The sequence below is a fragment of the Mustela erminea genome, chromosome 6, assembly GCF_009829155.1.
Source record: "Mustela erminea isolate mMusErm1 chromosome 6, mMusErm1.Pri, whole genome shotgun sequence".
Classification (NCBI taxonomy): domain Eukaryota; kingdom Metazoa; phylum Chordata; class Mammalia; order Carnivora; family Mustelidae; genus Mustela; species Mustela erminea.
This window is the reverse complement of record NC_045619.1, coordinates 103,437,608-103,581,786: the sequence shown is the minus strand read 5'-3', so window position 1 is coordinate 103,581,786 and position 144,179 is coordinate 103,437,608. Positions and strand designations below refer to the sequence as shown.

Below are 144,179 nucleotides of genomic sequence, written 5' to 3'. Positions count from 1 at the left end.
CAGCACTCACCAAAGCACATACCCTCCCCAGTGTCCATAACCCTACCCCCCTCTCCTAAACCCCTTCCCCCACCCTCAGTTTGTTTTGTGAGATTAAGAGTCACTTATGGTTTGTCTCCCTCCCAACCCTATCTTGTTTCATTCATTCTTCTCCTACCCCCTTAACCTCCCATGTTGCATCTCCACTTCCTCATATCAGGGAGAGCATAGTTGTCTTTCTCTGATTGACTTATTTCGCTAAGCATGATACCCTCTAGTTCCATCCACGTTGTTGCAAATGGCAAGATTTCATTTCTTTTGATGGCTGCATAATATTCCATTGTGTATATATACCACATCTTCTTTATCCATTTATCTGTTGATGGACATCTAGGTTCTTTCCATAGTTTGGCTATTGTAGACATTGCTGCTATAAACATTTGGGTGCATGTGCCCCTTCAGATCACTAGGTTTGTATCTTCAGGGTAAATACCCAGTAGTGCAATTGCTGGGTCGTAGGGTAGTTCTATTTTCAACATTTTGAGGAACCTCCAAGCTGTTTTCCAGAGTGGTTGCACCAGCTTGCATTCCCACCAACAGTGTAGTAGGGTTCCCCTTTCTCCACATCCTCACCAGCATCTGTCATTTCCTGACTTGTTAATTTTAGCAATTCTGACTGGTATGAGGTGATATCTTATTGTGGTTTTGATTTGTATTTCCCTGATGCTGAGGGATGTGGAGCACTTTTTCATGTGTCTGTTGGCCAGCTGGATGTCTTCTTTGCAGAAATGTCTATTCATGACTTCTCCCCATTTCTTGATTGGATTATTTGTTCTTTGGGTGTTGAGTTGAGCAATCAAATTCTTATTTCTCAATGCTCAATTAAGCATCTGATATTGAATTCTATCCCTCCAAATGGTAGGTAAGTGAGAATTAGTAGGAATAAGAGCAAGCAGTTGAGGGGAGTGGAGCAGGATGTATCTATGTGAGAGGTGTGTGTGTGTGTGTGTGTGTGTGTGTGTGTGCATTTACTTGCACACACACACACACACACATGATCATAGGTATGTGCATGTAGGTGGGAAGAATGAGTCTCCATATAAAAATCCCTGGGAGGCTCAGGAATAACTAGGCACAGTCTGTCCTTAGACCTTTGTGTGGCAGGAGCTGTTAAACAAATGTGATAAACCCTGAGGCAATGGCCTCCTTTCCATGTTGCTGTGAGCTTCTATGAGGAATTAATGGGGACTTGTTAGAGGACATAAGATAAAACCTTGATATGGCCGTGATCAACAAGTGCTTATCTCTCTCAACCACAGACTCTGGACTTGTAAATGGAAATGAGAGGTTATCTGCTGGATCTCATATTGTTGTAAAATATATGCAGAAAATATTCTGTAAAGTGATATGTATCACATTTTAACCTCTCTCCTAAGTTGAGGTATAACTGACATCTAGCATTATGTTAACTTCAGGTATACAACATAATGGTTCAATATTTGCATATATTGTAAAATAATCACCATAATAAATCTATTTAACATGCATCATAACATAGTTAGAAAATTCTGTATGCAAATACAGGATTAACTATAGTCACCATGTTGTACATTATATCCCATAACTTATTTATTTTATAACTAGGGAAGTTTGATGCCCTTTACCCATTTCACCCACACCCCTATCCCTTGCCTCTCTCAATCACCAACCTGTTATTTGTATCTATGAGCTCATTCTCCACCCCCCCTTTTTTAGATTCCACATATAAATGGGATCATATAGTAATTGTCTTTCTCTGTCTGACTTATTCAACATGGCAGGATGCCCTCCAGATTTACCAAATTTTAACTTCTTCACACGAATTCTGGGGGTTTAAAAATTTTTTTTTTCTGGGGTTTTTATTCTGGCTCACCACGAAACTCTAATGGCTCTAATTTATGTGTCTCAGGATCTGACTCCCATGAGGGGAAGCAGCTGTCTTTCCTCTGCCCCCAAGTAACAGGGATCTAATGATTGTGCCCCTGAAGGGAAGTATTGAAAGTGTGATTAGGGAAGTGACTGCACAGACATGAGAGTGCATGCACATGGGAGTTGGAGATGGGCAAAATCTCTTCTGTAATGTGAACTGACCATTGTTAGAGTTCAGGGTGAGACCAAGGGATAGATAGAAGGACAGACAGTAGAAACAAAAGGAAGAGTTTATATGGAGACTGGAGGAAAAAGGCAAAACAAGATGAAGGGAGAGGGACAAGGTTCCATAGCACTTTCTACATCCTCTTTCATAAGATTCATTATATTTTATTGTGGTACAAGTTTCTGGAAGGCAAGTTTCACAAGGGCTGGTTTAGTGAGTGTTTATTATAGAATATCTTACCACTCTATTCCCTGTACCTGGCATGCAGACATTATTAATAATGAATAAATAAACAAATGACTGTGGCAAGGAGAAAACAGAAGACAGGCAGACAAGGATGAAGGGAAGAAGGGTTCAAGGCCAATTTAGAGTTCTTGGCAATCTGCTGCTCTGCCTGCTTGTGTTCTCTCTCACTCTCTGTCAAATAAATAAATAAAATTTAAAAAAAAAGTTCTTGGCAATCTCTCAGTAATAGATCATCGAAGCAGAAAACCAATAAAGAAAGAAGAGCATTGAATGACACATTGGACCAGATGGACCTCATAGATATATACAGAACATTCCACCCTAAAACAACAGAATACTCATTCTTCTCAAGTGCACATGGAACCTTCTCCAGAATAGACCACATATTGGGTCACAAATCAGGACTCAACCGATATCAAAAGATTTGAGATTATTTCCTGCATATTCCTGCTTTGAAACTGGAGCTCAATCACAAGGAAATGTTCCGAGGGAACTCAAACACCTGGAAGCTAAAGACCACCTTGGTTAAGAATGCTTGAATCAACCAGGAGATCAAGGAAAGAAGAGCATTGAATGACACATTGGACCAGATGGACCTCATAGATATATACAGAACATTCCACCCTAAAACAACAGAATACTCATTCTTCTCAAGTGCACATGGAACCTTCTCCAGAATAGACCACATATTGGGTCACAAATCAGGACTCAACCGATATCAAAAGATTGAGATTATTTCCTGCATATTCCTGCTTTGAAACTGGAGCTCAATCACAAGGAAATGTTCCGAGGGAACTCAAACACCTGGAAGCTAAAGACCACCTTGGTTAAGAATGCTTGAATCAACCAGGAGATCAAAGAAGAACTTAAACAATTCATGAAAACCAATGAGAATGAAGACACTTTGGTCCAAAACCTATGGGATACAACAAAGGTGGTCCTAACGGGGAAATACATAGCCATCCAAGCCTCCCTCAAAAAATTGAAAAATTCAGAATACACCAGCTGTCTCTACACCTTAAAGAACTGGAGAATCAAAGACAAATCAAACGAACTCCACACATAAGAAGAGAAATAATCAAGATCAGAGCAGAATTCAATGAGGTAGAAGCTAGAGGTACAGTAGAACACATCAATGAAACTAGAAGCTGGTTTTTTGAAAGAATCAATAAGGTCAATAAACCATTGGCCACACTAATCCAAAAGAAAAGAGAGAAAGCTCAAATTAATAAAATTATGAATGAAAAGGGAGAGATCACAACTAACACCAAGGATGTAGAAACAATCATCAGAAGTTATTATCAACAGTTATATGCCAATAATTAAGCAACCTAGGTGAAATGGATGCATTCCTGGAAAACTATAACTCCCATAATTGAACCAGGAAGAAATCGACAACCTGAATAGACCGATACCTAGTAACGAGATTGAAGCAGTGATCAAAAACCTCCCAAAAAACAAGAGCCCAGGACCTGACGGATTCCCTGGGGAATTCGACCAAACTTTCAAAGAAGAAATAATACCTATTCTCTTGAGGCTGTTTCAAAATATAGAAGCAGGAGGAAAACTTCCAGACTCTTTTTATGAAGCCAGCATTACCCTGATCCCCAAACCAGGCAAAGACCACACCAAAAAGGAGAATTTCAGACCAATATCACTGATGAATATGGATGCTAAGATTCTCAACAAGATCCTAGCAAACAGGATCCAACAGCACATTAAAAAGATTATCCACCATGACCAGGTGGGATTCATCCCTGGGCTACAAGGATGGTTCAACATTTGCAAATCAATCAATGTGATAGAACAAATTAATATGAGAAGAGAGAAGAACCACATGACCCTCTCAATTGATGCAGAAAAAGCATTTGACAAAATCCAGCATCCATTCCTGATTAAAACGCTTCAAAGTATAGGGATACAGGGAACATTCCTGAACTTCATAAAATCTATCTATGAAAGACCCACAGCAAATATCATCCTCAATGGGAACAAGCTTGCAGCCTTCCCGCTGAGATCAGGAACATGATGCCCACTCTCACCACTCTTGTACAACATAGTATTAGAAGTCCTAGGAACAGCAATCAGACAACAAAGAGAAATAAAAGGTATCCAAATTGGCAATGAAGAAGTCAAACTCTCTCTCTTTGCAGATGACATGATTCTTTATATGGAAAACCCAAAAGACTCCACCCCCAAACTACTAGAACTCATACAACAATTCAGCAACGTGGCAGGATACAAAGTCAATGTACAGAAATCAGTGGCTTTCTCATACACTAACAATGAAAATACAGAAAGGGAAATTAGAGAATCGATTCCATTTACTATAGCATCAAGAACCATAAGATACCTGGGAACAAACCTAACCAAAGAGGTAAAGGATCTGTACTCGAGGAACTACAGAACACTCATGAAAGAAATTGAAGAAGACACAAAAAGATGGAAGACCATTCCATGCTCTTGGATTGGAAGAATAAGCCTTGTTAAAATGTCTATACTGCCTAGAGCAATCTATACTTTTAATGCCATTCTGATCAAAATTCCACCGGTATTTTTTCAAAGAGCTGGAGCAAATAATCCTAAAATTTGTATGGAACCAGAAGAGACCCCGAATTGTTAAGGAAATGTTGAAAAACAAAAATAAAACTGGCAGCATCACGTTACCTGATTTCAAGCTTTACTACAAAGCTGTGATCCCGAAGACAGCATGGTACTGGCATAAAAACAGACACATAGACCAGTGAAACAGAGTAGAGAGCCCAGATATAGACCCTCAACTCTATGGTCAAATAATCTTGGACAAAGCAGGAATAAATATACAGTGGAAAAAAGACAGTCTCTTCAATAAATGATGCTGGGAAAATTGGACAGCTATATGTAGAAGAATGAAACTGGACCACCCTCTTACACTGTACACAAAGATAAACTCAGAATGGATAAAATACCTCAACGTGAGACAGGAATCCATCAGAATCCTAGAGGAGAACATAGGCAGTAACCTCTTCGATATCAGCCACAGCAACTTCTTTCAAGATATGTCTCCAAAGGCAAAGGAAACAAAAGTGAAAATGAACTTTTGGGACTTCATCAAGATCAAAAGCTTCTGAAAAACAACAACAACAAACAAACAAACAAAAAAAAAAAGATCAAAAGCTTCTGTACAGCAAAGGAAGCAGTCAACAAAACAAAGGGGCTACCCACAGTATGGGAGAAGATATTTGCAAATGACAGTACAGACAAAAGGTTGATATCCAGGATCTATAAAGAACTCAAACTCAACACACACAAAACAGATAATCATATCAAAAAATGGGCAGAAGATATGAACAGACACTTCTCCAATGAAGACATACAAATGGCTATCAGACACATGAAAAAATGTTCATCACTAGCCATCAGGGAGATTCAAATCAAAACCACATTGGGATACCACCTTACACCACTTAGAATGGCCAAAATTAGCGAGACAGTAAACAACATGTGTTGGAGGGGATGTGGAGAAAGGGGGGAGCCCTCTTACACTGTTGGTGGGAATGCAAGTTGGTGCAGCCTCTTTGGAAAACAGTGTGGAGATTCCTCAAGAAATTAAAAATAGAGCTTCCCTATGACCCTGCAATTGCACTACTAGGTATTTACCCCAGAGATACAGATGTAGTGAAAAGAAGGGCCATCTGTACCCCAATGTTTATAGCAGCAATGGCCATGGTCACCAAACTGTGGAAAGAACCAAGATGCCTTTCAATGGACGAATGGATAAGGAAGATGTGGTCCGTATACACTATGGAGTATTATGCCTTCATCAGAAAGGATGAATACCCAACTTTTGTAGCCACATGGACGGGACTAGAAGAGATTATGCTGAGTGAAATAAGTCAAGCAGAGAGAGTCAATTATCATATGGTTTCACTTATTTGCATAGCATAACAACATGGAGAACATGGGGAGTTAGAGAGGAGAAGGAAGTTGAGGGATATTGGAAAGGGAGGTGAGCCGTGAGAGACTATGGACTCTGAAGAACAATCTGAGGTTTTTGAAGGGTTGGGGGGGTGGGAGTTTGGGGGAGCCAGGTGGTGGGTATTAAGGAGGGCACAGATTGCATAGAGCACTGTGTGGTGCAAAAACAATGAATACTGTTACGCTGAAAAGAAATAAAAAAAATTTCTTGGCAAATCAAATATATAAGTGAAGGGAATGGTGGGTAATGGTGAAAGTTGGAATAGATCTGCTTTTGTTGGCCACTGATAGTGTAGTATGATGTTTCTCAAATTTCCTTGTATTGAGGAATTATTCCCTGATTTTGTTAAAAATGCAGATGCTGTAACTTCTCTTTCCCCTAATTCTACTTGACTCTATGATTCTGATTTATTTGATTTAGGGATAAGCCTGAATACCTCCATTTTAAAATAATCATGACAATTCTGATATAAATGTTTCTTGGGCCATATTCTGAAAAATATTAGCTCTTTATCAATCTATTTCTCAGGTCACGGTTTCTAAAGAAGCCTTAATGGTGTGGGGGCTCAGGATAGATAAGCTCTGATAAAGGTTTAGGAGACGTATATTCTAGTGCACACCTGGCCAGGTCAGCCTTGCATGGCTCTGACAAATTCTCTTGACATACTGCATCCCCTGGGACAAGAGATAGCACATTTTAGATTTTGAAGAGGAAAGCCATTTAAAGAAAATATGGATAGAAATCAATGCCCAGGATTACCTGGAATATTGTCTCCCCCACCCTTCACTTGCAGAAGAAAGTATGAAATCAGCCATGAAGCAAGAAGAAAACGTGGACCATGCAGCAGTGAGGCTGAAATATGAACATCCTATTGAAAAGTCATTGAAAGTCAAAGCAAGAGAGACCAGGAAGCACAAACCCAAAGAGATACTCTTCCCAAACTCAGAGCTTTTCAGGCAGTGGGGTAAGGATCTTTCTGAGGTCCAGCAGAAAAAGGCTGAGGACCTTTTTCAGAAGTTTGGTTACAACGTTTACCTCAGTAACCTGTTGCCTTTCAACCGCAGCATCCCCGACACCCGGGATTCCAGGTAGGATGGACCAAGTTTGGATTGCCAAGGGACCTTGGTTTAATTGGGGATGGGCTTTGGGAGCAGCAAAAGTCAAGGGTTGAAAGAGGTTTGAAGAGTGGAGAATTGATGCTGAAGGACTTCTGGTAGGCTGACTGAGCAGAATTCTTGCGTTTAATCCATTTTATAATGCCAGCTCAGAGAGGAAAAGTGACTGTTCCAAATACTTACAGCTCGTTGGAGATGGGCAGAGATGTCAGAGAAACAGATGCTTGAGAATTCTGATGATGAGTCTAACTCATAATTGTACAGATGAGGAAACTGGGAAAAGACTTGCACAAGTCACACTGAAGTTAACAGTTCTACTTTCTTCCCTGGTGTTTTCCTCAAATTCTCTGTGTGAATTCCTCTCTGTTATTAATTCTAATTTAAAGAGCCTTCCCTGGGATGCCTCAGTGGCTCAGCCAGTTAAATGAACATTATTCTTTTGGCTCAAGTCATGATCCCAGGGTCCTGGGATTGAGCCTCACATTGGGCTCCCTGCTTGGTGGGGAGCCTGTTTCTCCCTATCCCACTCCCCCAGCTTGTGTTCCCTCTCTTGCTGTCTCTCTCTGTCAAATAAATAAATAAAATTAAAAAAATAAAGAGCCTTCCATCTCTTTCTCCATCAGTTTCTTCTTCCCTCTTTGCTTCTCCCACCATCCTTCATAAATTTTAAACATAAATTTGTTGAGATATAATTCATATATAATTAATCAATTTAGAATGTACAATTTAATGGTTTTTAGTATATTCACAGTGTGGTGAATCATTACCATATTCAATTTTTAAACATTCTCATCACATTGAAATAAATTCCATACCCATTAATAACCCCTCCCTGTTTACCCATAATTCCTCATCCCTAGGCAAACATTAAGCTACCTTCTGTCCCTATGGATTTACCTATTCTAATATTTCATATAAATGGAATAATATTATATATGGATCTTTTGTGACTGCCTTTTTTCACTTCAAATAATGTTTTCTTTTTTTAATTAGTATTGTTATTTTTATTATGTTCAGTTAGCCAACATATAGTACATCATTAGTTTTTGATGTAGTGTTCAGCCACTCACTAGTTGCATATAATACCCAGTGCTCATCACAACATGTGCCCTCCTTAATACTCATCACAAGGCTACCCCAACCCCTTACTGCCTTCTACTCTGAAACCCTCAGTTTGTTTTCCAGAATCCAGGGTCTCTCATGGCTGGTCTCCCTCTCCAATTTCTTCCCATTCAGTTTTCCCTCCCTTCCCCTGTGATCCTCCACATTATTCCTTATATTCCACATATGTTTGAAAGCATATAATTGATTTTCTCTACTTGACTTGTTTCACTTAACATAATTCCCTCCAGTTCCATCCATGTTGATGCAAATGATGGGTATTCATCCTTTCTGATGGCTGTGTACTATTCCATTGTATACATGTACCTAGAATAGTGTTTTTAAGTTACATTCATGTTATAGCATGTATCAAAATTTCACTCCTTTTATTATCAAATAATAGTCTTTGTACAGGTACACCACATTTTGTTTATCTTTTTGCCAGTTAGTGGACATTTCAGTTGTTTCTAACAGGAAAATACTGCTCTGAATATACATATATAAGTTTTTGTGTGGACATATGTCTTCAGTTTTCTTAGTTATACCCTAGAAGTATAATTTCTGGGTTATACGATAATTCTATATTTAACATTTCAAGGAACTGCCAGACAGTTTTCTAAAGTGACTGCATCATTGTACTTTCTCTCTAGCAGTATATGAGAGTGCTGGTTTTTCCACATCCTCACTAACATTCTAGTGATGTGAAGTGGTATATCATTGTGGTCTTCATTTAAATTTTCCTAATGTCTAATGATGCTGAACATTCTTTCATGTGCATATTGGCTATTTGTATATCTTCTTTGGAGAATTGTCTATTCAGAGACATTCTGCTTTTAAAAATCAGTTTCTCTTTTTATTACTGAGCTACAAGTGCTCTTTATATATTCTAGATACAAGTTCCATTCAGACATATGATTTGAAAATCTTTTCTCCCTTGTGAATTATCTTTTCACTTTCTTTATGGTTTTCTTTGTTACATGAAGGTTATTAATATGATTTTACCCAGTTTATCTAATATTTTTCTTTGTTTGCTTCATCTTTGGATGTCATATCTAAGAAACTAATGTTTAATGCAAAGTCATGAAGATTTATGCCCCTTTTTTCTAAAAGTTTTGTGGTGTTAGTCTTACATTTAGGTTTTTGGTCCATTTAAAATTGATTTTTGGGAACAGTGTGACATAGAGGTCCAACTCCATTTTCTTGCTTATGACATTCCAACTGTCCTACCACACTTTGTTGAAGAGACTAATTTTTCACACTGGATTGTCTTGGCGCCCTTGTCAAAATCAATTGGTCATAAATGTAAGAATTTATTTCCAGATATCAATCCTATTTCATTGTTTTATAGGTCTGTTTCTTATGCCAGTAACTCACTGGCTTGACAACTATAACTTCTGTAGTAAGTTTTGAAACCAAGAAGTATGGGTTTTCCAACTTCTTGTCCAAGACTGTTTTAGCTATTCTGGGGGCTTGAATTTCAATATGAATTTTAGGATTAGTTGGTCAATTTCGCAAACAAACTAGCAGAATTTTGATAGGGACTGGCTTGAATCTGTAGATCAATTTAAGGAGTATTGTCATATTAACAATTAAATCTTTCAATCCACGAACATAGTAAATCTTTGCATTTTTTTAGGTTTTCTTTAATTTCTTTCAACAGTGTTTTGGGTTTGAGAGTATAAGTTTTACACTTCTTTTCTTAGATATGTTTATCTTTTTGATGCTTTTAGAAGTGAAATTGTTTTCTTAGTTTCATTTTCAAATTGTTCATTTTAAGTTTATGGAAACAAATTTTTTGTATATTGAACTTATATCCTGCAACCTTCCCATATTCTTTATTAATTCTTTTAGCCTCTCTTTTTTTTTACTGGATATTTTAGAATTTTCTTTATATTAGACTATGTCATCTGTACATAGAGAAAGTTGTTCTTCCTTTCCAATATGATGTTTTTTTTCCAATATGATGATTTTTATTTAATTTTCTTGCTTAGAAATCATCAGTAAAATGTCACATAGAAGTGGTGAGAGAGGGTACTGTGTTTTGTTCCTCATTATAGAGGGGAGCATTTAATATTTCATCATTATGTTAGCCATGGCTTTCTGTACATGCCCTTTATCAGAAATCTCCTTCTATTTCTAGTTTGTTTAGTGTTTTTTTCCTTTCTTTTTTTTTCTTGTTATGAAGGCATCAGATGCTTTTTCTGTGTCTATCAAGTTGGTCACGTGGTTTTATTCATAATATATTAATATAGTGTATTACATAAATTTATGATAGGATGCCAAACAAATCTTAAATTCATGGCATAAATTCTACCTTACCATAGTATATAATTGTTTCCATTTGTTACTGGATTTTGTTTGCTAATATTTTGAGGATTTTTGTGTTTCTATTCATAAGAAGGATTGGTTTGTAGTTTTCTTTCCTTGTGACATTTTTTTGTTTGTTTGTTTGTTTAAAGGTTGTAATTATTTATTTGACAAAGAGAGATTGAGAGAGAGATCACAAGTAGGGGGAGTGGCAGACAGAGGGAGAGGGAGAAGCTGGCTCCCTGCTGAGCAGAAAGCCTGACTTGGGGCTTGATCCAGGATCCTGAAGGCAGACACTTAATCAACTGAGACACCCAGGTGCTCCTTTTTGTTTGGTTCTGAACTAAGTAATATTGGCTTCATAGAATGACTTGAGAAATGTTTCCTCTTATATATTTTGGAGATATTTGTGAACTATTGGTACTAATTCTTTTTTAAATATTTGATAGAATTCATCAGTAAAGCCATCTGGGCCTTGATCTATTTTCATGTATAATTAGTGATTAGTAATACAATCTCTTTACTTGATGTAGGTCTATGCAGATTTCTATTTTTTTTTCAAGATTTTATTTAAATTCAAGTTAGTTAACATATAGTGTAGTATTAGTTTCAGGGGTAGAACTTAATGATTCATCAGTTGATATAACACCCAGCGCTCATGATCCTGAGTGCCCCTCACCCAGTTATGCCATTCCCCATCTACCTCCTCTTCAGCAACCCTCAGTTTGTTCCCTTGAGCTAAGAGTCTCTTATGATTTTCTTTCCTCTCTGTTTTCTTCTTATTTTAGTTTTTCTTCCCTTCCCTTATGTTCATCTGTTTTGTTTCTCAAATTCAACATATGAATGAAATCATATGGTATTTGTCATTCTCTGACTGACTTGTTTTGCTTAACACAATATACTCTAGTTCCATCCATGTCATTGCAAATGGCAAATTTTCATTCTTTTTTATGGCTGAGTAATATTCCATTACACACACACTCACACACACGCATTCCACATCTTCTTTACCCACTCATCAGTTGATGGACATTTGGGCTCTTTCCATGGTTTGGCTAACAGACACATGAAAAAACATTCAACATCATTTGGCATCAGGGAAATACAAATCAAAACCACTATGGAAACAAAACAAAACAAAACAAAACAAAAACACTATGAGATATCACCTCACACCAGTCAGAATGGCTAAAATTAACGACTCAGGGAACAGCAGATGTTGGCAAAGATGCAGAGAAAGGGAAACCCTCTTACACTGTTGGTGGGAATGCAAACTGGCACAGCCATTCTGGAAAATAGTATGGAGGTTCCTCAAAAAGTTAAAAATAGAAGTACCCTATGTCCCAGCAGTTGCACTATTAGGTATTTATCTCAAGGATACAAAAATAGTGATTTGAAGAGACTCATGCACCCCAATGTTTATAGCAACACTATTCATAATAGATTTATTTTATTTTTCAGTTTCTTTCTTTTTTTAAATTAAAAAAAATTTTTTTATTAACATATAATATATTATTAGCCCCAGGGGTACAGGTCCGTGAATTGCCAGGTTTATGCAATTCACAGCACTCACCATAGCACATACCTTCCCCAAAGTCCATAACCCAACAACCTTCTCCCTACCTCCCTCCCACTGGCAACCCTCAGTTTGTTTTGTGAGATTAAGAGCCTCTTATGGTTTGTCTCCTTCCCAATCCTATCTTGTTTCATTTAATCCTTTCATACCCCCCAAACCCCCCACATTGCCTCTCAACTTCCTCATATCAGGGAGATCATATGATAATTGTCTTCTTCTGATTGACTTATTTCGCTAAGCATAATACCCTTTAATTCCATCCACATCATCACAAATGGCAAGATTTCATTTCTTTTGATGGCTTCATTATATATATATATATATATATATATATATATATATATATATATATATACACACACATACCACCTCTTCTTTATCCATTCATCTGTTGATGGACACATAGGTTCTTTCCATGGTTTGGCTATTGTGGACATTGCCGCTATAAACATTCAGATGCACGTGCCCCTTTGGATCACTATATTTGTCTCTTTAGGGTAAACCCAGTAGTGAGACCACTGGGTCATAGGGTAGCTCTATTTTCAACTTTTTGAGGAAACTCCATGCTGTTTTCCAGAGTGGTTGCACCAGCTTACATTCCCACCAACAGTGTAGGAGGGTTCCCTTTTCTCCACATCCTCGCCTGTCATTTCCTGACTTGTTAATTTTAGCCTTTCTGACTGGTGTGAGGTGGTATCTCATTGTGGTTTTGATTTGTATTTCCCTGATGCTGAGTGATGTGGAGCACTTTTCCATGTGTCTGTTGGCCATCTGGATGTCTTCTTTGAAGAAATGTTTGTTCATATTCTCTGCCCATTTCTTGATTGGATTATTTGTTCTTTGGGTGTTCAGTTTGATAAGTTCTTTGTAGATTTTGGATACTAGCCCTTTATCTGATATGTCATTTGTGAATATCTTCTCCCATTCTGTCAGTTGTCTTTTGGTTTTGTTAACTGTTTCCTTTGCTATGCAGAAGCTTTTGATCTTGATGAAGTCCCAATGTTCATTTTTGCCTTTGCTTCCCTCACCTTTGGTGATAATTCTAGGAAGAAGTTGCTGCAGCTGAGGTCAAAGAGGTTGCTGCCTGTGTTCTCCTTAAGGATTTTGATGGATTCCTTTCTCACATTGAGGTCCTTCATCCATTTTGAGTCTATTTTCATGTGTGGTGTAAGGAAATGGTCCAGTTTCATTTTTCTGCATGTAGCTATCTGATTTCCCCAACACCATTTGTTGAAGAGACTGTCTTTTTTTTCATTCTTTCCTGCTTTGTCAAAGATTAGTTGACCATAGAGTTGAGGGTCTGTTTCTGGGCTTTCTATTCTGTTCCATCAACCTGTGTGTCTGTTTTTGTGCCAGCACTGTACTGTCTTGATGATGACAGCTTTGTAACAGAGCTTGAAGTCTGGAGTTGTGATGCCACCAACTTTGGCTTTCTTTTTCAACATTCCTCTGGCTATTTGAGGTCTTTTCTGGTTCCATATAAATTTTAAGATTATTTGTCCCATTTCTTTGAAAAAAAAAAAAAAGGATGGGATTTTGATAGGGATTGCATTAAAGGTGTAGATTGCTTTAGGTTGCATAGACATTTTCACAATATTTGTTCTTGCAATCTATGAGCATGGAACCTTTTCCCATTTTTTTGTGTCTTCCTCAATTTCTTTCATGAGTACTTTATAGTTTTCTGAGTATAGATTCTTTGTCTCTTTGGTTACGTTTATTCCTAGGTATCTTATAGTTTGGGATGCAATTGTAAATGGGATTGAGTCCTTAATTTCTACTTCTTTTGTCTTACTGCTGGTGTATAGAAATGCAACTGATTTCTGTGCATTGATTTTATATCCCGACACTTTACTGAATTCCTGTACAAGTTCTAGCAGATTTGAAGTGGTTTTTTGAGTTTTCCAAACAAAGTATCATATCATCTGCAAAGAGTGATAGTTTGACTTCTTCTTTGCTGATTTGGATGCCTTTAATTTCTTCTTGTTGTTTGATTGCTGAGGCTAGGTGTTTAGTTTCTTTTGATAATTTATGCCTCTTTAGGAATTTTTTTTTTTTTAAAGATTTTATTTATTTGACAGAGAGAGATCACAATAGGAGAGAGGAAGGGAAGAGATCACAGAGAGAGAGGAAGGGAAGCAGGCCCCCCGCTGAGCAGAGCACCCGATGTGGGACTCGATCCCAGGACCCTGAGATCATGACCTGAGCCGAAGGCAGCGGCTTAACCCACTGAGCCACCCAGGCGCCCAACCTCTTTAGGAATTTGTCCATCTAATCTAAATTTTCTAATTTGTGAGAAGATTACTTGTTTATAGTGTTCCTTTATAATCTTCTTTAATTTCAGGGAGATCAATAGTGATGTCCCACTTTTATTCCTGATTTTGATAATTTGAATATTCTTTATTATTTTCTTGGTCAGTCTAGCTGAACATTTGTAAAATTTGTTGATGTTTTCAAAGAACCAGCTTTTCACTGATTGTCTCAATTTTCATATCTGTTCTCCCTTTTATGTATTTTTACTCTCATCTTTATTATTTCCTTCCTTTTCCTTGCTTTGGATTTAATTTGCACTTTCTATTTTCTTCAGGTATAAGGCTAGATTATTGAAATAGAGATCATTCTTTTTTAAAAAAATATACTTATTGATAGCTATAAATTTGTTTCCTAGCTCCTCTTTGGCTCTATTCCAAAAGTGTTGGTATATTGTGCTTTTTTTTTTTTCAGTCATCTCAATATATTTTCTAGTTTCCATTGTAATTTTTTTTGACTCAGTGGTTACTTAGGAATGTATTGTTGAATTTCCACATATTTGTGAATTTTCCTTTTTTGTTGTTTTTATCTCTAATGTCACTCCATTGTAATGAGAGAATCATATTTTGTATTAACTTAATCTTAAAAAATTATCGAGGCTTATTTTGTATGCTAGCAAAATGGTCTCTTCTGGAGAATGTTGTATGTGTAGTTTGAAAGTATTGTGCTGTTATTGGGTAGAGTGTTCTCTAGATATCTGTTAGATATAGTTGGTTTGTAGTGTAGTTTAATCTTCTGCCTCATCTTTCCTTTTTTATCTTTTGCCTAGTTGTATCTATTATCAGAAGTGGGATATTGAAGTCTCTAATTATTGTTGTTCAATCGTCTCTTACTTCTTTCAGTTCTGTCAGTTTTTATTTCATGTATTTTGGGACTACCTGCTCACCATAGTCAAGTGACCAGGAAATCAGACTGAGACCATTCTTCCTTTCAATCTTCAGAGCTTGTCTTGGATGAGGTCTTCATACTTACCATACCTGTCCTTTGCTTAGAACTTTTCAGAACCTACCTATTTTTGTTAGTCTTCATTGTTTTGTCCTACTGGTCTGTTCAGTCTTATTTTTTGCCTCTATTGCTGAGCAGTGCAGTTCTTCAAACAGTGTGTGGTCTTTCGTGTCCTTGTGGATTCATGTGTACTGCAGCCTTTGCCTAAAATTTCTTGTACTCTCAGGGACTGCAGCTCAAATGTCTATATAGATCTACCATAAAAGGGGTGTGGTAAACAGGGAAACATATGTTGTGAGTAACTGTAGCAACTCGAACTCTGGTCAGAGGAGGTGCTATCAGCAGGGAAGGTGGATGGAGAGAGATGTTCAGTTTTTCAGAGAGATCAAAAGCTTGGATTTTTTTTTTTAATGTTGGCAATTAATAATGAATCATGGGACACCTTATCAAAAACTAATGATGGGGGTGTCTAGGTGGCTCAGTGGGTTAAAGCCTCTGCCTTCGGCTCAGGTCATGATCCTGGGATCCTGGGATTGAGCCCCGCATCAGACTCTCTGCTCAGCAGGGAGCCTGCTTCCCTTCCTCTCTCTCTGCCTGCTCCTCTGCCTTCTTGTGATCTCTGTATGTCAAATAATAAATAAATAAATCTTTAAAAAAAACTAATGATGTACTGTATGATGACTAATATAGCACAATTAAAAAAAAGAACACTGAAAAGAAATTAAAAAATAAAAATTTTTAAAAAAAGAAAAAAAAAGAAATTTAACACTATGTTGTATTCCCAAGTATGGACTTCCTGTAATATAATAATTAAATAAAGTACTTAAAATATTAAAAAAAATACTGAAAGAAAAAAATACACGTTGGCAGTTACTTTACATTTAAAAAATATATATGGATTGAGTCTTCCTTCAGAATGGCAGAATGTTAAGTGTATTATTTTTCTTTCCCATGAAATAACTAGATGGCTACAGGAGTTCATTAAAAAAATCATTTAAAGTTTCTGGAGTGGAAACACATGAACTAAAAAATAGAAAAACAGGGGCACATGGGTGGCTCAGAGGGTTAAGCCTCTGCCTTTGGCTCAGGTCATGATCTCAGGGTCCTGGGATCAAGCCCCACATTGAGCCCCATATTGAGTCCCGCATGGAGCTCTCTGCTCAGCAGGGAGCCTGCTTCCCCCTCTCTCTCTGCCTGCTCTCTGCGTAGTTGTGATCTCTGTCTCTCAAATAAATAAATAAAATCTTTGGAAAAAAAAGAAAAAGAATAGAGAAAGCCAACAGAGTTGTGTTTTAAAAGAGTAACAAAATTAATAAAACTTTAGCTAGGTTGACCAAGAAAAAAACAGAAAAGACAAAAATCACGATTGGAAGAAGTTCATCACTATCGGCCTTATAGAAATAAAAGACTATTAAGGAGTACTGTAACAACTCTCTCCCAACAAACTAGATAATCTAGAAGAAGTGTATGAATTCTTACATACACTACCAAAACTGGCAGAAGGGGAAATAGAAAATCTGAGTAGAGCTCTCACAGGAGATTGAATTAGTAACTGTATTACTACTCAGGCCCAGACAGCTTCACTGGTGAATTCTACCAAAGTTTAAACATGAATTACCTTCAACTCTTCTTAAACTCTTCCTAACAATAGAAGAGAAGGGGACACTCCACAACTCATTATATGAGGTCAGTTTTACCCTGATACCAAAGCCAGATAAATACCTTGCAAGAAAAGAAAACTGCAGAGCAGCATACCTTATAGGGATAGAGGATTTTGACTATACATGTCAAAATCCTCAGCAAAACATGAGCAAACTGAATATAACAGAATAGAAACAGGATTACACACCACAATCAAGCTGGGATTTAAGCCAACAAAATAAAGTTGATTCAAACTCTGAAAATCAATGTAATACATCATCTTAATAGAATAAAAGACAAAAGCCACACTATCATCTCAAGAGACACAGAAAAAAGTACCTGACAGAATCCAACCCTTTCATGATTAAAAACACTCAACAAGCAAGGACTAGATGGGAACTACAAAAAGCCCATATTATTCTGATGGTGAAAGATGGAAAGCTTTCCCCATATGATGAAACTAAATAAGTATGTTGGACATCAATACTTGTATTCAGTATTTTAGTCAGGCAAGAAAAAGAAATAAAGGCAACCATTTTAAGATGGAAAAAGTAAAACTCTTTCTATTCACAGGTGGCATGATCTTTTATATAGGAAATCATAAAAACCCATTAAAAACCATTAGAAACAATAAATGAATACAGCAGAGTTGCAAGATGCAAGTCCATACACAAAATTTAATCATGTTTCTACAGATTTGTAATTAACAATTCAAAAATAAAATTAAGAAAACAATGTCATTTAGCCTCAAAAATACTTGGTAATAAATTTAACAATGAAGTGAAAGCCTGTAGATGGACAACTATAAGACATGAGTTAAGAAATTAAAGATTTAAATAAATGGAAAACATTCCATATTCATTGTTGGAACATTTAATGTGTTAAAATAACCATAATCTCCAGTTTGACCTAAAACTGAATTTTGGGTAGAAATTGACAAGTTGATTCCAAAATTAAAATGAAAACATAAATGATCTCAATAGCCAAAACACCTTGAAAAAGAATAGAGAATAGAGAAAAGAAGAATAAAGTTACAGGACTCAGATTTTCTCTATTTCAAAACTTAGTACAAAGCTATAATCATCAAGACAAGTTTTAACTGGTTAAGGATAGATATATAGATCTGTGGAATAGAATCAATTAATCAATACCCAGAAATAAGCTGTTACTTTTATGGCCAATTGATTCTTGACAAGGGTGTCATTATATTGTGACTTATACTAAGAAATATATATTTGGTCTTCACCCCTGTTCCTGACATGGAGTATCTAAAATCCTTGTAATTTCCTAAGTTAGAAGAGAGATGAAAGTGTCTTTTGGTATCTTTAACAAGCTCCTTTCAGTTCTGAGTTAATAAGGTCACTCTTGGAAACCCTCTAAGGATGTAAGCTGGTTACCAGAGTAATGAACTCTATAATTATAAGGTTGGGATGTTCAGCTCCTCTATATCTTCAGACAGGAGAGTGGGGATGGAGATAGACTTGACCACTAACAGGCAATGATCTTATCAATTATGTCTTTTGAAGCATGAAGCATGCCAGGGGTGTGCTGTACCCTAAAACTCCACTTGGGACAGAAGACCCTGTGCTCTGGACCTTTTGGAACCTTATCCTGTATATCTCTCCCCACGGCAATTCACTCATATCTTTTAGTATTCTTCTTAATAAACTGGTAATCTAGTAAGTAAACTGTTTTCCTGAGTTCTGTGAGCTGTTCTAGCAAATTAACCCAAGTAGGGGGTCTTGGAAACTTCTGATCTATAGCTAGTGGGCCAGAAGCACTGATAACAACCTGAACTTGTGATTGGCATCCAGAGTGGTGTGTGTGTGTGGGAGGGGGTGATGTCTTGTGGGTGTGAACTCTTAACCTGTGTGATCTGACATTAACTTCAGGTAAGTAGTATCAGAATTCAGCTAAATTATAGGACACCCAACTGGTGTCACAGAATTATTTGATGTTGAGGAAAAAAACCCCACAACATACTATCTGGTCATCAAGGTTTTCATTATGAGTAGTGCTGTGAGTAGAGAGAAAGAGATACACAGGAGAGTTTTTCCTCTTTAGAGGTACTAAGACAGCAGAATGAGGGCAAGAATTATCTCTTCAACAGATGGCACTGAGACAACTGGTTAGTTATATGCTAACAGATGAAACTAGGCTCTTATATCATACAATTCATAAATATCAACTCAAATGATCATAGATGTATATAAAACTAAAGCTCTTAAGAGAAAAAACAAGAGTAAATCTCAGAGATCATGGGTTAGTCAATGGTTTTTAGATGCGGCACCAAAAGCATAAGTAACTGAACAATTAGACTTTATCAAAACTGAAAAATTTTTGCTGCAAATAATATCATCAAGAAGGTTAAAAAAAAGCTCACAGGCTAGGAGAAAATGTTTGCAAACCATATATCTGATAAAGTACTTGAATCTAGAATACATTAGTAACTCTTAAAACTCAATAATAAAAAGACAAATAATCAAATTAAAAATAAAGACATACATTGCTCCAAAAAAGATATACACATGGCCAAAAAGCACACCTGAAACTAATGATATATTAACTGTATATTAACTCATTGAATTTAAATAAAATAAATTAATAGAAAAATGAAAAATAAAAGGTGCTTAACATCATTACTTATTGGGGAAATGGAAATCAAAGTCACAGGGAGGTAATACTTCACACCCACTGGGATGACTATCAGCAAAATGATAAATAATGACAAGTGTTGTCCAGGTTGTAGAGAAATTAGGACCCTCATTCATTACTGGTGGTAATGTAAAATGGTACAGCTTACTTTGGAAAACACTACAGCAGTTCATCAAATTGTTAAACAGAGTTGTCCTTTGACTTAGCAATTGTACTCTTAGGTGTATATATAAGCGAAATGAAGACATATGCCAACAGAAAACTTGTTCAAGAATGTTCACAATGGAATTAGCAACAGCCAAAAAATGGAAAACATTTTAAGTGCCCAACAGCTGATGAATGGATAAACATGTGGTGTATCCATGCAATGGAATATTATTTGACAATAAAAAAGGATGAAGGTCTGATGCATGCCACTATGTGGATGAACCTTGAAAACATTATGCTAAGTGAAAGAAGATAGTCATAAAAAACAACACATTGTATTTCCATTTATATGAAAAGCCAGAACAGACAATTCTATAGAGATAGAAAGTAGATTAGTGGTTGCCTTTGGCTGAAGGGAGTCAGGGTGGAATGGGTTGGGGAGAAATGGACAGTGACTGGTAATGGGTATGGAGTTTCTTTTTAGTGTGATGAAAATGTTCTAAAATTTTACAGTGGTAATGGTTGCTCAACACTGTGAATGTTATAAAAACACTTGTTTATTTTTAAATAGGTGAATTTTTATAATACATGAAGCATATCTCAATAAAGATGTTAAAAGCAAAGAGTAAGCTAGTATCTGGCACGTGTTAAGCATTTAATAAGGTAAACTATGAAATTAGTTTAATTACCAAGCATAATTCTCTGAACAGTTCTGAACTTCTCTGTAGTAGTGAAGTAGAGGTTTATGTCAGAAATGACTGACAGTTTGAGAACATGGGGAAAATGTGGTGGCGATGACAGAAGACCCCTGGCAAGAAAGAAAATTTAGAGATGGGAGAAGAATAGGGATTCCTTTTTGGGAAATGTTAGATGGTAGAGTGGATCCATCCACTGAAGATTAATATGAATAATCTTCATATTAATTCAAACGTGAATTAATATGAATTAATATAATTTATCCTCATTACAGGAAATTTTTGGTTAAATAGATATAAAATCTTGCTACTTTGGCAATCACCTGAGTTTCCCTTCCTAAAGAGTTTGGGGTTGGTGAGCTGATGGATATATTAAATCATCATATATAGTGAAGGGGTAGATTGGATAGTAATGTTTACATAATTTTTAAAAAATAATATAGTTATTTAAAATTGTTTTCTTGTAGGTGTCTTCAGAAGACATTCCCTTCACAACTCCCATCCCTTGGTGTCATTCTCATATTCATGAATGAAGCTCTGTCCATTATACAACGTGCTATCACTAGTGTCATCAACCGCACCCCCTCTCAGTTGTTAAAGGAGATCATCTTGGTGGATGATTTTAGCTCAAATGGTGAGCAACTTGATCAAAGAATAATAGTTTGTTGACTGTGTTGGCTGGGAAAGTGTTTTCTCTTAGAGTTTAGGACACTTTGAGCTCCTTCTATAGTGAAGAGAAAGGGATCATTTACTGAGGCCCTATGTGCTGGACACATTAATCTTCACAAAGTCGAGGCAGAAGATCATCATCTTGATTATGCAGATGGGGAAACTAAGACACAGAGAGTTAGAGCACATAATGTGACCAAATTGCATAGCAAGTTAATGGTGGAGCTGAGTGAGGTCCAGGACTGAGTGGCTCCAAAGCCTCTCTATGCACCATGATGGAGACCTGAGGGAGTGAAGTGGGGTCCAAAATTAGACACCAGATACCAAGAAGGGAGTTAGAACTGTTCCCGATGAGGAAAAGCAATCTTCCTGGGTAATTAAATCCAGAGAAAATGGAACTCTGGATGTGGAGACTCTTCACAGTGGCCATGTTTCTTGTTCACAGCATCCCCCCTCCCCATCCCTGTCTAGTTCACCAGAGGGGACAGGGAGAAGTGGGAGATTGTGGACCTGACTCCTTATTTTCTGGGATTTTAGAATCCCAGTTTTTCCTTTATAAGCTCCATGTCCATGGGTATCTCAGCTTCTCCATGTTCCGATTTCCTTATCTGCAAAACATGAATGTTGGTAATAATAACTATCTCATAAACTGTAAGGAGAGTTACATGAGATAACCATGGCAGCTGACATTGTTCCAAGTACCTTATGTGTGTTAACTGTTTTAATCATTATAATAGCCTATGGGGAAGAACCACTGTTTTGGCCGCTTTACAGATGCAAAAACCTAAGGGATAGTCTGGCTAAGGAATTTGCTAAATACCGCAGTGCTGGTAAGAGAAAAAATTTGAGATTTGCAGATTCCAGAGCCCTATCTCTAGCCACTAGGTTCACTAATATGATATGTAGGTTATGAATAGTACTTAGCACATAGTAACCTCTCAGCCAGTGTTAGCTCTTAGTTTTTTAAATTTTGAAGAAACTAGAAAAAAGTCATAGAGATTTGGGCTAGCAATAAGGAAGAAATTTCTGAGAGTAGGGACTGTGGAGTGGCTGATCATGGGAGGCAGAATATTTTCCTTCTCTGGGGGATCTTTAAGTACCAGATAGGAACTTATTGCAGATTCAAATTAGGGGCAGTTTGACCCAAGAAGAAGAGGCAAATGACCTCTAAACTTTGCTTTTTGGATTTCCAGACACTAAAAATATTCCTTTAATGTTTTAAATACCTTCCTTTCTTGTCATTTCAATATAAATGCACAAAAAATAATTATGAAGGTACAGTTCCTAAGCTGAATTCCATTGAAACCAAAGAAAAGAAAACGGCTGAGTTCATTCCTTTCTGGGCAGACACACCTGGTTTTTTAGTAAGAAATAAGAACTTGACTAGAAAGACTTCTGTCCTAGACATTTGAACACACTTTGGCACCACTTCCTGTCTCTGTGAGATGATTGGAGGCAAATCTGAGGTGATTTGAGATGATTTGCCTCAAATCATCTCACCTGTCTGACTCAGCTTTTTCATGGGACAAATGTAAGAGCTGAGTTGAGGGACCCCTAAAGATATCATTTCCTGTGGGAGAAAAATCAGTGGCTCTTTAATTCCACATTTCATAAAAAATAGATAAGAATTACTTCAAGATTTCTACCTATGGAACAATGAAATCAAAATGTACAAGATTACCTTTTGTCTACATTGGGTAGACACATAAAGAGAAGTCAAGCAAAACTCTGGATCGTTCCAAACCATTTCCCTATCATATAACACATCTCTCTCACTTTGGTCAAGAACCTATTGTGCTTTTCATAGAGATAATGTATAAATGGGCACAGAAGAGGGGACTGTTAGTCATTCTTTGACCAATGTCCCTGGGACAGGAATTAGCTTCTCTCTCATTAACCATGAAAATATCAACTAGATTGGTTCTACACAGAACTTAAGAATCTGTTTTGTGTTAAATTGAAGAAAATAAATGGAAGTCTACCACATAGGCCACAAGAGAAACTTACTGTTCATTTGACTTTGTGGAGCAAGAAACTCAACTACTTTATGTCTCTAGTTCCTCATCTGTAATACAGTGGAAATAATAGTGTTTACCTGATAGCATAATTTTGAAGATTAAATAAGACATGTAAAGTCCTCAACATAAGACTTGCTCCCAATAAATGTGAAGTAGAGTTATTACTCCCTATTTGCCTTAAAATCATTTGTAGTATGTTGAAATGCCATAACTTGGTTATGTCCCCTTCCTTTTCCCCCTAGATATGAAGCTTCATTTTTATCCTGTCAAATATTTCAACTGTCAACAGAACTAATCCAATTTTTTCAAAATTTGTACTAATATAAGTGGGATTCTCTATTTTCTCTCCAATTTTAGGCAAATTTTATAACTAAACTATTTATTGAGTTTGCACCAAAAACAGGCACTATGCAGGGAAGACAATGTCAGTGATTTCAAGAAATTCCTGTATTAATTTATGAGGCAAGACATACCCATGGAAAGATATTTCAGTATATGAAGAATGGTGTGTCAAATTGAGTGAGCTGTCAGTGAGGGCAAGAAAGCCTGTAGAAATGGCTGAGATGAGCTAGAGAGCCTTCCAGGAGGAGGAGGACTTGGATTGGGGCTTGAAAATTTGGTAGGATTTAGAAAAAAAAAAAAGTGGAAGATTGGGTGTGTGTATGTGGGTATGGGAGATAGAGAGTGATGGAAAGAATGATATGAGCAAATCTGCCAAAGCCAGAAGCAGCCTGAGCTGAGCATCCTGGAATAAAGAATTTGGGGACAAAGAGGACCAGTGGGAGAGCAAGGCTGAGAAGGGAGCACAAGCTTACTTTAGAAGATCCACTGAAAGGTCTTTAATTCTTGTGCTGGACTGTAGTCATTATTTCTGAGAGGATAAATCAGAATCTATAAGTCATAAAATTTTGGAATTGGAAGGATCCTGACATATTATCCAGCCTTTCTTCTAAGCTGAGGAAACAGAGATCCCCAAATGAGAAGTGACAGAATTAGATAGTGAGGGAAGTTGAATTACACCTAGATATCCAGGGTCTATGGCAAACTTTTTTTCCTTTTTTCTTTTTTTTCCCCACCTTTTTTGTTCACAGAGTTTATTTAAGGACTCATATTGAATACTCAAGTGAGTATTCAAGAATACTCATCTTCCTTCTCTTCTTTATCCTGGTTAATCTGGAAGTACTGTAATTCCTAATTATGCTCTTAACAACTATGTACGACCAACCACACAGATTATTCTTTATATTTTTTTTTGTGAGATTTTTAAAATGCCTTTTAGGGAAAGGTACCTACCTCAGAAGTTATGGTAATCCTGTTCTTGCTCCTTTCAATGATTATAACACATTCACCAGGATTTCCAGGTTTTCCATTCACCTTGATTTTTTCTTGAAGAAATTGCTTAAAAAAAAAATGTAGGCAGAATCCATGATTCCATCTTCTGTGGGTGGGTGCCATCAAGGGTGAACTTCAGAACCTGCTCCTCCCTCCCTCAGTTTGCCATGAACCTTTCAGGGGTACAGTGGTGGCAGGAGAAGAAAAAAAATATGGCAACCCCTTCTAACTGTAAGTAGTCACTTTCTGTGAGTAGTACTTCCTGAAAGTAGTGACTAGTTGAGTGTAGGGACTTTCCAGCTTGGTTTCTCATAGTTGGAGCAAACAGCCTTCAGATCCACTGACTCTCTTTACATTTTCAATTATTGAGTCAGTCTTCCTGGAGTGCATCTGGGAAACTTCTAACATAGGGCAAATTTTTGTGCCACGGTCGTGTGGATATTGCTTCCAGATCTTGATCACTCCAGCACTTACAAATCTACTTTTCTTCTGAGGGAGGAACTGGCAAGAATCTCATCTCTGGACCCTGGAAAGAGAGGAATGGGAGGAGATCATGATAAACCCAACTAGGCACACACATGGTTCTTGAGGCAGCATGGCTTGGTGGTTAGACACAACGTGAGCTCACATCCAGGAAGTGCCACTTATTAGATGTGTAACTTGGACAAGTTTCTTAATCTCTCTGTGCTTCAGTTTTTTTGTCTGTAAAGTGAGGATACTGAAATACCTACCTTATAAGATAATTTGAAATTAAAATAAATTAATGTTATCAATGGAAAACTCAGTCTCTCAGTTGGATATTTTAAACACTGCTTAGTGATTTGTATGAGTTGTTCTCATACATATGGGGAAGTCAACTGATAGGCTGAGTCAAAGAACAAATTTATAGACAGCCTTTATAAAAGAGAGGGGAAAGAGGGAAGAAAAAAATGGCAACGATCTGGGAATAGTGAATCCTGTTTGCACAATTTGGGGATAAATTCATTAGCTAGAAGCTAGAAAAGCGATTAGCTTGGGTGTTCTGTCCAAAATTGGTCCTTGCATAGAAATATGTAAAACAAGACAAAACAGTTTCAGTTGTTTGTGTCTTCTTCAGAAAATCTTCAGAGTTTAGCCATGGGAAAGACATTCCAGGCAGTCTCCACAATGTCTGTTCACCAGCACCTCTACCTTAGTTAGGTCAGGTAGGTAGACCTGTGAGAATTCTCAACACACATACAGCATAAATAACAATCCTTGTTACATGGTAAGCAGTGTGATTATTCTAAGGTAGTTTAACTTCAAGGGAAAGGAGATTAGGAATGGAGCATTAAGAGCAGTAGGTGCAGGGGAAACACTATTTCTCACCCAAGATGGTAAATTGCTCATCCTTAACTGGAGGTAGTTCAACCACTACTATATAATAGTGTGAAATTTATTTATTTATTTATTTATTTATTTTTACTTTTTACTTTTTTATTTTTTATAAACATATATTTTTATCTCCAGGGGTACAGGTCTGTGAATCACCAGTAATAGTGTGAAATTTTGACAGCACATTGATTATTGCACTCAGAATATCTATAGGTGTGCATTTGGTTGGCAGGAGAACTAAAGACACGCTTGGATAAGAAGATAAAGCTTTACAACCGGAAGTATCCAGGACTACTAAAAATAATTCGACATACAAAGAGAGAGGGTCTTGCTCAAGCACGCAACACTGGCAGGAAAGTGGCCACAGCTGATGTGATTGCCATCTTGGATGCTCATGTTGAAGTGAACGTTGGGTGGTAAGGCTGCAGGAGATTTCTTCTCCTAACAAAGGGGAGAAGGGAGATATTGAAAAGGTACTACATAAAAGACAGGGTATTATGGAAATAGGGAAATATAGCACTAGACCTCAAACAAAGAAAATATCCAGAGACAGGGTGTTTTTACTCAGGGAATTTGGTTGACTAAGGAAGTGTTTTAGTGTTATGGAAGAAAAAAAAAGAAAATAACTGTGGGGTTGGAGTGTTGATAACCTTGGAGTTGATAAACTTGGAGTGCTGACTTTGCAAAATAACTTTGTGACTAAATAAGTCACACCTAACTAGACTTTTATGTCCTTAACTATAAATGAAGAAATTATCTTTTGATAATTCCTAATGTTTTTCTCGGTCCTGAAATTACATGATACAGAGAAAGTTGTATTCTTTGGAGAATCAAATAGTAAATAGACATCATTTTGGAAATAGGGAGATCCAAAGAGTTAATGTAAATTTAGGCAGAATACCAATAGTCCTGTTAATAATGACTTGAGAGTGATATTTGGGTACCAGTTCCAAATCTGTTATTGACATAGGTCCGCTGCTAGTAGCTTCAAGTATCCTGAAAACTGCAAAGGTTCTCTGCACTGTGGAGTATCCTACTCACAGCCCAGCACAGCATAAGTGAAAAAGGTGCTCAATATCAGGGCAAGGTGCTTGAAGAAGTTTTGTTTGCTTGCTTCTTCTACTTCCTTTCATATCCAACCTGGATTTGTTACACACTTTTCTTCTAGGGCAGAGCCCATTTTGGCTCGGATTCAGGAAGACCACACTGTGATTGTGTCTCCTGTGTTTGATAATATTCATTTTGATACCTTTGAACTGGAAAAGTATGCATTGGCAGTTGATGGGTTTAACTGGGAACTATGGTGCCGCTATGATCCACTGCCAAAGGCCTGGTTTGATCAGCATGATGCCACTGCTCCAGTAAAGTAAGTCTGAGGTTTAGGGAACTTGATTAGAACATGGGAAATCAGGAATGGATGGTGTGGGTTTTGTTGATCTTTTATGGTACTGCTGGGAGTGGATAGGAGAAATGGAGGAGATGGGGTGAAAGAGGATAGAGAAAAAAATAAAGGCACTTCAGACTATCTAAGGGCTTTCAAACAAAAAACAGAGTATATACTGTTTAAAAAAACATTTGAGGCATTTTAAGCATTTATCAGGCTATGAAGTAGGGATATGAAAATGAAAAAGGTTTAATTTCATTATAATTCAGGAAGGGCTAAGGCAGCATGAGGGTGAAGGAAGGCTATATGTACTTGGTTCAGCCTGAGGGTTTAGGAAAAGCCTTCAGGATAAGTTCAGGATAAGAAGGGGCTTGAGCAGACCTTTGGAAGCCAGATCATCATTGGCTTTCCATCCCTCACCGCCATCTTGACCCATTCCTCATCAAGAGGTTAGTAACTCTCTTACTGTGTGTTCTATAGGAGTCCTTCCATCATGGGCATCCTGGCTGCCAACAGGATCTTTCTGGAAGAGATTGGATCTCTGGATGGTGGGATGCTGGTCTATGGAGGAGAGAATGTGGAACTCGGCTTGAGGGTGGGTACATTTCTTTCTCATTATGAGAAAAAGCAGAGGGGAAAATAATTGGAGAGTTGGATGGTCTTTGGAATTCTGGAAGAAGGCTGAATGTCATTGGCTCAAGAGATGGATAAACTCTCATGCTTCCGAGTCACTAGGAATAGGCAGTAAAACTTCTGGAGTGGAGCTTTCTGGTAGAGGTTTATATAATCTGGGAGATATGGATGAAAGACATAGAACTGAGACTCAGCAGATGGTATTCTTATTTACCTTAAGGGGAATAAGCATTCCAAGCATTTTCTAAGCATCTTCTAGATCTCATGCTTAAAATATCCCTCCTATAGTATTCCTTTTGAATACTGAAATTCTATAGTATTCCTGAAATTCTATGCCTGAGACCAGGTGATCTCTAGTCCATTACAGTATCTGGAAGCATGAGATATTTTCTAAAGTTTATTCAGACCTACTCCCTTCAATTCCTTTCTACTTGGAACTGATGACCCTAGAAATAGATATTATATTCAATTAAGACCTAAACAGGACCTCACATTTTTGTGTTAACCAGTACAGTTTGAGCCTCTATCTGGGTTATACCTTAAGTCACAGTAATAGTTGGACAGAGAAAACTATTGTTCTGCCTGGTTGTCTTGACCAATTTTCCCTTTATGAAATGAATAAAAGCATTCTTATTTCATCTACTTCATAAGGATAATGGCACTGTTAAAATGTAATAAATATTTTTAAATTAAATTAATTTTTTTTCATGATCTATAACTAATTGTTTATGCACCACATGCCGTGCTCTATCCAATCTATGCCCTCCTTAATACCCACCACCAGGCTCACCCCAGCCTCCACCCCACTCTGCTCCAAAACCCTTACTTTGTTTCTGAGTCCACAGTCTCTCATGGTTGGTCTCCCTCTCCTATTTTCCCCAACTTACTTCTCCTCTCCATGTCCTAATATTTTAAAATGATTTATAAAGACATTAATTAGAATTCTTGTTTGGCTTCTGAGAAAGGCTAAAATAACAGGTTTTAAAAATGTAGAAATTGATTTCTTTTTCCACAACAGTTTGGACATGAGCAGTTCAGGATTGAGATGGCATCTTCAGGATGATGGGGACCAAGACTTTTCCATCTTGTGATTCTGCTATACTCCACACCACACCTGTATTCTATTCATTAGAATGAGGAAGGGGGGACGGAGACAGAGCATGCTTTCTTTTTAAGGCCACTACTTGAAAGTTGTATATGTTATTTCCCTCAAATCCCACTGGCCACTGCTGGTCATATGGCCACTGGTGAGCAAAAGAGTCTGGGAAATGTAGATTTCAGCTAGTTGCTTATGTGTGTAGTTATTTCTTCTACAACAATAAATGTAGAAAAGAATAGGTATTGAGTATACAATTAGTCTCTAGCACAAAAATATAAATGCAGAAATAATTATTTTATGCATGGTACTTAGCAAAGTCCTAGGATGACCCTAGCTACATTATGGCTGAGGTTTTCCTACCTTCCACGGCTTCCATGAGTTTGGAACTCCAATTCCCCAAGTTAGGGCCCCAAGCCCTTCTTACCATTCTGAGTTCCCCCATCTTTTTTTTTTTCTCTTTCTTCTGCTGTCACCACTCTATTTCTATTCCCCTACTCTATATTGAACTCCGATATTTTAGTTTCCACAAGAAATGCTCTTTCTTTTAACATTCTGTGATTTTTTCATAGATTTTGCTGGAGATGTAGGAAGTGTCAGGGAAAGGCCATTCTTTTATTTTTCTTGGATAAAACAGTTCTACCCATATCTAGTTTCCTTAGTTTGTGTATGTGACTATTTGCTTTTTTTTTTTTTAAAGATTTTATTTATTTGACAGAATGACTATTTGCCTTTTAAAACCTCTCAGCCCGCGTTAAGATCTCCCTTTCTCCGATGACAGATCATGGGGAATAGTAGAGCTGCATGGGATGTTTTATTCTGACATCTAGAGGCATGGCAGTGATAGTGCACATGGGACTGTATAAATGGAGATGGACTGTTGGGGCTGATGCTCAAGAAAGAAAAACCAGCATTTATCGGGCACCTTGTGTATTCCTGACTCCTTGTTGGAGCTTAACAGGCTCACTGTTTGGACTCAGAATCCAGCTTTGTCATTTACTTGCTGGTAAATGTGGGCAAATTACTTAAATGAGGATAATAATAATAGCTACGTGGTAAGGATTAAATTCATGAAAAAATTAGGGTAACATTTGCCACAGAGCAAGTCATTGTTGTTATAAAGAGAAGCTTCACGTCCCTCTTTGTGTTAGACACACACACACACACACACACACACACACACACACACACACAGAGAATAAGAATGGAGGAATGTTTAGCAAGTGGGAATAAATTGAAAGAGTAAAATTTGAAAACTTTTCATTAAGGATAATAGTTAATGTTACTTCATAAATGGCAATCATGACTTAACTTTTCACTTGAATTTAAGATTTTTTGTGCCATTTTATTTTCTCCTCTGAATTCCTGTGGATTAGAAACAACCAGCAACTAAAGAAATTGGAGTGAATTTGTATTTGAAATTTTAGATGTTTGGCTTCAGAAAATAAAATCTAAAAACAAATCAGTTGTAACCTCCACATGATGTTGGAAACTAATGAAGAGAAACTCAGGAGGATAATGGAAGAAAAGAGCTATTTCAAGTTAAAAATCATAGACATTTATGAATACTTTTTATGCCATTTCATGCTCCTGACAGTTTTATGCCTTTTTGTGGATAAGTCACCTGAGACTCAGGATGGGGAGTGTTTTGCCCCTAGCTGTCAGGTATTCAGAGACAGAATCAGGATTTGAACACAGGTCAGTCTGGCTTCCAAGGCTGACTTTTTGTCATTGTGCTATTCTGGGTTTTGGGGAATGAGGGAGGAGACTCTGTGGGTTCAGAAGTAGAAGAAGGAATGAAAAAATTTTGAAAGTCAGGTAAGGGGACTGACCCTTCAGGTGGTTAATTGAACCAGCACGACCTACGTTGCTCACTCTTATCTCAGAGGCTTCCTTGGGCATGAAGGTAGTAGGTTTCTAACCACTGTCAAATAGACCAATTAACTCCCAGAAACTGCACGTTTCTTGGGAAACCATGAAGAGAAGACACTGGAGCCATTATGTCAATCTAATACCAATAGGTCATTCTACCATCTATCTGGGTGAAGATCATATATTTAAGCCAAATATTAGAATGTGTGGCCTGAAAATTAAGTTCGTACCTGTCAGGATGGCAAAGCAGAGTATTTATAATTATATCATTTTATCATAAGTCATGATATATTTTAGTCAAGAATAACTCATATTAGTTAACTATTGCTGTGTAGCAGGATTATCATAAAGTTGGTGATTCGAAGCAAGGTGCACTTACCATCTCACAGTTTCTGTGGATTAAGAGTCCATGCATGGCTTAGCAGAGTCATCTACAAAGGTGCAGTCAAGGTGTTGGCCATGGCTAGTTTCTCATTTAGGATTGACTAGGGAAACCTGATTCCAAGCTCATGGGATTGTTGGCGACACTCAGTTCCTTGAAACCTTCTAGACTGAAAAAACATTCAGTTCTTTGCTGGCTATCAATTGGAAGCCATCCTTAGTTTCTTGCCCTGTGGCCTCCTCATCATGGTGGCTCACAACATGGTGGCTTGCTTCTTCCAAACCAACATGATAGCATGTCTCTAACCAGAATGACATTGCAGTCTTTTTTAAAGATTTTATTCATTTATTTGACAGACAGAGATCACAATTAGGCAGAGAGGCAGGCACAGAGAGAGGAGGAAGCAGGCTCCCCGCTGAGTAGAGAGCCCGATGCAGGGCTCAATCCCAGGACCCTGGGATCATGACCTGAGCCAAAGGCAGAGGCTTTAACCCACTGAGCCACCCAGGCACCCCAACACTGCAGTCTTATATAGTGTAATCACACACATGCAATCATGTACATCCTTTGACATATTCGATTGGCCAGAAGATCACAAGCCTATACTCAAAGGGGGGAGGTTAGAAAGGGGAGTGAACACCAGGAGGCAAGGATCATGGGAGCCCCGAGAGTCTATCTGCCACGCAGGACAGAGGGGATCTTGGGAGATGAAGTCTAGTGAAACTGGCTTAGTGTGTGGTGCCTCTTAGGACTTTCATACTTTCTTAAGGATAATAAAGCAGAGGCAACCATTCCTTGGTCTGTTCAGAAGATTTCCTGAAATACATAGGATTTGGGGAGCTATGTGAACTATGGGAGAGAAGCATTTTGGTAGACTTCTAATAAAGGTTGTCTTAGGTAGATAGGTAGGTTGAGAAGCCACATTGAAATGGAGTGAGAGGACTGAATTTACCTTCTTTAGAAATGATTCCAAAATATGGCCTCCGTGAGTCCATAAGCTGTGATGCTTCTTGGTCATGGGCCTAACCTTCCCAGGTGACTTTCTTTTCTTCTTTTACAGGTGTGGCAGTGTGGAGGGAGAATTGAGATCTTACCCTGCTCCAGGATTGCTCACCTAGAGAGACACCACAAGCCCTATGCCTTGGATCTGAGTCTTGCCTTGAAGCGTAATGCTGTGCGAGTGGCTGAAATCTGGATGGATGAATACAAACACATGGTCTATTTGGCCTGGAACATCCCTCTCCAGGTTTGTCATGGAATTGAATAGAAGCAGGGAAGAATGAAGGAGGAGGGGGGTTAAAGAGTAGGAAATGGGAGACATAAAGTGAAAGTGCCATCCCTGCTCTAAAAAATTAGCATAAAGTCCTCCTGGGGCAATGATAATGGCACCTAACATTAATGCAATAATGCTATGTTCTAGGCAGCCATTAATCATTGAGACATATTTATGATGCAGGGTTTGCTTTTATTCTTCCATGTTTACAGAAGGAGAAACTGAGGCACAGAGCATTGAAAGGAATTTCTTTAAGGTGATAAAGTAATAAGGAGCAGAAATACAATTCAAAGCAAGGAATCTTCTAGAGTCTGTGTTCTTCATGCATCCTCTATACTGGGAGATTCCTTGTGCGGCAGGGCTGGACAACAGGATTTCATGGGACATGGCAGGTGGGATGTGGGATGGTGGGAGTAGGGACTGTACCACTGCTGGATGCACACAAATGATGATGGCCTTCTTGGCCAAGGCTAGCCTCCTGAGGTTGGCATGGTACGCTGTCTTCTGCCCTTGAGCTAGAGCTCTGAGCTCAAGCATTCCCCACAGATAACAAGTTATCTTGTTATAATAATCAAGTTATCCCCACAGATAACATGTGTAGAAAATCTCCTTCAACCTTTAAATCTTGCTACCAGAATATCCTTTTGGAAGTCTTTTCTGGCCATCATGAGGAATATTTTGTGTCTTACTGATGTAAATATTATCTCAAACGGAAGCAGTCTCCATTAGCTCACTCATGGAGGGAAATAACCCCAAGTAGCCGTACTATGCAGGCCTTGCAAGTGCCTTTGAAGCCAGCAGAGATTATTAGGGTTCAAGCTTTTCCCACTTTCCCTGAAAAACTATAATTATCAAGGTTACCTTCCAGACTATCAGGAAAATGTTTCATTCCCTCATGCGTCATTCATACCCTTTGGTGGAGTCAAGGATGTTACAAGGCCTAGAAATATTCCACGTTTTATTTATAGAACTCTGGAATCGATTTTGGAGACATTTCTTCCAGAATGGCACTCCGGAAGAAACTGAAATGTAAAACTTTTGACTGGTATCTGAAAAATGTTTATCCAAACCTGAAGCCAATTCACAACATTGTGGGCTATGGAAGAGTATGTATCATGAAATTGCATCTCAGATTTTAAATATTATACAAGACTATACAAGACAATGGGACCTGAGTTACATGACAGCTCAGAAAAGCATTTCCAAAATCCGTCCTGCTCAGGATTATCTTTCTATCCCTTAGCTCCTTTCTCAGGTTTTTTCCCTTGGGCCCTCTCAGTGTTCTTTTATCTCTCGCTCCCCAGAACCCATTTCTTTTTCTTGACTCTGCTTCTGGTTCCTTACTTTGCAAACTGCAGCCCTAGATCTGACCTCTTGATTTCTCAGCCAACCAGGATAGGTGGTCTGGCCCCCCATTCTATATGCACTGTGACTGTCTGATGGGTGGGTGTTCCTAGGAAGGAGTATCACAGCAGGGCCATTTGTCTAGTGCAAAGAAAATGGCTCCCAAGATCCCAAACCCTTGCTTCCTTTTGGTTGGTAATTTCTGGCACCCTTGGAGTAGTGGGGAAAATGCATGACTTGGGGAGACTTGAGGGCACTGTTTCTCTGTCTCTTTCCAATGGTGTTTCTGTGTGTTTTGCTCCTTCAGATGAAAAACACGTTGGATGAAAATATCTGCCTGGGTCAGGGACTTGTTTCAAGCAAAACTCCTGTCATGTATTACTGTCACAAATACAGTCTGCAGGTATCTTCCACAATCTCCCCTGCCCCAGGGTGAGTCTGTTGTGGCTCAGCTCCTGGCAACCCTTGTCAGATTCAGACTAAGTGTTAGATGACGGGAAGGCAGGATCAGAGCATCCTGAGCAATGGGTCAGGGTGAAATCCAAACCTGTCCTTTTAACTAAGCACTTCCAAGTTCATTCAAGAGATCAGAGCTAGACAGTTCCACTTCAGGTGCAGGGAGGACAGGTAGACTGCCATGTGACATTCATTCACAATGGTATTATTTTCATTGACAGTAACCTCAGGTAATACCAATAGTAATAATACCAATAATACCAATAATAATGGTCTTATTTTCATTGACGGCTACCCCATTTTCCCCCTTCCCCTCACTGTCTCCACCATCCTCTCACCACTCCAGGTATGCCCTGAAAGGTGGGCAGGTGATGATACCTGTGGCTTCTTCTGTGGAGAAGGAAATAGGGGCTAGAGAAGAGAGAGGCTGAATGGAAGTTGCTCCATTGAATAGAAGAATCAAACTGGTGATGCAGTCCAGGAACTTTTCCCCTTGAGAATATTCATTTCTATCTTGTTACTTTGCATGCTGCCCTCACAGGGAATGTTTGTGGTATGTAGGATAGATAAGCATTTCCACCTGACAAATGAAAACCCTGAGGGACAAAAACAACCCACTTGTCCAAGCTCACCAAGCAAGACAGTATCAGATTAAGAATTGGAAAGGTTTCTTGAGAAGTCCATAGCTGGAGCTTATGATGATAGCTTCTGAAGTTCAGGGATGTGTGTGTGTGTGTGTGTGTGTGTGTGTGTGTGTTTCAAAGATAACCTCCCTTGTCTAGGCAAGTCATGATTGTGTTGGAGCCCTTGTACAGAAGCAAGCAGGCTAGTGCCCACTTCTCAAGCCTGGTGTTCTTCTTAGAGTTAACTGAGTGTTGGGGACAAAGAAAGGGGAGTGACTCATTGCTACCTAGGAAGGTTCAGTTCTCCATGATGATTGAGTGCAAGAACAGTCTTCATGCCCTTTATAAGGTCAAAGACTGCCCCACTGACTGTATCCATGGCAGACTCCTTTGCTCTCTTTTAGAATGTCTACTATCACCTAACTGGGGAGTTCTATGTGGGACCACTGATTGCAGAGGCACACACTGATGATCACTGCCTGACAGACCCTGGCAATGGGGAGAAGCCCACTTTAGAGCCATGTTCCAAGGCAGCCCAAAACAGACTGCACGTATATTGGGATTTTAAACCGGTGAGTCACATGTTTTTTTTTTAAAGGATAAGCATATTCAAATACAGTCTACAAGGTTCATATTTGATTTGATAGTGTTTTAGAAGGATTGGCTTTGTGGCAGTGTGTAGGGAAAAGACTGAAAAATGAAACTGGGCATGGAATGCTGAGTCTGTTGGCAGAGGTGGGTGGGTAAGGGAAGCAATATTGGAATCTGGTTAGCTTAACAGTGAAGAGTTTGGGTTCAGTCCTAGTTCAGTCACCATTAGCAAATTTCTTACCCTCTGTGATACTTGGTTTCCTCATTTATAAAATGAAGATCAGAATATCTACTTTACAAGCCTGTTGGGAGGATTAAATGAGATAGTGTACGTACAGAATTTAGCATGGTGCCTGCACATAGAAAGTATTTAATAAATATTAGTCATTATGATTAGTTTTTTTAAATAAACATATTATCTATTATTAGCCCCAGGGGTACAGGTCTGTGAATCTCCAGGTTTACACACTTCACAGCACTCCCCATAGCACATACCCTCCACAATGTCCATAACCCCACCACCCTCTCCCTACCCCCCCTCCCCCAGGCAACCCTCAGTTTGTTTTGTGAGATTAAGAGTCTCTTACGGTGGGGCACCTGGGTGGCTCAGTGGGTTAAGCCTCTGCCTTTGGCTCAAGGTCATGATCCCAGGGTCCTGGGATCCAGCCCTGAATCGGGCTCTCTACTCAGCGGGGAGCCTGCTTCCTCCTCTCTCTCTGTCTGCCTCTCTGCCTACTTGTGATCTCTGTCAAATAAATACATAAAATATAGAATAAAAGAGTCTCTTATGGTTTGTCTCCCTCCCGATCCCATCTTGCTTCATTAATTCTTTTCCTACCCCCAGCCCCACCCTGTTGCATCTCCATTCATATTGGGGAGATCATATGATAGTTGTCTTTTTCTGATTGACTTATTTTGCTAAGCATAATAGCCTCTAGTTCCATCCACGCCGTCACAAATGGCAAGATTTCATTTCTTTTGGTGGCTGCGTAGTATTCCATGGTATATATATACCACCTCTTCTTTATCCATTCGTCTGTTGATGGACACCTAGGTTCTTTCCATGGTTTGGCTATTGTGGACATTGCTGCTATAAACATTCGGGTGCACATGCCCTTTCGGATCACTATATTTGCCTCTTTAGGGTAAATACCCAGTAGTGTGACTGCTGGGTTATAGGGTTGCTCTATTTTCAACTTCTTGAGGACCCTCCATGCTGTTTTCCAGAGTGGTTGCACCAGCTTGCATTCCCACCAACAGTGTAGGAGGGTTCCCCTTTCTCCGCATCCTCGCCAGCATCTGTCATTTCCTGACTTGTTAATTTTAGACATTCTGACTGGTGTGAGGTGGTATCTCGTTGTTTTGATTAGTTTTATTATTAATGATCATCAGAGAATCTGGAGCCCTGGGCTGAAATTGATAGGGACTAGTGTAAAGGCCTGACTTTAATTTCAGTGTCAATTGACTAAGAACAGGGTGGAGGGAATTTGGCAGAATTCACAAGACAATGACATAAGGGACTTGACTGACTATAGCCTACATGTGAATTTGCTGTGGGATGGGGCTGCATTATCCACATTGGTGGAGACAGATGTCCTGATGAATGAAGGGAGACAATGCTCTGTCTGTGATGGCATCTCTGAACATTCTGATATTGTGTTAGGTGCAGGGGCTACATTTTGATAGACACGGATCAATCTAACTCTTTTACTCCTAACTTAAAGCTAACAACTCTTTTGAAAATCTTCTTTCCAGGAAAACACATATATGCAATTATGTGCACAATTTTGCTTACAATTTCAGAGGGGTTTTGGATTCTAGATTAAGTCTTTTTGAATTAGGCAATATCAGTGAGAAGGAGGAAGGTGGTAAGTTGTGTTTCTGCTTTTCACTTCCTGCTCTACATGGACTTACATGTAATTCTCTAAAAGGCTATGCTCCCTCTTATCTTGGGCTTTTGTGTACGTATTGCTCCCTCTCCTCCCACCTCTTTACTGGGCCAACTACAAAATGTTCCTGTGGCTTTAGACACTGTCTTCTTTGAGAAGCCATCTGTGACTCCAGAGGATGAGGATGAGTGATTTGTGCTCTCAGGGCCCTTCCTACAGGTTTTATCTCATGATTACTTCTAGGTATCTCCTCACTTGCATCTTTTTATCACTAGACTGTGAGGTGGAGGACAGGGCCTGGGTTTTGTTGTTTTCTCTCCTGCATCTAGCAAAATGCCTAGAGCATGGCACACACTCAATTAATAATTGCAGAACAAATGAAAGATTGGCAAGTCTGGAGGTACTAGCTTAGACACATGAGTCTAGAGAAAAGATGATGCTGATTTCATGCAGATGAGGGATTAGATTTTTTCAGTGTCTACAAGAGGGCAGAATTGAGACCAGTGACTTTAGATCAAGGAGGCAGAGTTCAACTTAACATAAGGGCAGGGGAAGGCTTTCTCAAAGCCTGACAGCTTAAGTTATTCTACAGAATAATGGGCTGCCTAGCTAGATGGTGAGTTTCCTGTCAATGTCAGTCACCAAGCAGAGCATGTCTGATAGGCAGGCTGAGTGTGCTAAATGTGAGTTTTCAATATCCTTAGCGGTATCTTTTTTTTTGTGCAGAAAATACTATCACAGGTTTACCTTAGTTTTAAAAATTAATATAAATTTATTTAAATTCTAAATTAAAGACCTATCATTTTTGTTTAAGCTTTCACATTCAGCTTAGAAATCTTATTATTTTATTTAAACCTATCGGGTTTTAACAGTCACCTTTTTTTCCATATCCAATCTGCATGACTTTTACTTGTTTTTCTTGCCATATTACATTAGTTAGTATTTCAAGTACTATGTTGAATAAGAGAGGTGAGAATGAATATCCTTACTTTGTTTCCAAATGCAGGGGGAAAGCATTGAGTCTTCCAATTTTGCATATACATCAGCAGTAGATTTTTTGTAGATCCTCCTTATCAAATTGATATAATTTATCTGAATTTCTCACTTGCTAAAAAATATTTTTATTGTGAATGTGAGTTGGATTTTGTCAAATACTTTTCCTTTGTCAATTGATATGATCATGTTCTTTTTCTTCTTTAGTTTGTTGATATGATGGATTACACTGATTAATTTTCTAATGTTGAAACAGCCTTATATGCCAGGAATAAATCACACTTACTCATGGTGTACACTTCTTTTAATACTTTATTATATTTGGTTTTGCTTGTATGTTGAAGATTTTTGTGTCTAAGTTCATTAGAGATAATGACCTGCAGCTTTTTCCTTTTCTTTTTTTCTTTTTGGTACTGCCTTTGGTTTTAGTATCAATACTGGCCTCATAAAATGAGTTAGGAGGTGTTTCCTCTTTCTAATTGATAAAATTTGTCCTGTTGGCAAAAATTTAGAATAGATCAGTTTCTGAAAGAGGCATTTCTGGAAGAGATTTTTTGGAAGAGATTGTCTTAAATCGGTGTTAATCCTTCTTTAAATGCTTGGTATAATTCTCCAGTGGAAACATATGGGCCTGGAGGTTTCTTTTCCAGGGGCCTTTAAATGATAAATTAAAATATTTTAAAACCCTGTGGTCTTGTCTGTACTCCACAAGTTCCTTCCTCTACTCAAAACTATCAGCACAATCCCCTGAGCCTGAAGCCAAGTTCAGTGAGCCTGGTTTCTGCTTTGGAACACCCAAGCATGGACACTTTGCTCCTTGCACACTTCCTGCATTCAGACCTACCTGACAGCTTTCGAGGCCTGTGTGCACAGGGTATGTGCTGGCCTGGCAGGCCATCCTCTTGGAGCTCAAACAGAATTTTTTTAATGGTTCAAGGTTATTCAGATCATTCATTTCATGTTGATTGAATTTTGGTTTATGGTTTTTGAGGAATTGGTACATCTCCTCAAATCTATGAGAATAAAGTTATTTGCAATAGTGAATTAATTTATTTATATAAGTGACATTATATTAGTTTCAGGCATATAGCATAATACGCCTAATGTATGCTTAAATTGCAAAATGATCATCACAATAAGTCTAGGTAACATCCTCCACCACACATAGTTACAAAAACATTTTTTTTCTTGTGATGAGAACTTTAAAAATCTACTCTCTTAGCAACTTTAAAGCGGACTTTACAATTTAATAAACATTACATACTGTATTTATAAATTTAATACATTAAGTTTTTTTTCTTAAGAATGTCAGTTATCTGATTTTAAATCAATGATCCTTAAATTCTATTATATGTTTCAAAAGTGTTTGCAATTGGTAAGATTTCACAAACTTTATTCAATTACACATTTTAAAATTGGTATCACAGGGTTCATCTGTAAGACAATGTTTTTAAAACTTAGCAGGTACTTAAAAATAGTAACTCTACTCAGAATCTTTAACAAATACTATTTGTTTGATTCCTTTAACATCTTTACTTGATCCTAAATCTCCCGGGAATTAAACATAGTAGTTGTGTTAAAGAAACAATTATAACATCCCAAACATTCTCAGGTTTGCCTTTCCAAGAGAATTTTGGAAAGATCACTTTCTCAGCTGGGGGAAGTTGCTGACAGAATATAGCTTCTGGCTGGGTGTGAGGTCTAGAGCTGCAGGACATGCAGGGGAATTTTGCTCACTTCTCCAGTGTCCAACCCAGGTCCCTTTTCAGGTCACTGTGTCAAGAAGTCTGGAAGTTGAAGAGGGAGGGGATCATGTAGCTCATGAGTCAATTCACTCTGTATTAGCTGTTCCTATCCACCTGATCTTGGGATCACAGTTCTTTCAGGTAGGAAAGTTGTAGGTACGACTTACACATTCATCTGCTAAAAAGCTACCAAAGATGCTTTTCGGAATTGAGAGGGAGATAAGATTAGATCATGCTTTTGTCTTCAATTCCATGATTCAGGGTTTGAGTCAACCAGAGGAGGTATGACTTCTGAAAGCCACAAGAGAGATGACATCAGTGACTGAGAAGGGACCCAGTTTGAACATCTGGACTTTGAAATGAGGAGCAGAGTTGCGAGTAGCAGGGTAGCTGAAATAACGGAGAGCAGGGGTAGAGGTCATCATGCAGAAGTCTTCTGCAGGGAGTGACACAAAGAAGAGCTCTGGGAGAGGCAGTGAGAATAAGGAGACCAGACACAGTCCGTGTTCAAGAAATAAAAAGGAAGAGATACCTGTGGGGATGCTATCATGCTAGTGGGCACAGGTACAGAAGGCAGTTTAGCTTTTTGTATGAAAAACCATGACACTAATCAGAACTCCCAAATTAATTATGACCCTTTTACGGTGCTCAATTTCTTTTAACAAACTATAGAAATGATCCCTGAAAGTATAGTCTTCTCATTTTCTTTTAAGACAATATTTAAAGAATAATATAAAATGTGAGTCAAAATTAATATAGAAAATATCTTATATTTATCATAGCAAAATATTAGGAAAAATTAAATGCCCAACAGTAAGGGAGATTTCTGTGCATCCCCTGAATATTGAACTGAATATGACATAGTCATTCAAATTATATCCTCAAAAAGTATGTTTTCAAATATTAATTGGAAAATGCACATGAGATATTAAACCATGGTATTAAACTATATATATAATGTTATCCTATTATAAGTGCTTCTAATTTTTGAAATACGTTTTCCAAATTAAAAAAAAGAACACCCCCAATTGAAATCAGAGAGGGAGATGAACCATGAGAGACTGTGGACTCTGAGAAACAAACTGAAGGTGTTGGAAGGGAGGGGAGTGGGGGGTTAGGTGATCCTGGTTGTGGGTATTAAGGAGGGCACTAATTGTTTGGAGCACTGGGTGTGGTTCATCAACAATGAATCTTGGAACACTAAAAAAATAAAAAAATATTAAAAAGATAAAATAGATAAATTTAAAAAATAAAATAAAAGAAGGAGCACATACTCCTTCCATTAAAGTGGAAAATAAACAAAACCAAAAATTCCTTAAAAACTGAAGGGCAACACCCCCCAAATAAAAATCAAACCAAAAGTGTATAAGATCCAGATGAACACAATGTAAAAGAAACTAGAAAATAGTCTGAAGAAGACTTAAAGAATACTTCCAAAGGACATGTCACATGGGAGTGGAAAGAAAATAGAAAAAAAATAAAAAGTCACTGACTTTATCTAAAAAAACACAATACATTAAAATAGCCAAGATTTATTGAGTACATATAATGTACCAGGCATCCTCTAATTTAATTCTTACATAAATCTTATAAGAGAAATATTATCATTAGCTCTACTTTACTTATGAAGTTACTAAACGACAGAGAAGTCAAATACTGTAACCAAGGTCACACAGATTAAATGTCCAGATTCAAACACAGAATCTTATCCACTGTTGTTATCACCTCATTGCTTGGGAAGTCTGATCCTGAAAGGGAGGAAAGCACTGAATTTTGGTAGGGTTTTTTCCCCCTCCAATACTGGGAAAAAAGAAGTCAGTAGAAAAAGAATCTGCCCAGAGGGAGAAATGAAAAACTGATGTTAAACAGGAAGTGTTTCTCTGGCATCCGCTTCGGAGCACAGGGGCTGCTAGGAGTAAGTACAGAGGCAGGGCAGCTCCTTTCAGACCACCCACAAGCAGTGTCCAGAGGGTCACTCCAGGCACTTGGGGGAGGGGCTAGGCTGGCTGGCAGTGTGATCAGCTCAACAAAGTGAAAAAAAAGGGGGGTGCATTTAGTGAAAGTGAACATCAAGGGGTGGGGACAAGGGATAATGCGTGCTGAAGAGATTTGGAAGAGTAACCCTAAGGAGTAAGCCACATTTTAAGCCGGACTGCTATAGGCACATTTGTGGCCAGGCCTGCTTGGTTGGTGGACCCTCTCCAGGAGCACCCTATGGGCTACAAGCAGAGCCCACAGAGAGGAGAAGTGGAGGTCAGAGGAGGAGTTCAAGAAACAGGGGAGCCTGTGTGACTGCCGACACTGCTGAGGTGCACCTGGGGGAGTCCAGTGTGGCCAGGGCAGCAAGTTTAAGAGAGCAGTGTTGGCGGGGGTGGGGAGTGCATTTTGTAATGGAAAGAAATCTGAGGAGGCAGGGTTTTGGACATACTGCTGCAGCCCTGCTTGGTGTTGAAAAGCTTGGTAGTATAAGTTCAAAGTGGGAGTGTGAGTTCAGGGTCTCTCATTAGACATTTAAAGACAGGCTGTTAACTCAGGATGACAGCAGAGGGCAGGGGGGATAAAGGGAGAACAGCTTCGTGGAGGCAATGAAACAGATTCTGTGAGTGGTTCCTGCAACGTGGTGGAGAAGGGTGTAGGGAATGGGAGGGCGAGGAGACGAGGACGGCACGAGGACAGATGGCACGATGACAGTTGTTGAGCCATAGGGTCTAGGTGAAACATAAGAACAAAGAGAAGAAAAAAAAAGAACAAAGAGAAGGATGACCTTTCCTCTCCTTCCCCCATTAGAATGGGAGGAGGCAGAGATGTACTAATCTGCTGCACATCTTTCATGTCAGGCACAAGAGGCTCAAAAAATAACCAATTAATTTTATTCAATTAATTTTAATTTTAACCCCAATATTAACTATAAACCCATTTTACACATAAGGAAATTGAGACTTAGGCTAGGTAATTTGCCTAGGGCCCTCTGTTGTATGTGGTAGAGTAGAGATTTAGCCCAGACTTTTTGGCTCCTAAACCCATAGTGTTTCTGCTAGTAACTGTGGTGAAGCCCCCAAGACAGAATAGGTAGGAACTGCCCTTCTCTTCACACCCCCTGCCCACCCTCCCAATCAACAGTGGTAGAAGAAACAGGCTGAGGTGCCTGAATGTAACTTCTGCTCCTCTGGCCACTGAGCCTTACTGAAGAGGGAGGGAGAATCCTGATAGATTTCATGGGCTCAGGGGTGAAGATGTGGAAAGGAAGGCCAAGTAGAGAAGGACCATGGCTCTCCAAGATGTGTCATGTCTAGACAGTCACACTCCCTGATGTTTCAACCTAATAAGAGGTGGATGATAACAGAAACCCAGCGCTGTCTTGCTAACTCCTAGGTCTATGGTTAGTCGGGCATGGTACTAGTGAAGAAAATACCAGTTGGTCTAACTCTACCCTTTGCTTCATTTCTCCTCTGGATGACTGGCAGAAGATTGAGGGACCCTTCAAGCATGTCACTGACCACAGCAGGAAGAACAGGAGCAGGGGAGATGAGGGCATTTCAATACCTTGACTCTGTCTCTTCTCCCGTCCAGGGAAGAGCTGTCATGAACAGAGCCACCAAGCGATGTCTGGAGATGAAGAAAGACACTTCAGGCATCTATGTGCTTGTACTTCAGAACTGCACCACACAAGTGTGGACAATACAGTATACCGTGCGAAACTGGGGGTCAAACTAACATCCAGTGATCCTCAGAGAGCCTTGATTTGGGATACCAGTTCTTGCCCCTGGAATGGCTTCTACTCCTAATGCTGCTCAGAGTGGGAGAGGGTGAGAACAGGAAAGTAGGTGTGTATGTTTACTGTGACTTAGGCTTGCAACACACAGACTGTGGGGAGGTAAGGTCCATGCATGTGTCAAAATGTCCAGGCTGGAGATGGGTGAGGAAACTTTCCCCCCAGCTTCCCTTGGAAAGTCATGATATATATCAAATGCCATTATGGGAAACTCTTCGAAATAAGCACCATCATCTGGCTGCTATGTGGGGACAGAATTAGGAGGGTGGAAGTCTATCGTTGACTTCTGCCAAAACTATTTAGTCTTCATGCCTGACAACTACTATTGCCATCTGCCCCACACATCCTCCCCCAGCCCATCTGCTCAGAGACTCCCCAGACATCCCGGGGGCTGCTCCATGGGAGATGCTGGGTCATCCTCAGGCTGGCAGCATGACAATGATTCAGGTGGCACCAGCTCTCTAAAGGTGTGTGGCCCCTGCTGTTCCCCTTTCCTGAAGTGTCCTGAAAGATGCCGCAAATAGACAAGCAATCTTTAAAAATTCCTCCAGCATCCCTCCACAGCAGTTTTATTTGGATTACTCAGTCTCTCCCATATCAAAGAGATTCTGAAGGTGGAGGGGAGGAGAGAACGTGTCTCCAATAATCCCAGCTCTGCACAGTGCATAGAGAATGGTAGAAAAGTCCAAGTCCATCTGAGTCTTTAAGGAGCTGAAAACACTTAATAGACTTTACTACCTATTCCTGCTATTCTCCCTGCATATTATGAAGAAATTGAGGCTTGAAACAGAGGGACCTCACTTACTGGGACACCAAGAAGGAATTGCAGGCACAAACTTAAAACCAAGAGTCCTTTTCCCCTGGTTGGTAAGTTGGGAAGTTATGTCTTGGGATGCATATTTTGGTCAGGTCCCGGTGGTTGGGCACCATGATAGGAGAGAAGATAGGATGTTATATGTGTTGTTTTGTGGGCTCACCTTTCAAGGATGTGCAAACTGGTCCCTTCCTTAAGAGGGTCACCTTTTCCTTTTAGTTTTATGTCAGTGCTACTGGGGTATGATTCTGGGAATGATTAGGCTTCCTTTAGGCATTAGGCAGACAAGACACTGATAATTTAGTACAGAATTAAATCAGCTAATTTTTTAAAAGTGCGTAAGTGTAGAGCTTGATAAAACCTTCACAGTGACCAAATCCATATCAAGAACTAAAATATTATCATAGGTAAGGTCTTATGATGAAAAAATTAAGGAATGGGATAAATGGTAAGCAAATATATAACTTCTAGTTTCTTCACAGCAAATTGAAGGGAAAATGCAATTCATAGCAAAGCTTTCTTTTTTAAAAGCTTGTACCCAATAGAAAGATGGGTAAAAAATGTGCAATATCCTTAAACATATGAAAAGATATTTAATCTCACTCAGAGAAATGCAAATTAAAATGATACTGAGATGAATTTTCACTTAAATATGTGAAAATTAAAGAATATGATAGCACATTCTGTTAGCAAGTGTGGGAAAGAGGTAATCTCATATTTTGATGATAGGGATGCAAACTGGTACAGTCATTGTGGAGGGATATTTGGCAGTATTTAAAAATACTATAGGGGTACCTGGGTGGCTCAGTCAGTTAAGTGTCTGACTCTTGATTTCTGCTCAGGTCATGATCTCAGAATGCTGAGATCAAGCCTCAGGTCAGGCTCCACTCTCAGTAGGGAATCTGCTTGAGATTCTCTTTCTCTCTTTTTACCCCTGCACCCCACTCATGCACATGCATGTGTTCTCTTTCTCTCTCAAATAAATACATAAATCTTAAAAAAATATACACACATTTTCTTTCTGGTGCAATTCTACCTTGAGAAATTCACACCTCCATAAAATAAGAAAATACTTATGCATAAGTGAATTATTTGCAGTATTGAATTTAATTGTAAAATGTTGGAAATGAACTATAATCTTCAAACATTGGCGAGCGGTTGAATACACCCATGCAATGGAGTACTATGCAGCTCTTGAAAAGAACTAGGAACATTTCTTTGAATTGATATGGAATGATTTCCAGTGTGGAAAAAAAGGAAAATCATATTTACAGTTTTTACTTTTCAGGTAAGAGATAAAGGGAAAATATACATATATCTGTTCATTTATGCAAAATGAAATGTAAGAATAAACCAGAAACTAGTGAGATCAGTTACTTATGGTTGGTATTGGTTGGAAATAGAATGAAATGACTGAGGATTAAAACAGGATAGAATGGATGTGACGAGAGTGACATTTCTCAAAATATACATTTTTCTGTAATTTATACTTTTAAAATCATGTTATATTTCATGTTATGTTCAAAACACAAATACACAAACCCAAAAAGGATAAAGGGAAACCCAAAATGGAGTGCAAACACAAACAAGTTAACCTACTTATATTTCTGTATTTTCATTCATTCTGAGCATACTCAGAATCCAGCATGCAGATCTTGGTTCTGAATATTTTCCAATAAAAGAATTAGGGCTCCTTGGAGAAATGGCTGATTTTAGGGTTGGGGTCTTAGACATTTTCCTGTGCTAGAAAATAAGGAAATGCTCCAAGATTTATGTCACAATCTGTAGCAGTCAGATCCAAGGGGTTCTCACTGGCCAAATCTAGGGAAATTTGAGCATTAAAATAAATAATGCTTTTATTATATAGATTAAAAGTCATAGAATAAAATAAGAATCCATGAGTTCATACCCATGAAGGAATGGATGAACAGATAGATGAATGATTGCATAGGGAGAAGGGAAAGCTCTTCCTTAAAGTAGACTGCCAGTTAAAAAAATGAAAAAGTGCTCCATATCACTCGGCATCAGGGAAATACAAATCAAAACCACAATGAGATATCACCTCACACCAGTCAGAATGGCTAAAATAAACAAGTCAGGAAATGACAGATGCTGGCGAGGATGCGGAGAAAGGGGAACCCTCCTACACTGTTGGTGGGAATGCAAGCTGGTGCAGCCACTCTGGAAAACAGCATGGAGGTTCCTCAAAATGTTGAAAATAGAACTGCCCTATGACCCAGCAATTGCACTATTGGGTATTTACCCTAAGGATACAAACGTAGTGATCCAAAGGGGCACATGCACCCGAATGTTTATAGCAGCAATGTCCACAATAGCCAAACTATGGAAAGAACCTAGATGTCCATCAACAGATGAATGGATCAAGAAGATGTGGTATATATACACAATGGAATACTATGCAGCCATCAAAAGAAATGAAATCTTGCCATTTGCGACAACATGGATGGAACTAGAGCGTATCATGCTTAGCGAAATAAGTCAAGCAGAGAAAGACAACTATCATATGATCTCCCTGATATGAGGAAGTGGTGATGCAACATGGGGGCTTAAGTGGGTAGGAGAAGAATAAATGAAACAAGATGGGATTGGGAGGGAGACAAACCATAAGTGACTTTTAATCTCACAAAACAAACTGAGGGTTGCTGGGGGGAGGGGGTTTGGGAGAAGGGGGTGGGATTATGGACATAGGGGAGGGTATGTGCTTTGGTGAGTGCTGTGAAGTGTGTAAACCTGGTGATTCACAGACCTGTACCCCTGGGGATAGAGTATTATGCCTCCATCAGAAAGGATGAATACCCAACTTTTGTAGCAACATGGACGGGACTGGAAGAGATTATGCTGAGTGAAATAAGTCAAGCAGTGAGAGTCAATTATCATATGGTTTCACTTATTTGTGGAGCATAACAAATAGCATGGAGGACATGGGGACTTAGAGTGGAGAAGGGAGTTGGGGGAAATTGGAAGGGGAGGTGAACCATGAGAGACTATGGACTCTGAAAAACAATCTGAGGGTTTTGAAGGGACGGGGGGTGGGAGGTTGGGGTACCAGGTGGTGGGTATTATAGAGAGCATGGATTGCATGAAGCACGGGGTGTGGTGCAAAAATAATGAATACTGTTATGCTGGAAATAAAAAAAAAAAAAAAGACTCCTCTAGAAAAGTAAGGAATCAGAAGGTGTTCAGGGAAAAACAGAGGCAAGATAGCAAGTAATTTAATAATAATTACATTTAATAATAAACATTCTTCTACTTCAAAAAAAAATGTAGAAAGAAATCTGGAATTAGAAAATTATTTGGCAACCTATAGTTAAAATTGTTTCAGGTAAGAATCTTAAATGGGTGTAAAAATTAAAGGGTGATGAGAAACAGAATACATATATAGCATCAAAATAACCCTCCAGAAGATATTTGTTAACTGCAAAGAGAAAACTGTAATTTTATGGTGGAGAAATCTGGCAGACACCATCTTAGCTGAGTAATCAATGCTAATATCACCAGTTACAGGACAGATGAGTGTCACATGCCTTCTGATAAGACGCACACAGAAGATAACATCATTTCCAATGGAGTTCTTGCCCTCAGTACAGAACCTGAATCTACAATTTTGAGGAAACAATTAAACCCAAGTGAATATCCTCTAAAACAAATGGTCTGTGTGCTTCAAAGTGTCAAAGTTATGAAAGACAAAGAAAGACGGAGAAACTTCCCCAGACTAAAGGAGACAAAGAGTCTCGACAACTATATGTAACATGTGGTCCTGGACAGGAATCTGGGTCTGAAGGGAAATTAGTTTTCCTTTGGTTATAAAGAACAGCAGTAGATGACTGATGAAATTTAAATAAAGTTTATTGATCAGACAACAGTAATGTATCAATGTTATTTCCTTGATTTTGATCACTGTACTCTGTATATATAAGTATATAAGAGGCTGTCCTTGATTTTACAAAGTACTCTATGGATGGATTGGGGGGAGGGGCATTATCTTTGAGATTAAATGTGTTATACTATATATAACCTCCTTAGCAAAGAGACCTAGGCAAAAAGTCAACCTTATGACAAGTTAAGAAATGGGTATAGTTTATTTTCCTTCTTTCTCTAACAAGTCATGATGGCGAGGTCAGGACTTACCTTTTCCAAGCACCTTTCAATCTCCTTCCATTCTTTAAAGGCTCATCATTAGCTACTAAATGAGACTGGTGGCTTCTGCTTCTAATACATTTCATAACTGAGACAAAATTGAAGGAGGTGGGTTGTGCTTTCTATTTTTACAGGTGCTTTGTCCTGGGGCTGGTAATAGCCCCCAAGTCCTAGTCAATCTCCCCTCACCAAGCTCCCTATGTCTGCTTCCAGACAGCTTGCTGGTAGGCTTTCCCATTGGGCCCACTTCACGTTTTGGTTAGTGTTCCATATAAGAATTCCTTCCCAGCAGTGCTTAGGAAAGTTCTGCACTTTTGAAAATTTTAAGATTCAAGAAAAATCTGTTGAAAAATTTGGGAAGACAAGAAAGAGGTCTATAATTCTCTTGGAAGAATTAAAGCTTTGCAAGTAACATAGAGATGTTACTGGTTTGAAGGAACCCACTGACATCCAGTGGAATGCAGGAACAGGAAACACTGACAGAGTCCAAGGTTAAGGGTATATTTTCGGAAATCAGGACAGGAGTGAGCAGAAAAAAAAAAAAAAAAGCCACAGTCTAATCAGTTGGTCATGCATATAGCAATAGCCACGATTAAGTGTGTGTGTGTGACCTATTCGCTTCTACTGGTAAGGAATTCTTGCAAATAAAAATACATGTTAAGTTTTATGCATAGTGTACTTCGTACAAATCTTATGGCCTTCTGAGGAATAAGAAGTTTGAGGAGCAAAATATGTTCTTAAATTGGCAATTTCAACTTTTGATTCTGACAAGTGCTGTTAACCTAGTTAACCTCTCACCAGGAGTCCCAAATGTTACATTACTTGAGTATTACAAATGTCATGTGATGTTGGCTGGCACTTTATAGGGTTTGAATATTTGCTATAGCCTATAGATTTTGTAAATATTACTAAGCTTAATATCTCTCATGTACTGAACAACTTTGAGAAATCCATAATAACAAGTAAAGAGTATAATTAAAAATACTAAAGAATAACTTATGATTTGAGGAATTTATGAAAATTCCTGACAATTTTGACTTTTTTCCTGAATCCCCAAGGTAATATCTGTTGGGAAATTGTTGGGAATACTACCCTAACATTACTGAAACCTACTGTGGGTGGTCTCTGTCAATTTATTGCTCTGGGTTCTCCATTAAACAGTCAATCAAAGGGGTTTCTTTCACATTTTTTATTTTTTATTTATTTTTTAAAGATTTTATTTATTTATTTGACACAGAGAGAGACCACACGAGATGGGTAGTGGGAGAGGGAGAAGCAGGCTTCCCGCTGAGCAGGGAGTTGGATGTGGGGCTTGATCCCAGGACCCTGGGATTATGACCTGAGCCGAAGGCAGATGTTTAACGGCTGAGCCATGCAGGTGCCCCAGCTTTCAGGTTTTTTAAATAATAATTTTGTCCATGTATTGTTTCTGCCAGTTTCTTTTTAAGCCAGTTTCTTTTTGAGGTATGATTGCCATGTAAAAAGATGTACATATTTCATATATGAAACTCAGTAAGTGGTGGCAATGTTACATTTCTAAAAAGTCATGATATTTTTAAATTTGCATAATGAAATATTCATCAAGAAAAAAAAGAAACTCAGTGAGTTTGGGGATAAGTAGACCCCCATGAAACCATCACCACTATCATGGCTATAGATATATTCAAATTCATTACTTCCCAAAGTTTCCTCTTGCCCACTTTACTATTGTTATTATTATTATAACAACTACTACTACTATTTGTGGTATGCATACTTACCATAAGATTTATCCTTTTATGGTTGATGGGCAGGGAAGAGTGGAGTGGCTGGGTTATGGACATTGAGGAGGGTATGTGCTATGGTGAGTGCTGTGAAATGTGTAGGACTGATGAATCACAGACCTGTACCCCTGAAGCAAATAATACATTATATGTTAATTTTAAAAAGATTTACTGTATTAAAAAAATTTAAGTATATAACATAGTATCGTTAGCTATAGGCACTATGCTGTATTGTCCCAGAACTTGTCTTGAAAAACTTAATCTTTGTACACTTTGACCACCACCTCCCCATTTCCCACTCCCTGACCCCTGGCAAACACCATTCTACTTTCTGTTTCTATGAGTCTATTTTTAATTCCACATGTAAGTGAGACCACATTTGTCTTTTTTATGTCTGGCTTATTTCCCTTAGAATAATGTCCTCTGGTCCATCCATGTTGTTGAAAATTTGCCAAATGTTTTTAAATGTCTTCCACAAAAACAGTTTCCTGGGAATCTTTTTTTTTCCCCTCATGTGTGTGTGCACATGCGTTGTGCTTGGCTGTGAGATCTCAGCTATGGCTGGGTGGACAGCAGCCCAGCCACAGTGTCTGGTGGGCTCCTACCGGAGCACAGTGTTCACATGATTGCAAAAATCTTCAACAATTAGTTCCTAGTGACCTTTTGATCTTCAAGAGCTTTTCTCCAGGGCAGTTCTGCTGAAGATGGAGTTCACTGACATGGAGTGGAGTAGCATGTACTTTGCATTTCTTCTGCTTGTGAGGGAAGGGAAAAATCGAGGACTACAGGTACAACAAAAAGAATCCAAGACTAACTTTAAGTTAGTTAAGTTGAAGCTCTAGCTTCGTAATCCATGGCACTCCTTTCCTCCAAAATCTGTCCTTCTAGCCCCTCATGGACTCCCCTCTCTGCTGAAATCCATCCCCACAGATCGGTCCGGGGGCAGGATAGGTGACACAGATTTTGCAGTGCAGAAGCTCTAGGCACCCATGCTCTGCTTTCTAAGCCTTGAATCCTGCCACCCTGACCAGACACTGGGTCCCAGGCAGAGCTGCTACCCTGGGGATGGGCTGTCTGCCAAGCCTTGATTTGCTTTTCCGGGCTGGAACACTTCACTCCTGAATTGCTCAGCATGGCTTAGGAAATGGGGACATGGACTAAGGGGACAGAAAAGCATGGCTCAAGGGTAACAGAGGTGATGACTACAAAGCCAGTTTGGGTGACGAAGGATGCTTCAGGATAGGTGTGACTGCGGGTGTAGACTGTGTGGGTACCAGCAGTGGTACCTGCATGCTTTAGGATGGGGTCAGCAGGGCACTAGATCTTGCAGGGTAGTGAAAGGAGTGGGGGTTGGCAGAGGACTATATTTGCTTCCAGTAGCTTCTACAGGGGGCCACAGGGTGCTGCGTAGCTCTCAGGGAATTCTGGCCATGGCAAGTAATGGCTTAGTATAAAAATGTTGATAGCGAAGTCTAGGGATTGGCCAGGCAGGGAAGCCGTGAAAGGACCCTGAGAAAAGGCCTCTATTTGTGGTTTTTGCTGGTCTTATTTCCCCCCCTGCAGGAAGGCTTTGGCTTTCCCTATGAGCCTGAGGTTTTCTTGGATGTTAAGACTTTGGCACTTAGGGTTAACTCAGCACCAGGAAAGCAGACACTGGCTGCTACTGATCAGTGGGACAATCTGATCTTGTGCATCTCTTTGTTCAGTCAGGAGGGGACAGTAGCAGGTCTTTACACATAAATACTTTGCCCAATAGAACTTTAATCACGGACAAGCTATTTTCCATGGAAGATTTTTCCTTGGGATCTTTCTAGCCCTTAGGATCTGGAGAAGGGCTCTGTAAAGGGACTAGGGATCCCACCTACTGGACTCACTTTTCTTCCTTGAACCCTTTGGGAGCAGGGAGACTTCTTAAGTCCTCCCACGAGAAACACCCTTAAAAAATGAAGGTGTCTCTTCTACCTCATCCCTACTAGTGTGAACTCCTTGTTGCCAAGTTCTCTCAGTGAAAGAAAAAGAGACAGAGAGGGAGAGAGAGAGGGTGGAGGAGAGGGTTTAGCTATTCTGGGCAGCATCCAGGCAGAAGCAATTCCACCCATGTTGCCCAACACTGCTCTCCAAGTGAGAATCAAGGGCCAACTTGGCAGACCCCTGGCCATCTTGAGCCTTTCCAAACATCCTGTTTATGCACAGAGGGGTTTGGAAAAATAAAAGCAGTCAGGATCAGTTCCATCCAATAGGCAAGGAGGGGAGATTCTTAAGGGAGCTGCCAAAGTGCCTGAGAGAGGGTGGCTGTGATTGGGTTGAGCCTCTTTGGGCAAATAGACCAGTTGGCTGGTCCCTCTCTGAACGCAGCATGTTAGAATAAATAGGCAACAGTTCTGAAATCCCACTTGCTCTGGCCCTAGGCAGGAGTGGTCTGGCAAATCCAGTAGTGGAGAGACATCACCCCAGACATGCTTTGAATAAGCACAACCAGTCAAAGTTTGCAAGAGTCTTGTCTGTCTCCAACCCATCCTTAGATCCTTTGGGCTCCAGACAAGATCAAAGGTTCCTGCTCTTCTTGGCCAAAAGCCTGAGTAAGAGAGAGAGAGAGAAATTTGTAGGAGTCTTTTCATTATGGGCTCCTGGTTAGTGGCATTTGAAAATCTGGCTGTGAACACTTATTCCAGGCCAACTGTTGGCACTAATGTTATAACAAGGATCAACTTCTACCCCCACTCCCTGCCCCCTTTCAAGTCGAATATAGGAAAACTCCATTTGGCAGTTATTTTCCCTGAAACAGCAACAAGAAGAGAAACAAATATCCTAAGTTTTCTTTCTTTCTTTTTTTTTTTTTTAAAGAAAATTTACAACGGATCAGGCATTCCTTTACAATGTTATTTTAATAAGTAATAACTTTGATTCTGCCATCACACTACTGGTGTTGGTGATTATAAGTGAACTTCTAGACTGAGTGTGCAGGTCAGTTCTAAGCCACAGTTGGGAATTAAAAACAACAACAACAGTGTATTAGAGGACAGCCAGAGAGAGAGAGAGTTTAAGTACATCTGTGAGTCAGAGACTAGAAAGCCAAATTAAATAAGCTCCCTGCAGGGATGGCTCCAGGGGCAGGGTTTGGTTTACCTTGAGACTGGGTGTTTCTTTTCTCCCATCATGAGGGCACCTTATAATACAGCGTTTTTCTTTGGAGAGTGAGTGTCCTCATAGAAGGCATACCTTTGTTTCCTCTCTTTCAGATACACATTGTCCTGCCTCCTACTGCAGGGTTCAGAAAAAAGGGAGAAAGGTCAATTTGAATCCCTTTCTGTTGTTGCCTTTTGGGACTTTGTATTCTCATGCATGACCTAGACATACCAAGGGTATGTGAACGACAATGCCTTTTTTGAGTTTTATGATTTTCTCCGTTTTACCTGTCTTTCAGTCCTAACTTTCATTTCCATGTATCTGATACTTGACTGTATAAACTTGAATGGCACAGAAAGGGAAGCGGAAGCTCAGGAATCAGGGACAGGCTAATAGGTGTGGACAGGGTATGTGGAGAAGGTGCTCAGTTCATGCCTCACGCTTAGGAGTCTTCCTGACAAGTGTAGGATTTGAAGAGGTGAGTGAAGTGGACTCTCACCGGTCGAGGAGCCTGAAACTGCCTGAAGGACACCACCCCAGGCAAATAGAGGACTGGGAGCAAAGGGAGCCAACAGTGAGTTTGCCTGAATGAAATGAAAGAACAAGGAGACAAGGCAAGACCTGGGGGAGAGCTGGACCTTCAGGGAACACAGGGGCTGACAGACGTATCTTTCCTGCCATCTTCTCCCTAAGGAATACATGGAGAAACAAATGAATAACTAATACTCCTGTTTTATTTTTCATTGTAAATGTTCTAAAGCACATAAAGACATAAATAATAAACAAATAGCATGCATCCTCTCGCCACCTTGAGGGGATAATGATAAATTTGTCTTTATTTCCTTTACATCTTTCTTTGGATCTGTATGTCTGAACACTTTTCTACATTTTAGAAAACAAGAACCATATCTGATATACAGCTGGGGGCTTGATTTTTTTAAATTTAATATTCTACAGAATATTTGTTGTGCTCAAGAGCAATTTATAATTTAGTAATGACTATGAAGATTACAGTGATAATGTGGGAGAGCTTTTACTTACAATGTAAGCATATTGTTTGTTGGGTTCCAAAGTACTCCAACGGTATTTTGACATATTCCTGTCTGGGCTTAACAGTCTGCTTTCTGATCAGACACCACACAAGGATTGCACATTTCTTGCCAACAGTCTTCAGGTGGTATGTAAATATGACTGGTCTCCTTTTTCTCTTAAGCTTAATGTGATACTTCTGGCTTCATTCATTTGGCTTTCTAGCAGCCTCCCCATGTCAGCTTTGCCACGTGGTCAAACTTCTGTTTGGGAGGATTTATAAATCCTAAAAGTTCTAGTTCAGAGAAAGCTCTAATAAAACCACACATTGTAAACTTTATTGCTTTCTTCTGAGGTTGTAGAATTTGCATCCATTTATTTTCGGCAGCTGTCACAACTGTTGCAAAAGCCTCTGACCAATCCACTAGGCTGATTAGCCTGCTACACTGTAGGGGCAGTTTATATGCCAAGCAGATGTCTGGGGCGACATTTGGAATGTAGGCTTCTTCATTTTTCAGTGCCTCATTCTTGAGATAATAATAAAGATGGTTGAGCTCAGCGTGGAGGGTGGTTCTGGGAGCAGCGTTCAGATGTTCACGCAGGGTGTGGGCAGTGCTGAAGTACACCACCTTGTGCAGAGGCTGAGTCTCTGGAGGCAGAAGGCATTCTCTCTTTCTGTATACAGACATCTAGCATTCTTCATGGATTTAGAGACGTCATCAGCTGAGAGGAGGAAGTTTCTAGCACAGGCTTTAGGAGATAACTCTAGAATAATGGTGTCGGTGAATCTCTTTCAGGTTCAGGTTTTGTGTGGAGCAGAGCACTCCCTCAGCTTACTAACCCAGTGCAGGGGGCTGCTGCTCTAAGAAGGAAAAGGGCGGAGGGAGGACTATCGGAATGAAGGGTTCTGTTCTTCCAGGTGCATTGGAGGGAGCCTGCAAATCTGGAGCGGTCCTGTAGTGCACCAGCCAGTACTTCCCAACCTAGAGGAATGCTCATTACAGGTATCCCTTATTGAGCATCTACTATGTGTGGGGCAATGGAGCTGTGCAAATACTATCTGTCCTCCTCCAAACAATCGGACAAAATCGTTGTTATTACCCATACTTTCCATGAGAGGAAACTAAGTCTCTCAGAGGTCGATTTATCTGTCCATGGTCACACGACAGCTCACTGAGCAAATGAGGGCTCTGACTTGGGTTTCCAAGAGGGTAGAAGAATAGACAATTATAGGCTTCGAAATATGCAGAAAACATGGATTTGAATCACTTTTGTTAATACAAAACTTTCTCTTAGACTAAAAAACGTAATGCATATTTATTGAAGAAAACTTGCTATGAATCTCTCTCTTTTCTCCAGTACCTTGATTTGGAAAGTCTCTGTTATCTGATTTCCCCTGCCAGGATTTTACATTAATTCATCCTACAAACAAGTTTCTTTTCAGTGGCCATGTATTAGTCACTGTTAAGGGGAGTGAAAAAAAAAATTGGGTAAGTTTTAGCCTCTGCCTTCAGGAAATAGTGCAAAGGGACTAGGCAGCCACATGTAGCCTAACTGGGACATCTGTAATGATGATTACCATAGAGACCTGACACAAGGGCTCGGAAAATTCAGCTGTGAAAGAGGATTAAACCTGCCTGGTGAGGGTAAGACAAGGCTTCAGAATGAAGGTAGTTATTCTGTCCCTGAGCCTTATTTCACCTGTTAAATTGGGCAAGAGGGACTTCTGGTCCTGGCATTTTGTAATTCTTATCTCCTTTTCCTAGGTAGATTTGTCACCAAGGACAGCTCTTTTCCATATGTAAGAATCTCTAGTTTCCCAGGGTGGCCTGATCTGGAGCCCAAAGTGAACGGCTGCCTTTAGAGGTCTCTTCTGGAGTGCGGCAAGTGGCCTCCTTCAGTACATACAGTTCCTTATGCTTGTTTGGCTCAGCTACAAATACGGGTTCTATTTCCTTCCTACTTTTAGCTCCCTCCCTCTTTCTATGCCTTTTAGTCTTTTAGAGGCAGGTTGTGATGTGTTCCCCCTTTCTCCACCCTCAAATTTCCTGGAAGGGGAGACCCAAAGTCAGAATTTGTTCTGATTCAGCTCTGCATCCCTCTAGGACTTAATGCTTCGCACAGAGATGTTCAATTAATGGGCACGAATGCGTAAGAGTCTTTTCTTTTGGAAGTTTTTTGCATTCAGGTTAAAAGTACCTGTATTTAGGGGTGCCTGGGTGGCTCAGTGGGTTAAAGCCTCTGCCTTCGGCTCGGGTCATGGTCCCAGGGTTCTGGGATCGAGCCCCACATCGGGCTCTCTGTTCGGCGGGGAGCCTGCTTCCTCCTCTCTCTCTCTCTCTGCCTGCCTCTCTGCCTACTTGTGATCTCTGTCCATCAAATAAATAAATAAAATATTAAAAAAAAAGTACCTGTATTTATCTTCTCCAGTTTGTGGAACAAATTGCCACAAACAATGGCTTGAAACAACAAAAATATGTTATCGTACAGTTCTGGAGATCATGACTTGGGTTTCACTGGGTTATACTCAAAGTATTGGCAGGGCTGTGGTTCTTTTTGAAAGTTCTAGAACAAATCTATTCTTGTTTTTTCATTTGGTTTATTTTGTTTCCATTTTTGTCCTTCCCAGCTTCTAGGGTCTGCCCTGTATTCCTTGGCTTGTGGCTCTCTTCCATCTTGAAAGTCAGCGGTGGCTAGTCAAACTCTGCTCACATCGCATCACTCCGACACTGACAGTTCTTCATCCCTTTTCTAACTTTTATGGGGGTGCTGTGATTACATTGGGCCCATCTGGCTAACCCAGGATCATCTCCTATCTTGAGGTCTGTTGATTAGCAACCTCAATACCACTTTGCTATGTAAGGTAACATAGTCACAGGCCACAGGGATTAGGATGGGGATACCTTTGGGGGACCATGACTCTGTTTACTATGGTGCCGAGTGACTTTTTTTTTCACCTAAGATTCTGCTTATTTAATCATCTACCCATGTACTTACTTATTCAGTGTTTATTGAGCTCTTACTATGTCCCATGTGCTTTGCTAGGTGCTGGGAAGTCAAAGATGCACAGTACATAGTCAAAAGTTGGAGGCAGGAATGAGCAATTGATGCAGGTATGCAAAAAGGACTAGGGTACAGAGGAGGGGTATTAATCTCAGAGTGCATAAAGAGATGACACCTGACCTTTTCTTTTTTTTATGATTTTATTTATTTATTTGAAAAAGAGAGAGAGGGAGAGACAGAGAGAGAACACAGCAGGTGGGAGGGGCAGTGGGCAAGAAAGAGAGAGAATCAGACACCACACTGAGCTGAAAGCCCAGCATGGGACTTGATCCCAGGACCCAGAGATCATGACCTGAGCCGAAGGCAGATGCTTAACCGGCTGAGACACCCAGGTGCCCGGGTTTTCCTTTTTCTGGTGTGAATTTAATGCATTCATTTTCTACTTTTGTTGTCAGCCTTCCTAGGGTAAGCTTGTAGCCTTCTGTTGGCTAAGGCTGTTTTGAGGTCCTCAAAGATGACTTTGCAGCATCTTTTCCCATATTAGGCCCAGGACCTGGCCCTGAGTACCTCCATGCTTTCAGGCTCTTTCCCCCATCATCTGCATGAAGGTCCTAATTATGACAGCATCAGTGAATGCTGAATGCATTTGTAGAAAATGATCACTTGTCTCAGCAGATTTGTTGCTTCTTTGAAGGTAGTAGCAGAAGCAATTATGCAGCAGCTGTGGTATAGTGACAAAAGCACTGGTTTTAGTCAGAAAATCTGACTATGAATGTCAGCTCTGCCATTTAACAGGCATTTGGCTTTGGGAAAGTCACATAAATTCATTATGTCTCAATTCCATAATCTACAGGATGGAGGATGTTTCAGTCAGGCTATAATAGACGTAACCAAAAGTTTGGCAGTTTAACCCAACACAGGCTATGCCTTACTTGTCCTACAGTCCAACATGGCTGTTCCTGCTCAAGTGGCTCTTCCTTATACCTCTTCTCCAGCTATTCCTCCATTTTATGGCTTCCTGAACCTCCTCCACCCAGCAGTCACAGAGTTCTCCCCTTTTGGGCCAAAAGATAGGGAATGGAGAGAGAGTATTAAGTTTTGTGCAGTTTTATGGCCCAGGCCAGGAAATGACCACATCTGCTTTGCCCACATTCCACTGGGCAGAACCCAGTCACATGGCTGCATCCAATTAACAGCAGGGGAAGCTGGGAAATGTAGTCCAGCTGTGTGTCTAGTAGTAAAAGGAAATGGTTTGGTTTACCAAATACCTGGTCAACCTTTCTAACTCTACCACCATAACAATACAGTTGTTTCTAGAATCGAGTTAGATTAAGTAAGTGCTGGTGCTGAGAGCAGTACCACGTACAGGGTAAATATGGAATGCAGGTTTCATGCCCTGCAAAGGGTGCCTGGGAGAACAGATGCTTCAGGAAGGAAATGTAAATTGTGGGTTGTGAGAGCAGTCCTCCTTTGTGGTTTCTTTTAGAGTGTAGCAGGAAACAATATTCAGTAAGAAATAGTCCATTAGAATCAGTAAAAAAAAAAAAAAAAAACTTAAACAAAATAGTCCATTAGCTCTGGCATCCTTAGGAAAGAGCTCTTTGTCTGACAGACAGAGTGATACTTCCCGGCTTCTGAGAGAAGCAGTGTCCCTAGCCATCCTCATTTGCCTTTGTTGCTTCTTTTCCAACTAATTGTCCCCCTCCCACCATCCCCAACTGACATACACTAATTCCTCTCATTAAGGATTATAATGGGGGCCAAATCAGGAGTGATAGGCGGGGAGGAGGATTAAATCAGGCAAGATAATTTAGAGGAATACATAAGGCAATATATGTCATCTAAAGGAGAATTAAATAGAATTTGGCCTGAAAGAAAGGTCCAGACTAATTCAAACATGTGTGCAACTGAGTGTGCAAATCAGTTGAACAGAGAGTAGAGAGAATGCTGATGTAAATGTTTTGTAATGAAGTAAGACTTTGTTGACTCCTTGTGTTAGCGTCTTTATGCCTTTTCAATCCATTTCTCCTCCCCCATCTGGTGATGGAAACTTAATTAGGAATAGAAGAAATTCTACCTCCTTCCTTGCATTTTTGTAGAACAAGTTTTTTTTTTTTTTTTAAGACATAATTAGAAGAGTATTCCTTCTCTCTTTCACCAGTTCAAGCCCTACCTTGAAAAAAACAGCAAGAAGAAACTATTTACTGATGTGTGCTGCTTTTAGAGCCCTCCCAGGGGACAGATACATCTCCATTAAGTGTCCAGTTGTTGAGAGCTGCAGTAGGCTCAGTAATGAACTCTGCGATCTGCAGACTGGGAGATGGCTGGGAGGGGGCTCTAATGGCAGCTTGGAAAACAAGTCCCTCTATGAAGACGTCTAAGGAAGGGTCATTAGAAGAAAGCTGCTGAGCCATATGTGTGAGGACTGAGGGGCAAGCTACAGAGGGTGATGAATAGGGATCATTTGAAAGAAAAGACGCGACAAGTTCAAGGGAAATAATGATTGTGGCTCAGAACTCAGAGCTTTTATCCAGCTATGAGCTATTCTTGCTCTGCTTGGGGGAGGGAGGGCTGCAGGCTTCTTCTGCTCCAGAGAAGCATGAAAAGGAAGAAAGACCTGGTTTTAGGGTATAGGGGAGGACAAGAAGAGGGGAGGGAAGGGCTCAGCTCAAGAGGGAGAAAAAAGGTGGAAGAGGAGAGGTTGAAGGAGGAGCCCAACAGGAAGTGTGGAGAACCCAAATTCAGGATTCTAGTCCAAGAGCCCTCAGGGTCCCTATTTCAGAAAAAAGAGGAATGAGGACCAATGCATAGCGGTCTCACCATCAGAGTGGAGAAGAACTCCATGGTTGCCCTTCCTTTTAACTAGTTTTGGTTTTCTTTGTGGTGGGTTTCCTTATGAAAGGGGGTTGTAATGTGTAGTTTTAAAAACCTGGGTTTGAATTCTAGCCCTACTATTTGTTAGCCAGGTGACCTTGGGGAAGTTTGTTAACTTCTCTGAGTTTCAGGGAAGGGTGAAGGTTAAAAGAATAATGCATATTTATAACACAGCATTTGGTACAGAATTTGTTTATCAAAAGTTGACTAATACTGTAAGAAATGCGTAGTTTGGTCAAGGAAATGACTGGAAATTTGGGAAGGCATTCCAGACAGTGTGATAGAGTTGTTCTCATGCAAACAAAAAACTAAAAGCTGTTTTCATAGGATTTGCGCCCATTTTTAGACAGAAGATGTGGCTTCCAGTTACAGTGCCACCATTAACAAGCTGTGGGCCTTGCAGGCAGTGCCAGGAAGCTGTTCAGGACTCGGGTTCTCATTTTATTTTATTTTAATTTTATTTATTTTTAATTTTTTAAAAGATTTTATTTATTTATTTGAGAGCAAAAGAAAGAGAGAAAGAACAAGCAGGAGGAGGAGCAGGGGGAGGAGCAGAAGGAGAGGAAGAAGCAGACTCCCCTACTGAGGGAGGAGCCTGATGCGGGACTCAATCCCAGGATCCTGGGATCATGACCTGAGCTGAAGGCAGATGCTTAATTGGCTGAGCCACGCAGAGGACCCTCAGGTTCTCAGTTTAAAAATAGGGATACTACTAAGTGCTTGATCTGCCTCATAGGGGTCTCCTGGGGGTCTCTAAGGCAAACTGGAGCACTTCGTGCAAGGCAAAAATCTGGGCAAACACGAGGGGTCACTAAAGGTGAGTAACTGGTACACTGAACAGGGTGGTGATCCCTGGACGCGGGAAGCTGGGATGATTAGGGAGAGAGAAGAGGAAGTGGGGAGGGAGGAGTGAGTAGAAGAGAAGGTGCTAAGAAGCTGACAGACAGTAGACAGAGGGACCAAGATTACCATTAGGCTGGTTAGAGGATCAGGGTTATAACCAGGAAGAACCAAATCCAGGTACAAGACTAAAGGTAGGACTTCTGTGAAAGACTGTTTTGTATTAGGAATGGAGGTACATGGGCTGAAAGCCATAGGGGTTGAAAGTGTAAAATAAAGATAATAAATTACATTATTGAGTTACTTATTATTTATTTGGCAAACCCTGAGTACCCGCTATGTGCCAGGCAAGGTTTTAGATGCTGGGGATACAGACAGCAGTGAACAAAACAGATGAGAATCCCTGTCTCCATGGAACTGATGACCTAAGCAGGAAAATAGATGCATTTTTTTTTTTTTTAAAAAGAAATATATTAACTGGGACAAGTGGATGTCCACAGTTAGACCCTAACCTCGCATCATATGCAAACGTTAGTCAAAATGGATCAAGAACCAAAGTGCAAGAGCCAAAACTATAAACCCTTAGAAGAAAACATAGACATAATGTTTGGGATCTTGGAAGTGGCATGAAGTCTTAGGTATAACACCAAAAACGGAAGCAACAACAAGGTAGATTAATTTGAATTATCAAATTAAAAACTTTCGCTTCAAATTACACCATCAAGAAAGCGAAAAGAAAACTCATATTTTTTGTAAGCCTGCTCTGAAAAAATAAAATCTATTCAATAATAGAAAAACTCACAAGAAGGGAGAAAAGACTGCAAACCATATATCTGATTAGAGACTTGTATCTGGAATATATAAAGAATTCTTTAAAAGTGGACAAAGGATCTGAATAGACCTTTCTCCAAAGATGCTACCCAATTGGCCAATATGCACATGAAAAGAGGCTCAACAGGAGGGAAATGCAAATCAAAACCTCAGTGAGATACCACTTCACACTCACTTGGATGGCTACAGTTAAAAAACAAACAAGAGCACTGGGTGTGGTACAAAAAACAATAATACTGTTATGCTGAAAATAAATAATAAATAAATAAATAAATAAAAACAATAAAACCAAACAAACAAAAACCTTAGAAAATACCCACCGTTGGTGAGGATATAGCGAAATTTGAATACTCACTTCCTGCTGGTGCTGGTGGGAATATAAAGTGGGGCAGCCATTTTGGAAAATAGTTGGGGGATTCCTCACAAAGTTAAATACCTAGTTACCATGTGACCCAATGATTCCACTGCTAGGTTTATACCCTAAGGAAATGTTCACAGGGTATAAATGTTTATACCCTAAGAACATGTTCACAAAAAAAAAATTGCGTAGGAATGTTCGTAGCATTATTCATAATAGCCAAAAGGTAGAACAACCCAATTTTCCATCAGCTGGTGAATGGAAAAACAGAGTGTGATATATCCTTGTGATGGTATCCGATTTGGCCACTAAAAGGACTGGAGTCCTAACACAATCTGTGACATAGATGAACCTTGAATGCATTATGCTAAGGGAACGAAACCAGTCATTAAAGGCTGTGTATAATATGATTTCATTTATGGGAAATGTTTAGAACAAGCAAATATAAAGAAAGAAGGTGGGTTAGTGTTTGCTGTGAGCTGGTGGGAAATGAAGGGGGACTTTGGGGAAGGCTTTGGAGGTGATAACTAAAGGGGTTTCTTAAACGAAAAATAGATTGTGGTGATGGTTTACACAACTCTGCACAGACCATAAGCCAATGAATTGTACATTCTAAATGGGTGAATTGTATAGCATGTGAACTATATCTCAATACAGCTGTTCCAAAGAAACAAATGTATGTTGTGCCAGATGGTGATAAACTCTCTGAAGAATACATGGGATGTGGTCAGGAAAGACCACATCTCTCTCCCAGAGAAAAATGAGGAAGGAGGAAGGAGGCTCTGCAAATATATCAGGGGAAGAATGTTCCAAGCTGGAGGAACAAATGCAAGACAGGAAGACAGAGCTTGCCACGTCCCAAAACGGTGAAGAGCCCGTGTGGCTGAGGTTGAGTGAGGGAGAGGAACTAAAGTCTCAGAGGTAGGCACTAGCACCTTCCCGATGACATAGATCCTACACACTGAGGTTGGGAGTTCAGATTTTATACCTGGTGTGAATGAGAACCTATTGGAGTCTTTAAAGCAAGCAAAAGACACCCATGGATTTACATTTTTAAATTACTCTGGCTGGGGGTAGAGAACAGTCTGCAGGCTGGTTGGTGGTGAGTAGAACCCCAGCTCCCTAGGGGGATGAAAGGCCCTGGTTTGTTAATGTTTGTTAATTTCTCTGGTGTAAATGTTCCCATGGTGTCCCATTTTAAAATAGCACCAGTTTGACAACAGGCCGGAAAAATTCCTGAAAATACAGTAGTCAGCTCTGATGAGGCAGTTTGAGCTCCAGCACACCCCTGGCAGGAGGGGACCAATGGAGAGACTTCTAGAGCTGTAAAGTGGTGAGAAAAAGTAATCAGATTTGGAGCACATTTTTAAAGCTTCCTCCTCTTATGAACAAGGGTAAGTGGCATTCTTGTTAGGTCTCCTTTGATTCTGATAGAAGCTCAGGGCCACCTTTAGCCCATAGAGGACATTTGTGCAGATTAGAAAAAGACACCCCTTTCTCTGTTCTTGGCAGCCACAGCAGGGTATGTGGTGTAGTGTGTAGAATGGAGGTTTGGCCTCAGCCGCTCTCATACCAGCTGCCCTGTGCAAGGCACAACCTTACAATTTATAACACAGCATCCCTTTGACAGTGTTGACAAAGATGCTGTTACATGACTACCCCCTCTTTCAAAGTCTTATTTATTTTGAGAGAGGGAGACAGAGAGAGAGAGAGAGAGCGAGCGAGCGTGCACAAGCAGACAGAGAGGCAGAGGGAGAGGGAGAAGCAGGCTCCCTACTGAGCAGGGAGCCTGACACCACTGGGCTTGGGGCTCAATCCCAGGACTCAGGGATCATGATCTGAGCCAAAGGCAGATGCTTGCCTGACTGAGCAGTTAGACAGACACCCCATGACTCCCTTTTTATAGATGAGAAATTGGTAGTTCAAGTTAGTTAAGTAACTTCCCTAAAAGTGGAAGAGATGGGATTTGCACCTAGGGTCTTAAAGTCTGACATTCCAAAGTGAATCAGTACACCTGGGCTGTCATGTAGCCAGATTACAAGGGCAAGGAGGTGAAAGGGAGAGAAAAGAACAGAAAACCTAAGGTTGTAGATTTCTCTGGCAGAATTTTATCCCTGGAATTATAGCAACCCAAGGTAAAGAGAAAGGAATCACAGTTACTAAATTTCAACTTTATATATGAAGTACTCAAGATATCTTAACATTAATTTGGAAAGAGGTGAGATTTTGGCTTCATTTTAAAAAGGAGAACAGAAAACACCGAGGCTCAGAGAGGTGAAGAAATATGCTTAGGATAACACAGTTGGTGAATGGCATCTGGGGCAATGGCTTGTGCTCTTTCCATATCCTCTTTCAGGAGTTTGAGCTCTACCAGCAAGCAAAGGAGCCCTATGCTTTCAGTGTATCCACTCTTCCTCTGACGATAATGGGCACATCTCTGGATAGGGAGCAAGTTGGTCACTTTCTAAAATATTTTAGGAACCCAGTATCAAGCCAGTATGGAGATCAGATTTCCATTCATTCAGCACATGGTGAATGTCTGTTATTTACTAGCCATTGCAGTTGGGTACTGGGACTGCAGTGATGAATAAACATTGTCTCTGACCTTGTGCATTCTTCTGCCCTCCTTTCTATGTTCTCATTTACAATTTGAGGCACAAGTGACCTTTGTGTACTCCCATTCTACCCATGACTGGAAGGGAAACCAGGATGCTCACATGGTTTGACATTTCTCTGATCAGCTGTGGAAAATGGAGTTTGGACACATGGAAGCTGTCAAAAATTGAAACTCTCTTTCCTTTGCCTAAAATGTCACTCTGCCCCTTCCTCTGCCAATTCCTGAGCTGACAAAATTGGGAATGCCAACTGCAGAATTTCTAGACAGCACTGGGCCAGCCCTCCATTTGCACCCACTTATCCACTCTCCATCTCCCTATGCTTGACAAGAGAACAAGGACCTGTTTTGTCAGGACGCAGACACTTCCCTAGAGCTGGGCCCCTTCCTGGCTTTGGAAGGACCAGAGGATTAGGCTGGAAGGTTTTTTCCATGGAGATGGAATTCAAATTGGAACCTTATGTCTAGTTTCTCCACACTGCAGAGAACATGGCTAAAGCATGGCCCACATCAGCCTGATATGGCATTCTGTATGCGGACTCTGATGAGCTAAGCTTCTGCTTGCTCTCTAAATGAAAGGCTGCGTGCATATCCTTTTCATGAAAGAACTCACTTCTGGGGATAAGACCATGAAACACAATGCCCAGGTTTGTGTGTGCGTCCATGCGCGCACGTGTGTGTGTATGTGTGTAAAAGGGAAGCCACAGAGGGTTACTTCTGCATTCAGGAAAGCAGATGACTAGGTTGAGCCCTGGGCCCCCCTGAGCTCCAACATCTGACTTTCCAGGACAGAATCCACCCTAGCAGCTCAGCTGAATGACTTTCTACAGGTTACTTGACTTACAGTTAGCTATTTCTGCATAACTAAGTACCCAGCTCCTAGTGACTTAAAAACAAGGACGTCATTATTATATGCCACAGTTTTCTGACTTGGGAATTAAGACGAGTCAAAGTCATACCTGCTCTGTGGGGTTTGGTGTCTCAGCTGGAATGATTTGAATGACTGAGTGCTGAAACAGCTAGGGGCTGGTTGGAGAAAGAGAGAGCGCGCGCGTGCGTGCGTGTGTGTGTGTGTAGACATGTGTGTGTGTATGTATATGCTTTGCACTCTATTAGATAGACTGTCCTTGGGGCCAGGATTCATGATTATTTTGTTCAACATTGTATATCCAGAGCCTAACGCAGTACCTGGTACACAGAAGATGTCTGATAATTACTCGTGGAATAAATGCACAAATACCTCTGAAGTCTCCAGCATGCTTGGCAAAAGACAGCAGGCAATGAAAAGAAAGAATCAACAAAGAGCACTCTCAAGGAGCCTTCTTTATGTTCTCTCTCCATATAGAAATACTGTCCAATTCACATGAAAATAAGTGGAGAATTATATTTATTTTGTGGTTAATACAGCTTGGGGAGTTCAGGGATCCAGATTCTTACCTACACTATTGCCTGGGATAATAGAAAATGCCTGCATTAATTAATTTGGATTTTTCAGATTAAAAGTTTCCAGAACTAGATGGGAGACACAGAGTACTTTGAGATTTTTAGATGACAAATCTGTTAGAAATGTCCTTTACTGTAATTTTCACCTCTCTGTATTTCGGCTGTTAGTATAATATCCTTCAGCTTCTGCCATTCATCTTTCCCTTAGATGAACACTTCCCAATATAGAATGGTACAGGATTACTTGTGAATCTGAGGGAAAATGGCACCTGGAGGGGTGAGTGTCTACAACCTCTCCCTCCCCCCTTCCCTCCCTCTCTAAGTCTGTGGCTGTAGATGCTGCAGCCGTAACACATGTCCTGACCTGTATCGCCTCTAAAAATCAAATCCTGGGCCTGCTGAGAGGGGTGCATAAAGCACCCTGCTCCCCCAGTGAGAAGGGCCTGGTTGGTGATGTCTGGGGTCCCAGCGGAAGACCAGAACTGGGAGAGCACACGTCAAGGTGTTGTTGCTATTTGTTGTTCTTGAGGAGAATGTCGTTCTTTCTACCAGTCAGTGGGCAGAGACCCTCTGAAACAGTATAGACCTAGAATTGGGAGCACATTTCCAGAATCTGAGAGTTACAGAATTAAGATTATAATTTACCTTAGAATCCAGTCTTCCCGTGCAAGAGGGGAAACTGAGGCCTAGGAAAGTGTTAGGACATAGTCTGAATGGTGAGCGTGTGGACCCAGAAGTCAGAAGTCAGACTCTCTGACTTCAGCCTTAGGGTTCAAGGATCTAGATGTGACTGTCCTTGGAAGAGGGTGAATCGCCATGAAAAAGTAAGGTCATTGTTAATGTTATGGTCACATGTCCTGTGGTTATCTGAAGGGAAGCGTGAATGGAGTGGAGACAGAGTTCTCTCCAGAATAGTGATCACTTCCCCCATCTCTCTCTCGTACCCCTTCCCACTCCATCCTCCACATGGTGGTCTTCCCGTTCTCTAGTCTCTGGTCCCCTGCTGTTGTCCTGGCCCCAGGCCTGGGTGGAAACAAGACAAATTTCAGGAAAAAAAGTGCAGAGAAGGAAAGGTGTGTGTGTGTGGGGGTGTGGTTGGAGGTGGGAGAGGCTTCAACCTGCTCAGGAGGCACGGATGGGGTGTGAGGGTTTCCCTGCCCTCCCCTCTCCTTATAGCCTCTCTGGCCCCTCATTCCAGGGGTCCTGACAGTCCAGATCTCTGGGAGAAGAATGCCGGAATCCTCTCTCAGCCCCATCAGGCACCTTCATACGCTGTGCTCAGAGCCTGGCTGGCCTCTGTAACTCGTGTCTGGGAGGAAATGAGATCCTCCTTATACTGGGCCATTTCCAGGCTTCTTGAACCACCAAACACTGTGAGGGAGAATGAATATTTTATAAAAGGCCATAAAACATAATCTGTTACTTTGAGTGAATTAGAGTCTGTAGTTAAAAAAAGAGAGAAGTTGCCGTCAGTGGACCAGGAGCTCTGCATTATTTAGCCCCCGCTATTCCATCACAGCAGCAAAGAAGGAGAACCAGAACCTTAAAATCACACCCTTTGCTCCCGAGGAAGGGAAGCGGCATCCTGGAGCCCCACTCCCTACATCTTAGACTTACTTGGTAGGGGACAGTGTCTCTCTGCCTGGAGTGTGCTCGGGAGGAGGGGGCATAAATCCCCCTCCCCATACGGTATCTTGCAGAGAACATTTCTTTTTCTTTTTCTTTTTTTTAAAGATTTTATTTATTTATTTGACAGACAGAGATCACAAGTAGGCAGAGAGGCAGGCAGAGAGAGAGAGAGAGAAGCAGGCTCCCTGCTGAGCAGAGAGCCCGATGCGGGACTCGATCCCAGGACCCTGAGATCATGACCTGAGCTGAAGGCAGCGGCTTAACCCACTGAGCCACCCAGGCGCCCTGCAGAGAACATTTCTAAGATCGTGGTTTCCCACCTATTTTGGGGACCTGTCTTACTCAACAGACAGTCTTCTCTAATTTCTTCTCTTACAGCAGTAGGCTTTTCCAAATTCCTGATCCTAGGGGAAAACCAAAAGTCATTTTGCTTTTGTTTGGATGCACAATGATTTAACACCCTTTGCCTTAAGTACTCCATCACAAACTACAGCCTGGCTTCACCGTTCCTAACCATAAAATCCTCTAACCTGTTTTTAGAACTAATGGAACGAACGTGCTACCCCCACGGACTCCACAGTCAGCAAAGTAAATCATAGACATACACTTTGGAACTACAATTTCTTTAACTGCGTCAAAGATTCCAGATCAGCCTCTTCATGATCACATTCAAAGAATTTACACTTCACTCCAGTGGCAGACGAAGCAGGAAAATATTTTATGTAAATTTCCAGAACATACCCTGACAGTGATGGCTTTTTGTTGTTGGTGGTGGTCTTTCATTACTGGGCTGCCTTTTGGTACTCCTTTCTCTCATGCTTGTCATTTGGGGTGTCTTAGTCAGCTCACCTACCCCCTGCCATGCGACCCCTTCCCTTCCACACACACATACACACCCTCATGTTCACATATGCAGTTATACAGGATCTGTCTTTATTCCATCAGTGCCCTGAGAAGGACGGCGTTAGTGCAGATGAAGGAAGGTGCCCTGGGCCTTGTTGCATTCCTTGTATTACCTGCTTAGCAACTAACCCTCTCTGCGAAGGCTGCATGCTCGCTTCATCTCTTCTTTCTGATTGTTTTCTCCTCCTTCTGTTCCTTATTATCGCTCATCAACTAACACGAGGATCACCTGCAACATAAAGGCTATTGTTCTAGGCCAGGGGCAAAAGATGACAGGGCTTTGTCCTTACAAGAATTGGAAACTACGAGAACATATGTACCTCTCTGATCTTCTGCTTCATCCTAGAAGAGTTGTGATGTAACCCATGGGGTAGGGAAATCCCAATGAACCGGGAATTCAGAGATCTGAATTCCAACCATGGTAGCTGTAAGACCACAGAAAAGTCATGGAGTCCTTCTAAAGTTCGATTCTGTCATTAGTAAATTAAGGCTGTTGAGTGAGGTGAGGTTCACTGTCATTCCTAAGGCTTGGTCCCTATGATTTAATTTTCTCAAATCATGCTCTATAGTACACGAATCTCTCAAAATGTAGGGTTTGGTAGAAAAATGAGGTTCTATGGCTGAATCTATTTGAAACACACTAAATAATGTTAAGGAATGTATCAGAGGCTATAATATTCCATGTCTATTGTGAACCTCTCTGAGATGGTTAAAGTATCAGATTCCCAAACTCATTTAACTGGGATGTGTGAGTGTATGTAAATATCTATTAACATGATGCAAAAGTAGAATTGTACAGAACACAGCTTGGGAATGAAAAGTGGGATGCCTACAACATGAGCTCTGGACCCGAGGCCACTTACACGTGCAGCCTGCTCTCGTACCCACTAGTCCTGCCACCTGGGGGATTATTTAACTTCTCCATGCTCCAGTTTTCTTGTTTGTCTAAGAACATTAGGGAAAGCTCCTACCTCATGGCCCTTAGAAAAGTGGTTGGAAAACAGTAAGCATTCAGCAAGTGCTTATAATTAGCTGTGGCTCTCTACTGAATCTTTATTAAAAAGCTGATCAGCAACGAGTGCTTACATTTCATTGTGAAGACTGACTCAGCCACAGTCTGTGGTCCTGTTTGAGATGTTGGCTAGGAGGCCAGAACTAGAGAGCATGCTGCTGCCTCAGGGATGGAGAGTGGGGTCAGGAAATGGGCAAGGAAAAGCAAAAATTCAGAGGAGCTCAATACAAACACTGGGGAAAATCCCTACAGAATGATATGGCAGGGGTAGAAGTAAGCAGCAATAAGAACAAAAAACGTTAGCCAGAGTGATGCTTTGGTAATGAACTTCATGAGTCATGTTGGATTTTGTTTCTGTTAGCCATAGAAAAAGGAACATTGATTACCTTTGTTGTATGTATGTTCCAAGCAGGAAAGCAAGGAGGTATATAGGTGAGGAGAGGTTATGCTGTGGTAACAAACATCTTGTAAGTCTCAGTGGGTTATGATAAAGGGATACTTATTGCTCAGACTGGGATGCTTGAGCTGTGCTCTACTCCTTCTGGGTCATGAGCTTGTGGAGCAGCTGCCTTTTCGTGTGCTCGGGATCCTCATGGCAAGGAGAGCCCCTCCGGCGAGTAAGTGCTGCAGGCCAGATGGAACACATCTCCTAAGTAAGTCATCAGCTGGACCTAGGCACATGACCCCAGCACCTCATTACATGAGCCAGGAAGGACACAATCCTACCATGCACCCAGGAGGTGGAGAGCTGGAAATATTTGGTAAACAGTAACAATGACGCCCATCAACAGCCCTTCTGATCATGAAATGTCTGGCTACCACAGGCAAAATGGCTTACTCACTCCCTAAGGGAGGTGACCCAAAAGTCACCCAAAAGCCTTATCTATTCCCCTCATGAACCTGCAATTCTAAGATCTCTAGTGGCATGTAGTCCTCTTCATGTTAGGGTGTGACGTGTTCTGGTTTCTACATCAGTTAGTGTTGTGGCTCCTCCTAATTCAGAGACTTAGGGAACCCAAAAGACAAGTTATGTTTCCCTCTTTCACAAGACAAGAGACAATAGTTAATCTGAAACAGGATAACTTGAATAAATAGTCCCATTCAGAAAGGGACAGATAGAAGAAGCTGAGCAATCTCTGCTTTGTAGTGATTCTGAAACCCTGCTAAGTACAATGGGGTCCTTGTTTGGCTGCTGTTCTCTGCCTCTGAGCTGCTTCTTGGGAATGTTCCTTGTTCTCTGTTATCTTTGTTGGTCATATCTGAGATGGCCATTGCTGCTGATACTTTCCTTGGGGACTCAGTAGTTTTGTTAGCCAGCTTCTTGACCATAAAAATTTAGGGGCAAAAGGTCGTTTCAGGCCTTGAACAGTAATGAATGGTTTAGTCCTGGTCATGGTGCCTTTGAGTATGGCTATCTTAAAATTATCTTGGGTTTTTCCCTATCTGTTCCAGGCAGCTCTGTCTGTCGATAGCCAATAACCACACCCATGGTTCTTCTTCTTCTTTTTTAAAATATTTTATTTACTTTTTTAAAAAGATTTTATTTATTTATTTGACAGACAGAGATCACAAGTAGGCAGAGAGGCAGGCAGAGAGAGAGGAAGGGAAGCAGGCTCCCTGCTGAGCAGAGAGCCCGATGCAGGGCTTGATCCCAGGACCCTGAGATCATAACCTGAGCTGAAGGCAGAGGCTTAACCTACTGAGCCACCTAGGTGCCCCACCCGTGGTTCTTCTTGAGAGGAACCTAACTGGATAATTTGAGTTTATCAGTTTTCTGTGGGGAAGTTACACTTCTAGTCTCTCTCTCTCTCTCTCTCTCTCTCTATCTCTGTCTCTGTCTCTCCTCTGCCCTCCCGTTCTAAGCCACTTTGTCCAATTAAAATGATTTTTTGTGGTGGCCGTAGGGAAGCCACAGCTATAATTAGTTTTCCTCTAAAACACCTTATTCCATTCAGAGGCATTAACAATGGGCATGACTGCCCTTTGCCTGATTTGTTCCATAAAGCAAACCTGAGCCCTAATGAGCCTTTTTTGCACAGAGGTCTTTCAAGTTTTGTTTACTTTCCTGGGGGAGATGAGAAGCAGTGCCCTCTGCCAGTCCTCAAAATCCCCACATTTCTGGATGGTCTCTGGTCCATTCTGCCTCTGCTTTCTAAAAGACCAATTCTTTTCTGAGCTCATCAGTACCTTGTGCTATGTTGTCGATGTAGCTTGCACTAGCCATTGTACAATATTAACAATCTGTTTTCAAGTTTCCTCTCAAACAGGCAAATTTTTAGGTACTTTATCTGCCTTCTAAACTGTCGCAGGCAACAATTTTCTAATATTTTGCCATTTGTAACATGAATTGCCTGTGAAGTTTCTTTACTGCCCATCATCTGGCCCCAGTCCAATGCCACAAATTTCAGGTTTTTGGTTATAGCAACTCCTCATTTCTGGGTTGTATTGTTGAACTGGTTCGGATAAACTCGATTCTGCCATGGTAACAGATCAAACCCCATGTATCAGAGGATTTGAACAACAAAGGATTGTTCCTCACTCATACTACATTTCTATGGCTTTGGTGGACTCCATGTCCCCTCACTCTGGCGTCCACATCAGTCTGTCAGAACAGCCACCATCTTGAGCACTGGCTATTATGGCTGAGGTAAAGAGGGTTCTGGACATTCAATGCAATATTTTAGTCTAGAAGTGACACATATCACTTCTGTATACAAATCCTTCCTCAAAACTATTGCCTGGTCTAACCACAAGGGAGCTGGAGAGCACGACCTCCCATTCCTGGAAGGTAGAGAACTGGAGACATCTGGGAAACAGCACTGGTGATTGATCTCAGTGGTGGACTGGCACAAAGAAGCAGGTTGCAAACGTGTGATCCTAACAAGCTCTCTCGGGATCCTCCCTGAACGATAAGGAGCTCTTTATAGATTTATTTCTTGGCATGGGTAGTCATTTCCTAAGGCTGTTGATTTGCATGGCACAGATGTCTAATGCATTCCTTTTCCCATATACAGCTTCACTCAAGCAAAAGCTGTTAGATTGTCCTCTAGTGGGTTCTGGAGTGTCATCATCACCATCACCATTTTGTAGTCGATATCACTATCACCCTAGTCATCATCGTCCTCAAAATTCTAAGTAGCTAAATATAAATGATGCTTGTCTGTAGAATCCATATTTGTATTTGTCCTTCCCATAGTCCTCTCTGGTCCCAGAGAAAGCCTGGGAGGTGGAAAATGGCAATGGTGCTTCCAAAAACTAAATTAATGGAAGGGGACTTTAGGTCTAAGAGTTGATAAATCTGTCAAGTGTGAAAAGGGGGCACAAAACAGTTTGTAAGACCAGTGGGTGCTACTGGCAGGAAATGAAGCTTCGAATATCAAGATAGTGACTCCTTTCTTCCTCCCTCCCTCCTCTCTCGCTCTCTCTTTCCTTCCTTCTTAGATTTTATTTATTTACCTGACAGAGAGAGAGAGCAGGAACACAAACAAGGGGAGTGGGAGAGGGAGCAGCAGGCTTCCCACAGAGCCCCGAGCCCCATGTGGGGCTTGATTCCAGGACCCCGGGACCATGACCTGAGCTGAAGGGAGATGTTTAATGACTGAGCCACCCAGGCACCCCGTGATTTCTTTTTAAGTCTCAGATGACCAAATTTGTGTGTGCTTGTGTGTGCTTGTGTGTGTGTGTGTGTGTGTGTGTGTGTGTGTGTGTGTGCAGAGGGAAGGGAACAAAAGGAATGTAGCAAAGATTGTCTGCAAAGTATAGACTCATCCAATCATCTATTATTCTTCCCATTTCCCCCCAAATTCAAAGCTTCTTTCCTTCATCTTCCCAGCGGGAAAATTAGGGGAAGGTTAAGAGGAGTAAAAATGATCCAGGAAGGAGGCAGTGTCATATGGGACACTGTTTTCTGGCCAGAGGCACTTCCACAATGGCCAGTTTGAGGAATGGAAGGATTGGGGCTGTGAGCCTTGTCCAGAGGTGAGAGAGTAAGATGAGAGACACCGTGTCTAATGCATCACACCCCTGCCCCCAACCGTCTCCATATGGTTTGTCTTCCACAGTGAAAATCCAAAGAAAGGCGTGATTTTTCTCAGAGAGGGTGTGTGTATACTTGTGCACTCAAGTAAGAACTGAGGGTGTTGGCCACTTACCATTCTTTCCTCCCACCGGAGCCTGTGGGTGATAAGGCAGGTAAAAAAGACCCATCCTGAGATTATTCAGAGAAACAGGACCCAGTCTATGTCCCCTGTCCTTTCTCCAAAGGAACACTACCGCCAGGGTCCTGACAAGCACACACATGCATATGCATGTGCACACACACATATCCAAAGTAAAAAATGTAAGATAGGAAGCCTGGAAAATAGAAGAGAATGCTAATTTACATACCAGGGATGAGTACATTTTAACTCCAGGCAGAGATACAAATATAAATGGTTATCAAATTATGTGGCTTATTATTACGTACTCATCTTGGTTAGTACATACACCCAGTTTCAGATGGTTCCTCCCTACTGACCCTTTCCTTCCCACTCTGTGCTTCTAATCTACTGTAGATATTGTGCTCATTTGGAAGACAGCATGGCCCTGTGAAGGTGTGAGTCCTGAGGTCTCATCACAGTTGTTGGCTTCCGGAACAACCCTTTCTCCTGGTTCTCCTTTGACCCCACTGACTACCCTTTGGTCTTTGTGGGGTCCTCTTCCTCCTGAACTTGAACTGTGAATTGCACTGTGCAGGACTTGGTCTTGGTTATGTTTCTCTTCATTGTCCTTATCGTATCTCTCTAGAAGATGTTAATGCTATGAGCTTACATATTTCTAAATATTTTACATTCACAAATAACTCATTTCTTTTCCATATTCCAGGCCTGAATAAATAATCACTTCCTCAATATCTTTATTTGCATGTCTAATTTGCCTCTCCAATTTAACATTTCTAAACATGAGGTCTTGATTGATCCTAAACTGTTTATTCATTTTTTAAAAGATTTTATTTGAGAGAGAGCAAGCATGAAAAAGAGAGAGAGAGAAAGAGAGGGAGCACAAGTGAAGGGAGGAGCAGAGGGAGAGGGAGAGGCAGACTCCCCACTGAGCAGGGAGTCCAACATGGGGCTTGATCTAGGACTCTGGGATCATGACTGAGCAGAAGGAAGATGCTCAACCAAATGAGCAACCCAGGCACCTCTGAACCTAACCTGTTTAATTCCTTATATTCCCTTTCTTAATAAATGGCACCCCCCCCCGCCCCGTTGCTCAAATCCCAAACCTGGCATTCCTTGATTGTTTCTCATGCTCTATCCATCACCAGTTCATGCCGATTCTGTCTCCTAAATACTGCTCCCCTCGCCCCCACCTCATCCCCACACTATCCCTACTTGCTTTACCTTTGGTCCAGTCCCAGTTACTATCAACCTTTGGTCCAGTCCTTTGGTCCAGTCTACTGCAATTTCCTGGCCCATTTTCTTCCTGCCCCCTTGTAATGCATTCTCCTCACAGCCTCTGTACAAATCCCATCTCCTCTCTGCTTGAGAAGCATCCAAATATTATGTCTTCTGGGACATCTTTCCCAGCCACCCTGTTCAAAGTTGAATCCTCAGGTCGATTTCTGACATGGCATCCCATTTATTTTCCTCAAAGCATTTACTATAATATATAAATTTCTTCTTTATTGTTTATTTTTAAAATTTCCTGTCTAGAATGTAATGTATTTGCTACATGGACATGTAAACAGATATTTTGTCTGGATCACTTCTAAACCCCTAGCACCTGCCACTATGATGGGCATCCAGCTGCTTCTCCATAAACACTTGTTAATTACATGAATGGTCCCAACCATCATTGCAAATATCTGAATTTAGACACAGGAACAATCTGTGCTGTCATGAAGTCGGTGCTCAGTGAATGCTGGGGGAAGGTTCACCTGTCACTGGAAGTAGTGTTACAGTGTACAGATGGGTTTGTGCCTTTTGTCTTTCTTTACCTGGGAACCGGCACTTCTGAAACTGCAATTTTACTCGCTTTTCATATATACTAGGGAAGAATGATCTAAGTATACGGCTTTTCTAAAGCTAAGAAATGAGTCTCTTTCACAAAAGAACTAAAAACAGAACTCTGATTCATGAATTTGCTAATGACTTTTCTCTCGGGGGAAACTCCGCGTGCACAGTGAGACGTCTCCTGGGGCACAGCCTCATGCATGATGTGAAGGTAACCAGGAATGTCAGCTCTGATATAGGCTGGCAGGCAGCACCAGCTAGACTTAACCCAGGGGTACTCAAATGGTAGTTCCTTTCACCATGTTAGACTGTGCACCCTTCTGGCAGAATGCAGGTTTTTTTTTTCCCTCCTTGCTTCCTGAACATTTGTTTTGAAGAGTTACTGACCTAGTTGACAGCCTTATGAATAAAAACAGCAATGAAGAAAACAAACATGCATATGAATAATTCATTATAAATTCTGAAAACAAGGACAAAAAGAGTCACAAGTAAATCAATTTATAATCCAGAAAATAATTGCAGATAATTGGACAACGGTGAAAGACTATCTTCTATATTGTTTCTGTTGTTGTTTCCTTTTCTTCCTTTTTACTTTTTTTTTTTTTTTTTTTGGAACGGAGCAACCTGTGTGAAGTCTAAATTGGCTTAATTACATAGCCTGTAAATAGGCAAACTGTGGACTGGGCACTGGGTGCACTAGCTTCCTCACTTTTCACTGCAACACGCAAGGTGAGGGAGGGAGTGGAAACCAACAGCACAGGCAAAGAGAGGAAGCAGAAGCTGTTGCCTGGTAAGACCTCCTGAGGCAACAGCCCAGACAATGAAGATGCAGTGAGATGCAAGCCTCTTTCCCGTGCTTTCACTCCCCGACCCCTACCCTACACGTCTAGAAGACTTCGTTTCTGCTCCCCCAACCCCTCTGGCAGTGAATGCTTCTGTGAACCACTGTGGTTTTAAAACACCCTGTGCAATACAAAGAATTCTTGCATGTATTTTGTGGTTTGAGATTAACTTTATGAATCATTCCTGACATTATCAGCAATGAATGCTTACCAATGAAATAAAATAAGTAAGAACCTACACAAAACAACTTGTAGTTGTCAGCGAATTAATTCTGGCCACAGACAACCAAGAAGGGAGGAACTGGGGCACAGAGAAGCAAATGTCAACCCTACCTGGAACTGGCAGGCTGAAAAGATCAGAGCAATCCTCTTCCACCGAACTCTAACCTGTTTGATCTAATAAAGAAAAACTATATGGTTTCCAGTGGAAATGGATAGAAAACCATTCTTACCACTTCCCTCCTGGAGAGTTAGGGAAAGAGTCCCTAACAACAAACTTTGGTCCCGACCCAAATGCTGCAGGTGAGTCTTCACTGTAACATTACCTAGGGGGCAGAGGCCATCTTTCTCATAGGGTTATGAGATAAACAGCGCTGTGAGGGACACAACACAGGTGCAGCATCTGGAATGCGGTCAGCACATATTAGATGCTCAGTAAATGCAGCCATTATTTTTTTCCAACATTCTTACATACCACTTTCCACTCACCCCCTCTTCTCTTTTCTTGTCTGTGCAATCCTGATGAGTTCCCAGGAAGGCTGGGAGCAAAAGAACTCCAGGGTGTGTTTCCCTGCCCTATGATACCTCTGAGATACCACCATCTTCTGGTTCTTTCTTCACTGGAAGTGCTGCCTAAGTTCCCAGAACTTCCCTGGAAAACTTCTGATGAGAAAGGCAATGGGAGAGTTCCCAAACCCTTCTCTGCTATCACTTTGGGGCTCTACGACAGTTGTAGCCTTGCTCGCCCAGGTTCGGAAAGGGAGGTATGGATTATCTGGGGACTTACATTGGAATACTATCTAAATTGGAAGCTCTAAAAACTTCTCCAAACGTTTTCTGTATTTTTTTTTAAGTACATTAAGGAAGCTGACAAATGGGTCTTCATAAACACAGTCGGACAAAATATGATTCGATATTTTCATTAGATTTCGGGATGAGTGGAGGTACAGTGCTCCGCGTTATGTGTTCCACCGTGGGGCGGGGTGTGTTTTCTCGACGGTGAAATGCCCTGCGCAGATCACCACCCGTAAGCTGAAATGAGGAAAGCTGATTGCGGAGGTGGAGGGGGTGTGGTATTAGGGTGCTGGTGCTTGTTTAGGGGGCCACGATTGTGAATGCGAGCAAGGGAGAGGCGTGCCAGGCGAGCGCGGGAAAGATTACTGGTGAGACAAGTGTGTGTCTATTTCCACAGCGCCCTGGCTCGCGGCAGCCCCTGGCTGGGCGAGGGGTGTGATGTGAGAGTGGGGTGGGAGGGGGCAGCAGGCGGGGCCTGCCACGTCACTTGGAGAGTGAGTGTTGGGAAGGAAGGGCAGAGCGGAGAGCCGAGCGGCTGCAGCTGCAGCGGCTGCAGTGAAGGCTAGAGCGGTGGGGAGGTGGGTCCCCGCGCCCCAGCGCCGGGGCAGCCGCAGGGCCCTCTGCGAGGCCTGCGGCGCGACTCACAGGGAGGAGGTGGCGGCTGTGGCGGCGGGAACGGCGACCTTGGCCAGACGGAGCTCGCGGTGCACGTAGGGCGGAGGCCGAGCTCCGCCAGGAGTCTCTGCCGAGCCGGAGGGAGGCGCATCTGGCGCTTCGCTCCCAGCGGCAGCCGGGGGGGCTTGAGCGGCCGGAGAAACGCAGTGGGAGCTGGGAAGAGCTAGCCGGTCCGGAGGGCGGACCCCCGCGTCCTGGAGCCCAGTCTCAGACACGACAGGGGGCGAAGCCACGCGTCCTTTCGGGCAGCCCGTTTCACACGCGCCAGTTTGCGGTTCCAGGCATCCCAGTAAGCTGTGGCACCCAAGCGCGGATATCTGGAGGCGCGGAGCTAAATCCTCTGCGTCCGGGTCCCCTCCCCAGACCTAGCCTTGCAGAGGCTAGGGCTCCGGGGCCCCAGACCCAGCGGCCAGGCCAGACCGCGAGCTCGGAGGAGCGCGAGCCCCACCCTGCACCGAGGGCGCCGCTGAGAGCCGGGAAGAGGTGCCGCGCTCCAGACAGAGGTTGTGTCGGGGGCGCCGTCCTAGTGGCAGGGAGCGCACCGCGGAGGGGACATGAGGTCGGAGAAATCCCTGACGCTGGCGGCGCCGGGGGAGGTCCGTGGGCCAGAGGGGGAGCAACAGGATGCGGGAGATTTCCCGGAGGCCGGCGGGGGCGGGGGCTGCTGTAGTAGCGAGCGCCTGGTGATCAATATCTCCGGGCTGCGCTTCGAGACGCAACTGCGCACCCTGTCGCTGTTTCCCGACACGCTGCTGGGAGACCCTGGTCGCAGAGTCCGCTTCTTCGACCCCCTGAGGAATGAGTACTTCTTCGACCGCAACCGGCCCAGCTTCGACGCCATCCTCTACTACTACCAGTCTGGGGGCCGCCTGCGGAGGCCGGTCAACGTGCCCCTGGACATCTTCCTAGAGGAGATCCGCTTCTACCAGCTGGGGGATGAGGCCCTGGCGGCCTTCCGGGAGGACGAGGGCTGCCTGCCCGAAGGTGGCGAGGACGAGAAGCCACTGCCCTCCCAGCCCTTTCAGCGCCAGGTCTGGCTTCTCTTCGAGTACCCTGAGAGCTCAGGCCCCGCCAGGGGCATCGCCATCGTCTCCGTGTTGGTCATTCTTATCTCCATCGTCATCTTTTGCTTGGAGACCTTGCCCCAGTTCCGTGCAGATGGTCGAGGTGGAAGCAATGGTGTGAGCAGAGACTCCCCAATTTCCAGGGGTAGTCAAGAGGAAGACGAGGATGAAGATGATTCCTATACTTTTCATCCTGGCATACCCCCAGGGGGCATGGTGGCAGGGGGCTCCTCCTCACTAAGTACTCTTGGGGGCTCCTTCTTTACTGACCCGTTCTTTCTGGTGGAGACCCTGTGTATAGTTTGGTTCACTTTTGAGCTCCTGGTTCGCTTTTCTGCCTGTCCCAGCAAGCCAGCCTTCTTCCGCAACATCATGAACATCATTGACTTGGTGGCCATCTTCCCCTACTTCATCACCCTGGGCACTGAGCTGGTGCAGCAGCAGGAGCAGCAGTCAGCCAGTGGAGGGGGCGGCCAGAATGGGCAACAGGCCATGTCCCTGGCCATCCTCAGAGTGATCCGCCTGGTCCGGGTGTTCCGCATCTTCAAGCTGTCCCGCCACTCCAAGGGGCTGCAGATCCTGGGAAAGACCTTGCAGGCCTCCATGCGGGAGCTGGGGCTGCTCATCTTCTTCCTCTTCATCGGAGTCATCCTCTTCTCCAGTGCCGTCTACTTCGCAGAGGCTGATGATGATGATTCACTCTTTCCCAGCATCCCAGATGCCTTCTGGTGGGCAGTGGTTACAATGACCACGGTAGGTTATGGAGACATGTACCCCATGACGGTGGGGGGCAAGATCGTGGGCTCGCTGTGTGCCATCGCTGGGGTCCTCACCATCGCCCTGCCTGTGCCCGTCATTGTCTCCAACTTCAACTACTTCTACCACAGGGAGACAGAGCAGGAGGAACAAGGCCAGTATACCCATGTCACTTGTGGGCAGCCTACACCAGACCTGAAGGCAGCCGACAGTGGACTTGGCAAGCCTGAATTCTCCGAGACCACTCGGGAACGGAGACCCAGTTACCTTCCCCCTCCACATCGGGCATATGCAGAGAAAAGGATGCTCACTGAGGTCTGACTGATGCATTCAGGGTGTGAATGGAAAGGAGGACACTGAGCAGTCTCAGGCTTCCTTCTCATTCTCCACCTCCTCACCTGAGCTCCAGCCGAATTCCTGACTCCCTCCCCTGCACCGGGTCCAGATACCTGGACTGTCAACCTTGTTGCTTGATCTCTACAGCATTCAAGGTTTAACCATCTAAATGTCATTCTTGAAATTCTAACGGTGCCACCCATTCATGCCCATCTTCTGTCAAGTGGATGAGATTTCCGTCTGACCTTCCCTCCTGATTCTAAACTTTCATGTCTGGGGCTGGTAATATCTCTAGGAACAGAGATGTCAACAGGATGGAAGCCAGGCTTACCTGGGTCCTATTTCTCTCCTTGGTGTCCTTTGCTTTGGGGCATGCACCTGTCAGCTTTGGGCTACATGGTAACTAGCAGAAGCTGGAGTGTTCGTCTTTCTGTTTTATTCCTGTGCCCTGTAACACCTGCTGCTCATCCTGCAGAGGACCCTTGGTAAAGCCTTTAGCTGCACAGCCTCCAAATTTGTTATTTGTCTCGAATCTTGGAAGGAATTAGAGAAACTGCAATTAAACTTGGCCATCTGGAGGACATTAGAGTCAGTCCCAGACCAAAGGGGCCACTGGATTCCTCCAGGTGTGTCCTGGCACAGTGGGTATGTCAGCCTTGGGTCTACATTCAGTTCTTCCCTCCCTGACTGTCTAGCTTCCAGGAAGGTTCCTTCTCGGAGCCAAATACTCTTTTTGTGCAAGTGCCTTCCTGTGCAGAGGAACTGGAAAGAGGGAACCACAAAGCCAAGAGAAGTGGCTGAACAGAGTCAAGCAACTTGCCTGACCACATTATCTAAAGAGAGGTATCACTTGAGCAGACATTGACATCTGGGAGGCATGCAAAGAAAAACCTTGTTGCAGACGGGAAATTTCTCCCCCATGCTTTCCCCCAACCCTCTCGAGCCCCCCACCCTGCTTCCTGGGAATTTGACTTAGGATTGCAGTTGAAGGTTTTCCAAAGCAAACTCTAGCTTAAACCTGCAGACAGGTAAAAGCATGTATTGGATGCTAGCGTGGGGTTCTTCCCATTTTAGGGGCAATGAAATAGGTTCAGAGTAAAGAAGAAACGTCATTCCTTTGTTGACAGTCTTACTGTTAGAGGTTTTTTTTGTTTGTTTGTTTGTTTTTGTTGTTGTTGTTTTTCTGAGTCAAGCAAACATTCACCTGCTCTGCCCCTTGGAGCTGCAGCTGACCTACTCTAACTGGTAAGGTAATGTGGCCATGTCACCACTAGATAAGTCACCCTCTTCCAGCGTGAAACTGCTGCCTTCATCCCACCTTCCCACTTCCCTTCATTTCTCTCCTGGTAACGTTGTCATTTGTTTGTTGCCTTGAAAAACTGTGATGTACTACTGTTCTGAGCTCTTCTGGCTGCAGTTCAGAAACCGAAAGGACTGTTAACATGTTTTTAATTTTATATCTATGCTTTAAGACTCTTTGATGAAAAATTTTTAAAAATTATTTTCTCAAAGAGCAACTTAATGAGGGATGGCCTTTTGAGGGTTTTCTTGAGAGGCACCGTGGCTCCTGTGAGTGCCAGATCTAAATCTGGACTTTGCCACAACCTGACAGGGTAACTTGGGTGCCACAGTTCCTCTTTGTGCCTCAATTTCCCAACCCATTAAATGGGAACATTAATGTCTTCCCCTCCCTACCTCATGGGGAATGTCGATGAACTCATCTGGGAAGCTGGGGATGATGCTATGCAAATGTGTGAATTTTAGTAAAGGACTTGAGTTTTTAGTTCATTAGCCAGTTTTCCCGTCACCCAGAGGCAAAACCTCCCTGCAGAGTTCCTGTCTTGGATCCAAAGCCCAAGAGTAGGCTATCATGGGTTATTAGCTCCCTAAATCCCTGCTTAGCCTCTTGACCTGGGCCTCAGTCTCTCTTCTTACCCATCAGCAAGGAGAATGCTCTTTAGACAGGGTCAGTGGGATCCTTCCAGGGCCAGAGGCAGCCTTGACTGGGAGCTTGGCTTCTCCAAACCTGAAATACAGATAAGAGGAGTTCCTGATTCGGAAATCCGTTCCGAGGCCATGAAGTTCTGGTTTTCCAAATTCCTTCCGTTACTTCTGGCTTAGGGGGCGAAAGGAGAAGGGCCCACTCCAGAGGCAGCGGGTTGCTTTCTGCGAGGGTTAATGTTGGAACATGTACGCATGTTCATCTCTATATGTGTGTATGTGTTCATCCTCATCACCATCCCTAATAAAACATTTCCTTTTCAAGTCAGAGCATGCCTGAAAGTAAAGGGTTTGTGGAGAGCTGGGCTCTCCAGGGACTCTGGTTGCCATAGCAACCTTCCAGACTGTTCTCTCTATCTTCTGATTTGGGCATCAAGGGGAGAACAGGAGACTACATATTCCCAGCTTCTGAAATGGGAACACCTCCTACATAGTGCTTGAGGGGCTGGTGATGACCAGCCGGCTGTGTGACCTTCGGAAAATGAGGGGGAAGCAGTTCCTCAAACTTTCTCCCTAGACCTCTCTTCCCGGTTTCCCCATCCAGTCATCGAAGCTGCCTCATCTCACCCCCGAGTCTTCAGAAATTTGAATGCTAAGCAACTGCCAGTTAAACCAATGTCAGTATTATCTTTTGCAAAATGACAAGGGGAGACTTGGAGGGGACAGGCTCCTCAAGGGGCGGCCAGGCGGGGCCCTCCGAGAGTCTGACAGTCACAGTCCATGAGAGGATCATGGAACTGCCATCTCCTCAGAGAGGCTCCTCCCTGCTCTCAGAGAGACTGAAAGAAATGACACTTCTTCCTCCTGGGGATTATCTAGCTCTGTTCCCAGCAGTCTCATAGGTGGCTCTTCTCAAGACATCGAAGAAACACGGAGAGGCTGTGACCTGACCTAGTTTCTGTGAAGGATTTTGCCAAGCAGTCCCTCTGACTCTGAGCCTCTTTGTGTGGAATCTGTGCCCCGAGCGTGGAGCACCCTGTGCCGCTGAGACAGCTGGAGTGGTGATTTCCCAGCTGCCAGCAAAGGCGAGGGTCAGGCCTCTGTTACACCTGATCGCCAGCAGGAGCTCCCAAATGCCTTCCTGGATCTGTCAGGCTCAGCTGAGACGTGGGATAGTCCTCCTGCCGGATCATCCCTAAGGAGAGAGGGGGACAGCTGGCCGCCTTTGCATCAGAGGTAGGTTCTGTTGTTGGGAAGCTATGATCCTGGCTCAGTGCTCCGGGCCAGATTACAAGTCCGGGAGGGGAGCGCATGCATCCCGGAGACCCAGGGCTTTGACGTCCTGGTCCTCAGGGACCACCTTCCTCTCCTGTGTATTTTCTGTGACTCCATGTATTTTAGTCTCCTTCCTCCGTTTCTGCTCCCTCACTGCTGGCTCCCCCACCCTTTCTAGTCACCTCCTTTCTCTGCACGCCCCTCCCCTTCTCCGAGGTATACTCATTTTCACTGCGTTCCCCCCCCTTAACTGTCACATTTCTGGCGTTTGCCCTTCCGTTGTTTAAATCTCTTCCTCCTTCTCTATGTGTCTTTCTTTCTATCTTTCTCCCTCACTCCACCTTTTTAGTGGCAGGGAGCAGCTGTAGCACTTCTGTTGCTATCACAACTTGAACCCTAGGACAGCAGTGATCTCAAGTGTTTGTTAAGAAGGCTGTTCTCCAGCTGGAGGACACCCCTACCCCCCAACACTTCCCTGCCAGTACAGTGTCCTGTCCTTTCTTGCCAAGCTTGACCCTGTGATCACAAGTTCTGAGCTTACAGAGCAAGATGAGATTGCACCGCCTTTAGAAAAGCATCTCTGCAGAAATTTCCTAATCTTCAAAAATAGAAAATAGAAGGAAACAGAGAAGTGGGGGAAGGAGGAAGGGAGAGAAAGAGAGAGAGAAAACCTCTAAGTTCCCCAACTTAAAGCTTACACAAAGGTTCAAAACAAAACAAAAGAAATAGGAACAGTAAGCTAAACACAAAGACAAGGACTTAGGAGGGAGTGGAATTAGGAGTGGAATTAGCCTGGAAAAAGCCTTAACTCAGAAGGGGCCCTCAAGCTGCCCTTATTTCACTTGAAGGCCCTCACAGCCTCCAGCTGTCTCTCTTGCACACTGAAGGCAGGACAAAGCAAGGGCGTATCTCTCAGGGGTGCTAGGTGCCAGGACACTCCTTGACAAGATGGATTAAAATTCTCGACCCAGTTCTTCAGGGGAATTGTGCACTCCCCTTGCTAGCGGTAGTCCCACCAGCATCAGGACAGGGGTGGGTGGGGTGGAGGGTAATGGACATTTTCTAACACATTGTAGTGATAGTTGTATAACTCTATAAATTAACCAAAAAAGTCCCTGGATTGTTGGGGGGGGGTGGGGAGAAGTGGCATGGGGTTGATAACCTAAGTTTCATACCTCGGCTAGGAGAACAGTTTGGTTTTATAAATCTAAAAGGTTAGCATCTCTAAAGATGGACCAGTCTAAATATCCAGGATGGGATGACAGTTTTTTCCTTCTGCCACTTGGGGACACTAGAGCTTTCATGCACTCGCTCCTTGCTACTCAAATACGGTGCCAAGAACTGCCTTTTTTTTCTTTTTTTTTTTTTTTAATTTTGACAATCAAATCATTGTGGGATTTTTCCTCTTTGCTCAAGCACAAGAAAGGTCAAAGCCATTTTTGGTAACTGCAGAGCGTGATTAGCATGTATTGCGCTGGGGTGAGTATGCTGGACGCTATTCTTACGTAGGACGAAGGCAGTGAACTTGCCCGAGGGGTTCGGACTTTGCTGGCAAAACAAAAACAAAGAGGAAAAATTTCAAAATCCCCACAAACCAACCAAAAAACCGTACCTAGGCTCTGCACCTGTAAACTCAGAATTCCTAAAGAAATTGTGCTGGAGTCAAGGTTTTATTCTGCTTTCCTCCTTCCCACCCCCTCCCTGCAGTAGCCATTAACCCTTTACAGCCTCTGTGGGGTCCGCTGTCTTTGGTGCTTTGGGCAAACAGAAGTCAGCTCACCTGGCTCAGGGTCTGTTCATCAGATAATGCTCTTTTACTCTCACTTGCCTTTTGCTCATTGGGACCCATGCTTCCCTCCCCTTGGTACTTATCCTCACATGACACTTTCCAGCGCCGCTGCTTATCATTCCTTCTCTCCCCTGGCTGAGACCTTGCTTTTGGCAGTATTTCTGTCACCCGGCATCTCCACACAAATGCCAAGATAGATTCCCAGAGAATATTGTCCTCCCGGGACAATCTGGCTGCCATGCCAGCTCTGATCGTTTTTGACTGTGTGTTACTGCCCTGGGAAGCAAAGTGGGGTCTGATTCTAGCTTGTCAAGGTCACTTAGGGAAGAAAAAGAAAGCTTTCATTCTTTAAACCATAGGATTTCCTCTCTCCATTCTGCTTTATATGGGGCTGCCGCCAGTGGCACAGATGAGCTTCTGGCAGACCAAGGCCTAGAGCTTGGGGCTTTAGTGGGAGAGGGAACTTGCCAGATGTAGGCCACTGGGAATACAAGACAGATGGGCTCTCAGTTCTCATGTTACTGTGTCTCCCAATGAAACCCTTTCCTGCTTTGGGCTTGAGGTCCCTGTGGGATTGGAGATTGTCATGTCATGTCCCTTTGCTCTGAACCCCTAGAAGAGAGGAGCTCACCCTGCCTCCCCTGTCCCTTCTCCATCCTCATCCCCTTGGCACCCTAAAGAGGGGGTGAAAATCTATTTGTGACCACTTCTGAAGGACAAACAAGGTGCTGACTCCCTCATTCCCAGGACAGACCAAAAGGGACTGTAAATATCCTTAATAGTACTGGTCTCATCTTGGCTGTCAACTTAACCTACTTAGGACCCAGCCTGGGTGAGGGTTTGTAACAATTTTTTTTTTTTTTTTTTTTTTTAAACACAACTCTAATGTTATCGTTGTTACTATGAAGAGGCTTTCCCCTGCGTCTGCCTTGGGCCTCTGCAGACGTGCTTTGCTCGCCCCTGGAAAACATCTCGGATCCTCAAGCAGCCCCCGCTGCAGGTTGCAGGGAGCACAGACAGACCCCCACTCTTTGGTGAGCGCAAAACCAACATTTCAAAAGGAAATCGCAGCCACGCAGTCTGCTTGTGCTGCTATTTTTGACATGCTCACTGTTCTCTCCGGGCTTGACAACCTCTGTCTCCAGGAGACAGACAAACCAGCTCTTGGCAGCCGAGACGCTTTGCTTTGAAAAAGAACATAGGAAGATAGTCGCGAGGCTGGGAGGGGCCAGGAACAGGAGCCATTCTTTCCCTCTCTTCCAGGAGACTCAGCACCTGGCCGGCGGGGTCCGCATGTCTAAGGCTAGGGCACTGTCCTTGCCCAGTGAATCCTTCCTCTGCTTTGGTCCTCCCCCATGGGAGTGGTCCTAGCAAGAATGAGGACGGCACCATTCATTTAAAAAAGCCTTTAAAATGCCTTCAATGCTGTCAAACATCATGTCATATAACAAAAAGGCTAGGAGCAACAAAAAAGACTCTGGAGCTAAGTTTCCAGGGTTCAAATCTCACCTTGGTCACTTGCCTGCTAGGTGACACGGAGCAAGTTCTGACGCTGCTCTGTGCCTCAGTTTCCCTTTCTGTAAAGGGGAGGATAATAATAGTACCAATGTCAGGGAGCTGTTTTGAGGATTACATGAACTAATATATGTACAGTGTTTATGTAACATGTAATAATAGACACGTGGTATAATATGTAACAATATATAAAAGCACTATACAAAGATTGGCTGTTATTACTATTATCCTACAACAACCAAATGAGGTTGGTGGGCTAGGCATTGTTTTCCCCTGCCAGATAGGATGGTTGAGGCTCAGAGGGCATATTCAAGGGCACACAACTGATGTGTGACCCATCGTCCTCAGGGGAGACGTAATTTATAGAACTCAGTGAGGGTCCGATTAATACTAAACAAGAAGAGAGAGTGGATTTGTGGTTCCTAGATGTGTATAAGGGCTTTTATTTATATGCCAATTTGTCTCTTTGAGGGAAAACCAGCAGGTGCCCTGTCTCTCCCCACCCCGCCCACCCTGTATATTGTGATGAATCTCACATAGCTATACTCTCACATAGCTATAATCTGACATAGACACACACACACACACACACACACACACACACACACACACACACATACATATACACAGGTTTCCCCAGCTATCCAAAAGTAGAACATTCCTGTGAAAACTTTCATAAACCAAATGAAGTAAAGCAAAGAATTACCATTTCACAAAAGCAAAAATCCTCTTCGGATTTCTCTGGGTTATTGAGAGCAGGTACTAACACAGGTCTTTAGTAAAAGCAAAGTGGCATTAAAAAAAAATGTGTGGGGGGCGCCTGGGTGCCTCAGTCACTGAGCACCTGGCTCTTAATTTTAGCTCAGGTCACGATCTCGGGGTTGTGGGATCAAGCCCTGTGTGGGACCCCGTGCTCAGCGGATTTTCTCTCTCCCTCTGTCCCCCCCCCCCATGTGCTCTCTCTCTCCCCCCCGAAAGAAATAAATAAGCTTTTTAAAAAAGTGGTGTAAAGAGAAAACCTGTACATCTTTCTATAGACCCCTCCTTCCTACCACCACTGTTCTCTTCCCTCCACATTTTAACGTTCCCAGGGGATGGCACTCCTCCAGAGCCTTCCTCTCCTACTTCCTCCGGTCTTCCTCCTTGGGACAAATGCAGGGTCCCATGTTAGCCCTGAGGATAGAACACCTAAGTCAGACTCTAGGTCAGTTTCCTTATACTGCTCCAGTAGCCTTCAAAATCCCACCTCCCCTGGTCCTCATCCTCAGCACTCCCTCTGTTCCTGGGCCATCTTCACGACCCACTGCCCCCATCCCCTCCCTTTGCAGATGAGGACATCTCCCCTCACTTTGCAGGTGGTGACACCCTGTCATACATAGGAGAGCTCCAGCTTCCCTTTGCTCTTTTCAGGGGGAGGAGCCAGGAGGTCCCGGAGCTGGAAGAAGCTAGCCCCTCCTACTCCTGTGGGTCCCCATTGGCTTCCACTGCAGCTCTCCCTGGAGGTCCCAAATTAGGCCCCAACATTCTACTCACCCTGTGCTCATTCCCACAACCACTCCAGCGTGCACAGAAGACCTGGCGCAGGGCAGGGCAATGGGACTGCCTCCCCCTTCTGACTCCTTGGCTTGCTTTCCTTTGGAGGTAGCAGACTTGCATCGGAATCCCCGTTCTTAGCTGCACCTCATTCAGTCTCTCCAGTTTTGTCGTCTGCAAAGTAAGGGAGCTAATTCTGCTCGCCTCACACAGTTGTTGGGAGGCTCAAACAAACAGACACATTAAAGAGGTTAGCAGAAAGTGAACTCTCAGCAGAGCAGGGCCCAGGGAGCCTCAGTGACGCTGAACAGCCAGCCACCGTGGAGTGGGGCTGGAAACACCTGTCCTCTCAGAGAGAGGCAGGATCCCCACTGACTTCAGTTCTGTTCTCTGAAACAAACATTTACATGAAATATGATATAAAAAATAGACTCATGGTAGCTAGCTATTTTATCCAGGAGGTTCTTTGCCTGAAGGATTCACAGCAGAATCTGTTTAAATAATGGCACCTAAGATATGATTTAATATATAGACACGTAATCTGAACGTATCTTGTGAAAATAGAATGGATATACTGGTGATATTTTTTTCAACCAAGATAGAAAACTCCTCCCAGGAGCACCAGAGCATTGGGAAGGACAGTACTGAGGGTCACAGGGACAGAATGGGTAGGGGGGCTGGGAGGGGCCCTAAATGCTGCTCTTTATGAAGGAGAAGGTTGGTGCAGACAAGTGGAAAGATTAGCCTGTGATTCCAGTTAATTCAGAGCAAAGCTGGGTCTAGGACTCATATTTTCTAACTTCACCACTTGTATATATATTTTTTATGGAAAACAGAAACCTAAGGATTAAACTTACCAATTTTATTCATTTCCTATCCAGCCAAACTCATTAGCACAGCTGTCTATAGGAAGTGGAATTAAGTGCTTTGTAATTTCATCTCTCTCTTCCCTGACTTTCGAAGGTACAGAGACAGCAGGCCTAGCTAGAGAAATTCTTCATCAGAGAGCCAGCTGCTGGTTTTGTAAGGAACGACTAAAAATTGTTACTCTAGTAAGTACCAAAGCTATTTTCACACTGGGCAAAGACAGGCTCATGTACAGGCTCTGGCCTGGGAGGCCAAGCCCTTTGCTTTTAATCTTACTAACTAAGATGTTCTCTAACCTTTCAGGACTATAGTTTTTCCGGTAAATTTAGTGACTGGGCTACAGGAAACTGTCACAAATTGGAAGTCAGGAAAGCAGGTTATTTGAGACTTCTGTATTTTGAAAAGGATAGGAGGGATGCTGAGAGGTAGCATCTTACTCAGGACTGCTGATTTCTGACACCCTGGGAAACAGAAATCAGCTTCTAGATTCTTCTCTGTACTTGGTTGTCCTGGGAGAGAAAGAGAAATCGCTGTTTGTTACAGATTCCTTTTATAAATCACAGGGCTAGTGTCAGGAAGAAAAAAGTTTCTAAAAGCCACGGTGGCTGAACCGTAAATCAGGCAGTCTCCAGCTGCTTTAAGGCAAGTTGGCATTGCTGGGAAGAGGGAGAAGTCTGGCATGATGGGGAAAAAGAGTTTGTGTCTCCTGTAGGACTGCTCTCAGTGTTTCGGGGAGGGGGTCACATTTACCCAGGAGCAGTGCACAGGACTGCACATGGGGACCCCAGGCTCTCACCCACCCATACCCAGCCACACTCCGGGCCTGGTACTTCCCTTCTGCTCCTCTGGAGGTGATTTTTTTTTTTTTTTTTTTTTTTTTTTTTACTTAATTCTTATTTTCTGCACTGCAATCCTCTGGCAGATGGTTTCATATCCCTGCAGAATTCTAGATAGCAACCCCAGAGCACCTAACCCAAAAAAACTGTGCAGGTTATTCCTGATAATAGGTCCTAAATCAGTGACTTGTAGGTCAGCTACGATGCCGTGTTAAGAAATATTGGATTATGAAAATTTTATCTCAACAAAACTGGGAAAAGATATGAGAAATACTGGGAGATTTCACATGCAGAGCTTTGTTTTCTTTTGAAAAATGGAAGAGCTGGTCTTCTTGATCCTACGTTTTGGCTTTTCGTCTTCAGTCGGCAGTAGCTGAGGGAGCTGTCCCCTTCCCAAGGTGTAGTGGGCTCTCTTTTGCCCAGTGTCCACTGAGGCTGGGGCTGTCATTTTTCTTGTACCCCCAGCATTGTTTTCCTGCTAGGTGGGAAATATGTCCTATGTGTGCGTTTCTACCAAAGGCACTGTGCCCAGACCACTTCATCTGGTGACTCCGTGGACACTGGTGCATGGTCCCTCCCTCAGAGCCTTCCTTGAATGATCTCGCTGAACCTCAGTGGACTGTTGGATGGGACGGCGGTAGGTGTGGTTGTTAGGAACAGAGTGAAAGCAGAAGCGAGGGCTGGCAGCCCGTGCAGGAGGCAGTCACAACTGGAGACAGAACTGGGCTGCTGCTTGGAGGGAAGGGACCTTGTAGGAATCAAGAACAGGCTAAGTTATGTTCTCTGTCCAATTAAGTGGGCAAGGAAATGTGTGATGCAGTTAAGGATTTCCATCTAAAATCATTAAAATGCAAAAAAAAAAAAAAAGCAAACCTCGGTGTTTGGGTATTTCTGACTCGAGGCCAGCCGCCTACTTCTGTGATGTCAGATAATGAGACATCACTCTGTTCGTGCCGGCTGGGACTCAGCGTTGTGAGTCGGGGATCGCCGTGGGATTCTGTAGCTCTCCTGGGGAATGGCTGGCCACCAGCCAGGGGCTCTGCATCTGTGCAACACTCGAAGCCCATGGTCGTCCCCACACTCTTTCTTCCCTCTCTTCCTAGATTCTTCCCTGTCAGTTTCAGCCCTCAATCAGACTCTGCTGGTGACGGGCTTATTGGCCAAAAGTGAGCTGACCGCAGAGCTGGAAGTGTGTCCAACATTATTGTGTTGGGAGAGAGATAAGAAAGGTTCTCCTCTTTTCCTTGCTTTATCTGTTATTTTATCAGAATATTTTGGGGCCAGAGTCCAATAGCAATTTGGGCTAGAGGCAACTCCAGGGTCCCAAGAGAAGAGCAGATTTCATGTTGGTCATCTCTTACTGGGGACGCCTTTCCCTTCTGAAAACCCAAATTTAAAAGGATTCCATGACCCTTCCCCTACTCATCCCACTGACCCCCATACTTGATCTTTCTAGGAGCGCAGAAAATATTAAATCAGGTTGGGTTAAAGGAAATCCATCACGGGTCTTCCATCTTAATGGCCATCTGCCTCACTTTTCCCCATAGATGTTCTGGAAAGTTCTGAAAAGGTGTTTTTGACATGTGTGCATGTGTATAAAAGTAAGAAAATCATTTTTCTGTTAAAAAAAACAGGTGATTTTTAACAGGCAGGGACCCTTTCACGTTTAAATGAAATCTCAGGATGTAGCTAAACTTAAAAGAAAGCATATAGTCTGTAGAAAAATGAACTTAAGTTCATTTATGGCATACTTCATACAATTGTAATTCCTTTGTCCAGTGGGAGGAGAAGGTATTATGAACCAGATTGCAGGATTACCCACCAGATTTGAGAAAGAGCCTTTTTATTCACTGGAAGAACTAGGGGATATTTTTCAAATGTGTATTCAAAAGTGGGAACTCTAACGAACTCTATTGCAATTTTCTCTTTTTCTTACTGTATTCAGACTGTCTCGATCATGAATTCCCACGGGGGTAGCATGGTATCTCCCACGACTATAGCCATGTCAGGTGAGGCAGGATGGGAGAAATGAGGTCCCGGTCCTAAGTCCCTTGTGTCTCACTATGAACTGTGCAAGAAGGGGTGATGTGCTAACCCAGGAGTCAGGACCCAGTGCTACCACCCTGTCTGTGTAACTATGTGGCCTTGGGAACACTGGGAACCTCTCTGAGCCGTGGTTCTCTCCTCTGTAAAACCATATCATTGATAGAACATCCCTCATGGGGACAGGTGGGGTTAAAGGAGGCAAAGCTAATTAGGAGCTCGCAGGTCCTGACACACAGTAAGGATTCAATAAAAATGGGTTATTTTTTCCGTGATCTCTTTTGTTGGCCCATTCTAGCAGGGCACTGAGACATAGGCAGGGCCTCTAAAAATTGCCCAACCTTTAGAAACAATTAGAACCACTCAAAGCTCATTTAAGCCAAGGCCTTTAGGAAATACATGTGCGATAGTTTCTCTTTCTTTGTAGATCTGGGTTTCCTAGCTTACCACTGGTCATGGTTCAGTGATGTAATTACCCAACACTTGGTAGGATGACAGGTGACTCATAGAAAGGGTCTTGTCTTAATACCCTCTTAGGCAGAAAACCACCTCCCTGTTAAAACAGGCCGCAGAAGGGAACACCCAGCAGTTCTCATAATCCATTTAGAAAGAGCATAAGCAACGAAGCGACTTATCCATGCAAAATTCTGGGAAGCAGTGACAATTTCCAACACACTTAGGAATTAACTGGGATATCGAATAATTGAGTGTGGACAGCCAGCATTTACTTGCCTGGCTTCTGGGTTTGCCTTGAGTGGGAGAAGTTGTTGCAAGGAGTCTGCACAAGGACCCAGGAAGAAGCCGAACAGGCTCAGAAATGTCATGATATATTTGGGGTCAACATTCTTCGGAATTATAACACAAGCCAGTGGATAATAGGATTCAGTTTATAGAGAGTGTATTTCTTAAATACAGCATTTCAGGAATATATTTCATCTGTAAGGAAGTCAGCTGAACTCAATGATGTATAAGTAAGTAGAGAATAAGACAAAATGACATACAAAAATTGAGCAGGCAGTGGCTTCCAAAAGACGAAAAATCCATTCCTCTGCCCTACATTCGGAAAAGTCCCTCATTAGCCTAGGCTTGTTCTGAGACATCCCCATAACCAGGGGATGAGAGGGAGAGATATTCCAAAATGCAGTCTCCCTGCTATTTGTGTGGTAGGCATGTCTTCCTCCTACCTCAGTTATACATCTGCTGCTGTACTTTTAACTTCCTTTCTGCCATTTTGTACCAACTGAGTTGGATATTCAACTGACCATATTACCTAGAATAACTCCTTATGCCAGAGGTCCTCAAATATGATCTGTGGGGCCCTAGTTCTACATGGCATTCCTATGTAAATGTTCCCAGCCACTACATTTCTGCTTCTTGGAGATACATGATGCATGGGAACATGAAATTAAAGGCCCTGAGAAGTCCTGCACCAAATAAACCTATTTCACTTCTTAAACTTGTTGTTAAAATTATTTTTACCATAATATCTCCACCCCATTTGAGGGGTAACTTCTAATTACATCCCACAAAAACTATAACCCAAGGAATAAATTTTAAGAAACTCAAAGACCTCTGAAACTCCTTATGATGAATTTGAGTCCATGGAACCTCAGTCCTTAAAGATTTTCTCCAATGGACCATTTTGTGGCCTCTTATCAACCTTCTGAAAATTCTCCACACTCCTGTTTGGTTGCACGGAGCCTTACATAATCAATGTTTTGTTAGGGATCTGAATAATGTGAAAGAAGATAGCCCCTCCCCTGCTGACCTTCCAAGCCTTCTGAAATAGAAGTCTTTGAGAAAAATAACTGTAAATTGGGTCTTATTGGTTGGATTTAGAGTTTCTATTCTATTGATTGCAAACATCCACCCTTGAGATGTACTTCTCTGGACTGATAGCCTCCCGATGGCATTCCCTTGTGGTATAACAGACCAAGTTCGGTGCATCTCATTAACAAAGTCAGAGATTACATTGTGCATCTCTATTTACTTTTCTAACTAAAATAGACCTTTTTGGAGCCAACATGGGGTTTGAACTCATGACCCTGAGGATCAAGACCTGAGTTGAGATCAAGAGTCAGACACCTACCCCAACTAGACCTTTTAATGTAAATATTCAAGCATGCCTTTACTAAATACCATATTTTAAAAATCTTATTCACAAGACTCAAAGAAATACTAGCAGTGAGCTAAGTAACCAGGATCTTCAGGCTTCTTTCCCATGCTCCTAAATATTGTTTTCAAGGTATTCTCCAATGGTACCTCCCAGTTGGACCCAGTTCCTCCAGTGCTGGGACTTAAGTTCGCTGGGTAGCTCTTTCTGCTAGGTGTTCTTTGTGCTACTAAGGGCTCTTACCTTTGACTCTGCTCACCCTAGGAAAGGCATGATGCTCATTGTCTATTCCTCCACCCCAGATGGCCCAGGACTAGGTTCTTTCTTCCATGGTTTCCTTTCTGTGTTTAGAGGTAAAAGGAGAGAGGATGTGGTGACTCTTAACCTGCCGTTGCCTTTGTAGGACATCTTTTGCTCCTTTTCAGGACATCTTGGGCTGTGAGGAGTTCCTGATAGCCAGTTCTTTCTTTCACCTTTAAATCTTTAAATTCAAACCAGAAATTTGAATAAATGGACTGTGGAGATGGTGGGCATCACACCTAATTCTGGGTCTATCACTGACTTGCTGTGTGACCCTGAGCAAGTCACCAGCCCGGTGCTCACCAGATGGTAGCTCTTGGTATTATTCTCTGGCCCAGTGTTTCCATCTGTAACATGAGATGGTTGGACTAGACAATTTTTGAGTTTCTGCTTGAAAATTCTATGGATGCTTCGCTTACTCATTGAATGTACAGCTGGTTCCCTTGATAACTTGGCAAACTTTATTGCTTGGCTTTTGCTACCAGAATGATCTTTTAAAAAGAGAGCCAGAGTTACTAAATTTCAACTTAATATAGAATTATTGGATTTCCGGACTCACCCACTCTAGTCTCTTATTTTACAGACAAAGATCAGAACTTACCACTTACAAATAAATGGAGCAGGTTATAGCAAAATTTTGAAAGAGATATAATAATTTTTATGTAATGCCAAGGGGGATAAATTGCTTCTCTCTGCTTTTCTCTTGCTTTTCCTCCTTCCCTCCTTCCTTTCTTCCTGCCTTCCTACTTTTCTTAGATGAGCTCTTAGTTATTAAGTGCTTCCAGATCTTTTTTATTTCACAGTTGCAAAATAAACATTTCTCGGTTTTGGCTGTGTCAAGTACCTTGGCATTATGATTGGAAAAATGTTGGGCATGGAAAGGCACTTCTATATTAAGGAGAAGCAGGAGAATGCAGACTAGCAGGGGTGTTAACTAGAATGTTCTGGGTCTCTGGATCCCCATTTGCAGAGGGAACCTGTATAAAAGACAGAGGAAAGAAAAGGTGGTATAATTCTTTGATATCCTCAGACCATCAGACCAAGTAGAAGATGATTTTTTCCATTTCCGGGAAAGTGGTAGTGACCCCAAGGGCAGGTGTAGGGTTCTATGTTGGCCCCACTGTGCTATGTGGTGACTGTGGATAGAAGGGTCTTGGTTGGATAGAAAGTGTTCAGCTCTGCTCTTCCAGCCCAGTCTGAAAGCTGGAGCTGCATGTCCAGACCAGGGTTCCCACTGTGCTGGATCCCAGTCCTATATGGCTGTGCTGGTTCCCAGTCCTGCATGGCTATACTGGTCTTGGTGCTTTTTGGTGTCTGTTCATCATCCTTATCCCATTTAGCTTTCCTCCCTATTTTAGTGTGCCTGATGAAGCAGCAGAACCCTGGACAGGGATAGAAAGCTTATGTGGGCTCCTAATGCACTGTCTGACTTTGAGCAGATTGCTTGAAACATTTTATTTTCTGGCTTTTCTGCTTACTAAGGAAAATCGTACAACTCAGAAAAATATAAGGAAAAAAAATAAAAGACCCCATAATCCCACAGCCAGAGACATTCAGTGTTGGTCTATTTTGGGTTTTTCTTTTAGACTAGCTCTGTCTGTGTATCTATATCTCTATAGATGTCATAGTTGCATTTCATTAAAAAAACTCCATGTACCTCTAATATTCTCATGCTATTATTACATAACCACCATTACATACACCATGATTTGCTACCCCCTACTGTTGGACATTCAGGTTTCTGTTCTTCTGAATGATGCTACGGTGACTATTTTTATTAGGGATATCTGTCCATATTTATAAGTATTTCCTTAGGCTTTATTCCTGCAGGAGTCAAGAAGTATGATCAAACGAGCACCTTATGTTCTAGACTCCAACTTTCTCACCTACAACAAAGTCCAGCAGAAACCCCAATATAGCAGCAAACACTTCTCCAGCGTCCCATGTGCCGGCCCTGTTTCTAAGAGCTTTCCATGTCCTAACTCATTTAATCTCACTGGTGGCCCTGTGGGTAGCTTCCTGTCAGATAAGTAGCTTGCCCAAAGTGGCGCAGCCGGTAGGACTCAATCCAAGGGGTCTGGCTCACAGTTCTTGCTCTGAACTCTGCTCATACGGCCTCCAAGGAAAGGACTAAACCCAGGGATCGCTAGGCCTCCTTTCCTCCTCACATTAACTGCACTATTTTAGCCTACACTAGCCATGTGCCCGGGTAACGTGGCTGCCTGGTAGGAATTCCCCAGTTCCTTGAATCTTCTTCATCTGCCCATTTGTGTTCCTGATGAGGTAGGGGGTCTCTCTGTGTGCGAGTGGGTGTGAGTGGGTACGTGTGTATTGTATGTGCCTATAGAGTTTTGGGAATGGAACGGAGCCAGCAGAGAAGTGTGTGAAATGGGAAAGCATGAACAATCTATTGACAAAACAATAAAACGCAGGCTATCTCTGCTATCAGTTATAGATAACATCATGGTTTCCTTTTTATCTTAAGGTTCTCAGGCCCTTTGGCTGGGAAATTTGTCATTTTATAATGGGATTGTTGCCTCGGCGCAGCAGGGATGGGACTGGCTGTGGCTGTCTAGCACAAGCTCCATCCCAGGAGCACATGTCTGCACCTATTATCTGAAGAGTCCCTCCTCTTCCTGAGCTGCCATGCCTGCACTGTCCAGAGCATTGCTGTGTATGGCCATCCATCCCATAGGGAAAGAGATCATCGACAGACTCATCCCTGGAATGACATGTCCACGCTGCTTCTAGTGCTTGCTCAAGAGAAAGACTGCTGAGCCTCCTTGGGATTCTGACCTAGAAGATCTGGGAGAAGCCAGGAATCTGCCTTTATAAGATGTGTGCTCCAAGCAGTTACCTTGAGGAAGTTTGTGAAACCTTAGGCAGTGGGTCTCAACCTTCATAGGGCATCAGAACCACAGAGAAGTTTAAAAAAAAAATACCACTTCCTGCCCCCTTGGCTGTCTTGTCCAGTCTCCCTCCCCAATTTGAATAATTGCTCTAAGATGGGGTCCAGGTACAGCATTTTTTTTTTTAAGCTTCTCAAGAGACTTCCATGTGCAGCTGGTGTTGGGAACTACTAGTCTAAGAAATTCTGGTGAGAATAACTTCACACTTTTACATTTAAGTGCACTTCACATTATAGACCTCTTTCACAATTGCACATCACAACAATCCAGTAATGTCAGGAGAGCAAGCATTTTTATGATTGACCCTGGCCCAGAGACGTTGACCGAATGGCCTAAGGTTGCACAGCTTCTCCCTAAGTCAGCAGCAGTGCCCAGGCCAGTCCTGCCAAGCCCTCTGGGAGGAGGCAACCTTCCTCCCCTCTTAAGATCTTCCAGGATCAGGTCATCTTAGCTTCCATCAGCCGCCCCCTGTAGTGTGGATCATGGGCTCTTTCTGTTCCTTCTCACCCACATCCCTCCTCGTGCAGCGGCTGCTCCGTCTCTGAGAGCATCCTTGTGCAATGTGCAGTTACACTTTCCTCCCCTCCCAAGCTGCGTCCCGCTTTACGGTTAGATAACGGCTCTGAGGGGCAGAAGCCCGAGGAAACTGGACAGGGCACATCGCCCACAGCAGTCTGACCTCAGCCTCCAATCTAGCCCTTCCCTGCTGGTCCTCTGCAGTGAGTGCGGTGCAGGACAGGAGCAGGGAAGTCGCATCCCCTGGCAGCTGCCTGGGTGTCAGTGGGATACACTCCCTTCTCCCCAGCTGGAACCTCACGTCCTGAATTCTCACAGTCATCCCCAAAGCTTCTCTCCCCTGCACCTATCCACCCTTCCATTCCACCTCCCCACCCCACCCCGACAGCGTTAAAGCCCACCTGGGTCCTTCCCGTGAGGCCGCTCTGGGGGCCGGAGGCCCTTGCGGTGTTGAGTCCGCGCTCCGGACATCAGGCTGGTTGAACAAGGTGGAGCAGGGAGAGAGGCACAGAAGCAGGTAACTGCAGGTCCCCTCCACCGACCTCCACCCCGCAGCCATCTCTAGGCTCAAACTCTCCCGACTCAAACCACCGCTCTGGCTGCCCTTTCCTCTCCCTCTCCTTATTCAAACCTTTACACAGCACAGGCTGTGTCCTGGAGCGGCTCCCAGCGACTGCGGGCTCTCGGTGTCAGGCTCCTGCAGCCTGCTTCCCCCGGAGGCTGGGGGCGGGGGCGGGGAGGAGGCGCGGCCTTGCCTCCGCGGCTGTGCGGGCCTCAGAACTGCGTGTCGGTGCCCTGGGCAGGATTCCCCTTCACCTGCCTATTCAGCAGCCTTGTGACTGAGAGGCTGCCGTAGTCCGCAGATTCCTGCAGCAGTCTCGTCTTTCCCACGGTTCGGGCCTGCCCACTGTCGGTTGCTGGCTGATTTGGGGGGTTGGTGTGGAAGGTCAGTCAGGGTCCTCAATGACGTTTGATACCCCCGGGACAGAATTTCAGGAAAAGCACATGCTTTGCTGGCAGGGCTGGCCCCCTCCTCTTAGTCAACAACCCTATGTGGCTTTTCTGCCTCATCGGAGGATTTGGAAGGAGGGGAGGTGGGATTGGATGGACAAGCCCTCCTTTCTCAAAGCAAGGGAAGCAGTGAAGTTTCCCATGGTAGAGAGTGACTGGTTTGGTGAATCTTCACTGTTCCTGTTGGATGTCATCAGATAGACCGGTTCTAAGAGGGTCCAAGAACCTTTCACAGTTGCCCCTGCCACCCGCAAGGCTTGAACTGCTCCGTTATCCACAAGGCTGAGCCTCCAACAGCTAAGTCAGGACCCTTGGACCCCCGGCTTTGGTGGATTGGAGGAGGGTTGAATCTGAACCAATCGGAGGAGCCTCTTTCCCAGAAACTCTCAGTTGGGACAGATCAGTCTGGGCTAGTCTCTCTTGGAAGAGATGGAAAACCTCCCAGCCTCAGGAGCTGGAGGGAGTGTCATCTATTATACAGATTCACTTCCTTATTTTATAAATGGAAAAAATTGAGGTCCCAAGAAATCACACGATTGGGCCAAGGCCACATGGCTGTTATGGTTACTTTACTACAGAGCTGGTTTGAAGTCCAAAGTGTTAACTCACTTACTCTCATGACTAAGTGATGCCTCTACAACTAATCTCCCATGAAAATCTGTGTTCCATTCAGATTTTGAAGAAATCCTAGTAGCCAGGCCCTGCAGGAGAGCCTTATGGGGTACCCACAGACTTCAGCATCAGATTAACCTAGGTTCGAATCCTGACTTTCCCACTCACTAACACTGAGTCTGTGGGCACAGTTCTTATTCTCTCTCTTTTTAAATAATTTTTCTTTTAGAATTTATTTATTTATATATTTGAGAAAGACAGAGAGAAAGAATGAGCAGGGGAAGGGGCAGAGGAACAGGGAGAAGCAGATTCCTTGTTGAATAGGGAGACCCTGGCAGGGCTCTATCCCAGAGCCCTGGGATCATGATCTCAGCTGACGGCAGCCACTTAATTGAGTCACCTAGGTGTCCCCATTTCTCACTCTCCTGAGGCTGGTATTCCTCAACTGTAAAATGGGAATCATTATACTTATTTCAGAGAAATGTCACGAAAGTTTTCTCATGTGGATAAGATGTGCTTAGCACGTAATCATTGTTCAATAAAAGAAAGAAGGCTTCTTGGCCAAAATACCTAATAGTTCTCTCTTTCACTATGCTCTAAATTCTGTAGCTGGCTTGTTTTCAGAATTATTTAGCACCTTCCCACTTGTAGTTGGGAGAACAGGGGGCTTCCTTGTGCCTTTTCTCCAGACTCCAAGGGAGATGACTCTGCACAGAACCTGCGTATCAACCTGCTAGTCCTTGATCATTCCTCTCAGACTTGGGGCAACTTAGATGTAGAGAGAGAGAGAGATGGTAGACCCTGGTGATTTGAAAGAAACAGGTTCCTCTCTGTTACATTTTTTTTTTTTTTTAGGTTTGTGAAATCCATTCAACCTGTGATCTGATCTTTATTAAAGGACTACTCTGTGACCCCCTCCCCCACCCCAGGCTGGCAGGTGGCTCGCTGAGTAAGAGCATATGAAGAGTACAGGGCATAACTAGTAGAAAGAGACTCTTCACACCCGGTCATTTCTGAGGCCAGGGGCATTGGCCTGTGGACCTCTGAGACAATGTGCCTTTTGAAACTCTTTTGAGAGTGGCTAGGGTGAACACTGGCTTGTACCTCCTGACAGCTGTGCCTTGTGGCCTCACAGAAGGAACTTTTGCTGGACTTGCAATGAGAAAGCCGTTCTTTCCTCCTTGTGTCATTTAAACCTTAAATCACCACATCTGAGCTTGACTCTTAGTCATCACCTCTTCCTAGAACAAATCCCCATGGAATGTCCATCTCCCCAGGGCCAGAGAGGATCCCACCTCCCTCCACCTCCTCTTGGATTCCCATCTCTCTGAATCCTGAATCTCCTTCAAACACCACCCAGCTCATATCCAGCTTCCTTCATGAAGTCTTCATATGGACTGACCTGCTCATTTTGTACTTAATGGAATGTACCTTGTGTTGATATGTACATTTTCAGATTCTAATCCTTTCCACAGATACTTACAACACCAGTCCTCAGCCCTGAAAGGGTTGACAGCCTCCTTAAAAAATATGTGTCTTGGAGCACCTAGGTGGCTCAGTTGTTTAAGCATCTGACCCTTGATTTTGGCTCAGGTTATAATCTCAGAGTTACGAGATTGAGTCCCAGATTAGGCTTCACACTGGGCAAGGAGCCTGTTTAAGATTCTCTCTGCCCCCTCCCCCCAATCATTCTCTCTCTCTCTATATATATATACATATATAGATAGATAGATATAGATAGATATGTCTATCTATATATCTGCGTGTGTGTGTGTGTGTGTGTGTGTATGTGTGTGTATGTCTGTCTCTGTCTATCTTAAGTGCAGTTGGACTATCATTTCCTTGAAGGCAGGAGATCGCTCTCATCTTTTCTTAACTCAGCAACTCCGTGTCAGGGAGATATTGACTGCATCTAACCGTAGTGTTTAAAAACAAAGAACAAAATACCAAAAGAAAATTTATTATCTCGTATAACTTGGAGTCTTGAGGAGGGACAGTTCCAGGATTTTTAAGTGATTTAAGTATTGCTGTGTAACAAACCACTTCAAAACTTAGGGGTTTGAAGCACCCATTATTTCTTAGCTCCCAATTCAGCAGATCAGAAATTTGAGCTGAGCTTAGCCTGGCAGTTCTTTTGGTCTCATCTGACCGATGCTTCCTTATGCCTCTGTGAATAGCTTTGTGTTGATCAGATGGTAGTCCTTCTGGGGATTGGCTGGCTGTTGGCCAGGAAGCCTTAGCTCTGGTCAGTGGAGCTGACAGCCCTATAGCAGGTGGCCTGGGGTCTTTCTTACGGTGGATGCAGGAGCCCAAGAGCAAGCAGACGTGTCAAAGCCACTTGAGATTAAGAGTTAGAATGGGTGCAGACATTTCTGCTGTGTACTATTGGCTAAAACAATTCACCAGGCAAGTCCAGACTCAAGTAATGAAGAAATAGACTTTGCCTTTTGGTGGGAGTAGCTTCAAAATCATATTGCAAAGGGAACATGAAGAGTTTGAACCATTGTTGCAATGTCGGCCATAGCCATAGTTAGGGCTCAGAGGAGTCTGTTCCTTGGGATTCGCTTGTCTTTCATGTCTTTCTTACAAATGGCAGTATTTCCAAGTACCATCCCTTCACATCACAACGTCCTAAAGCAGGAAAGGACAAGCTTTTGTAGACATGAGGAAACCTCCATGTGTCTCCCACCAACCTCTCTTAGGCCACGCTTAGGACACAAGCCCATCCTAACCAGTTTCATTAGTGGTGGGTAAGATTACTATTCAGCATATTGTTGGGAGGACCCAACGTCTTTGAGGTGCTTCCCTTCCAGACTCCTGAACAAAATAGGGGTTCCGAGAGCAAAGAAGCAGGGGAGAAGGGTGGCAGCTAGGCCAGGAATCAGTAGGGGGTGGAGGAAGCAACTTACACAGTATCTTGTGCCATAGATGTTTTTCTTTCTTTCTTATTTTGGGATCTAGTTTCTTTAAACCAGCAGACCAAAACACACCCAGGACCCAGTTTTTGTTTTGTTTCTGTTATTGTTGTTATTGTTATTTTTTCTTTTTCTTTCTTCTTTTCTTTTCTGGACAAATGACAAGATGGAGAAACTCACCCCGAAATAAGGAATAGGAGGAAGTACTCATACCCAGGGATTGGATTTAATCAATATGTTTATAAATAAAATGTCTGAACTAGAAATTTATTTTATTTTATTTTAAAGATTTTATTTATTTATTTGACAGACAGGCAGATCACAAACAGGCAGAGAGGCAGGCGGTGGGGTGGGGGTGGGGGGAGAAGGCTCCCCGCTGAGCAGAGAGCCCGATGTGGGGCTCAGTCGTCCCAGGACCCTGAGACCATGACCTGAGCCGAAGGCAGAGGCTTAACCCACTGAGCCACCCAGGTGCCCCTGAACTAGAATTTTAAAAGAATGACAATAAAAATACCAGCTGGGCTTGGGGGGAAGGAATGCATAGAAGAAATTACAGAATCCCTTATTGTAGAGATAAAAAAAAAAAACCCTAAAATCTAGTTAGCCTGAAATAAAAATGCCATTACCGAGATACAGTCCAGAGTGGAGGCTATAAAAAAGTGGATGAACAAGTCAGAAGAGAGAATCAGTGATATAGAAGATAAAATGATGGAAAACACGGAAGCTGAAAAGAAGAGGGAAAGAAGACGATTAGATCATGAAGGTAGACTTAGGGAACTCAGCGATTCCACAAAATGAAGTAATATCCATATTATAGGAGTCCCAGAAGATGAAGAGTGGGGAAAAAGGACAGAAAGTTTATTTGAACAAATTATAGCTGAGAACTTTGCTAATCTGGAGAAGGAAACACGCATTCAAGTCCAGAAGGCACAGAGAACTCCCCTCAAAAAAAAAAAAAAAATAGGTCAACACCTCAACATATTATAGTGAAACTTGCAAATTACAAAGGTAAAGAGAGAATCTTGAAAGCAGCATCAGATAACAGGTCCTTAATCTATAAGAGTAGATACATACAGCTGGCAGCAGACCTGTCCACAGAGACCTGGCAGGACAGAAAGGGCTGGCATGACGTATTCAACATGTTAAGTGGGACAAATATGCAGCCAAGAATACTTTATCCAGCAAGGCTGTCATCCTAATGTACATTGGTATTAAGCCCGCATGTGTCAGGCCCTGGAGAATCAAAGGTGGGCAGCACGTTAATGTTTTTAAAAAGGAAGGAGATTGTAAGAGATGGCAGACACATGTAAGCAACTGACTATGATAGTATGGTGAGTGGCAGACACTGGGGGACAGGCTTTCTTGGTGTCCCTTACTCAACACACTGCTTTCTGACTGAGGGAGTGAAGTACAAAGACGAGTGTAGGAATCAAGGCACAACTTTATTATGTATCCAAAGTAGCACCCAGTTGTGTGCAAAACTCAGGGTTCTGGAGTAGCAGGCTGAATTAAAACATAGCTGAAAAAAAATAAAATAAAGCACAACTGAAACTGCAGACAAATGATGTGGGAGGGTGCTCTTTATTCCTATCTACCTTATAATCTGTGGCCAGCTCTCTTGGCAGGGACTTGCAGGAGGGAGGGAGAGAGCAAGACTCCACTTTCCCAGCTGCTTTCACAGAGTGAAGGTCACATGGGTGGAGAGGAAAGTAGCCTGCTGTGACCCAAGAGTCAGGAAGTGAAAGGTGGGCTGGTTATGAAGACTGATTTAAGTCACAGCAACTCTGTTAACTAGTAAAATGCAGCTCAACACATGTTTTGGGCTCTAGTCTTGTAATGAGGAATGTAACCTTTCTGGGAAGCCATGATGGGGAAAATCATAGAGGTGCTGCTGTAGAGTCATGTAGCAGGTACTCAGGGTAAGGCAGGAAGAGTAATGAATTCTTCCTGGGGAAGGTGTCCCAGGGAAGTGGACACGTCAGCGAGCCTTGTAGGAGGAGTCGGCGTTTTCGAGATCAAAGAGAAAATTCTTAATAGAAGGAATGCCTTGCTAGAGGCACAGACTCTGAGAAAGGGACGATGTGTTCAAGGAACTGGGAGTGTGGGTCACGTGGGGTAAAAGGGCCCAGGGGAGGCTGGAAGATAGGTTGGACTCAGACTGTGAAGAAGCACGAACCTGCTAGAAGTTGGATTCATTCTGAAGGGAACGAAGGGGAGCAAGCAAGAGTTTTAAATCAGAAGCATGGCACTCTCAGATCCCATTTTGAAGGGATCCCTTTGGCTGAACTGGAGGCACGAGCAGGAAAGAGACTAGGGGTGGGGACCCAGGTCCACTCTAGCCACGACAGCCTGACACAGGTGAAATAAAAAGCAGTTGGTAAAGTGTTTGTGGCATGGAAGAGAATGTGATAAACTTTGCTCTGAAAGTGCTACTGGTAATACAAACCTAATTTGGGGGGAATACATGGACGCTTTTGCAGGGTTTCATAGCAGAGATGCCATAACTAAAATCCGATTTTACAAATGAAAACAAAACAGAAAAAAGCAGTTCAACTTTTGGTCGATTTTATTACTGCTTTTAAATCCTCTGCCTTTAGGGGGCGGCAAACCTCTCTAAGGACCAAACTTTGGTGTACCTTGGATGGAAGGCTCCTACAGGAATCCAGGTAGAAGAGATTATAGTCGCTTACTGAGCATGTGTCAGGAGCTCATGGATGGATGGTGGAGTGTGGGCTCTGCAGTTCAGAGGTGGATTTGAAAAGAACCTTTGTATTTGGGGTTTTGCTGTGCGAGGCTTCAGAAAATTGTCCTCTGAGTTTCTTACTAGTGGAAAATGTGCACACATACTGGGAAGGCAAGGAACAGAAGTGGGATGGGAGTGGTTGTCATCATCCCACTGACCTCATGGGGCAGAATGTCACAAATTCCATCTCTTCTGGGCCACTGCTCTCCGCCTGACCCATTCCAGAAGCCTGAGAAGCTCTCTCCAGCCTGCTGGGAGGGGGTGGTAAGGAACAGAGTCTCTTTTGTTCCGGAAACTTCCCCCATAAAATAGTCAAGCCTGCTGGGAACTAGTCAAGGGGAGATGTTTGAAAAATAGGCGTTTCCCACTTTTCAGAGTCACTTGGACCATCATTATCATATTTATTGGGGCTGTACTTGAAAAGCCATCAGAGGTCCAGGAAGCAATGCAGCTGTCCTCACTTTCTGCCTCCCAAGGCTATCACCTACAATGCTCACTGGCAAACTTGCTGTGTGCTTTCCCTGTGCAGCAAAGGCAGGTGCTACTGCTTTCCCTGGGCAGCAAAGGCAGGGGCAGAGGCTCCTATGGAAGCCTGGAGGAGTGGAGGCTAGCAGACAAAGAGTTTTGGTTTGTTTCTAGTTAAACCTATTTGTCAAAAGCTTTGCTAATTCTATAACCTTAAAAGTCTGAAGCAAGGGGTCCAGGCGTAGATTCAGGAATTCCTTACCCGAAGTCATAGACATGTTCCTCATCATATTTTAGTGTTGAGTTATCTAAGCTATGACATCCTTCTCTTGCTAAAAGAGCCAGAGAAACACCTGGATATAGTAGATACTTGAGATTTTTCTTCATTTGTTTGTTTGGGGTCTTATCTGTTTGCTGTTGACCTGCTGCTCCACTTTGGACAGAGCACATCATCTCTCTGTTCTACCTTCATTTCAGAATTACTATGAAAGTCACAAAACCATGATGAATTGCACATAGAATGTCGCATCACAGGTAAAAGTGCAAGAGTCATTTTATTTTATGTATTTTTCTGTATTTTCAGGAAACTGAAATGAGGTTTTGGAAACCTGCCTTTACGTAGTTCATGTCCAGCTTATACAGTTTTAGGCACTGTCCATAAACAGTGGAAAATTTTGCAGATATTTGGTTAATTTCAACAATGGGACTGACCTTGATTAACTTGACATGACTCAAGCGAGCCAAAAACTTGCTTTCAGATCATAATCCTTGCTTGGAAATTGGAGAAAGCAGTAGTAAGGCGGAGGCTTCCTGTACTCACTTTAAACTGAGGCTCTGTTTGGGCACTTTTTATATGCTTGGCTTCAAATCAGAGCTATTTGTGGGAAGTTAGGCTTTCTGGTGGTTATTTTACTCCAACCGGTAGTGAACCAATGGAAGAATTCTCTCTGTGGCATGAAACTGGAACTGAGAATTCCAAGTGAGCACTGGAAGGTGTAGTGGAAGGACGCAGACTCAGTGTCTCAGTATACTGGCTCCATGCATCTAGCTGTGTGATTTGGGGTGCATTACTTAACCTCATGGCGACTCGGTTCCCTCATCTGTGAAATATAGAAAAGACTGTCCATCTCCAAGGATGGCTAGTCTTATTCGTGAGATAATGTATTTAGCTTGTCCTCAACATACTCAGTGATTAATGTAAAATATAGCAATTAGTATAATTAGGCTGTAGAGCTTAGGTGCTGGTGGTTCTGCAATTAATTGGGTTCAGATAGTTTTCTTTTGGTTACAAGAGACCAAAAATCTGGCTCAAACCATTTTAATCAAAAAGAAAGAAAGAAAGAAAAAAGAAATAGTTCAGGACCCCTGGTTCCCTGGTTGGCTCAGTTGGTTTAGGATCTTCCTGCAACTCAGGTCATGGTCCTGGGGTCCTTGGATGGAATCCTACATTGAGCTCCTTGCTCAGGGGGGAGCCCGAGCTTCTTTTGTTTGTTTGGGGTTTTATCCTTTTTCCTCTTCCTTCTACTCCCCGGCTTGTGAGCTCGCTCTCTCTCTCTCTCTCTCTGACAAATAAATGAATAAAATCTTAAGAAAAAATTCATCAACTCTTATAACTTCAGCTAAAATTGGGTATCAGTAGGTAGAGCTATGATAGAGCAGGTGAAACATGGTAGCGTGTAGGGGGGTGAATGATCCCTCAGTAGGACCACCAAATTTAGCAAATAAAAATATCCACATCCAGATAAATTTCATAAAAACTCCAACTGCTGAATTTTTGTAATTTATTGAAAAATGCTGAATACAGGCCATTTAGGATGCCCTGAGAAAGTCAATACAGGAAGCAGGACAAAAATAATTAAATATGGGACATATTCCTCTACAGGATGCCTGGCAACCCTTCTCTTGGGATATTAACACCAATGAAATTCTACTCAGACCTGTAAACTGTGCCAGTAGATTCAATTAATTTCATCCTCATATCAATCAAATTAACCAGACCTTTTGCTGGAAAATGCACAATAAATCTAAGGTCCATACTATGTTACTTGAAAAATGATCAAATTCTTCTAAAAAAATTGGCTTAAAAAATAATAAAACTGAACTTTAGGTACCATATAACCCAAGAGTTAAGTTTTTAATCTTTCTTGATGTAATTTTGCTGTCCATATTGGTTTCAGATGGCAGTAAGATGACTAGTAACCCCAGGCACATATTCTTCTGGGTTCTAGTCCAATAAAAAGAGTATTTCTCTTGACCTGACAAAATCCTATAATCTTATTTTCATTGGTCAGAATTCTATCTCATTCCCTTATCTGGGCAAATTATTAGGCCAAGGGAATGGCATACTCTGATTGGACATATAAATGGATCACATGCACACCCTTGGAGCCAAGGTTGGAGTCAATTTTATCCAAAGCATGTGGACTGAGCCTGGGGGCTGGAGATGGTTTTCTGAAGGAAAACTGCTGCTCTGTAGCAAGAAGAAGGGATAAAATGATGTTAGGTAGAGAAAAAAAGTAACTCCTTTAACCCCAAACAAAACGAACAAAAATAGCAAATATCTACCATATCCAGGTATTACTGTGGTTCTTTTAGCAAGAGAAAGATGTCATAGCTTAGATAAATCGACACTAAAATATGACAAGCTTCACGCCCATGACTTCAGGTAAGGAATTACTGAATCCGCACATGAATTCTTTGCTTCAGCTTTTAAGATCATATAATTATCAGTGCTTTTGCGTACTTCTTTCTAAGAAAGCTACAAGTACATTTTAAATATTGTAATAGAATCATTGTATCATTCTGATTATTAAGATAATGTAACATGAAGGCATATGGAGCAAAGTAAATTTAACCAGTAACCCCACAATCCAGAGGTAACTCCCATCAATATTTTGGTATAATTATTCCAGATGTTTTTCATGTATGTGTGGGTGAGGGATGGTGTCTTGGACAAATATTTAAAAATAAAATCAAACTTGGAATTACTTCATTACCCTTTTAAATTTAACAATATGTCAGGACATCTTTTCATACTAATACAGATTTAAAAAAATTACAACTTTAAGGACACATACATTTGAACAAAAATACAACTGTTTAACCACCCTTACCTTAATTCCATTTTTTGTGATTATGAGTAGTACACTGGAGAAATATCCTTACCTGTTATATTTATTATCTAGTAATTTCTTGTGACTAAATTCCTAGAAGTGGAATTGCTGTGCCGATAATTAGGTTTAAAGATTTGACATGAATTAGTAAAATACCCTCCAGAAAATCATGCCTGTACTGGTTAGGGTTGTCAGATAAAATAATTGATTTGCCCAATTAATAAAATAAATAAAATAATTTATTTGCCCAATTAATTTGAATTTCAAATAAGCAGTGATTTTTTTAAAAAAGATTTTATTTATTTATTTGACAGAGAGAAAGAGAGATCACAAGAAGGCAGAGAGGCAGGCAGAGAAAGAAGGGGAAGCAGGCTCCCCGCTGAGTAGAGAGCCCAGTGCAGAGCTTGATGCCAGGACCCTGAGATCATGACCTGAGCTGGAGGCAGAGGCTTAACCCACCGAGCCACCCAGGCGCCCCATCAGTGAATAATTTTTTATATAAGAATGTCCCCAGTGGGTAAACTGGGTTTTTTGCTTGTTGGTTTGTTTTCTTTTTAGCTTAAAAATAAAAAGAAGAAGAAGAAGAAGAATGTCCCAAATATTGCAAAATCATGTGAAATTTAAATTTAACTGTGGATCCTGTAAATTTTTTTTTTTTTAACATTTGGGTGCTATTTTAATTAAACAGCATTGCTGAGTCTACTAAAGTTCTACGCAGTATATTAAACACTGGTAATACAAAGAGAAGCACAATAGATTTCCTTTCCTTGGAGGAGGAAAGGAGCCTGTATTTTTATTTGCTCAATCTGTCAACTCTAAGATTGGGTATAAATCTCAGTTCACAAATCCATTAGTGGCTCTGCAACCTCATTGGCAGGCTAGGAGTCCCGGGCTTCAGGTCTGGCCTTGGTGCACTCAACAGCCATTCCCTGCAAGGTATGGTCATCTCCACGGATGCAACTATCTAGTCGTGTGTGGGTCTCTGCTTTCATTGTCAACCTCTGAGCTCTGACCTGGATGTAAAGGAGGGATCTCTGCTTCTCATATTGAATTGGCTGCTAGGGATACTGTAAGGAAATGTCACATGCTGGGTGGCTCAAACAACAGGAATTCATTTTCTTACAGTTCTGGAGGCTAGAATTCCATGATCAGGTGCCAGCAGGTTTGTTTGTGGGGAGCTCTCTCTTCTGGTTTGGAGACCATGGCTTTCACACTGTGCTCTCATATGACCTTTCCTCTGTTCACACACACAGAGAGGGTCAGTGTCTACTCCTTTTTCTAGGACACCAATCCTATGGGACCTGGGTCCCACCACTATGACCTCATTTAAGCTTACATTAATTACTTCCTTAGGAAGCCCCCTCTCCAAAACTAGCTATACTGGGCATTTGGGCTTCAGCGTATGGGTACTGGGAGGATACAAATAATCAGTCCATAATATGTGACCTTAAAGGTCTCCTCTTACGATTGCTTTCAAAGACTCTTGAGGAATTCAGACTTTTGAAAAACAAAACAGGCAACTTCTGCTTATAAATAGAATAACAAAATTTGTCATTTGGATTAAAAAACTTGAGAAAAACTCCATTGAAAGATGTGTAACCTTTATAAATTGAATATAATTTGTCAAAGCAGCGTAACTTCTTCTTCATTTTTTATTTCATTTCATTTTATTTTTTTAAATTTTTTATTTTTTATAAACATATATTTTTATCCCCAGGGGTAAAAAGATTTTATTTATTTATTTGACAGAGACAGAGAGCACAAGTAGGCAGAGAGGCAGGCAGAGAGAGAGGGGAAGCAGAAGCAGGTTCCCTGCTGAGCAGAGAGCCCAATGCAGGGCTCTATCCCAGGACCCTGAGATCATGACCTGAGCCGAAGGCAGCGGCTTAGCCCACTGAGTCACCCAGGCACCCCAGCAACATACCTTCTAAATACTGTTTTTTTTTTTTTTTTTTTTTTTTTTGGGCACACAAAGCCATCTTGTAGAAACATAAAAAGTGCACTCTCTCTTTATCTATCTCTTATCTATCTATCTCCTGGAAATATATTGACAACAGTAATGGCCTTAGCTTCCAGCTACTAGTTACTATGCCTTATACAACAATACTATCTTAAATCCTCATGACGTGAGGCAGCTTCAATCCGTGTTTTCAATTATTAGATGAACAAGAGTAACTGGGCTTAGGTCAGCTCTGTGGCACTCCAAAAGCAGTGTGTGGGTGTGTGTGCGTGCGTGCGCACACGTTTTCTGTGTAGAAGGGATATGTGAGATTTTCAGTTTCTCTTTTATAGTTTTCTGCAGGCCCTTATTGCTGGAACAAGGTGAATGAGTGTCTATTTTCTAGGATCAGAGAGTTATTTCTATCTTGAAAAACGATAAGGGGTGGTTATTGAAATTAAGAGAGAAACAGAAGAAATCATCAGCTCTGTATGAGATGTTCATGGCATCCAAACAGCTCTGAATATTCTAGGTGGGCTGTTGACATGATGGGTATTAAATGGTACCTTGTTTGTTTGTTTGTTTGCTCATTTATTTATTTTAAGATTTGATTTATTTATTTGACAGAGATCACAAGTAGGCAGAGAGGCAGGCAGAGAAAGAGAGAGGAGGAAGCAGGCTCCCTGCCAAGCAGAGAGAGCCTGATGCAGGGCTTGATCCCAGAACCCTGAGATCATGAACCAAGCTGAAGACAGAGGCTTAACCCACTGAGCCACCCAGGCGCCCCTTAAATGGTACCTTGTTTCATCGGCATTTCATTGGTGATTAAAATGGACGCACATGCTGTTAAAGGTAATGTGAACACCAAGCTGGGAGAGTGTCCGACAGTGCCACTATCGTTGTCTGAAGCACAAACCCCAGCCCTCAACTCACTGCATGCTACTTTTCCACCTTTCTAGGAAGGTGTAGGGCTTTGGTGATACACCCAGAGGAGCAAGAAATTTATCAAGCTCAAGTTTTCAAGGAATGCCAAATTCTACATCACTCACAGAAATGGCAGAAAACTTGGGGAAGAGCTGTTGAGCCTAACTTTGAAAACAGTGATGAAGGAAGCGAGTGTGGATACAATACTGACACAGTCAGTGGTTCACACTAGGTCCACCAAGAGGCAGGATCATCCAGATTTCTGGTCCCAGCCTTCTCCTTCTCATGTGACATGGCCCCGCCCTGGGGAAGGCAGTCCATTTGGAGAGTGACCCTTGCTAGCTATTTCCAGAGACTGATTTTGGGGGCAAAGGAAGGTGTCCTTAAAAGTACCTGCATGGGGGGAGCACCTGGGTGGCTCAGTTGGTTAAGCACTTAACTCTTGGTTTCGGCTCAGGTCATGATCTTGTGGTCGTGGAATCAAGCCCCACACGAGGCTCTATGCTCAGTGCAGAGTGTGCTTCAGATTCTCTCTCCCTCTCCCCCCCACTCTCTCTCTCTCTCATAAATAAATAAAATCTTAAAAATAAAAAGAAAAAAATACCTGCATGGGGAATTCTTGAGTTTAGTATTGTTCAATGATACTACATTGTAGACATGAGAAATTTAGGATTCACCATGACTATTTTAGCTTGTGTCTGATAGGGAGTCTTATTCTCTAGAAGGAAATTTAAAGAATATTTGGCTTCTCATTCAATTCTGAATACGTCAAAAGAAAACAGTTGATTAATTTATTCTTGTTTTAGTCAGCAAAGGGTTAAGTTAATGTCAGGTTAGCAGATAGTCTCTACTTGCTCAGGAATCATAAATAAGAGGTGCTCAACATTAGATGTTCAAATTTAGACTCCCCTCCAAGTGCCCTGTCTTACGCTGGACTTGGAGTTTTGTGCACTAGCTAACAATTGGTCATTTTCATGGACCCTATCAACTGGTCAGTGTCCCCTGTTGTCCCTGTACAGTAAAGAACGTGTAATAATTTGGCTAAAGCACAAAATGTAAGTGTTAAACTTCACTGAACTGAAACAAGATAAAAATCATTAGTTTTGCCTAAAGTGCTGAATCTTTAGCTTTAATCAGGTGCTTACTAGAATTCAGACAACTGAATGTGTATTGAATTGTGAAGGAAGAGAATGCATTTACAGATCATATGTGAAGTGCTAGAAATGTATTATGGATGACAATATCTAAAAGCTAGGTATAAGGAAAGATTTTATAATATATAAGCTCTCCAGATAGACACCCCATACAACACATAATCTTCCGCTCATATTACATCAATGTACATTTCTAGAAATTATATGTGCAGATGAGAACTGGAAATATAGAGAAGAGTGAGTAGCAGGACTTCAAGGAAAAAAAAAAAAGTATGCAGTCTCCAAGTCCTAGTATTTTAGGATAGCGATGAGACTGATGAATAACTCTTATTCAAACCCAAGCAAAGTGGTGTTTTCAGTAGTAAAAGGTGATGTATCTATAGATCAGTACATAGGTATTGAATTCCTACCATATTCTGGAGAGTGGGGATATAATGATAAAAAAATGATTTCCTGCTTTAGTGACGAGATTGTAAGTATGTGTGCATGCATATGTGTGTGTGTGAGTGTGTGTGTGTGTTTATGTGTGTGCGTGTGTTGATGGTGAGGGTGGATGCAGATACTAATCCAGTCAGCCCACATGTAAAACTGCAACTGTGACAAATGTGACCAAGTACAGATATCCACATCCCTGTGCTCTAAGAGCTTAAAATAGGGAGATTTGATTTAATGTTATTGTAGCTGATATTTGAATGATGAGCAGAATGGAAGTAGGCAGATGTTCTAGAAACAGCATTCCAGGCAGGGATAACAGCATGTGCAAAAGTCCTGTGGTGGAAAAAAGAAGATGAGCATGGGAGACTGGGGTGACAAGGGAAAGGGCAAGCAAGTAAGGCAGAGGATTAAGAGCTTCATCTTAGTGGACGAGCAGTATGACACCATGAGCATATTTAAAGCAAGTTCCAGTGGAGTGATGTGGTCAGATTTGTACTTGAAAGTATCAGTCTGGCCATGGTATAATAGGCTGGGTGGCCTGAATGGATATAGGGGACTATTAAAAAACTTATGCAACATCCGGGAGGAAGATGGAGCTAGGGCAGTAGTTTTGGAGGTAGAAGGTGAATGAATTGGAGGGCCATGAAGGAGATGAGGGCTTCGGGACATGGGGATGGATTAGAGACATTTATTAGAGAGAAAGAGGTGGAGGAGAGCAAGAGGATGGCTTCTAGGATTAATAATATAAAAGTGTAGGGAATCCCATAGTCACTTCCTTTTGGTATCAAAATTAAATATGATTCAGGAGTGTGCAGGGGGTGAAAACAGTGAGCATATTTAGAAATCATTTGATTTTTATTCACGTAATACATGTACATGGTTTAAAAAGCCAGATAATACTAAAAGGCTTCTGAGGAAAACCAGCAGGCCCTGAGTCCTCAGAGGTAATCACATTCAATAATTTTAACAGTTTGTTTCTGGTATTTACTTTTATTTTTCTCTGTAAATGCTTATATTGCTCTGTCTTGAATTCTCTTTCGTTTTTTTTTATTTAACAAATATTTGTAAAGCTCCTGCTATGTGCCAATCACTGTTCCAGGCATGGATACATTAGTGAACAAATCATGGACACGCGTAGTGAACAAAACACCCTCCTTTTGTAGGGCTTTCACTGCAGTGGAGAGAATAAGCAGACATTTAAATAAAATACCAGTCTAACTATCTCGTTATTTAGAGGGTGCTTTACATAGAAGGGTTATGAATAATATGGAGAAAAATAAGGATCCATGGGGGTGATGTTGGGAATGCTGAGGAAGGGAGGGTTAAATGCGAGTGGAGGAAGGGAGGACCTTGCAGAGAAGACAGCGTCTGAGCAAAGACCTGAGGGACGGGAAGGAGAAGCCCTGAGGACGTACAGGAAGAGGATGGTCCCAGCAAAGGAAAAACAAATGCGAAGGCCCTGAAGTAGAAGGACATACAGTGTACCTGAGGATTAGAACGGCAAAGACACCCTTTTTGCTGGAGGAAGGGGAATGAGGGGAGAACAATAGGGGTAAGATTAGAGAGGTAACATGGGCCACAGATTGGGTAGGGCCATGTAGGCCACTCTCAGGACTTTGATTTTTTTTTTTTTTATTCTCAGAGTGATAGGACATTTCCTCTTGCCTTTTGACACCATATGCCCACTTTCTCTGCCTCCAGCATAATTTTTTGGTTAAAGCAGTGTTTTGCATTTACCTCATTATCACTCTCAAGTATTATTTTCTGCATTGCCAAGCCGTATATGATGATAATGTTCGTTTAATCTCCTGTAAGCATTTTGTTAATAGCATTTTCTTCACCTGCTTAATTTTCTGTGCATCTATTTATAATTCTCTCCAAACTCCCCAACAGACGTGGAAAAACCTGTCCACTGACCATTTTCCAAGTAACCAAACACATCCGGCTCTCCATCAGTTCCCTTTTTAACCCTGGAGTCTTCCATTCCAGAGCCTTCCATTCTCCCATTCCAATCTTGCCTGCGGTCTCTCTGCCCAGCACAGTTTTTGTCCTGGGAATTCATTTCCCTTCTCTCTTACCATTGGGTCTCCATCTTCCTGTAGTGCATACTTTCTTCTTTCTTGCCTTGTTTCTTTTTTGTGGGGCAAATCCTCTTATAGCGGTAGGCAGAGTTTTGAACATTTGCATACCTAGAAATGCCTTTATTCAACTCCCAGACTTGGTTAATGATCGTGTGGGTATAAGATTTCAGGAGGGACATTATTTTTCTTCAGAATTTTGAAGACGTTGTTCCACGGTTTCAACTTTCCCATCTTGCCGGGAGAAGTCAGTGCTTTTCTGATGTCTTTGCATGTGACATTTTTTCCCTCTGGAAGTTGTTAACATCTCCCTTTTATCCCCAGTGTTTTTTAGTGTCATGCCATGTACATTCATATGTGTAATTTGGGCCTCTGGTTCCTGAATAAAATAGAGGACACATTACATTTGAATTTTAGATAAGTTATGAGTTAATGTTGCAATATTTGAGGCATACTTTTGCTAAAAGTTTACTCACTGTTTATCTGAAATTCAAATTTAACTGAGTGTCCATCTTTTTTGTTTGTTTTTGTTATATCTGACAAAACTGGAACTTGGGTTTTTCAATCTAGAAACTTGTGTCTTTCAGGTTAAGGAAATTTTCATGAATTATTTATTTTTCTCTAAATTAAAATATTAGTCTAGGCTTAAAAGGGTAAGCTATTTCAACAAGTCTTAGAATCAAAATTAACGGTCTCTGCCCCCACTCCTCGCCATCCCTATGCTTTACTTTCCAGAAAAAAAATCTCTTTTTTTCTTTCTTTTTAGCTCTTTATTCTAGATTTGCATCTGTAGACTATATTTCTCAATAATGCGCTTACATTCCTTCCCTCCTTCACGCCCCCAATTTTTTAAGTCTTGGAAAAACTCACTTCCTATTATGGATGATAAGGATTTTTCTTTATAACACCAGCTATAGTACTCTACACAATGTAGACACATACCTTCTCAGCCTAATATGGGCATGATGTTTATCAGCTGAGTATGCTCTTTTACTTTATTATAACAGTAAATATTATTTCTTGTTGAGCCGAGTGGGGTACTATGGTATTTCCTTTCTTGTGATTTTTACTTTCTTCCAGAGCTACTAAATATCTTCTTTTTTCTTGCTTAATTTTCTATATACCTGTCCACTATTTGATGGATACCGGTCACTATTCTCCCAAAAGAAGAATGGGCTTACCAAAGTTCTCACCAGCAATACAGACATCCTCCTATCCTCATTGAATAATATAGCATTTTGGGTTGAAAATCATCTCCATTGTCTTCTAGCTTCTAGTGTTGCTTTTGGTAGAATCTGATGCTGTCCCAGTTCCTAAATTTCATCATGCTGTGCCTTGATGTCGGTATATTTTTATCCCTTTTCATGAGTGTTTAGTGGATATTCTTGGTTTGGAAATGCCCATTTTTCAGTTCTTGAACGATTTCTCGAATTATTTCTTTGGTTATTTTCTTCTATTCTGGTTTTGTCTAGTCCCTTTTTTTCAGAATTCCTATTAACTGACTTTGGATCTCCTGGCTGGTTCTTAAATGTCTTTATTCTAAGGAATAATCACTCCTGTGTGTCCTCTACTCTTATACTATACTCACAGCACTAGTGGCCACAAAATGTGTGTGTGTGTGTGTTTGGGGGGGGGTGGTTTAAAACCAAGCAATTTCCAGATTCTGTGGTCACCCACTGAGTGTTCTGCAATTCAACTCAATTCTGACTCTATCTACTTGGACACAGATCAGATCCCACATGTAAAGTTCCAGTCCCACAAGACCGCCCTCTTCCCCACTTTACACATCAAAAGAAAGTCCAGGTTGTCACCTGTGCTTCTAAGACTTGCTATAACTTGGAGAGTCCTATAATCCCCTCTTCTGGTTCAATTACCTTGGTAGAGCAGCTCACAGGAAAACCCTTTACTTACTAGATTACTAGCTTATTATAAAAAGATGTAACTCAGGATAGTCAGATGGAAGAGATGCACAAGGCAAGGTTGGGGAAAGGGCACAGAGCTTCATCGTCCTCTCTGAGGGTGCCATTTTCCCAGCACCTCTACATGTTCGCCAATCTGCAGGTTCTCTGGACCATGTCCTTTGGGGTTTTGTGGAGGCTTCTTTGCATAGGCTGTGATGGATTGGCGATTGATGACCCATTTAACCTCCAGCCATTCTCTCTCCCAGGAGGTCTGTGGGTGGTGTAGAGGGAGGGGGAGTTTGGATGGAAAGTTCCAAGTCTCTAATCCTGGTTGGTTCCCTTGGCAACCTGCCCCCATCCTTAGGGGCTTCCCAAAAGTTGCTGTATTCACTTAAACTCAGGTGTGGTTCAAAGGGGCTTGCTTGTAAAGGACACCCCATTTCACCTCTATGGTTCTGAAGCTATATCAGAAACTGAGAACAAAATGCAAATATAACAATATGCCCTTATTGCTCTAATCATTAAGGAAATTACATGGGATTTGGCAGCTGTAAAGCAGAGCCATTGACAAAGACCAAAATATATATATATTTTTTTTCCTTTTTAAAGATTTTACTTATTCATTTGAGAGAGAGAGAGCGCATAAGCAGGGGGAAAGACAGAGGGAGAGGTGGACTTGCCGAGCTAGGACCGCCCCCCCGCCCCCACAACATGGATCTCCATCCCAGGACCTGGAAATCTACGACCTGAGCTGAAGGAAGATGCTTAGTCATCTTAGCCACCCAGGCACCCCCAGAATATATATTTCTTATAAATCACAGTATCACACTTACTTTACTCTCTGTCTTTGTACTTTTTTCCTACTTTCTGAGACATTTCCTCAACTTTATTTTCTAGAACTATTTAAGTTTTATTTCGGTTATGTTAAAAAGAAATTCAGGTCAGAGGTGGAGTCCTTGCCCTTGGAACAACCTCTCCAAGAGTGGAATGCTAAACCAATCAATCTGGAATTTTCTGGTCAGCACCAAGGAGGCAATTTGTCACCTGGGTCCTCTCCATCTCCCAAAGGAAGATAAGGTAATCTGCATGAAAAGACCCCCAGCCCTTCTCTCCAGGGAAGAGACCTTGCCTGAAACAATCCTCCTCTCCTCTTCTTCTCTTCTCTTTCTTCCTCCCTTCTTCCCTCCCTCTCTCCATTCCTTCCTTCCTTCCTTCCTTTTTTTTTTTTTTTTTCCCTGATAACGTTCTTACCCCACCCCTTCATTATAAGACCTTCGATTTTGTACTACTCAGAGCTCCCCTTTCCTGCTAGGTGGGATGGTGTCTGATTCATGAATCACTTAACAAAGCCAATTAGATCTTTACATTTACTGTTTTGAAGTTTTTTAAACAGCTCTTATACTTTCAATTTCCTAGAATTATTTTCTCTTCTTGGATGGTTCCTCCTTTATAGCAACCTGTTCTTGTTTGGCAGATAAAATATTTATCTGAGGATTTCCAAAAATTTTTAAAAATTTTTTCTCTTTTGATTCTGGCATTTTCTGTTTTCTCTGAATTTGTCTATTTTGGCCTGTTCAAGTCTTCCCTCAGGTACTTGTAATTTGAGGATAACTTTATTTTCAAGAGTGAGGTGGTAAAGGGCTATGGAGGCTCTGTGTCTGTGGGGCTTGTTGAGTGGAGAGCTCATGGCACAGTGATATAGTGGAGACTAAGCCATTTTGTTGGGTGCTTCTAGATGTCTAAAGGCATTTCCTCTTGGATTCCTTGGTTTCTCCAGGAAGAAGTTCTCCAGTTGCCTTCCTGATTTTCTGGGAACAAGGTGGGGGAGGTGGCAGACTTCACAATGAGCATGTAGACGCTCATGCCACATGTACCTCCTCCTACTTTCAGTATATGCCTTCTGCCTTACTTGGTACCAGCTGACCTTAAATTCCGGCCTTTCTGGTTTAGTTTCTTCTCAAACTTCTCTTTGATGAGCATCAGGTGGGTAAGTGGCTTCATGGAACTGAGGAGGAGACCTAGATAGGTATGCCCAACTGCAACCAATTTTTAGACCTCCGCCTTGATTCTGTTTCTAAGGTATTGGTGTTGCCAGGTCCAGAGCCTCCATGGGTTCCCCGGGAGCAAATCTCCACATTTCCTTGACTCTTATCTTCAGGCACCCTTGTTTCAAATCTTGTCCCTCTCCTAAGTCCAGTGTTCTTCCTCCAGCGGTTTCCTGTCACTATGCATTGGCTTTCACTTAGATTTGATCTGCTATTCTGACTTACTTGTCTTTGTAACTTTACCTCCTTGCCCCTTGAAAATTTCCCTCACAGTTATTTTAGTAGGGTTTCAGAAGGGGAAAAAAAATCCCATGTTTTTAATCTGCCACTTCTAACTCAAGGTCAGATGATTTCTCAGTGATTTTTTAAAAATATATTATATATATTAAAGCATCTTATGTATAAAATGCTTAGTCATCTTAGCCAATCCCAGGAACCCCCATTTTATATATATATTTCTTATAAATCACAGTATATTTCTTTTAAATCACAGTATCATACTTACTTTACTCTCTGTCTTTGTACTTTTTTCCTACTTTCTGAGACATTTCTTCAACTTCATTTTCTAGACCTATTTAAGTTTTATTTCAGATATGTTAAAAAGAAATTCAGGTCAGAGGTGGAGTCACTTGCCCTTGGGACAACCTCTCCAAGAGTGAAATGTGTATATATATATATATATATATATATATATAAACTTTATTTATTTATTTATATATTTACTATTTTTACCACTTATTAGACTGTTTCTTTCACTTGATGGCCATTCAAATTTCACAAAGAAACAAACTGTTGGCAGAGGTTTCCACACAGGTGGCACCGCTGGAAAGCATGTGGGTGCTGGTTTTGTGAGTCTGATGCCATGAGGTCAGTGACACTTAGTCATGAGATGAGTTGCTGCCCCCAGATCATCAGGCTTTCAGTATCCTTTTGCATCACGTTTGAGCTTTACTAAAATTACAGTAACTCTGTGTTACGAATCTTTGGGCTTGTTCCCAAATAATTGAAATTTTAAATTTTAAATCTTTTCCTTCTGCAGAAGGCTACTACACAGGCCCCATAATACCTACTGGCATGTTGGTAAGGCTTACCTTTTCCAAAACAGTTTCACCAGGTCCCTGCAGTAGCTCTAAAGCAGCTTGGGGCTTACTTGTCTGGTCGTAGTCTGTCCATGGTCACCCTTGTTTTACACATGCAGAGATAGACATTGCAAGAAGTTGTTAGTTTGCTGGTGTTTAGCCAAAGTCTGGCCTGCTCTTGACGTGATCACAAAGATCACAGACACGTGCACCTCACATTGGGAGTAGTCAGGGGTCTAGTTTTCTTTGTCCAGGGCCTGGTAGAGGCAGGCCTTGAACATAGGGCTGTGGGCCCTGGATCTCACACTTTCCAATTAGAAAACTACGTGCATGTGTGGTATAGGGCAGGCCACAAAGGCAGCAGGAAATCAGGGAAGAGAGTGATCAATCACGTTAGGATGGCCAGAGAAGCTCATGAAGATGGTGGAACCGGGCTGGGAAGGTGGGACTGAAGAATGTGGGCAAGAGACACAAGAGCATCCCATGGGCCGGGCAAGGGAAGAGGGAAGCAGAGGCCAGAACTCTTTCATGGAGGGAGGGCTTTGCCTGGTATAAACTGAGGATCCAAGATGGGCCTCTGGGACCAAGGTAGATGGTGAGGGCATTAGATAGAGAGAAGGAAGCCCAGCTAAACAGATTATATGAAGCTTCACTTTACAGGGCCTCTGAGTTGAGCATGTTGCTTGGACTTGATTCCATTCAAGGTAGAGAATTAGTGACACGGTATTTAAAGACAACTGTTGCAGGAGTAGCTTCAGGGTGGTATGCTCAGCAGTGGCTGATGCGTGGGAGGGACCCTTGTTGGGTCTCTGGGGTAGAAGGTATAGTCTGAGTGAACCAGAGAGCCCAGAAGTAGGGACCAGGTCAGGGACCACCACTGCTGTATCAGAGGTGCTGACAAAAGACTAGAGAGCCATTCCAGGTTTCTTGATGTCATGGCTCATGCAGCTCACTCTCATATAGCTAACCGCACTTCCTTTTGTTCTGATTCTCCTGGCAGGGAAAACGCTGGCACAGCAAGGAGACTTGCACATACATTTCTGGTAGCAGCTGGACACAGAGGGCCTGGACCCCCAACTTCTCAGGAAGAGGAGACCCCTCCTTGGATCATGCGGCTTGACATCTCTCCAGTGGTCTCCCACAAGCAGTCACCAGACTAAAAAAAGCTGAGACCAGACCTGTCAACATTAAAGATGGGGCCCAGGATGTTGGGGTGAGGCTGTGGGGTGAAGTTGAAAGGTGAGGGTGTGCACAAAAGAGACCAGGTATGGGGAGGTCAAGGTCAGGGGATGCCAGAAAGTGCATGGCTGTGCTACAGACCCACCCAGGAAAAGGGTGGCCATGAAGACTAACCAATAAATATATGGCAAAGTCCCAGAGGCTGTGTGTTTTGCTGAGTGGAGAAATCAACAGTTAAGCAGACAAGTCAGGTACTCATAACAAAAGCAGGTGGGTATCCAGGATGCCAGAGCACCTGGGCAGCTTCCTGGGCGCCACCCGCAGATGATCAGAGAAGGTGCTCAATTACCTTCTGCATTGACCTCACTGTGGACAGGGGATGTTCTCCAAGAAGGCAACCTGTGCTCCAGGAGTTGTTAGCCTCTTCTATATACATGCCTGTGGGCAAATGTCATGGTCAGAGTTCTATTTCCCATGGTTTTCCCAGGACCCAGATGATGCTGTGTGCAGGGTCTCTTGGGAGCCAGAAAGACTTCTTCCTGTTGTGTGACCCACCTTGCTCTTGTCATGGACAGTTCTTTGCTCCTGGCCTTTCTCTGAGGAAGGAGAGCAAGATTACTTTGTGGAGGTGCCTCCTTTCTGCCCACTTACCTCTCTCCAGCTTCCTTCCATGTGCTCTAGAATGGGAAATTCTACCTGGTTGTCACTCTTCCAAGTGATGAGGCTGATTTTCCCCCCTGACTGCTTTCCTAATTAAGTGTGTCTGGGGGGTTACAGTTTGCTGTAATGCCTGGACCCTCCCATATATGTGTTGACTGTGGGGCTTCGTTCACACTGTGGAAGTCCCTATGTCAGGGACCATATTCTTAGCCATGTGCCCCCTGAATATCTAGCAGAGCACATGACACAGCATTGTCACTAGTAAGATGTCTGCTGAATGAGTGAGTGAAGACATGAATGAATGAGGTATTAACTCTGGTTAATGTATAACATTAAAACACTTACATACGAGTCATCAAGAACTCATACATTGTTTATTACAAGTGAAGAGATTCTCAAGCTGTCTTGCAGCACACACACACACACACACACACACACACACACACACGCAAACACATGCACACATGTACACGTATACATCCTTTTCCTTCTTAAGCATCTCTTCTTACTAGAGGAGCCCCATAACTCTGACATTTCCTATGAAGGTCTATTTACTAACTTGTGTCTAACATTTGTTCCTTCAACCAGCAAGTGTTCTTTGAGTATCTATGTGCCAGGACAATGAATAAAATGAGCAAGAATCCATGTCCTTATGGAGGTTAGGTTCTGGTGCAGGGACGCAGGCAATGAGTATGATAAATAATTAAAATATATTGTTTGCTAGATGAGTGTAAAGGTGATGGAGGAAAATAAAGAAAGGAGACTATGGAATACAGCGGGGGGTGGGGATGGAGATCAGCTTAAAGTAGGGGAGATGGGGAAAGCCTGGCCTAGAAAGTAATGTTAAGTAAAGAGTGGAGGAGGTCAAGGGGTGAACCATGAGGGTACATGGGGGAAATATTCTAGATAGAGGGGACAGCAAGTACAAAGACTCTGAGGTCAGAGCATCCCTGGCATGCTCTAGGAACATTAGGGAGGACAATGTGTCTTTCACTATGGCTGGAGGACAATGAGCAAACAAGAGAGGAGTAGGACAAGAAACCTGAAATCGATGGGTGGCCAACTAGTCAGGCAGGACCTCTGAGGCTCCTGGAAAGACTTTGCTTATACTTTGAGTTGGAAGGAAGTCCTTCCTCCAGGGTTCTGAGTAGAGAAGTAATAAAATTTAATAGAGTTTACCAGTTAGGAGATTGTTGGTATAGTCTGGGGGAGACCTGGTAGCAGGTTGGACCAATGTCAGTAGTGGGGGTGATGACAGAAGGAATTGGGGAGGGGGTGGGTGTGAGAGGAAGAGAGAATCATGGATGACTTTAGCATTGGGGGTTTGAAGGTGTGTGGAAGAAAGGGAAAATGTGGAGGCTATACTACCCTTTTTGGCTGTGGCTGGAGGCCCAGTGGCCCCTTCCCAGAAACTGGCTGGTAGGATGACCCTCATCTACGGAAGCAGGCTGTACACCTGCCCCCACTTTAGCTCTGCTCCAGGAAGCCAGTGGGAGAGTTGCCGCTGTTGTCATTCCTGCCAGGCTCTCTTCCTGAACCCATGTCTGGGATGAGCTGTATCTGAGCTTCCGTGAGACATTCTCAGTCTCTCAGTCCCCCCACTCCACACACCCACCCCCTGATTTTATTCACTACTTTCTGCACGTTCCTCACTCTCCCCCACTCAAACAAGAGTAGAACAGCCTACTTCTCAGCGAAATCACAGAATACTCATAGCAGACTGCCCTGGGACCAGGAGACTGCCTTGAAGTCTATGGCCACAGAGCAGTAAAGAGAGGTTGCCTACAAGGTTCTCTTTCAACTCAGACCACTCCTTGGAAAGTTGGGGACATGACTGACACTAATCCCAGCTGAGAAATGACAGGCAAGGTGTGGTCACATCCTTGTGGAAGTCAAACTTAAATAAGAAGCAAGAGATCAAAATTCCCTGAGGCAGAGATAATGGGGAAGGAAAAGTTGGGGTGCATAAGATAGACTAGCAGAACCCCAAATCAGTCTGAAAAAAGAAGAAAAGTCATCAGGAGGCTGAGAAGACCACTATCATGGCTCCTGAGGAGGACTCATGGAGGCCTTGCCCAGAGTAGATGGATGAAGGACAATGGGCTCCCCTTATGTCATGAACAGGAGGCCTAATCTCAGAGGCTACCCTCAGACTGTCCCTGTTCTCTGCCATCTGACTGTCTGTGGAGCAATCCATTCTAGGGTGACCATTGTTTTTGTTTTAGGTGAGTTACTAGGCACTTTGGGGTGCCTTTGGCCACTCTCAGAAGGATTTTGCTTGAGCTCAGAATGGCTAGCTATCGATAAGGGACCTTGGTGGGCCACAGAAGGAATGGGGTTGGATGGATCTCTACTCATCTGCTCAAGTGCATGATGGTCACAAGATAGTAGAGTGGTAAGAGTTTGGGACTGAGACTCCGGGGCCCTGGGGCCAGTCCTGGTCCTGCCACTAAACTCACTATGTGATGTGCATTAAGACCTTTCACCTTTTTATCCCCGAGTCCTCCATTTCGTCTGAAAAATGGAGAGCTGGACCAAATAATCTCCAATATCTCATTCCACTTTGTAATTCTGAGATCTTTAACTCCATCATGTGCATGATTCTGATTCCATTTACAATGTGTGGAGATTTTTCCCATATCACCAAGCAATTCTTCGACATCAGTGGGGTATCCTACAATTCAACTCATTCTGACACTGTCTACCTTGGAGGTGGCCTCATATTCCTCAGAGCTGAGGGCTCAGTCCCACATGACTGCTGCCTCTACCTCACTTGAGACCCCAGGCACAAGTCCAGGTAGTGCTTCTGACTGACCAGTTCCCACAACCCCTGCCTTGGGTTCCAGTAATTTGCTAGAGCATCGTAGGGAAGTTAGGGAAACATTTTACTTACCAACTCATTGGATTATTATGAAGGGATTTAACTCAGGAACAGCCAGATGAAGAGCTATATTAGGCAAGATATGGGGTGAGGGGCATGGAGCTTCCATGCTTGCTATGGGTGGGCTGCTCTGCCTAATCTCATGTGTTCGCCAACCCAGAAGCTGACTGTACCCTGTCCTTTGGGGGTTTTTTGGAGGCTTTATTCCATAGGCACAATTAATTAAATCATTGGCCAATGGCAGTTGATTGTACCTGCAGCTCCTCTCTTCTCCCCAGAGGTTAGAGGGGAGGGACTAGAAGGTCCAACTTTCTAATAACATGGTTGGTTCTCCTGGCTGATAACCTCTCTCCTTAGGTAAGGTCCAGAAGTTGCCTCATTAGCAAAGCAGGAGACACCTTGATGCACGAGAAACAGGACGGAGATCACATATATATTTCTTATTGGAAATCACCATATGACAATGTGGACAATTGAAGGCAAACTAACTTCCAGGTACATGATGAAAAATGAAAGCCCTCTCCCCTTGCTTAGGGAGATTCATGTTGATTCAATTCTTATTAAGCATCTATACTCAGTGGCAGTTATAATAGCCAGGCGACTTTGACTCTTAGTAAAATTATTCTGGTATCTGCAAGAATGGTAGGCTTATGGATCACCTATGGCATAGGGTGTTGTGAGGATGGAGTGAATTAAGATTTAAGCAGTGCCTAGAACTGTGCCTGGCCCACAGGATGCATGTCAAAATGTTCACCATCATCATTATTATCCTTCCTACTATGGGATTGGTCACACAGACATTCTTCTCCTGCTAAAGAAGAATGCGACTTGTCAATCTCATTTTCATAGAGCTCCAAACTCAAGCCAGCAAGGCTGATGGAACTCTTGGCCAGGAATCTGGTTCTGTGGGCTACATGAGGATCCTCCATCTCTCAGCTCAGTCTCAGAACTCCCAGCCAGCCTGGGAGTAAGTGAGATCAGGATAAGGTGTGTCAGGTGGCTGTTCTGAGAGCACAATGAGTGATGTTCATGAAAGTGCTTCGTGACCATCAGTGTCCCTCCAAACATAGGAGGTTATGAGCAATCCTGTGTCTTCCTCCTGGATGAACAATATAGCCTATGAGCTCAACTCAGTCATAGAACATCACAGAGATGGAGATCAGCTAGCTGACTTGCACCCCACAACCACCAGAAAGCCCCCAGAGAAGTGAAAGGGGTTTGTCAATGGTGTGGCAGTGGTTGGTAGAACTTCCTGGCACTCTGGCTTCTGGAATGTTGCTGACCCTGAGGCCAATAAGCCAGAGATCAAGAGTGCTTGTCCCTGAAGCCACAGTCTCCCATGCTGGAGGTGATTAAAAACAACAACAACAAAAAAATAACTTCCTCCAAAAACTGTATTTAAATAGAGTTGACATACCTGATAATCTGGCCCACACTCATCAGCTGTGAATCTCCTGCAGGTGACTTCCCCAGTTAAGATTCACCGCCAATTTCCATTTCTGACAACTCCACTAGAGGGAGCCACCACCACTTGTATTTCTCCCACAGGCTGAATGGGGGGAATGGGGGGGTGGTGGGGTAAAGACACCCAGAGCTGTTCTTGGGTACTCATGGCACCTCCTGGTTGGAAGAGTTCATGAGGCAATAGTTAGGCCATTCCACAGGGTCCCTGCATGATTAACCAAACCTGCTGTGTGAATCTGTGTAGGGCTGAGAGTCTGCATTGCCTTTCCTTGGGAGCTGCCTGGCTCTCCTTCTAGCAGTTCTGAGGAGCTCATAGTCCAGTGAAATGGGTGATGACCTGCCCCCCATCACCCCTCATGCTTGAGCAAGAGAAGGTTCTATGTGCAATGGTAACCATAGCTGCTCAGAGATCCTGGGCCTATGTGGTTGGAACCAGGGCTTCAAAGGCTCTCTGATCCTATGGCCTTCGAAATCAAGTGGGCCTCTTCAGGGGCCCTTTGCTGGGGGTAGGAGGGGGGTGAGCAAACCTCCTGGAAAAGGCAACAGAGCAATGGGAGCAGCAGGAAATTGCTCTGGAAACTCCACACAGAGGCCTGGCATCCTGGGGACTTCTGTCCAATTTGTTCTCTGTGGAGGGAAATTAGCCATAGGGGTTAGGCAATAACATTGCAAAGAAATCAAGTGTCTTTTGAAAAAAATGATTTTCCAGTTCAAATACCACTTGGTTGCAGAGATTTTCTGGAATCTCACCAGGTCAGGAATCAGGCTGAGTTATTTTGAGCTCCTACCCAGATAGGGGACAATCTGGGCACAACCTTCCTCTTTTAGAGTCAGTTTTCAGTTCTGACCCTTAGTTCCCTCCTCTGCCAAGCAGGGGCTTGATGATATTCAAGATCTCCCATGCAACAGACCAATGCTGTTTGTCTTCTTTTTTAAAAAAAAATATATTTATTAATATATAATGTATTATTTGCCCCAGGGGTACAGGTCTGTGAATCATCAGACTTACACATTTCATAGCACTCACCATAGCACATATTCTCCCCAATGTCCATAATCAAACCACCCTATCCCTCCCCCGCCACCCTCCAGCAACCCTGTTTTGTGAGATTAAGTGTTTCTTAGGGTTTGTCTCGCTCCCAATCCCATCTTGATTCATTATTTCCTTCCCTACCTCCCACAACCCCTTACCCTGCCTCTCAAATTCCTCATATTAGATAGATCATATGATAATTGTCTTTCTCTGATTGACTTATTTCACTCAGCGTAATACCCTCTAGTTCCATCCACCAAATGGTAAGAGTTACCATCCAAATGGTAAGAGTTCATTTCTTTTTGATGGCTGCATAGTATTCCTGTGTGTGTGTGTGTGTGTGTGTGTGTGTGTGTGTGTATGTGTGTGTGTGTGTGTTTACCACCTCTTCTTTATCCATTCATCTGTTGATGGACATCTAGGTTCTTTCCATAGTTTGGCTATTGTGGTCATTGCTGCTAGAAACATTCGGGTGCACGTGCTCAGTTTGTCCAACTCTCTGCTCTCTGTAGCTTAAATGGTGTTAAAAGTGGTTTTCCTCTTCCACAGAAGCATCTTTTATTTATTTTTATTTATTTAACTATTTTTTTAGAGGGAGAGAGAGCATGCACATGTAAGCAGAGATGGAGTTGGGGTGAGGGGCAGAGGGAGAAGGAGAAAGAGAATCTTAAGCAGACTCCAGGCTGAGTGCAGAGCTGGGCACAGGGCTGCATCTCACGACTCTGAGATCATGACCCTGAGCAGAAATCAAGAGTCTGATGCTCAACTGACTGAGCCACCCAGGCGCCCCTACATAAGCATCTTTAAATATATCAGTAACAATAACATTAAGTTGACCTCTTGGAACTAGTCAACTCATCAAAAGTGATTCTGAGGGCGTGGGTGGCTCAGTGGCTTAAGCTGCTGCCTTCGGCTCAGGTCATGATCTCAGGGTCCTGGGATTGAGCCCCGCATCGGGCTCTCTGCTCAGCAGGGAGCCTGCTTCCCTCTCTCTCTCTGCCTGCCTCTCCGTCTACTTGTGATCGCTCTCTGTCAAATAAATAAATAAAATCTTAAAAAAAAAAAAAGTGATTCTGAGCTCCTCTGTGCTTAGCAGGATCACAGCAGTAGGCTGGAGAAGTGGAAAAGCAGGGCTCAGGTTTACATTCCCTATGTCAACAATGACTTGCTTATTTTCTGGTTTGTTTTGGTTCACCTGACTTTTAACAGGCTAGTGTCAGTTCCTCAGGGGCTCTGTGAGGTTGCCCCACATCCTAGGGCCCGGGTCCTCATTCCTCTTAATTTCCAAGCACTAGTTAGTCTCTCAAAGCTGCCTCAATGGTACAGACTTGGTCTGAAGTTGGGTTTTGATGAAAAAGGAAGTCGATGACGGGGGGGGTGTTTCTTAGAGGCAAACCTGGGAAGGGGCATTCTTTATGCCAATCAATACATCATTTCAGTCAATACAGTGTTGGAATAAGAAAAAAGTACTTTTCAGTTTTGCTCTTGCCCAGTGCCTTAATAGTCAAGAAAGTTTTCTGGACCTTAATAGGAGCAGAATACCAGGGCATGTTTGGTCTAGGTCAGTCCTCATTCTTCACTGTGGATCAGAATCACCTGGAGAACTTTTTAAAATGCGATTTCTGGGCTGCAACCCCAGGAATTCCTGATTCAGGTCTGAGAAGGGTCCCAGGCATGCACATTTCTATTAAGCTCCCATTAATGCCAATTCTGCAGGTCTGGACACCACACTTCGAGTATCATTGGCCGGGAGCTCAGTGAGGACTCTCACTGTCATCTACATCTAGCGCAGAGAGCACAGTGCAAATAATAAGCTGGGGGCTGCCGAGCTTATAGGGAGAAGTCCACGAAATAGAAGCGCGAGTAGCTCCATCTCCAAGGAAACCAGGACAGTCCCTTCTCCCACTGTTAGTCAATGAGCTGCCTACTGGCTAATTACCGTGTTTGAGGGAAGTATCCAGGTTCCTGCAGGGAGCTTCTGGACAGCAGGGGGCGCACGAACCGCTTCTTCCCTCGCCTGAGGGTCTGAGAAGAGGAAAAGTACTGAGGAGAGGGAGCAAAACCGCAGGCTAGGCACAGCGATCTCGTTGTGCGCGGACACCAAAGGGGACTCGGGCTTGGCGGGAGGGGATGGGGGCGGGGATTGTTTGCTTTTCAAGTTGTTTGTTTTGCCTCCCGTTGTCTCAAAGCGCACTCACCGTGACCCCGGTAGGCAAGAGGGGGCAGGTGACAGGAGATGATCACTACCCCTGTTTTGTAGCCAGAGAAGAGAAGAGACTGGAAGGCGCTTGAGCAAGGTGACAGTGGGGGAGCACGGGGCTGACTGGAGCAAAACATCTCCCGCCCAGGTGTGCTGTGGAAGGGGTGCATGTCTGAGGTGGGCTGGCCAGCTCTGAGGTCCCTGTCTACCGCAGCCAAGAGCCATGGTGCTGATCAGACTGCTCATTGGGGTGGGGAGGGCAAAGGAATTCTTTAGGGGGAAAGAGACCAAGTAAGGCAGGCCTCAAGATGAACACACAGAATGACACATAGGGTATCTACCTGCCCTGCTCTTGCAAAGACATGTGTCCAGGAGCTCTCATATGCCCCCTCTTTGTGCCCTGTGAACCAGTGTCATCTGGGGACTCCTGGGCTCTGAGCAGCACCGCAGGCAGGCAGGCAGCAAAGCAGACACAGTGCTCGCTGTCCAGGAGCTTGCCACAGGACGTTTCCATGGCATCCTGCCTCTGCCTCACTCAGGAAACCCTTTTCTCCCCACTGGGTGGGTGACATTGGAGAGAGCTGAATCTCCCACAGATTATTTGGAAGGGATTGTATTTCAGCCACCAAGAGCCCCTTCTTTCCTTTCTTGGCATGAGAATGGTTGCGCTGTGACTTAGGAGAAAGATACGAGGCCAGGTAATATCAAAACACGTAGGATCATTGGTGTACTGCATATGTATTCTGAACCCTAATTCATTTGAGGTACAAGTTTCGGTATGTGTGTAAGTGTGTACCTTTGTGTGCACATGGGACTACAAACTCTGTGGCAAATTATGGTATCAAAACATAGGCAGTAAAATTTTAGTTTGGGGAGTTGGTGCATTATTTCCTGGATCCACCCATACTTCTCCTAAGCGATCCTTCCCTTGCCTTCAGTAATTCTCTAATTAGTTTATGAACCTTCTCCTGTCCCTGTGACCAAAACATGCAAATCCTATGTTCAGATAGAGCCCCTATCCCTAGAGCTAAATGGAGGGACCAGAAACCTTTCTCCTCAGGCTGTTGCCTGATTTTTCTCCAGCTCACTGTGATGGCCTTTGGCATGATCAAAGGAGCGGAGTCCTTCTTTTATAGGTCTAAATGAAAAGCGGCGTGCATGTGTGTGCGTGTGTAGTTCCCACCTTGACCGCACTTCCTAAAGTGTTTTTAGTAAGCAAAACCATGTCTCCATGCTGTTCTGTCCCACACGGCTCTCTTTCCTGCCAGACACTGAAAGGGATCTTAAACAAAAACCTATGGAGATCCACCTCTCCCCTCCCCCCCAAATGATGTCCTGATATAAATTCTGACTTTTCTAGTGAAAATTTCCAGAAAGGCTTTGTCCCTTGTTGGGTGCAAAAGCAGTAGCTCTTCAAGACAGAGCATCTGCCCTCAACCTTTAGCCATTCTGCAGCTCTTTGGAGGGCAGGAATTTTCAACATCAGATCCTAGCCTGATGTACTTCTCTCCTTGAACTCGTGGGGCAAGGCCTGCCCCCAAGTCCTCTGCACTACTCTGCACAGCCCCACTGCCAACTGCAGCTTCCTTCTGCTGTCTTGAATGCTGCCTGGTTGCTGGGACCAGGAAGGAGTCCAAGGACCAAAAGTCAGGGGCTGCAGAGCGGCGTGTGCTGTAGATTGGCATGCTAATCCTTTCCCTGTCCTTGTAGGACCCCCATCTTCCTTGCCTCCCTCCCTCCCAGCCTTCTCCACGGCTGTAACTGACCTGGAACATCAGAGGCAGGAAAGTCACTGCTCCAGTTGAATTTTGCTGCAGTTTCTTTTTTTCCTCCCCTAGATGCTGAGAGCTATTTTTAGCCAGGGATTTTTTTTTCTTTTTTCTTTTTTTCTTTCTTTCTTTTTTTTTCTTTTCTTTTCTTTTTTTTTTTTTCCAGGGGATCCACAGTCTATTTTTAAAGCCCTTACGGAGGCCAAATCATTGTGTGTCTCATAGGGACTTTGGTGTTAGGTGGGAGAGGCCATAGCAATGGGGACCAGGGGTCTTCTTGAAGAGAAGACGGTGATCAGGAAAGGCCCAAGGAATGTTGGCAAAAGCTGGACCCCAGACAAGGGGAGAAGGGCTACATTTTTGTGCTGGGGACCCACCTATGAAGACCCACTCTGCTCCTCCCTCCAATAACCCAGGGCTTTGGGCCAGAGCAGCCTGACTTGCATCCCAGCAGCTGCAATGACATTGCCCTCAAATGTGGTGTCAGTTGGTTTAATTTACCACATTTTTTTCTCTTCTTTTGCCACATTTCTACACTCAGATCTCTCCCCCACCTCCCCTCTGGCGGCACCACCTTGTAGAGAAGAGCTGCATTGTGGGGGATTTTGGACAGTGGATTGGGCACAATGTCATCCTTGGGGGGGGGGCGGTATGTCACAGACAGTGGCCAGAGGTGGATGGGCTCTGCATGTGGCAGGAAGGCAGGCGGGCAGAGCCCTGGGGGTCTCAGGCTCTGCAGGAGGGAGAGAAGAAGGAGGTAACTGAGGACTCGCAGGTCAGAGCTGCTTCTGGGAGAGCATGAGTGTTGGTTGGTGTTGACTTGGGCAGAGATGCTAACGAGACGACATGCTTTGTGTCCTTCAGAGGCTCCTATAGACCCTGTCTTTCCTCCTTGCATTCCCGGCACTTAGCCATTTGCTCCAGGGCCCCCAGGCCCCAGGTGAAGGGGCCAGAGCTCTGAGTGCCCCTGAGAAGACCCCCATGTTCCCCACCCTCATATCTTCCCACCACTGCCTGACTGAGACAGCCGATCCCAAGGTGATCTCTTTGCTTGTTATGTCAGGCTCCATGTGAGCTTGGGGTTCTGGGATCCCCTCTTTCTGGACTCTCATTCCATGACACTCAGGATGCCTTTCCCTGCCACTCTATCTAAAATTGGCGTCTCCCCTCCTGGTACTCTTCAGTGCACCCTTCCCCGACTTGCTTAATTTGCAGTTTTTCACTGTGTGACTGTATATTATTGTCTCTGGTTTATTATCCATTGCCTAAGTTCCATAGGGATAGGGATAGCACACTTGTTTTGTTCACAAAGAATTCTTCGGTCCCTAGACCAGTGTTGGCATATTTTAAGCACTGAACATATATTTGCTGAATGAATTAATAAGAAGAGCAAAATGTGCTGTGGGAAAATCATCCATGGGAGGGTTTCTCTCAGACCCTCCCAGTGTGCTCTCCAGATCAGCAGAGTGTATAAGGAGGGGATGAAGAAAAATAGTGGTTCCCACCCCCAAAATACAGACACACACACACACACACACACACACACACACGCACGCACCAGTGCAGGCCCCAGAATAATAAGCCATTCAGAACCTTAGCAGGAAGAGGCCAAAGACATCATTAGATCTAAACCTCTTATTTGTGCAGAAGAGTTAATTAACTAAAACCCAGAGAGGTGCAGTAACCTGCCTAGAGTCACACAGCCAACTAGTGGCAGAGAGTGGAATCTGGGTTCCCTATTCCCAGGGTAGAATTTCAGCAGTTTCAGTGGCTACTGACCACTCTTCACCTAGAAATGTGGGGTAAAATTTCATTCCTTCCCAGGCCAAGCAAGTAAGTGCTCTTCTGATCCATGGGGAAGAATTTCCCTCAAACTTGGGGCAAACCAATCAGCAAACCAGAGTCCACGGGCTCTCAGCCAGCTGGAGGGCTCAGGCAGGCTGTGGAAAAATCTGCCTGGGATGTCATTGCTCTCAGCAGGACCCAAACTATGAGCTTTAAAGAAACCACGTCAGCAAAGACAGATACTGTGCTTCTAGGAGGTGATCAAGAGCTGTGTCAGCCTTGTCCCCAGTGGAGTCTGAGTCCCCACCAAGGGGAGTTTGTGGGGCATCAGGTAGGGGCCTGCAAAATCCGTGCTTTTCACACCTGCAGTGGCCAATGTGGATGTCACCAAGCCATCAGCAGAGCAGCTGTGTGAGGACAAGTCAGTGAAGTACCTCTGACAGACAACAGTCTTGTCAGTCAGCCCACTCATCAGTAACACTGATTCCCTCCTGGCCTGAAATCCCACTACCATGGAGAGACAGAGGTGTATCCCTGAGCTCAAAAACTCTGTGTCTTATGGAGAGGCAGGAAATATTTCTTCCTGTCCAACCCTCAAACCCAGGAACTATGATAACATATGCGAATCTGCCGGTACAGATTGAAATGATGACAACCATGTAACCAGGAAATGAGGAAACCAGGTCATAAAGCAATGGTATTAATTTATGGTATAATAATTAATTATATTAATGGTATAATAAATACAAGTGAGTTTGTGTGTGTGTATGTGTGAGCTCTGAATATTTGCCAATACAAGTTACACCAAAACAGACTTAGGGCAACTGAATTCATTATGTTATCATGTTTACAATGTGCCACCCTTTATGTTGCATGTCTTCATAATATGCCTCTGAGACCAGCAGGTCAAGGATTTATTGTCTGTCTATGGTTAAGAAAACAGAGGGGCAGAGAAGTTAAGTCCCAGGTCCAAAGTCTCTCCCATAGGGAAGTAGCAGAGCTGGAACTTGAAACCAACACTACCAGATGACAAATGCCGGGCATGGGGGGGGAGCGGGGCTGGCTTCAGGGAGGTGGCTCCAAGCCCAGTTTAGAGGGAGAGAACTGCCTTTCTGGCCATGGAGCATGCCAGCCTGGCCAGGGCCCACCTTCGAGGCTGGTAAGAACCCTGACACTCCAAGGAGAGCCCCGTGCAGCTGCGCTGCTCCATGGAGCCCTCCCTTGAGGCCCACTCTCTGGGACTACCTGTCTGCTCGTCCCCACCGGCACATGCGTGTTGGGGGGAATTGGGGAGACAACAGTGCTGCTGGCAGCATGAGGTGTGCAGTGAGTTCAAAGATCCTGAGAGGTGGGAGGGCTCCACAGTCAACACGGGTGACTTAAGCTCGGAGTCCCAGAGCACCTGTGTGAGAACAGAAAACAACCCATCTTCCTGGCCACTGTCCCTCACTCCAGCTACTCCACTGTCTGTGCAGGGGGCTGAATAGTAGCCTCCTAAGAGTTATGTCTACATCCTAACCCTTGGAATCTGCGAGTGTAACTTGTTTGGGAAAAGGGTCTTTGCATATGTAATTAAGTTAAAGATCTCATGATGCAGTCATCCTGGATTATCTGCATGGGCCCTAAATCTGGTGGTAAATATTCTTACCAGAGACACACAAAGGAGAGATGAGAGGAGGAGAAAGCCACGTGAAGCTGGGGGCAGAGTTGGGAGGCACCAGAAGCTGGAAGAGGCAAGAAGGGTTTCGCCCTTATGGCCTTTGTAGGGATCACAGCCTTGTCAATACTTTGAGTTCAGACATCGGGCCTCCAGAAACAAGACAGGGTAAGTTTCTGTGGTTTAGCTCCTTCCCCTTCCAGACTCCGCACAGGGGCTTGATTCTCCAGACACTCTCCTTGTTAGGATCTCCTCTCTGTGTCAATCCCTGAGCTTATTCCTGTGGTGACGTTTGTCATTTGGATCAAATGTCCCCTCATCTCTTTGTCTCCCCCTGGATCTCAGTCTGAGGGCAGGGACCTTTCTAATTTAAGAAAGGTCCTCTTATCTCCATGGGTTCCAGTCCCAAGCATGTGCCTGAGGCAGTGGACACCTGCGTGTGTCAGTGTGTGTGAGCACTTTAGGCCAGAGGTCAGACACGGCAGGTTCACTGTGGGAGGGAGACTTATTGGATGAGATGGGCTTGAGTCACGCCCTAAAAAACAAAAGGGGAAAGGAGAGTATTCCACATAGTGGGGGGGCGGGCATTGTGCGCTGCTACACTGCAGCAAGGCTGACAGTTGTCCCATGAGGTGCTTGGCTGCCAGGGGTAGGAGACTCTGCATGACGACCAGACTGAACACCAGCTCTTAGTTTGGACCCTGGACCCTTGAATCCCTGGCACAGCCCTGAGGCATGGATGTCAGGATTGCCCTCACTCAGAGAAGAGGGAACAGAAACATGTTCCCCAGAGGTTTGCCACTAATAAGAGGGAAGGGTCTGGAATGCCGACCCTCACAATCTGGGTCCAGGACTACTATGCCATTCTGTTTCCTCGGGGTGAAGATGACGGTGGTGGTGGTAGAGGGGCGGCAACACTTACAGAGCCCATTCAGTGTGCCAGATGCTACTCAAAGCACTCCGCATGTAGGGACTGGATCAATCCTCACAACTGCCCTAGTGGTGGGTTCTATTGTCAAGGAGGAAACAGGGGTGCATATCATGCAGGGGAAGAGCTCAGGCAAACTGCCTTCTGTTTGTAAGTGGTGGGGTAGGTTATGGGAATAAGCACAGTCCTACTTTCCTAGGGCTGGAGACCACCCTCCATATACATTAGGTCATGGTTGGAGTCAAAAGCTTGCATTTCCTGGCCCTGCCTCCTTGGATTCTAGGAGGAAACTCAGGTCCACCAAGATTCCTCCCATGTGGTTGAGCGTATCCAAAGTACCTCCTGTTCTACAGAATTTGTCCTGGCAGCAAGTGCTTCGTTCCCATGGGTTTCCATTCTTGCTATCAGTGCCCCTGATCATGAGGGCCCCTCCTGTTGATTTCTTCATCCTTCTCCAGTTTCTGGTGCAGCTTCCATCACTTGCCTTTAGTGTTGCCAAAGTGACCTGCATAGCAGAGAAGACTTCACCAGCCCAGGGTGCTCTGTGCTGCCCTGCCACGGAGATTTTACTGAAACAGCTTCCAGTCTTCTCCTCCTTCTCAGTGCCTTTCCTACCCCCAACCCCCACTCCCCACCCCCTAGCTCCGACCCCCTGCCAGCCAGGATCCAGTGCTGGTCCCAGGCCTGGGTGATTTGAGGGACACACACAGGACTGTCTACTCCCTGCTCCCCCTGGTGGAAAGTGTCCATCAGATGGAAAGTGCCCAGTCTGTGGAGTCCCCTTATTCCCAGCACGCACGGGTTTCTTAGGACAATTGCCTGCTCTGTTAGATTCTCTTCAATAGTCCTTCAGATATGTACACATGGGTCTGAATATATGATGAACAAGTTTCTGTTCTCTAGCTGATGTTTTGAGATGAGTCATATGGGGAGGGACCAGCAAGCTCAGGAGTTTGAACACTATGTGCCAGGCCACAGGGGTCATTAAAGGCTATAGCACCATCACATTAGAACACAGAGAGCATTTTCTAACTGTTCCAAGACATTCACTCTTCCTGGGTCATCCTCACCCCCTTCAAGTCTCCAGTGACAAACTGCCAGATCTCCAAGGTGCTTCTGCTGCTTTGGTGAGTTCTGGAGCGAAACTGCCCCAGTGCCCAGCTTCTGGGGGGAAGATGCACCAGCTTCCAGAAGGAGGTGCTGTCAGCAGAATGCTCTGTTTGGGCTGATAGGAGCTGTGCAGGGTGGAGAGCCCAGGCCAAGTCTCCTTTGTAAGAAACGACACACCCTGTCTCTGTGGGTTTTCTTCTTTGTCTGCGAGGTTGTTTATCTGACCATAGTGTTGGGTTTTAAACAGCACTGGGGAAATCAGGACTGTTAACTCAGTCCTAGGAGTTTTCAGCGCCTGTCCCTGTCAGTATGGCAGAGATGGGGTGAAGGGCACCGACTTGTGTCCTGAGATTCTCTTGGTCCAAAGAACATCCAACTAAGGACAGAAGAACACAGAGGAATGCATGGGCAGAGACTTACTTGAAGTCCAAGATGTTGCCTGTGGGGTTAATAATGGTGATAAAGGTGATCTGATGATGATGTGTGGTGACAGTGATGATGATGATGCTATCAACTAATGCTCCCTGAACGTGAACTCTGTATCTGACACTGTGCTCAGCCTTTGATATGCAACAGCTCATTTAATCCTCACAGCGACCCTATGACATAGGTACTGCTATTATTCTCATTTTGCAGATGAGGAAGCTAAGTCTCAGCAAGGTTAAGTAATTTGCTTGAGGTCATGCAGCAGGTTAGTGGTGGAACTGAGCTTCCTGTGCAGGAAAGCCTGCCTCCAGAGCCCCGTCCTTGAGGTAATGTCTTCTATCATGTCTTTTTAGTCCCTGGTTGCCCCTCGTGCGTTCCAGACCTTTAACCCATGTAATGGGCTCCACTCTCCCCCCAAAGGTGAAGGTGCTTTTACTCAATAAAGGGGCATAGTAGAGAGTAACCTGCAGAAAACAGCCAGAGTTTGTAGCCGGGGGTGGGGATGTGGGCTGGAGTGGGAGGAAAGGAACCCAGAGAGGTAGATTGGATAAGATAATCAAGGTTTTGACTATTTCTGAGAGGCAACAGGGAATCATCAAAGTTTTTGAACAGAGAAACGGCAAGATCAAATTTGAATTTTGCAGTGATTAGGGTTTGGGTGGGGCCATCTTATCCATATTCCTACAAACAGCACCATCAGGAAGGCCCTTGGTTCCACCCACTTTGAGCCTGCGCCTGCCAAGAAGGTAGAAAGCAAGGGTCTTTTGCTCCATTTTGTGGAGAAAGAAGCTGAGGGCTTTAAATTCTGTACCCTTTTGGCTACTCTTAGGGCTCAGAGGTGAGGGAACATGCCATGCAACCAGTGGGTGTGGGTAACTTTTCAACAACTGACCCTTTAAGGGGAAAACACCCTTATTTGGAGCATGTAAGTTCCCTTGGTATAAATACCCCACTGTAACTGACTTCAGCCTACCTAGCAGTGTGTTATTAAGTGGGTTGCAGAATTCCTGAAAATGCAACAATTGGTTCTAGCAAGCTAACAGAAGCTGACTCCAACATACCTCTCATGCAACCCAATGCCCTCCCCTGGCCCGTATTTATGGAGGCAACGAGGGAGCTCCATGCCAGGGCTGATAAGAGAGGCAAAGTAACTCGGCCAGGCCAACTTGGAGACTCAGGAATACAGCGAGGGATAGACACTGGCATCTTAGCTCCCAGGCCACGTGTTTGTGCAGACTCTGTTTAGGAGGACAACATTTGATCTCTGTCTGGATCCCTTTCAGAAGAGATTTTACATGCAGTGGTGGCAGTGTTCCTCTGTCTTCCAGGACATGTATCACAACCTCCTACCGGAACTGGAAAAATAATGTCATGGAGTATTTTTAACAGTGAGTACATATCCCCTACAGTGATGGATGACGTTTGAGAACTCAAGTCCATAAATTGTTTTCCAGTTTCCTTAGGGCCTCTGTGGCCCTAGCATTCATCTGATCATTTGTTTGTCTGATATAAACTGAGGGCTCAAGCATGAAAGCGTGTAAACGTGAAAACAGACAAGAAGCGTTGCCGGTGGGGTATTGATAAGACAGAGGTCAGAGATCAGAGGCAGGAGCAGGCGTCAGATCATGAGTCCTGGCATCCAAGATGAAAGTTAAGAAGTAATCCGTCTCTAGGGTTTTGAGACCCAACAGGAGAGACTCTCAAGGCCAGTAGGTAGGAGGGAGGTGCTCGGCACCAGTGATCAGAGAAGATGGCTCACAGAAACCTGACCTTAAAGCGTGAGACTGACCCAGCCATTGGGTCTTACTCACTTCTTAATAATGCCAGGTAGGAAATTTCCCTAAGGTGAGGGAAGAGGAAAGAAACATTTGTTGAGAGATCTTGGGATATGTCAAGGTCTGTGTGTATGAGCATGTATTTTCTCAAGTCCTAGTGGCAAGGAGAGACCTTTGTGGGATAAGTGCTATTATTTCATTATTTGTTTGAGAAAACAAATGCTCAGAGAGGTTAAGTGATTTGCCCATGTTCACACAGCTGGTAAATGGCTTAGCCAGAGGGGGTGGGCGAATGAGAGGGTAGCAGCTGAATACAGATCCAGAAAAATTGGCAGGCAGTTAGGATTTGATAGAAATGGACTCAGCTGGGTGTCTGCCTGCCTTTGTGGGGCGGTGTGGCAGCGGATGGCTGGGGTGGCTGGGTCGAGGGCTGGGGGAAGCAGAGTGATGGTTCTGCTTTCCTCATGCCACTGGGAGAAAGGAGTTCACTGCCCTGTCCATGCGTCCTCCCTGGAGGAAGTACGCAGAATGTTTACACAAGGGCACATTTCTGGCACGCCGAGGGAGCCAAACTCTAAACGGAGACCATACCCCCAGCTTGGCAGATGCCTGAGAGTAAGGCGCTCGCTGACATGTTGATGGAGAACAGGGACTTCTTGTTTACCCAGCTCACCATCTGGACGAGCTAGGCAATGTCCAAGGAAATAGCTGTAACTAAAAGCTCAGAGGCTGCCTCCCTGGCTTCCCTCGTGTGTGCTCCAGAGCGCTTTGGCTGCTTCTTGGCCAGATACGCAGTGTGGACGGTGCGCCAGGGCAGGGCAGGGGCTTGGAACCACCAGCAGACGCAGGGGTGGCGTGAAGAGGAGGTCGCAGGAGCTGGGGAAGGGGGTGACTGCAAGTGTTTGGAAAAGAGAGGTTGAGATCCATTCTCCCCCAGGGGATAGAAGAATGAAAAGGGCTTTTCTGTCAAAAGAGGGATTGGGATCAGATAGATGGGAGACCTTCCTAATTGGTAAGAAAAGGTGCATGGGCTAAGAAGGCCATCTGGTGAAATTCTTTGGATATGGGTAGCAGGGAAGGTTGGGGTGGAACTGGTGCTGGGTCAGGGGATGAGTAGCTGCAGACTATACCTTACAGTTTGAGAGGTGGTCCATCCCACTCAACACAGCTAGGAAAACTGGGAAGATTTGAGTCCTTGAACCCTTTGAGGGGTTGTAAGTATGAAAATAGTTGAACTATTCCCTTGACCCATTCTTGCTCACAAAGGAACACAGTCCTCTAGAAGAAACAGAACTCCAAGCAAACCCCACATTATATTCATTGGACAGGGGGATACCTTTCTTGTTACTTCGGCAGAGGCTAATTTGAAAAATTCCTTGCATTGGTCAAGATAGACCTATACCAAACAACAACCAAAAAACCTCAGTGGCTTGGGCATCCAGTTGGCTTAGTTGGTTGATATTCTGATTCTTGATTTCAGCTCAGATCATGATCGCAGGGTCGTGACATCAAGCCCCAGATCGAACTCCATGCTGGGCATGGACCCTGCTTAAGATTCTCTTTCTCCCTTGGGATGCCTGGATGGCTCAGTCTGTTAAGTGTCTGCCTTTAGCTTAGGTTGTGATCCCAGAGCTCTGGGATTGAGTCCCACATCAGGCTCCCTGCTCAGAAGAAAGTCTGTCTCTCCCTCTGCCTGCTACTCTCCCTGCTTGTGCTTGCTCGCTCGCTCACTTTCTTTCTCTCTCTCTCTCTCTCTCTCTGGCAAATAAATAAATAAAATCTTTTTAAAAAAAGATTCTCTCTCTCCCTCTCCCTCTGGTCCTCCCCCACTCTTTCTCTCTCTCTCAGAAAAAAAACAAAACCAAACCCCGAAAACCTTCAGTGGCTTAGCACAGTAAAGAACACAGCTCACTCACATCACAGTTCCAAATGAGTTGGTGAAAAAGAAGGGCAAGTGGGAGGAGGCTCTGTTCCATGTCATCCAGGGTCCCAAGCCCTGCCATTCCCTAGACCTTATGGTTCTCCACTGCTTGTGGCTGGAAGGCAAGGGATGGGGGGAAGAAAGAGGGAGTGGGATTACCCAGGAGATTTTTAGAGGCCTGTCCTAGCAGTGGCATAAATCACACTTCTAAGTATTCCATTGCCCAGAATGAGACACATGGCCCCATCTGCCTGCAAGCAAGACTGGGAAAGGAAGTACCCAGGAGGACAGGGAAACTAGATTTGGATTTGGTGAACTCACAGCAGTGTCTTTGGCACACATTTCCTGAGATTTCTGGGAGTATCCTACATGTTAAGAGAACTGGTTGCAATGAGCGGTCTTTATGATTTCTCTTACAGATACTGGCTGAAATAAGCACCATTTGACTGGCTCAGAATGGCTCTAAGAAAGTGACAATGTGCCTGGGAGGGGGTTTCTCAAGCCCTGAAGCTAAGAACTCAGCCCTGCATTGCAGAGCGGCCTGTTGCTGGTGGCAGCTCTGTCCTCAGCTGTCAGAAATGGTTGCAAATCTGGGGCTGCACAGGAACTGAGCCTTTTCAGGGGGCTCCACCATGGTTCACTTCTATTTTGCTTGTTTTAGTGATGTAGGCACCAGAACTGGTGACTTTCAGGACCTGAACTGGTGACAAATTCATTTTGTTGGCCTCCTAGGACATTTGAGTTGGTTGGTATTTTGCAAGGTCACGTCTAAAATTGGGGGGTTTAAGGCAGCAGATCTCAATAGGCTTTGCTTCTCAATACTCCAAATTATCCAGGACATTCTGGTTTATCTAACATGGATTTTCAGACACTTCTACCAAACTCTACATAGAGAAGTTTATAGATGTGAAGGAAAAATGCGTCTAGCTGCTTCTTCCATTTATGGACAGAGTGACTACTATCTTTTTTTGCTCAGGACAGCTCTGGTTTGCACCTACTGTCCAGGCATAATTATTACCTGCTTTTGCTCCAAGTGTCCCAATAAATCAATTGGTCACCTGGCTTAGAGGAGGCTCTGTGCTGATTCTGATCAGATATTTCCTTGCCAGCCAGCCTGTGCCCAAGGCCTGACATCTGATGATGATGCAAGATTTGGGCTTAGTTAATAATACCTTTGTCATGGGACGCCTGGGTGGCTCAGTTGGTTAAGCGGCTGCCTTCAGCTCAGGTCATGATCCCAGTGTCCTGGGATCAAGTCCCACATTGGGCTCCTTGCTCCGCAGGGAGCCTGCTTCTCCCTCTGACTCTGCTTGCCACTCTGTCTGCCTGTGCTCGCTCTCTCTGACAAATAAATAAATAAAATCTTTAAAAAAAATACCTTTGTCATTGTCTTTGTTCATTTTATTAACCCTGTGACTTCCTGATATCCTTCCTATCAAGCTTCAGAATCGTGGGCCTGTGTTAAGAATTATTCAGTTAACAGTCAATAAAACAAAAAAATCAACATGCTTAGGAGGTTAGTAAAGCATGGATTATAAGTTACATTTTGCAGATGTGCAGTTTAGGACCATGAAGTTTAATGAAATTTTCAAAGTCATATGGAAACCAAACTCTAGTTCTGACCCAAGCATCCTTATTCTAGGCCGCTCTTCTTTCCTCTGTGCCAGGTATGAGGTCTCAGATGCCCTGTACCTAATGGGTGGTACAAGCAAAATTCTACAGGAGAGCCAAAAATCAAACCCAAGAAGAATCTATGCCATGATTAATTTTTAGATATCACTATGGCTTTCTGAATGTTCTCTTCGTATGATTCATTGTCACCAAAAAGCCTTGTTTGCATGGAGTAATGTGTCTATGCCCTCACAGCCACATATTTTCCCAGCTCTAAAGGTGACCAGTCCACAAAGGCCCCCAGAGCACCTCTCTGAAGGTGAGGAATGGTATCTGTGCTGCAGGAAGGAAGCACAAGACGTGAGTTTTTAATTAGTCAGAAATCGATGAGTCCGGAGTTAGTGCCATTTGTTTGGGGGAG

At 43.0% G+C, this 144,179-nt stretch overlaps 2 protein-coding genes and 2 long non-coding RNA genes across 11 annotated transcripts in view; 2 read left to right on the top strand and 2 right to left on the bottom strand.

The window, feature by feature from the left end:
• GALNT8 (polypeptide N-acetylgalactosaminyltransferase 8) overlaps positions 1–44,173 on the top strand; it is a 44,586-nt gene extending 413 nt beyond the window's left edge. Inside the window, exons 2-11 of the mRNA XM_032347890.1 lie at positions 7,111–7,405; positions 21,274–21,440; positions 26,411–26,594; positions 27,347–27,544; positions 28,043–28,157; positions 32,606–32,791; positions 33,787–33,924; positions 34,470–34,565; positions 35,646–35,813; positions 44,030–44,173. Of these exons, the coding sequence (XP_032203781.1) occupies positions 7,111–7,405; positions 21,274–21,440; positions 26,411–26,594; positions 27,347–27,544; positions 28,043–28,157; positions 32,606–32,791; positions 33,787–33,924; positions 34,470–34,565; positions 35,646–35,813; positions 44,030–44,173 (1,691 nt within the window). The remainder of the gene's footprint in view (positions 1–7,110; positions 7,406–21,273; positions 21,441–26,410; positions 26,595–27,346; positions 27,545–28,042; positions 28,158–32,605; positions 32,792–33,786; positions 33,925–34,469; positions 34,566–35,645; positions 35,814–44,029) is intronic.
• Positions 44,174–79,680: 35,507 nt separating this feature from the next.
• Positions 79,681–122,733, top strand: KCNA6 (potassium voltage-gated channel subfamily A member 6). Of its 7 annotated transcripts, XM_032349042.1 has the most exons (4): positions 79,681–84,485; positions 101,424–101,995; positions 106,081–106,149; positions 122,360–122,441. In XM_032349042.1, the coding sequence occupies exon 1, from the start codon at positions 79,707–79,709 to the stop codon at positions 81,291–81,293; it is 1,587 nt and encodes a 528-aa protein (XP_032204933.1). In that variant the 5' UTR covers positions 79,681–79,706; the 3' UTR covers positions 81,294–84,485; positions 101,424–101,995; positions 106,081–106,149; positions 122,360–122,441. The 7 variants fall into 7 exon arrangements, with proteins under 7 accessions (XP_032204933.1, XP_032204932.1, XP_032204935.1 ...); XM_032349041.1 differs by lacking the exons at positions 101,424–101,995; positions 106,081–106,149 and adding an exon at positions 119,168–119,312 and having other exon boundaries at positions 122,360–122,472; XM_032349044.1 differs by lacking the exon at positions 101,424–101,995.
• LOC116594115 lies at positions 87,822–89,475 on the bottom strand. The gene is made up of 3 exons (XR_004287055.1): positions 89,362–89,475; positions 88,881–89,001; positions 87,822–87,890 (listed from the first exon to the last, which is right to left on the bottom strand). It is a non-coding gene; the product is annotated as an uncharacterized LOC116594115 (long non-coding RNA).
• Positions 90,521–99,783, bottom strand: LOC116594114. Of its 2 annotated transcripts, XR_004287053.1 has the most exons (4): positions 99,347–99,783; positions 96,365–96,497; positions 95,464–95,561; positions 90,521–90,737 (listed from the first exon to the last, which is right to left on the bottom strand). It is a non-coding gene; the product is annotated as an uncharacterized LOC116594114 (long non-coding RNA). The 2 variants fall into 2 exon arrangements; XR_004287054.1 differs by lacking the exon at positions 96,365–96,497.
• Positions 122,734–144,179: the final 21,446 nt, after the last annotated feature.

What these genes read in the sequence shown, in the direction of transcription:
- KCNA6 (XM_032349041.1), top strand. Translation starts at nt 79,707, where the DNA reads ATGAGGTCGGAGAAATCCCTGACGCTGGCGGCGCCGGGGGAGGTCCGT.